The sequence below is a fragment of the Cajanus cajan genome, chromosome 10 (assembly GCF_000230855.2).
Source record: "Cajanus cajan strain Asha chromosome 10, NIPB_CcT2T_4, whole genome shotgun sequence".
NCBI lineage: Eukaryota > Viridiplantae > Streptophyta > Magnoliopsida > Fabales > Fabaceae > Cajanus > Cajanus cajan.
In genome coordinates, this window is record NC_138526.1 from 47,295,945 (window position 1) to 47,440,123 (window position 144,179).

The 144,179-nt window shown below is 32.5% G+C and overlaps 11 protein-coding genes and 1 long non-coding RNA gene across 16 annotated transcripts in view; 6 read left to right on the plus strand and 6 right to left on the minus strand.

Moving 5' to 3' along the window:
• LOC109812936 (Pleckstrin homology (PH) and lipid-binding START domains-containing protein) overlaps window positions 1-2,345 on the plus strand; it is a 9,405-nt gene extending 7,060 nt beyond the window's left edge. The window contains exons 16-21 of one of the 2 annotated variants that reach the window (XM_020377003.3): window positions 372-473; window positions 589-639; window positions 718-861; window positions 1,323-1,418; window positions 1,673-1,774; window positions 1,967-2,345. In XM_020377003.3, the coding sequence (XP_020232592.1) occupies window positions 372-473; window positions 589-639; window positions 718-861; window positions 1,323-1,418; window positions 1,673-1,774; window positions 1,967-2,059 (588 nt within the window). In that variant the 3' untranslated portion in view covers window positions 2,060-2,345. The remainder of the gene's footprint in view (window positions 1-371; window positions 474-588; window positions 640-717; window positions 862-1,322; window positions 1,419-1,672; window positions 1,775-1,966) is intronic. The other variant, XM_020377004.3, reaches the window with a different exon arrangement.
• Window positions 2,346-8,327: 5,982 nt separating this feature from the next.
• On the plus strand, window positions 8,328-13,206 carry LOC109812958 (GATA transcription factor 11). The gene is made up of 3 exons (XM_020377043.3): window positions 8,328-8,554; window positions 8,939-9,196; window positions 11,794-13,206. Exons 1-3 carry the CDS (start codon window positions 8,546-8,548, stop codon window positions 12,490-12,492), a joined length of 966 nt encoding a protein of 321 aa, XP_020232632.1. The 5' UTR covers window positions 8,328-8,545; the 3' UTR covers window positions 12,493-13,206.
• Window positions 13,207-20,882: 7,676 nt separating this feature from the next.
• LOC109812949 (auxin response factor 18) lies at window positions 20,883-24,113 on the plus strand. Of its 2 annotated transcripts, none has more exons than XM_083065724.1 (4): window positions 20,883-22,467; window positions 22,666-23,549; window positions 23,653-23,744; window positions 23,837-24,113. In XM_083065724.1, the coding sequence occupies exons 1-3, from the start codon at window positions 21,418-21,420 to the stop codon at window positions 23,738-23,740; spliced, it is 2,022 nt and encodes a 673-aa protein (XP_082921850.1). In that variant the 5' UTR covers window positions 20,883-21,417; the 3' UTR covers window positions 23,741-23,744; window positions 23,837-24,113. The 2 variants fall into 2 exon arrangements, with proteins under 2 accessions (XP_082921850.1, XP_020232609.1); XM_020377020.3 differs by having other exon boundaries at window positions 20,911-22,467; window positions 23,653-23,715.
• Window positions 24,114-31,297: 7,184 nt separating this feature from the next.
• LOC145952524 (uncharacterized) lies at window positions 31,298-34,070 on the minus strand. Its single transcript, XM_083064899.1, has 6 exons — window positions 33,971-34,070; window positions 33,752-33,868; window positions 33,503-33,604; window positions 32,992-33,333; window positions 32,245-32,919; window positions 31,298-32,148 (listed from the first exon to the last, which is right to left on the minus strand). Exons 1-6 carry the CDS (start codon window positions 34,068-34,070, stop codon window positions 31,298-31,300), a joined length of 2,187 nt encoding a protein of 728 aa, XP_082921025.1.
• A 10,255-nt stretch (window positions 34,071-44,325) lies between these two features.
• Window positions 44,326-44,674, minus strand: LOC109788110 (ubiquitin-like protein 5). Its single transcript, XM_020346768.3, has one exon. The coding sequence runs from the start codon at window positions 44,638-44,640 to the stop codon at window positions 44,419-44,421; it is 222 nt and encodes a 73-aa protein (XP_020202357.1). The 5' UTR covers window positions 44,641-44,674; the 3' UTR covers window positions 44,326-44,418.
• Window positions 44,675-45,461: 787 nt separating this feature from the next.
• Window positions 45,462-55,381, minus strand: LOC109788101 (uncharacterized). 2 transcript variants are annotated; one of them, XM_020346753.3, is made up of 19 exons: window positions 55,154-55,381; window positions 53,987-54,090; window positions 53,682-53,768; window positions 53,513-53,588; window positions 53,348-53,422; window positions 53,196-53,249; window positions 52,914-52,973; window positions 52,706-52,822; window positions 52,248-52,342; window positions 51,953-52,161; window positions 50,962-51,059; window positions 50,492-50,595; window positions 50,184-50,349; window positions 49,831-49,953; window positions 48,380-48,462; window positions 47,936-48,077; window positions 47,744-47,773; window positions 47,482-47,552; window positions 45,462-46,528 (listed from the first exon to the last, which is right to left on the minus strand). In XM_020346753.3, exons 1-19 carry the CDS (start codon window positions 55,190-55,192, stop codon window positions 45,712-45,714), a joined length of 2,550 nt encoding a protein of 849 aa, XP_020202342.1. In that variant the 5' UTR covers window positions 55,193-55,381; the 3' UTR covers window positions 45,462-45,711. The 2 variants fall into 2 exon arrangements, with proteins under 2 accessions (XP_020202342.1, XP_020202341.1); XM_020346752.3 differs by having other exon boundaries at window positions 45,462-46,531; window positions 55,154-55,380.
• A 9,840-nt stretch (window positions 55,382-65,221) lies between these two features.
• Window positions 65,222-67,285, minus strand: LOC145952903 (uncharacterized). Its single transcript, XR_014430398.1, has 2 exons — window positions 66,685-67,285; window positions 65,222-65,408 (listed from the first exon to the last, which is right to left on the minus strand). It is a non-coding gene; the product is annotated as an uncharacterized LOC145952903 (long non-coding RNA).
• Window positions 67,286-77,595: 10,310 nt separating this feature from the next.
• LOC109788106 (vacuolar fusion protein MON1 homolog) lies at window positions 77,596-83,711 on the minus strand. Of its 2 annotated transcripts, none has more exons than XM_020346761.3 (14): window positions 82,661-83,711; window positions 81,475-81,554; window positions 81,289-81,360; window positions 81,114-81,153; window positions 80,718-80,819; window positions 80,403-80,524; window positions 80,026-80,158; window positions 79,847-79,938; window positions 79,499-79,580; window positions 79,356-79,420; window positions 78,876-79,169; window positions 78,678-78,769; window positions 78,131-78,195; window positions 77,596-77,766 (listed from the first exon to the last, which is right to left on the minus strand). In XM_020346761.3, the coding sequence occupies exons 1-14, from the start codon at window positions 82,937-82,939 to the stop codon at window positions 77,671-77,673; spliced, it is 1,614 nt and encodes a 537-aa protein (XP_020202350.2). In that variant the 5' UTR covers window positions 82,940-83,711; the 3' UTR covers window positions 77,596-77,670. The 2 variants fall into 2 exon arrangements, with proteins under 2 accessions (XP_020202350.2, XP_020202351.2); XM_020346762.3 differs by having other exon boundaries at window positions 81,475-81,664; window positions 82,661-82,797.
• A 1,386-nt stretch (window positions 83,712-85,097) lies between these two features.
• LOC109788109 (protein S40-4) lies at window positions 85,098-85,829 on the minus strand. Its single transcript, XM_020346767.3, has one exon. It carries the CDS (start codon window positions 85,733-85,735, stop codon window positions 85,244-85,246), a length of 492 nt encoding a protein of 163 aa, XP_020202356.1. The 5' UTR covers window positions 85,736-85,829; the 3' UTR covers window positions 85,098-85,243.
• Window positions 85,830-119,789: 33,960 nt separating this feature from the next.
• Window positions 119,790-121,244, plus strand: LOC109788103 (aquaporin PIP2-7). The gene is made up of 4 exons (XM_020346754.3): window positions 119,790-120,165; window positions 120,239-120,534; window positions 120,634-120,774; window positions 120,862-121,244. The coding sequence occupies exons 1-4, from the start codon at window positions 119,850-119,852 to the stop codon at window positions 120,973-120,975; spliced, it is 867 nt and encodes a 288-aa protein (XP_020202343.1). The 5' UTR covers window positions 119,790-119,849; the 3' UTR covers window positions 120,976-121,244.
• A 152-nt stretch (window positions 121,245-121,396) lies between these two features.
• On the plus strand, window positions 121,397-128,291 carry LOC145952693 (serine/threonine-protein phosphatase 7 long form homolog). Its single transcript, XM_083065604.1, has 2 exons — window positions 121,397-127,401; window positions 127,486-128,291. Exons 1-2 carry the CDS (start codon window positions 126,631-126,633, stop codon window positions 127,699-127,701), a joined length of 987 nt encoding a protein of 328 aa, XP_082921730.1. The 5' UTR covers window positions 121,397-126,630; the 3' UTR covers window positions 127,702-128,291.
• Window positions 128,292-143,941: 15,650 nt separating this feature from the next.
• The window catches only part of LOC109788107 (putative serine/threonine-protein kinase PBL28), a 4,973-nt gene continuing 4,735 nt past the window's right edge, over window positions 143,942-144,179 (plus strand). The window contains exon 1 of the mRNA XM_020346765.3: window positions 143,942-144,179. This exon is cut by the window's right edge and continues 262 nt beyond it. The gene's annotated coding sequence lies outside the window, so the exon portion shown is untranslated.

Here is a 144,179-nt window from a genome sequence, read left to right on the forward strand (position 1 = left end):
TTTAAAAAAATTACACAAATTCAACTCAACTCAACTCGTTAAATGTTGATCCAAATTCGGTCTAACCTAACCCGTTTACATTCCTAGTTGCTACAGTGCACTATTACTTCTTGTGTGAATATCCTCAAACATAAACGGAAAATTTATTTTTCTTTTGGTGTGCATGTTATTCTTTCTCCATGCTGCTACTTCGGAAATCTTTTAATGATCAAACTCTAGATTATGTCTTTCTTTCTATACTACACAGTTCAGATGCTTTGATTAAAGATGCTAACTGCAGATTAAAGGCGTTCGATGCAATTATCTTTTGTTATTTGGTTTAGCCATCGACACTATCACTAATCTCAAATGTCTGTGGTATTAATGACTAGGTTAAAGCAAAGGGAACCTTGATGCAACTGGTTGCTGCGGATTGGGTGAGATCTGACAAAAGGGAAGATGACCTTGGCGGCCGTCCTGGGAGCATTGTGCAGGTTGATCATGGCCTATGGTTATGTTCTTGACTTTGATAATATTCAGCCATTGAGTAGCCACTTGTGAATTCTATGATAAATAAAAAGCAATTTGCTAAAGTTTCGTTTCTTGCAGAAATATGCAGCACAGGGAGGGCCTGAGTTCTTTTTCATTGTTAACATTCAGGTAAATTGATAGTCTTGTGCTTAGGTTGTTGTTACATAAAATTTATCACAACACTAATTAGGTGTTTCTATGAACCAGGTTCCAGGTTCTACTACATATAGCCTAGCACTATACTATATGATGAATACCCCCGTGGAAGATGCTCCTTTGCTAGAGAGTTTTATCAAGGGTGATGATGCCTTCAGAAATTCAAGATTTAAACTCATTCCATACATATCTAAGGTGAGTAGTAATTCCTTGCGCAATTTACTCTAAATTGCAGCCTAATAGCGATCTTCTCTATTGCTTCGGATGAAAAATTGTTATTTATCCTACATGATATATAAACCCTTTTTTCTTAGTTGTAGGAATCCATGAGATTAAATCTCAAACCATCCAGTTAATTAAAATTCTCTCTCCTTTTCTTGCATTTGCCTCTAACCATTTCCTTGACCTGATTAGGTTTTCTAGAAACGTCTCGTCTTTATATGGGAACAATTTTTTCTCCTTCCTCGGTCAGTGATTGACTGATTGGCTCAATGTCACTTGATCACTGAATTCTACGGATCTCTAATTTTGAAATCCGATGACCCCCAATAACTATATGCATATGTAGTCTACTAGTCCTCGTTAAGTAGGAAAAATGTCTAGTATTCGTCATTTGTTTAGCCCGTGGATTGCAAGTCTTAACATTGCTGTTCCAGGGTTCATGGATAGTAAAGCAGAGTGTGGGCAAGAAGGCATGCCTAGTTGGTCAAGCACTGGAAATCAATTATTTCCAGGGAAAGAACTATTTGGAGGTAAATTTTTGCATGACTATAAGTGAAATAACAACTTGTTAGAAAAATCAAGATAATTGGTGTTAATATATCATGTTTGCTATTTTGAGTTGACGCCTTGGTGTGATCTGTGAAAAATATATACAGTTGTAGGAGAATTAGTCAGGTGAGTTAAGAATGAATTAGGATCAATAGATCTGTATGATGAATCAAACATTTAGCTGCCAACCATCTTTCATGTAATTCTTATATGGAAATCGTGGCATTCATTTCAGCTTGGGGTTGATATTGGATCATCAACTGTTGCAAGAGGTGTTGTGAGTCTTGTCCTTGGGTACCTCAACCATCTAGTTATTGAGATGGCTTTTTTAATACAGGTAAAGTGATATTGTTTTTTATTTCCTTTTAATTAATTATTAGGCTAAAAAATTACTGCAATTGTGTGTGTATATATATTTCAATGTTGTGAAAAGAGTCTCCGATAATGGCAATGCCATTTGCCTTTTGAAGTATGAATGAATATATTATTCTATACTTAGCTAATAATTTATGTATACGATCTTATTCAGGGAAACACACGTGAAGAGCTCCCTGAATTTCTACTTGGAACTTGCCGCCTTAATCATCTGGATGCCTCTAAGGCAGTTTTTCTGAAGCCGTGATTTTCCATGAGACGCGTGACAAGGACGTTGTGGAGGAGAGAATTTCCAAGTTGCAAATGTAGATAAATGAAATTGAAATTCTAGATTCTTGTCTCCATTAACTAACTTTCAGAAGTCATTTTTGTTCAATCAATTTGAATCATGCAGCAGTAAATGGTTGTTGTGCGCGTTGTTAGGATGGATGGTGTGGATAGGGAGACGAATCTTTGTAAAATGAAAGTTGTATTTTTTTCATTAGAATTGATTTTTTTATTCTTTTGATTTAAATACGCCAGTCATTCATTCCTTTTGCATGTGTCCAGGTTGGGTATGCTGAATTCACAGGCAATGGAATTTGGTATTTATTTCTTTGGAAATATGGGGTGCACTTTGGACAGAAAAGATTTCATTTTCATTTCACTCTTCAGTTATTAGATAATATGATTCAAACCAAATTACATTAAATTTGTTATTATTCCATTAGAGAAGTTATATGAACCGAAATAGTCTGTTTTTTATTTATTTACTATTATTGACATTTTACCCTAGTCTCTAGCAGTAATTGAAATTTTTTTATTCTTATAATTTTTTATGCTACTAATTAAGAAAGAGATGAGAACAAAGAAAATAAGAGAGAAAAGTATCGGATCAGCGGTGCCATGAAGAGAGATAGAACACGGGTCAGCCTAGTAATCAGACTTAGATTTAGGTATATGAAGAAAGTTTATAGTTATAACAAAATTGTAACAAATGTGTATAAAAATAATGTAGTTCAGCATTTATTTTCCTGTTTTTTGGTTGTTTTTTTAAAATAGTGATGACTTGGACCAGAAGCTTAGAAAGAAAGAAGATCAAAACATGCAAGCATGTATCGCTAATGATTTTTTTTAATTGATTAAAATATAAGAAAATAAATTTAACTAAAGATAATATATAGCTGTAAATAATAACAAGTTGAATAAGTAAATAACTAGGTTGATATCCATTTTCAAACGATTAATTATAATAGAAGGAAATGAGTTTCATTATTTTTAAATCATGAAAATATATTGGATGAAACACAGATTTTGTAATCATAAAGCGTGGACGCAGGAGCAGTTGGATTGAAGTACAAGTCCAAGTCTTTTTGAAACCAAAAAATAAAATGAGCAGTAGCAGAGCAGTTCAGATGTCGAAATCCATTTGTAAGTCCTTCCCCATTTTTGATGATAAAAGAAAAATGATACGAAGCAGACAAGGAGAAGGTTTTTCCCTCTCCATGTTTGGGAGTGTATACAGAAGAAGAGTTTGTTAGCAGTTGGGCCTACTCTTGACTTGATAAGATTCCCAACTAACTAACTAGGATTAGTGATTTTGGTGCTAAAGGAGCAAATCTGAAGACATCCACAGACCTTCTTGTTTCCTCTTGTTTTGAGGCATCCACTCACCTCTTCTCTGTCACTGTCTTGTTTTTTAATACCCTTTACCCTCTTCAATTGCATTACCCTTCTCACTCAGGCCCTTCCCTGTCCCAACTCCTAACCACTTTTGTCTCTTTTCTTCTAAATGCAATCATAACATTCTTCAACCTTTTACTCTATTCATTAAATCTCATTTTTTTAGGTTACACCTTCAAATCTGCATTTGTATCTCCCCTTCTCTTTTTCTATTATTTAAGGTTATATTATGTAGATTAACAAAAATATTCTCTCCTTCTCATTTTATTGTCATTTTAATTAATGTACGCTTTTTTTTAATAGAAAAATATTAGTTACATAAAATTACTTATTTTACAAAATTACTCTCATTAAAAGGGAACATAGTTATGATTTATTTAAGAATTTAAGTGATATATCGATAAATGAAAGTACTATTCAAGAACAATATTTTACCAGAATAATTTATTCATTTTGTAAGACTAAAAACAATAATTCTAAATTTTAGAAAAATATTAAACAATTTTTTATTTCTTTACAATGACTAAAACTATATTTAAAAACTAAAAATTAAGTATTAGAATATTATTACCACGTCTTGTGATAATAAATATTTTTTAAAATAAAAAAATAAAAAATAATAATAAATAGTTTTTTTTTAATAAACCTAAAGCTTGAACTTTAATATTATTACCTGTACTGTGTTTATCTTTTTACCATTTTCTTAAATATTAGAATATTATTACGAAGTCTTGGATCTATTTCGATGGGTGTGACCAAGTTGAAGAAGACAAAGCGAATAAGAGAGAGGCATGGCATGATCGTGTGTTTGTGGCAGCTGGACTCCCTAGTGATCTCATTCTTCGTTATTTTATAGTATTCTGATCTTCTTCTAATAATTTCATGTTTTGATATGCTATCTAATAATTTCCTTTGATCTACATTATTAATTAAACATAGATCTAAATGTTTCTTTATTTTCAGATCTACCTATCTTTCATGCCAAATATTGTCTCTTCTTTCTTACCCAAGTGGTTCAACGTTTTCTTTCCCCTTATAATCATTTCTTTTCCTTTCATTAATTACCTTTATTTTTCGGAGCAAGATCCGGATTTATGTTGCCGCACCTATAGTATCTCCTCTTTATCAACAAAAATATATTTATATAACTTTATTTAGATTAAACATATATATCTTTTACTGAATTAATTTTAAATTAATCATATTTAGACTAGACAAAATTATTTTGAATTACATTTACATAATTATAAGACTCAAAATGAAACTATTGAATCATATGATATACGTTAAATGATCTCACGCTAATCGTTATATAATCGATTTATTTTAAATTAATAAAAAAAAAAGAGATATTTCGTGCTTCAATGTATTTATTTGAATAAAAAAAGTTATAAGAATAGTAAGTGTGAGTGAATGTAAAAATAACTGTTAGTTTGAAGATAAAACTGCCAAAAGTTTTTTTCAAATACCGCTTGCTATAAGAACAAAAGAATTATATTTTATATTCTTACTTTCAATTCCAAAACTATGAACTAATTATTCAGTTTTATAATATAAATGTAAGTTATCATCTTTTATAACCTTTTAAAATTAATTACAATATTATTTATATATTAAAAATATTAAAATTCAATTACAATACATTTTTCAATTGTGTTATTTTTATTTTTTTTCTTCATTCTAAGCCTTTTAAAATAATTTTTTATATTAAAAATTTTATTTGTCATAAATTTAAACTACTCTAAAATGTTCTTTTTCTTTCTTTAATTAGATAGGATTTTACTTTATAAAAAAGTTAACATAGATATTATCCAACTTTTCATTGAATAATGTAATCTAAATAGTTATTAAAAATATAAATAAAAAAAATAGACTATGCACTTATACAATAATTTTTTTTATTGATATGATTATAAAAATATTTAAATATGTTTTTAGTCATCATATTTTTGGTCCCTCAAATTTAAAATTATTTTTTTTAGTCTCTATAATTTTCGAAAATCTTATTTTAATCATTCAGATCATCAATAACATATTTAAAAATAATAAATTAAGATGATTATGCAATATCAATTAAATTTAGTGTGATATTTTCATTAACAGAACATCAATAGGTAAATTTTATGCAATAATATTTGATAAATTTTTTAACAAAATTTGAATATAAAGACTAAAATAATATATTTTTTTAATTATAGGAACTAAAAATATCAATTTTAAACTTGAGGGATTAAAAATAAATTTATCCTAAATTTAAAAGACTAAAAACATATTTAAATCTTATAAAAATTATGTATAATAAGTTTATTAACTTTATTTAAAAGTTATACTAATGATAATTTTTTATATTTAATTATTATAAAATTTATATTAATTATATTATAAAAGTTTGTTAAAAATTTATACTAATAACTTTTAAATAGTCTTTAATAATATTTTAAAAGTTATACTAATTGATTAATAATATAATTTTTATTTTAATCCATAAAACTAAACCAAATAAAAATGTGGTAATATTTAATATATATATATATATATATATATATATATATATTATTTTTTTCATAATGTTAATCTTTTGCTTTAACGACGTAAACGGTGTTTCATCTCCATTTCATTTTCCATTGTATAATCTGCCAACACGCATGGTCCCACGTTGAAAATTAGTACCATGAATTATTTATTTGGAGGACCCATATCTATTTCTTCTTGCAATGGGAATAAAGATATATATGGTAATATGTCAGTCATATTTTCAAGAATCAAAATTTAAATGTAAAAAAAAAATAGTTTAAATATTAAATAAGATAATTGCTCTCCTCAAATGTGATAGTGTAATACAACTAGTTAAATCTTTTGACTCCACTTAATTAAGATTTTGGAGTGAATCTAATTTCACTTATATGTTATATTCTTTATTCTTCAAAAAGTTAGTTGTTGTCTTTAAAAAAAAATAATAATAATCATTATTAAAAAATTAACATTTAAAATTATAACTAGTTTTAAATTTATTTTATGTATACTTGATTTTAATACAATCTTTAATAGTTAATTTTTAAATAAATGATAATAAGTGTCTTTCATCTTCAAAACTCTTTTTTTTTTTTTTTAAATTATAAATAAGTAACTATTTTATGTGTTAATTTTTGAATGAAAAGGTGTAAAAAAAAAAAAGAACCTTTGAATTAAAATTTAGTTATATTCTCTGCCTATCATTTCCCTCATAATTTTTTTAGTTATGTTTCTCAATTTAATATATATTTTAAAATGATATTAACTATTATTTTCGCAGTTATGTTAATTTTATATTTAACTTCTAAATATTTATACACTTGTTATAGATGAGAGTAAAATAATAGTAAGTATCATATTAAAAATGCAAAATTAAAACATTTTAATATAAAACGAAAATATTAATCATATATTTTTAATTTTTGTGCTATCTTTTAACATAAAGAAATGGAGAGAAGTAAATGGCGAATAAACTTGCGACAGCTCTGTTTGTGAATTGGGTTCGATCATACATTTTAAGTCGTTTTTCAATTAAAATATAGTAGTAACGAATTTTTGAAAAAAAATATTTTAACATTTTTTTCATGTATATAAGTATTAAATCATTCATATTTATTTTTTGTCTGTATAAATTATAACAACAAGGTCAAAATTTAAGACCACATATTATTTTAACTTCTTACCATTAGACTATCTTTAGCAGTTAATAAAAATTCAATATAAATTAACTTAGAGATATAAGATAGAAAAATTAATATACAAAAAGAATTAATCTTCATACAATATTATCATTTTTCTAAATAATTAAAATCATCTTAGATACAACTCTCAAAATATAGTATAAAAATTAATTAACTTATTATATATAATAATTTGAGACTGGATAGTATTACATTTTACTTAATTTCTTATAAAAATAATTTTTATAAAATATAAAAAATAATATTTTAAAACTTAGAATTTAATAGATATATATTGTTAATATTTTAATTTTTTCATCTGTTAGAAAATATATTTAATATGAATTGTAAAATAATATTATCAAAATTAGCAAATTTACTGTATACTAACAACCGTTTTCTTTGGTGTAAAAAATTCGTTTTTTTTCCTACACCAAGTATATAGAACCGTTTATATTTAAACAATAGTATAAAACAGTTTACTGTTATTATATATATGTCCTATTTTCTTTAAATGTTGTCCAAACATATTTTATTTTTACGGTAATTTTTGTAATAATGAGAAGTTAAAGGAAAAGTAGCCATGTGTATAAAAAAAAAAAAAAAAAAAAAAAATAGGTGTGCAATATTCCGTTGGTCTCGTGTCCTTCGTCGGTGATGGCTAAATGATTTTTTGTATTTTTGTGGAAATGAGTATATAAAATGTGGAACTACAGAATGATTCATTAAACCAAATAACATGGTTTTGGATCCACCTATTTTTGCTTTAAATAATTCCTTGTAGATCCATATCTCATGCTCCATCACCCTTGTTACTTGTTAGTTCTTACCATCTATCTATCTCAGTTGACCAACCTTCTTTATCTTTTCCACACTTGCCCTACAATTATATTAACTACCATTCATGATTCATTCTGCTAAGAAACAAATGCTTATAAAGGTCGACGCGTTTTAACGTTTAAATTCCATCAACCTTACAATTAAAACATCCTTCTCGTTTTTAATGTACGTTAGATTAGATCTTGCTTTTGTAACTCTAACTTTGTACTTTTCAAGCGTACAAACACAAAAGCATCATTATATGGCCTTTAATTTAATAAAAGGAAAATAATTAAAATTTGGTGTGAAATGGATGGAATACTATTATCGAAAGGGAAATATTAATGGAACTCACGAGAGGAGGATGAGGGTTTCCGCATGGGAGTAGCGCACAAAAATAAAACCTAATTTACCAAATTCAGACACACAGATTCTCACTCCTCAACATCTTCTTCTTCTCACTTCTCTCAAATTAATCCTTAAACTTTCCAATCTCTGTCTCTCCATTTCCAAATCATTACTCACTACAATGTGCTCCATTTCCTCACTCCACCCAGCTCATGTCTGAGGTCTTTCAACCTCTCTCTTTTTTCCCTTTTCATTTTTCATTTCCTTTTAACGTCAGATATTGCCTGCATTTTCCTTTTTTTTTTTTTTTTTTTTCAACTTGGAACAAATTGTCAAAGACTCGTGTTTTACTGTTCTTAGCTGATTTTTTTTTTTTTTTCCCTCTTTGTGAAAACTTACGAGGTACATCCTCATTGTGACAGTTAATTACCTTACTATCCAAATTGGAATAGGGAACATAGCATAAGTTCTGATTTTGGTTGTTTTTTAACCAGTGATGGGTGGTCTGTGCTTTTTCTTTTTCAAATAGGTTCTGTTGTGGGCATGAGAGGAGTGACAATGTGTGTGTTTGGTGTTTCTTATGCTCTATAATGTTTTTGGAACAGGATAGTGCTAATATGAAGGACTCTTGGTTTTTCGACAACAACTTTAATGGTCTCTCGGATGAGATTTTTGATGATGTCGTCAATTTTTTTGATTTCCCGCTGGAAGATGTGGAGGCTAATGCTGTGGAAGAAGACTGGGACGCTCAATTTAAATGCCCTGAAGACCCACGTTTTGATGTTTTTTCAGCATCATCAGCTGGGGGGTGTGCCAAAACTAAAAATGAAAATCCCCAACTTGGGGTGGGGTTCTCTGCTTCTGTGAGTATTCCTTCCATAGTTGTGGTGTGTAGGAATGTATGTAGGGTGTGATGTCTTTTACCTACTTACATTATTTTCTGGGATGTTGTCCCTGTTCTAGTAGTTATGTAGATGGAAAATCATGATGAGACTTCAATGCATTGAACTTTATATTTGATGGATTGACTATGTGGATATTTTTATCATGTAAAACTGAAATTACATGAATGCAAGGTTTTAAATTATAGTTGCGGTCGTGGTTGTGGTTTTGTCGCGGTTTTGTCGCGATCCTTGGTGTTGTGGAAAATTATGCACAAATGCAACTGCAATTGCCATACGATGCGGTTATGGTGACTTCAAAAGCGCGTCCAAAATCATGGTTGAAAATCTTTTTTAAAAACCTTGCATGAATGCATCAACATTGATAGAGAAATTTTTGTGATTTAGGTCCTTTTGTAAGTTCAGTTGCTGGCTGCGGATGTTTTGTTTGATATAATCTTTACTTTCTGAATGAAATGTTTTTCCTGAACCTTCATCACAGACCCCTGACAAGAAATGTTAATACTTTTACCTAGACGACTAGGACTTTTTTAAAGTTGGGATTTTGCAGGAGATAGGGAAAACTAGAATGTTGTCCAGGAATTTTGTCAGATTGGCAAAACAAAAATATTGGTCAGCAAAATACTTTATGGGTAATGGAAGAGATTTGGGGGATGATTGACTTGGTATGATCTAGGAGAATTGAATAGGAGTAAAAAAGTGGAAGATACAAGGGTTTGAGATTCAGTTTTCATGCATTTACTTAATAGGCACTAGGCAGGAGGATTATTGAGAAACATTAATTGTACACCGCATGCATTACTGTTTACTACTGAGCTGTTTCTGCAACAGTAGGAGAAGCAGCAATGCAGACTTTGTGGTGGTACTCTGATTTTTCCTTAAAAGTGTGGTGCTAATGTCATTTACTTATTATTGGCAGTAACAGGATATCATAATAAAACATGTAATAGTTAAGAAATTTGTTCAAAAAGTTGCTAGTTGCTACATTTCATCTGCTACTGACCCATAATGTCCTGGAGATGCTGCTATTATTCTGTCTGTAGTGCTCAGCCTTTATGCACCTAAAGTTAGAACTTTTCAGGGTTTCACAATAAAGGAAGGAGGAAGGTAGGAAGCTTGGTGATAATCTCTTTCCTCTCCCATTCAGGTTGCGGAAACTTCCTCTCTTGGTATACACTTTTGGATGGCAAAGAAGGTTTAAAGAAATATAAAAAGAGGAAGAAACAGAGGGGAAAAAAATTAAAGAAATTTGCCTGGGAAAGAGTCATCTGGTTATTTTTTATTTATGCAATGATGTAGATTCATCAATCATAACTGTCAGGTTCTGAAATTCAAAATTGGTTTTACTACTGTTGAACATGGGGTTTTAGGCTGAGAGGTAAGAGTTTGTAACATTGAATTGATATTAACTAAGATGTATTACAGCATATTGGTGTATTGATGCATTTATAAAACCTAGAGCACTAACCCTTATCTATACCAATAACAATCTTAACTTAATTAGGGAAACAAATCAATGATAAGTTAAGTAAATCTGGTAACTAGTCCTTAGAGATAATGAGGAAATAGGGAAATTGTTCCTATGAGAAAATCTAAGATATTATAGGATATAAAATATTCTAACAATATCTGCTATTATTTCTATTTTCTATTTTCTATATATTATTCAGTTACATGTGTGTTTAAAATGTTTGAAAGAGGTGTAATAACACAAACCTATATAATTAATTTGCAGCTAAGTTGATACTTTGAAATATATTGGCAGACACTATGTAGGCTTTTAAATTTAAAGTTTCAACAACACCTTGGAACTCATGCCATATATTTTTAGGTTTGTTGCTTTCAGAAAGTGATTAAGTTCTGGTAACAACACGCTTTTGGAATTTTCTAAGCGTTTACTTTGAATAGTGAATGGGTGACATGTAGAAAGAAGTAGAAGTTTGCTTTCTTAAGTACTGGATGATTAGATTTTTGGATCTATAGGAATTATAACAACGGCAACATGGTTCAGTGGGTGATTAGATGAATGTGTTTCTTATGTACTTGTATTTGGTAAATGGTGGGGTACAGTACTAAATATTTGATCCCTTGCCCAAAATTATTTCCATCTCTGTATGGAGTTAATTTAAAGAAACTCCTTGCATTTGGTCAGGCGGCTGATACAAGTTGGCTAGGTCTTGTTATAGATATTGAGTTCTCCTATGTATGTGTATACTGCTTAATGGAAATGAAACAGAAAATGATTTACTGTATCTGCAGTCACACTTTCTTAACAGTCGAGACTCTGCTATGCAGTATTGCAAATGGACGCAAGTAGTTTGAGTGACTATGGTGATTTGACTCGACAGCATCTGATAATTGATAACTATAAGTATACATATTAGAACAGTAGCAATCTTTTCATGTGATTAGCTTTGTGAGTATAAATGTAAATGTTGGAAGAAATCACCTATATTCCTCTTTCACTTATTTATTCAAATAATCATATCCACTGATATTGCATCTGATTCTTGTTTTATTTCATTTTTTCTTGGTTTGATGATTGTTTGGCATTGCAGTGTGATGGGATTTCTCCAATAAAACAGCTGGCAAAGGCTCCAGAACCAACATATGGAAAAACAATTCCCCACCAGAATGTCACTTTCAGGGGAAAAGATTTGCATCAATTCCAAACCTACAGTCCAGTTTCGGTTTTTGAAAGCAGCAGTTCTTCCTCAGTTGAGAATTCCAACTTCGATCGACCTGTCATCCGAGTAAAGCGAGTTCGAAGCAAACGTCAGCGTCCTTCAAGCTTCAGTCCTCTGTTTTCAACTCCTTTCTACCTTAATTTACCAGCTTTGCGAAAACATCAAGGGACAACTGCCTCTGAATCAGATTTCGGAACAAATGTTGCTGGGAATCTATCAAACAAACTAAAAAGGCAAAGGAAAAAGGATTTGACCCCGCTACCAGATGATGTTGAGATGATGAGATCCTCATCACTTGAGCCGGCTGCCCCCAGAAAATGCATGCATTGTGAGGTGACAAAGACCCCACAATGGAGAGAGGGACCTATGGGTCCCAAAACACTGTGCAATGCTTGTGGCGTTCGGTACAGGTCTGGCCGCCTCTTTCCCGAATACCGGCCTGCAGCAAGCCCCACTTTTGTAGCATCATTGCACTCGAACTGTCACAAGAAGGTAGTGGAGATGAGAACCCGGTTCAGGGGTTCTTCCATGTTGGCTCCATCAAATCTCCATGGAAATTCTGTAGGATAATTTTTATGTCGGATTGATTATATTGAGGAAGAAACGGTAGTCCTAAACAGGATCCTCCTTGTCTGTTGTTTTCTTTATAGTCTAATGTTATATTACTTGGCATCATTTGTTTGATTAATGTAAATTGATCGGTGAAATAAAGGGTAGTAGCAGGTTAGTGGTTTGCGAGGAATTCAGGGAACATGGTGTTGAAAGATGGAGAGGTTGAGTATATGGTATGATGTAGTTTCATCGTGGTGGTTGAGCCAGCAATTTTCTAACTGGATCGCATGCATGGCTGTGGGGCTAAAGGGTTAAAGTAGGAGCAAGAATCTTTTCCATTGCTGCTGCATGTGCTACGAGAACATAAAGTCAAGGATCAAATTGAGGCAAGGACAATAATATCACATGCCTCATAACATGGCACAGCGTTATAAAGAAAGCACATGTGTGGCTTTTCTCTTCAATGTTAGACTTGCTAGCTAGAATACTATAATGCCTTTCTATTCAGCTTCAAATATCAAATATATGGGTTAGTTACTCTCCCTTCATAATATAGGCTAGTGGAATTTGTGTGTAGCAGCAATGTTTAAAGGGCTGGCTTCTACTAAGGTCCATTGGTCGGTGTGGGCTGGCCTATTTTTTTTTTTAGAGGTCATTATGCGTTCTTAATTGTTTTGTACTATTACAATTTTATTATGCATTTAGCAACTTATATTTGATTTATGTTTACAATATGTTGAATCCATTTACGTTTCCTTCTCTATTGTTTTTATATTAAACCTTTTTTTTTCTTTTTGATTGAAATAATGAATAACCCATCATCATGTCTTGAAAACTCCTAGGGGGGAGGAGCCATGTTCGGATTGATTTTTTGAAACCTCTTGTATAAACCACGGCATATATTTCACTAGAGGCAATCTTGTCAAACTGAGTAGGATCTTTATGTAGCAGAGAACTCTTCTTTAAATATTTAATGTAATTGCATACTAAAAATTTCGAACTCGAGACTACTGTAAAACAAAAATTATTTGTCAGTTAATCTATGTACTTCGTGATTATGGTTAATTTTTTAATTGATGATGTTAAAGTTAAATGATATAATTTCATACTAGACGAAAATTAAAGTGCAAATATACTCATCTTGATTTTCGTCATTTCTTCAACTCTATATTAACTCTTTATTTAACTGTTTTTATACTATATTTCGGACAGTGGCTACAAACGTTGAGTGGGTCGATCCATTGCAAAAGGCAGGCCGGAATTCTCTTAGGGGCCACAGAATGTCATGGATCCTTGGGACATTAAACATTTCAGAGGCAGCCCATATAGTCACACTTGTTCGGCTCATGATATATACACCTCCCTTTTTTATAAGTACACTTCTTTTTATTTTTTTAAAAAAATTATAAAATATTATAGTTTTTTTTTTTAATTTTCTAATTTTATACCTTCAATTTTCAATTTGTTATTTTCTTCTTTTTCACACACTTTTTTCTTCTTTTAGTTTTCACATGCTACCAAAATAGGTGTGGTGAAGGAAAGGTAAGAGAGTGCATGTAAAAATTGAAAAAATGAGGAAAAATGTGTGAAAAAAAAATACTAAATTAAATATTGTAAATGTAAAATTAAAACTTAAAAACAAAAAATTAAAAATTAAAAAATTAAAAATATTTTAGAAATTTAGTTATTTTTTTTTAAAAAAGAAGATATATATATATCATGAACCCACTTGTTTTTTATTCTTCAACCCATCACTACACCCAAACAAGGGCCCTTTTTCTATTCCCCAAAAAAAACTTTGCACCCAAACTCAACCATAACATGTCAGTTTTATTTTTGGCTCGGCCCTAGTGGGGTTGAATAGTTGCATACCTTATGGTTTAACTAATTTTAATTTCTTTTTTAATGATTTAAGCAAGGATTAATTTAACAGTAACACCCGAAGAATACCAAAAATACTTCGTCGTGCCGAAAAGGAATCAACTTTAGAATGATTTTTCTCAATACACATTGCTATAAGATCCTCTCTGCCTACTTGGTTTTAAACTGACAACATATGAATATGAGTTAATCATATATACACTGTTGGTGTAAAGTTTTTTTTACACTGACAACCAATTATATCTCTTAATTATGTTATGTCATTATTAAAAGTAAATGTATTTACTGTAACATGACACAATTAAGAGATATAATTGGTTGTCAGTGTAAAAAAATTTTACATTGACAATATATAAGTGATTAATTTTATAAATATATACTCCGTTCTTTAAAAATGAATATATAATACTTTTTTTTTATCCGTAGTAATCAAATTCGGTATCAAAAAATTACAACTAACGGCATCAAACTCCTTCAGCAAATATATAAGACATTTGAGTCCTCTTTAATGTAGATTCCCCCCTCCCAATAGACAGCTATAATAATTTATTTTGAATATCTATTATGAATTTTATGTAACCAGAAAGTGAAATAAAATATTTTAGATAAAATTTCAAAGATAAAAATCGGTACTACTTTTATTATACTTTTTAAAAATACTAGAATGGGATTTCCAGAAATAGTTACTAGCTAGTGACAATGAAAGTTATAAAAGTAAAATAAAACACCATTAGATAACATATTCAGAGTTATTTCACTGTTAAGATATTTGTTTATATTAAAAATGATTCAATGTAACCTGTGTTCACCTTATAAGGGAGGAAAGAGTAATTTAAATTACACAAAGTGACTGTGGACACTCTGGTAACCATTTAATGGAAAATGATAAAAATAAAAATAAAACAAATAGGACATGAATTGATGTGTTGAATCTGTGATGCTGTCATCTTGGTACATGCCCCATTTCAAAAAGGATTAATGGCCATGAATTATAGTGGTCCTATATAGTCTTAATTGAGGAGTTTGTGTGTCTTTTTGGTCTTTTGCTCATTCTCCAATTGCATCCCCACTCCCTAATACCTAATAATCTACCTCTACAGTTTAATAGACTTGATATATATGTGCCCTAACTACTAAGGCTTGACTACAGTTTTTCGAAATTTAATGAAAGCAAATGCATTAATCCAATGTTGGGTTATCGGTTAACTCCATCCTTTGCACCATACTATAAAGTTTTCTTTTCAGATACCAACATTCCACCAATCACTTTTCAAAGCGCATGACATCCTTCTCTTCTTATGGGATAGACAAGAAGCAATCCTTTCCATATCTTTAAATATTTAATGAAACTAACTATAAGTATTATATTTAGACTAAAATATACGTATTTAATAACATGATTCTTAGTTAATTACTACAGTATATCCATTTATTACTAGTAATGGGATATTAAATTTGAGAAAGAAAAAAACATTAATTAAACCTTTAAGATTTTAAAACACTGATCATTTAAGGATAAAAAAAAGAATGCTAAAATATCTAATATAAGAAGGGGAGTAGTATTGTATCAAAACAAAAAAGTACTTGTACCTCTCTTGTTTGTGTTTCAGTTGGGAAACATTAAATTTCTGTGGCGGTAATTCTATTGAATTGAAGGCAGAGAACAGTGTTTAGTTGTAATGTAATTTAGTTGATCAATTCCATGCGGTCCATAACATTAAATTTGTATTGATGATGTTGTTTTCTTGTTTGGTTGAGAACAATAAATAAAATTAAAGTGAGGAAGAAAGAGTGCTACTATTTCTACTACTCCATTCTTGTCTTTCCGAATGGTGAAGACATAATGAAGAAAAGTAAAAAGAATGATTGAGTGGGATGTGGTAGCTACTAGTAGTGATAGAAGAATGAAGTTTGGGTGTTAGGAAAATTAATGAAATTAAGATGAGGAGGTTATGCAGTGGCTAACTAAATCATGTTCCGACATTCTAACTCTCGTGAGAAGGAAAGGGAAGTGTCTCTCTCTCTCTCTCTCTCTCTCTCTCACGCACGAGACAAAGGACACGTGGCAAGTGGTGGTGTGATGGGCCAAAGGGCACTGTCAGTGGCACTGCCACACGCATTGATTGTATCGAACGCTAATGCAGAGTTTGGTGTAGGAATAAGAATAGGGTAGTGCCGTTTTTGGGCAATGAAAGGTCTTCCAATACTCTCTCTCTTCTTTTCGCCAATTTATCATATCAACAAACACCTTCTTCATTCACTCGCAACTCATCAAATCCGCCAACCACCGACCGTCTTTATTCTAAATCTCACATCATTCAACAGACAACAACTTCTAATATACTCTATAACACACTTTATTCCTAAACTTTCTTTACATGGAGTGAAAAAATTAATTCCATCATGTCTCATGCCTCATGCCTCATGCCTCATGTCTCATGTCTCATGTCTCATGTCTCATGTCTAGTGTCCCATGTTCAAGTTTTGTAAATAAACACTTTATTCCTAAATTTTCTAATACAGGTTTGTACTGTTCAGGTTTACTTACGTTAGGATAGACATTCATTGAGTCTCTCCATATTAATGTGCTTGATACTCCACAGATGCATACCCCTCTCACCCCGAAACCAAGACTAAACTGTTTTACAAGAATATATGCCAACTATTACGTACTAACTTAGACTGCCTTTGCATCTATATCTAAAATGTGATTTTTCAAATCCAATCAAAGCTATGTTTTGTTGCTTTTGCTAATTTTCCTATTTGGATATGGAGAGAGAAACTAGAATTCATGTTTTCAACAAGTGTAATATTTACACTTTCTAAGTGTTATGGATACAAACAACTGTCAAACTTTTCTAGATGTTTTCATATCTTAACAAGATTAACAATCAACAAAAATAAGTAAATAGTATCAATGATATAATTAAAAAAAATTCTAAAATTTTCAACTAAGCTATAAAAAAATTTCAAATATTATAAGAAATTAATATAATCGATATTTACTGTTAATTTAAAAATTAAAATGCATTTAAATATTTACTGTAATAAATGGTAATTACGCAAACTCTTTTTGTTTTTAACCTTTGGCTATCTTGACTTGAGTGGGGTTGAGTTGCTTTACTCTCTCTTGTGACTTGTGATAGAGAGAACACAACGACAGAGATTCCTGAGAAAGACTACATCCACATCATCATTCATCACCATGCTGGTGGGGCCCTCTCGGCTACGTTACGTCCCTTCATCTATGTCGCTGCCAACGAGGAACAGCTATAACCCCTCTCTGATGCTCACACGTGTCCATCCCAGGTCAACCCGCCTCCTGCTCCTCGGGCTTCTTGTCTCCTTAAATGTTTCTTACTGTGCTCCACTCCACAACCAAATAAAACCCCAATTACTGTGCTCACACGTGTGACTTTCACTTTTTTTTTTTTTTTTTTTTTTAATATGTATTAGTAATTTTCCCTTTTCTTCCATATTTATATCAATTTCACAATCATTGCGTAACAACTATTTGTTCTTAAGCAACATCCACCAAAAGATTCCCTGAAATAATCTAAATTGCTTGGAAAATTAATATATAAAATTCAGTATTTCTTTCGGTATAGAAAATTTCTTCTAAAAAATCATAGTAGTTGTCCAAGTTTAGAATATTAAGAGTGTGCTTATTGTCTCGATCTTAAAAATTTCCTTGTATACAAGTTCTATTTTGAACATGTATTCCAAACTTCTTGCATAATAATGTAAACCATGACATTATAATTAATGTGGATCTTAATTGGTTTGGTTCATCAACATTGTTTGATCGATACTCTTATTGCAGTATCCATGAATTGAGTTAGATTTTAGCATGAGAAGTTGATTGACCTATTTAAACTATACACAAGTCTCTATACCTGAACGTTAAAGCGTGAAGAAACAACTGTCTATACAAAATTGTAGGGGTATTTTAAGTGTCATGTTGTTTTTTACTCTAAGACGAGTCAAATCCACTTTATTCGTCCGTTTGAAGTGAGTGGAAGAGCAAAGTAAATAATAATGTGGAGTTGACAATGGACATAAACGTGGAGATGGGTATAGATAAATGGATGCACTCAAAGCTTTATCATCAATTATCGTTGTCAGACTCTGAGGACAGCGACTCCCTTTTTTGGCTCTCCTTTCCTTTACTTTCTTTTTATTTTTTCATCGTGCTATATTGTTTTGGACACTCGCAAACAATACAATGGCGAAAGTTATGCTCATTTGTCAATTTCTCGGGACCCCCACTGGGACCCATTTCCTCCTTCATATATTCACTATTTTCGTTTATCACCAAACTCGATTCTTTTACCTTTTGAGATGCGTCTGCATGTGACTTTGGGTGGAGCACCTCACTTGGCCATAACATCATAAGGGTTTATCAACAAAACTAGTCAATTCCTCAAGGGCACATGCCAGATCATTTTGTTTTCAGTAAAAGAGGTAATAAGATAACATTTAAATTAATCATGTAAATCAATTAGTACGATATAATCAGTAATTCGAAAAAGATAAGCTAGCTAGCATTTACATTAATTATATATGTACATATGTGATTTTTGTTTCCCACCTATATATATATATATATCCAAACATACCATGAATTAGTATGGGTAAAACGAAGGAGTTTGTTTGGTAGATAGTATAATATAAATTAATGGAGTGAATGTGGGACGGCAAAAATGGGAGAATTGTTAAAGTTATGGGGCTTGAGTAGAAGATAAGAATGAGGGCCAGGGTGGGTGGCTATACAATTCTAAAAATTATTATCCCAACATTGATTGTTTGTTCCATGCGTCTATCATTTCATCTTCTTGTCTTAATTGTCTCGACGTTGTGTGTCGGTATCAATGTTGATTCTTAACCAACCAATCCTATTCTTTTCCGAACCACATATTTTTTGGCGGATTTATCATCCTTTTCCTTTTATTATTTACCTTTTGCTTTATAATCATCTCCACGTTGTTGTTATTGTTGTTTCTGAATACATAAATACAAAAGCGTGTATTAAACCTGATTAAATGATATTATTTATAAGAATTGAGGGTGATTGATGTTACATCCAGGCTGGTAGTAGCGATGTTGTCGGTTCACCTAAGCAACTTGTTTGTAGTAAGGCCAAGTGTGATTGATTCCTAAGCTTTTGCCACAGCATCATGGAAAGTTATTCCTTTTAACTCTTACAGGATGCTATACCCTATTTGACTATGACTATATGCGTATGCCCTGACAATGCTTCCTGAATTCGGCTATCTATCGTACGTGCTGCTGCTTTCCTTTCTCCTTCTACCTATTGCTTTTGTCGCCTTCTGCCTTCTGCCTTCTGCCTTCTGCCTTCTGCCTACTTATAACTCTTTTCTTCTCTCTTTCCACCTTTACTCATTTCATATTTATTCATTAACATGTTATCACAATCAAAAATTGTATCGCAAGATTATTTAAATAAAAATATTGTTAACTAAATATTTAAATAATAGTGTAGGATTAGTATTATGCATGTTATTTTTTGTTGAAAATTTCACACAAACTATCTTAAGAGAGTAGAATTAAATCTGCATGAACCCCATTATAATTTCTTCACAAATTCATTTAAATTATTTCTTTCAAAAATACATTTTTTAATTATTTGATAATCTCTCTCTGCTCTCCATTTCCTACTAAATCATCTCTCCCAAACACACCAAAAAAAGGCTTACTATAGACCTAATAAATAGTACAAAAATAGAGTATTAATATTAATATGCATGTAGGTGTAAGGGAAATGGAGTTTTGTGTTATTTGTATAGATGGAAGAAGAATATTTGTAGGGATATTGTGTATGTAATTGGTACTATTTGTTTGTTAATTTGTGTATAAAGTCAATAAGGCATTAAAGAAATGGGGTGTCCTAGAGTCGGCAAGAAAAGAACAAGATAAACTTTCCGTGGTGTCCTCCTTCTTTGTCATAACCAAACGAGGGTTTTGAAAGCCATATGTATCTTGGCATGAGCGTGGCGTTTTGTTAGCAGTTAGCACAATCACCCAACAGACAAAAGCTACCCTTCACCATGTGAACATCTCCATCTTGCTTGCTGGGATCCATGTCCTTTTCAGTCTTGGCAAAAACAAACACAACAAACTAATTAAACGACTTCACCGATATCTTCACATTTGCTTGATTAGTTCCAGGTGTAAAACATAATTAAAGCTCTTGAACATGGAAATTAAGATTCACACATAAAAGGGTTGAGTTTGAATACGTAAAACGCTCGTATCGTACATGATGGTTGGAGTGGTAGTAATACTTGCCTTATTCATGAGTAGTGATAGAAAGAGACAAGTGAAAGAAGCAGGTAGCCCATTCCCATAGGGCAAGAGGCCCACATTTCTCACATTCTAGTTTCTTCTTTCATTTAATTTTATATTTTGATTATTAGTGTAGATAAGAAGAAAATGCTCATAAAATAGTATACTAAGCTGATCCGACAAAAAAATCGCGGGCCTCACTTGTGACGGGGCATATGAGGTTTGTTACTTGGCAATTGGCAATTGGCATGAATGATGATGGTAAAGCAAAGAAGAGACAAGTTTGATTGTATTACATTTACATGTGAAAATGCGTTACTTTGTCAGCTTATGACTTATTGCAGGCACAAAGAGTGAGAAGTGATTAGCAGTGTGACCAGTCCCCAGTCCAGGTAATTTTAATTTTATAACTGGCTGACACCATACATACCGTCACAATTACAATTACAATTACAATTACCTGTGTTGTGTTTCGGAAACTATTGCTCCTCTTTATTGCATCATGTCATATCACCATAATTATAACAATTTTTAATTTATAGGCCTACAATTAATTATTAAATAGAGGAAACCCCTGCGTTGCCCTCACACACACACTCTGTCCCTTTCTTTCTCTCAGATCTAAACCCAAAAAATTCAGCTCAGGTCTTTCTAATATGTGACTCAACTCAACCTTTTGCTTTTCGTTAATTCACTGAGAGACACGAATAAAATAAACACAAAACATTAGCGTCAAGAGTGTTGTGAATCGATTCAATGAAGGAAACAGACAAGACGTTGGATCCGCAGCTGTGGCACGCCTGCGCCGGCGCCATGGTTCAGATGCCGCCAGTCAACTCCAAAGTATTTTACTTTCCGCAGGGGCACGCCGAACACGCGCACTCCAACGTCGATTTCACTTCCTCGCCGCTTCGGGTTCCGCCGCTTATTCTCTGCCGCGTGGCCGCGGTCACCTTCCTCGCCGACCCCGACACCGACGAGGTCTTCGCGCGCCTCAGGCTCCTGCCGCTCCGGAGCACGGACCTCGACGCCGACGCCGACGACAACGACGCCGCCTCGGAGGCTTCGGAGAAGCCGGCGTCGTTCGCGAAGACGCTGACGCAGTCGGACGCGAACAATGGCGGAGGGTTCTCCGTGCCGCGGTACTGCGCGGAGACGATATTCCCACGGCTGGACTACTCGGCGGAGCCGCCGGTGCAGACGGTGATCGCGAAGGACGTGCACGGCGAGGTGTGGAAGTTCCGGCACATTTACCGAGGGACGCCACGTAGGCACCTTTTGACGACGGGTTGGAGCAGTTTCGTGAACCAGAAGAAACTGGTGGCGGGGGACTCCATCGTGTTTCTGCGAGCGGATAATGGTGATCTCTGCGTGGGGATTCGTCGGGCGAAGAGAGGTGGGGTTGGTGGGCCTGAGGTGGGGAGTGGTTGGAGCGGCGGCGGCGGTGGTGGGCTTGGGCCTTATGGGGCCTTTTGTGCATTCCTTAGAGAGGAGAGCAAAGGGGCGAGGAATGGGAGTGGGAGGCCCAAAGTGAGTGCTGAGTCTGTGAGAGAGGCTATTATGTTGGCTGCTGGGAATCAAGCTTTTGAGGTTGTTTATTACCCTCGTGCCAGTACTCCTGAGTTTTGTATTCGCACTTCCGCTGTGAGAGCGGCTTTGAGGATTCAGTGGTGCTCTGGGATGAGGTTTAAGATGCCCTTTGAGACTGAGGATTCTTCCCGGATTAGCTGGTTCATGGGGACCATAGCTTCTGTTCAGCTTCTTGATCCCATTCGCTGGCCTAATTCCCCTTGGAGGCTTCTTCAGGTACTCTCATATTCTCCCTTCTTTATGTTTATTAGGTTCAACTTATTTTGCTGCTCTTCTGTTTTGCATTATTGTTGAATAGATTCTCCAAATAAAATTCTCTTTTTTCTTACTGGGGAGATGTTTTTGATTGTATAAGAAAGTCTTGTGGACAAGTTTATGATGCGACCTTGATGTATCTTGGGGATATGGCTACAGGTTACTTGGGACGAGCCAGATTTGCTGCATAATGTGAAGCGTGTAAGCCCATGGTTGGTTGAGTTGGTATCCAACGTGCCGATCATCCATCTGGCACCCTTCTCTCCACCAAGGAAGAAGCTTAGGTTTCCACAGCACCCAGAGTTTCCCCTTGACGTTCAATTTCCAATACCAACGTTTTCAGGCAACCCCCTTGGGTCTAGCGCTAGCAGCCCCTTGTGTTGTCTATCTGATAATGCTCCTGCAGGCATACAGGGAGCCAGGCATGCTCAAATTGGAATATCTTTGTCAGATCTCCACCTTAACCTTAACCATAAGCAGCTGCAGTTGGGTTTCCTTCCAACGAACTTTCGCCAGCTTGATTTGCACACTGGGATTTCTAATGGAAACATCACCAACCATGGTAAGAGTAGAGAAAGTCTATCATGCTTGCTGACCATGGGAAATTCAAACAAGAGTTTGGAGAAATCTGATCATGTGAAGAGACACCAATTTTTGCTTTTTGGTCAACCGATACTCACCGAGCAACAAATTGCTAGAAAGTCTTCTAGTGATGTGTTGTCTCAAAATTGTACCGCCACGGATGATGAGAATAAGGAGAAGGGGTTTCTTAGTGACTCCCAGTCTTCAGTTTCACCGGGAAAGTCGTCTTCCACTGCCGAATTCTCTTGGCAACTCGGTTCGGACACCAGCAGTCATTGCAAGGTTTTCATGGAGTCAGAAGATGTAGGACGGACCCTTGATTTGTCCTGTCTTGGTTCTTATGAAGAATTGTACATGAGACTGGCCAACATGTTTGGAATACAACGGTCTGAGATGTTGAGTCATGTTCTCTACCGCGATGCAACCGGTGCTCTTAAGCAAACCGGAGAAGAGCCCTTCAGGTATATATCATTCCATTTCTTGTTCATGGTTTTTCTTTCTATGGGTGGATGTATTCTTGGAGTCTTATGACTGATGATTTTTTGGGGCTTTGTTTTTCTGCAGTGAATTCATGAAGACAGCAAAAAGATTGACAATTCTGACGGATTCAAGCAGCAAAGATAGAAGGTGCGAGTGCGAGAAAAAAAAATGAAATTGTATAGCATCTGTTCCCTTATGGCCGGGGAAGATATTTTTGTATGTGCAAGTGTAGCTGTTCCTCTTTGTGACTTCAAAGTGTGTTTTGCAGGGTCTGGATCACAGGAACTCGGAATGCTGAACATGGATTGGATGCATCAAATAAGACAGGTCCTCTGAGTATATTTGCATAATATGGTGTGGCATGATAGCATCTGAGACATTGTTTTTAGATGTGAGAAGTTGAAGGACATAGTTATTACTCTGTTAGAAAATGTTGAAGTCTTTGGTTTCGAGCTCCAAGTGTAGAGAATAATGATTTTTCTTGTATAATGGACAATTGCTATTCTAATATTAATTAATTAATGAACCCAGATTTGGTTCTGCCCCGTCTGTTCTTCACTTGTTCTGGGAAATTTTGAGTATAGTCTGGGGAGTGTGATCGATCACACAGGGAAACTGTGGTCAAGAGTTCAAGCCACGCTCTGCCATTTGTTGGTGTCATGGTTAGTGTATTTACGTGATGAGGACTTTTGTAAGAATTTTTTAAAGCATGGTGACAAGGATAATTTCACATTATATTCCGAGAAACCAAGTTAAGAATAGAGTAAAATAGAATATACAAGTGAAAATAATTCATCCTTTATAAAATAATTTTGTACAATTGAATTTGATTAAATAAATATAATTAGTATAAGAAAATCATAGATATACAAATTAAGAAATATCTTATTTTGAGGAAGGGATTGATTGCGCAGCTCTCTTTTTATATCTGGTATTGTTAAACGGTTTGAGACTTGAGGCTTTGATATTCTATTTTTTTTATCATTCCCCTTTTGATTGATTGCTGCTCTCTTTTTATAAAAAAAATAAAATAAGAGTGATCAATTTAAAATCACATCTGTGTAAGCACAAGCATATAAAGCGTAAGTTTGGTGGAGGAGAAAAAAACAACTCATTATTCAAATGCTTTTGACATAACAATATCTTGTTAGAAGTCCTAAGACTTTATATAAGAATAGTAGGGAAGAGACATATTGTCATATGAATCGATATTAATGAATCATGTAGCTGAAATAAAGAGAAAAAAAACTGTTTCAAAATCTACCATCTTGATTTTAAGTTGAGTTATATGTTAATTACATTATTTTTTTAAATTAAATTTGTCTTTTTGACTTGTGTACTCTCAGTTGTAAGTCAAGTCATATATTAATTAAATTATTTTTTTAAGTATCATATTTGTCTTTTTAGTTCAAATTTGAAGGACCATGTACCTTATCAATTTTGAATTTTATATGTCCTGAATCCATAATTTTAAATCGACTCATAAAAGCTCTTAATTTAAACATTTATCGACTAATTTTGAGATAATTATGTCAAAATTACACAATAACAATATCTAATGATGAAATTTATTTCAACAAAATGATTTTTTTAAAATAAAAAAAAAAGTTGCTAGTTGCATTGAGCTGTTTTTGCACAAAATGTTCAAAGGAAGTTAAAATGAGTAGACAAAAAATCTTCCAAATTATAGGAGTATTTATGAAATTAATTTAGGATAAGATGACTCGCCGGAATATAACCGGAAAAATACATCAAACTCAATTTCATCAATACTCCAATGATTAAATATAATATCTTATTAAACTCACCCGAGGACAATCCTTAATCACATCATATCTTATTTTCAAAATATACCTAATTAACTTTTTCAACCATGGGGACAAGTAATTAAAACTTCCCAACCGCCATCATTTTACTCGACGCAGAAAATTTTATACGCTATTAATTTTTTCAAGGTTTCGTGCCGATTATTTTGTTCTGTATCTATCTTTCCCCGTTGTCTGAGGGTTCATTGAATGATATAGGTAGTGAAAACTGAAAACAACAAATTAAACGTCTTATTGAAGCTCTGTCATTTGTTGATACATTAAACGTCTTATCTCTGATTATTTAAACGTGCTTAAATTTTTTACGTTCCACGTAATATATATGTATAAAACTTAAATTTTTAGGTGATAAATATGAGACATGCTACCATGATGGTTTCCTGTTAATTTGTATCGTAGGTACCATATGAAACCGTCTCCTCTATACGACTATACCCATGCATCTTTAGATAATGATAAATAAAATCCAAATCTCATTGTTCACCATTTGAAAGACTTAATTATTCAGAGATACAGGATTTAGACGATTGGTTATTATAAAATTAAAATAATATTTAATCAATAAATATCACGTTTTATAATAGTAAATTAATTATTAATTATTAACTTTAAAATACTGCATAAATTATATTTATAAAAAAAAATGTTAAATAAAGGAATATAGTAAAAAGGTAAAAAGGAATACTTTGTCTCTTGTGTGAGTCACTCTTGTCACTTGTGAGTGGCGATTGGAAGGCTTTTTGACCAAAGTAGGGTTGCATGGAAACTTAATTACGTAAATGGGGCTGTTTCGAAATTATTTACGCCTTTGGGGCTGATTACAACAGTGTCGCTGTGGGCCACAGCGACACCATTGCCACGTGGCATTTTTTACATTTCAGGATAGCCATGAGAGCCACATTTATAGTGTCGCTACAGCCGAAAGCGCTACAACACAGCTTAACTAAGTCGCTTTAGCCTACAGCGACGAGTTTATCATAAAATATTTTTTAATTAAAAAGTGATAATAAAAAAATTGATTTATTAATTTTTTTTTTAAAATAAAAAAACAGTGACGCTGTAGGCCACAGCGTCACTTTTTTTTCGAAAATAATTTTTAAAAATAAAAAATGCAAATAAAAAATAAAAATATTAAATAAAAATTAGAAATAGGTAAATATTTATACGTATATATTTATATGTATTGGTAAATAAAAAAAAATGTGATTAAAAACAATTAAATTATTAATTTATATAAAAAAATTGATTTATTAATTTTTTTTTTTTTAAAATAAAAAAACAGTGACGCTGTAGGCCACAGCGTCACTTTTTTTACGAAAATAATTTTTAAAAATAAAAAATGCAAATAAAAAATAAAAATATTAAATAAAAATTAGAAATAGGTAAATATTTATACGTATATATTTTTATGTATTGGTAAATAAAAAAAATGTGATTAAAAACAATTAAATTATTAATTTATATAAAAAAAAATTGATTTATTAATTTTTTTTTTTTAAAATAAAAAAACAGTGACGCTGTAGGCCACAGCGTCACTTTTTTTTCGAAAATAATTTTTAAAAATAAAAAATGCAAATAAAAAATAAAAATATTAAATAAAAATTAGAAATAGGTAAATATTTATACGTATATATTTTTATGTATTGGTAAATAAAAAAAAATGTGATTAAAAACAATTAAATTATTAATTTATATAAAAAAATTGATTTATTAATTTTTTTTTTAAAATAAAAAAACAGTGACGCTGTAGGCCACAGCGTCACTTTTTTTACGAAAATAATTTTTAAAAATAAAAAATGCAAATAAAAAATAAAAATATTAAATAAAAATTAGAAATAGGTAAATATTTATACGTATATATTTTTATGTATTGGTAAATAAAAAAAATGTGATTAAAAATAATTAAATTATTAATTTATATAAAAAAATTGATTTATTAATTTTTTTTTTTAAAATAAAAAAACAGTGACGCTGTAGGCCACAGCGTCACTTTTTTTACGTATATATTTTTTAAAAATAAAAAATGCAAATGAAAAATAATAATATTAAATAAAAATTAGAAATAGGTAAATATTTATACGTATATATTTTTATGTATTGGTAAATAAAAAAATATAATAAAAAACAATTAAATTATTAATTTATATATATTTTAAAAAAAAAAAAAAAAAAAAAAAAAAAAGGTGGCGCTGTGGCCTACAGCGACACCTGGGTGGTTGTGGTATTTATTACAGTGGCCACGTGTCAAATTACCGCTGATTCAGCCAGTAATAACGCGACACGTGGCAACAAACAGTAAAAAAAAAAAAAACCTTTTACCTATATATACTCGTTTTTACCTTGATGGTCCCCTCCCCCCTTCGTTTTCGTTTCCACAGCGACTCAGGTAAGTTTTTAAATTTTTTTTTATTTGTTTATAAATTATTTATTTTGTTTTAATTTTTGTTAATTTGTTTATTTAATTTCAGGGAAATTTTTATTTTGTGAATTTGTGGAAAGTTTGTTGAAGCTTCCATTCCAGGTATTTTAATGTTTATTATTTTCTTTAATTTTGAGTTTATTTAAATTTATTAATTTTTATAGTTATTGTAATTTAGTTAGAATTATTTATATTGGTTTTTTGTTATTATTTGAAAGTCGCTGTAGGGTACGTCAATTTTATAATTAATATAATTTAGTTAGAGTTATTTATATATTTTTTGTGTAAATATTTTCTGTTTTAGTTAGAAGTATTTAGATATTTTTTGTGTAATAATTTTCTGTTGAATAATGTGTTATTTAAATTGTGTAAAATAAATGTATTTGAATATAAAATAGAATTAAATAATTTCTGTCTAAGTTTTATGTATTTTAAAAATAAAGATATTTAATTTTTAATTAATTTATTTGTATTCTGTTTAATTTATATTTTTGCAGAGATGATTTTAAATTAAAATAAAAATAAATTTAATTAATTAACGTGTTATTTAATATAATAACGTGTTATTTAAGTTTAATTAATAAAAATTTATTTAATTTTAAAATTGAATTTAATTATTTCTGTGTAACTTATATTTAATTTATTTAATTTTAAAATTGAATTTAATTATTTAATTTTAAATATTTTCTGTTTTAGTTAGAAGTATTTAGATATTTTCTGTGTAACTTATATTTTTTAATAGAAAGTGATTTTTAAAATTTGAATTCATTTATTCTAATTTTGTGTAAATTTTATTTATTATGAAAATAATTTTTTTTAAAATATAAATTAATTTATTTTAATAACGTGTAATTTAAATTAAATTTTAAAAAAATTTAAAATTTAAAATTGAATTTAATTATTTCTGTGTAACTTATATTTATTAATAGAATGTGATTTGAAAAATTTGAATTCATTTATTCTAATTTTGTGTAAATTGTATTTATTATGAAAATAATTTTTTTTAAATATAAATTAATTTATTTTAATAACGTGTAATTTAAATTTAATTTTAAAAAAATTAAAATTTAAAAAAATTTAATTTAAGTTGTTATATTAGTTTTATTATGTTTTATATAATGGATGAAATAATGTGTTGTTAAATTTTGTTATAGATGGCATCATCTTCTACATCTATGCATGTGAGTTGTGGACCCGTTGAGGATGATTTATTGTCATTGCAATCCATACATGTTTCACAACATGTTTGGAATAGAGAAGAAGATAGGAGATTATTAGCACGACGTGCTGCTCCGACACGTAACGGAATTGACGGAATTCCACATCAAATAGTTCCGTTAATAGACCAGGCTGGATTTGGATGGATTGCTCGGTTGAGTTATATCAAAATGACTCCTGGATTATTAACTGCTCTGGTGGAACGATGGAGACCAGAAACACATACATTTCATATGTCATTTGGAGAGTGCACAATTACTCTCCAAGATGTTGGTATGATTGTTGGTCTGCCAGTTGACGGTGAAGCACTGTTAAGTCGAGGCAGTGCTAATATATTTGAATTAGGTACTAAAATAATTATACTTTAACTTGTATTTTTTTGTCATAGTAATTGTGTTTTATAATATTAAAAATCAGTAAATAATTTGTTTTATTTTTTGCAGCTCATGATTTGTTAGGTGTTGTTCCACCTCAGTCAGAAATGAAAGGACATCGGGTGAAATTATCTTGGTTGGCAACATATTTTAATGACATTGCAGATGATGTACAGGAGGTACATCAGTTGCTTCCTTATGCTCGAGCCTGGATACTACGCTTTATAGGAGGGCTTCTGTTTTCTGATAGATCTTCCAGTTATGTCTCATTGAGGTGGTCCAACACAGCCACTAAAATAAGCATGAGCGATGATATTAAATTTTATCGCAAATTCTTTGATCGTTTGTCCAGAAAATCCGTAAGTAACTTTAAGGGTTTAGGGTTTTCATTGTGTAAGTTATTACTAATTTAATATAAACTAAATAAATTTTTTTATTTACAGATTATTTGGCAACCATATCCGCCTTTGGAACAGATGCCCGAGGATTGTACACAGGGGATACGTATTTGGGGTTCTGTAATCCCCTTACTTTCTCTGTGTATTTGTGAATGGCATCAGCCTGATAGGGTGATGAGGCAGTTTGGACTCCAGCAACCAATTCCAAATGCTCCGATCACTCCTGCTCATGTGCATGCATTGACCCTGCGGGGAAAAGCTGATGATGATTGGACTACAATATTAAGTCCAGCACTTGAGCACTGGGCCAATCGATATGCATACCACTTTCCAGCTACTCCTCCACAGGTTGGACTATTAGGTCCAAATTCTGAATACATGAGGTGGTATCGCAGAAAGGGGAAGTTGTACATTGATCCTGATGAAGTTAAAGACTTGATTGTGGTATGTGCATATTACAACTCATATTTTAATATGATATTTTGTTCAATTATTAAGTTGTAAACTAATTGTATTTTGTTTTCTATATGTAGGGAGACGTAACTGAATGCTTGGCATACTTGACATCTTCTCATGGCAGGGCAGAGTTTTCTATGGAAGCCGTCACAGAGCAGGCTAATCGATTATTATCGATATCTGATGACAATATGGCTAGATTCGTTGAGCCGGCTGAGGAAGCACCCCTTCCGGGTGGTTCATATGAGACGGGGACTTTCAATGTTCCTCCACAGTCAAGGGAGGCTGCAGGGTTACCTAGACGACGAACCCCAGTTGAGGCGATGGATCAGGTGTACCCTACAGTGCCAGACAGAGCACCAGGGTTATATTATATTCCTTCGCAAGAGCCCACGTATCCTTCGCAATCTCAATATACATATTGGTACACTCCACCTCGGCCACCCGGTTTTGAGACATCAGTTCCGATGACTACAACACATATATGTGAGTCACTTGGTTTGGACTCATCACCGGAACCAACTATGTCATCAGATATGATGGATCATATTTTTGGACACTCCCCTTTAATGACTCCACAGCCAAGTATGCCACAGGATGCCACTCAATCGAGTCAGGAAGCACCTTTTCATATTCCGTATGATCATGATTATATCAGTCGTGCTTATACATCAGGTCTACTAATTTTATTATTTTGTTATTCTTTTGTTCTTATAATTATTATCAATATTAATAATTTGTTTTAAATATGACGTTGCAGGTGTTGATTTGCGTCCACAATTTTCTGCGGAGGCTAGTCATCAACCATCACCGCCAGAACAAAGACGTGTTAGAAGAAATCCTCAAAGGGCTGCAAGGGAAAGACCACGACGGTGTATTCTAACTCCTGCCACTGATAGAGGGCATCATCATGAGGAAGATGAGGAAGACGATGATGAGTAGATTTTGTATAATTATGAATAGACAGTAGTAATTACATTATGTTATACAATGATCATCATGAATACCCATTAGTAATTACATTATGTTTACAAAATTCTAAACATCTTCAAAACTTATCGACTGATTATTAGACTTAGATGGACAATTGCGCCTGTTGTGACCCTCTTCTTTGCATATGCTACACTTTGGTCGTCGTTGTGAGCTCTCAACCCAATCCATTTCATTTCTAATTCTTGTGGATTTTGGTCTCCCTTTCCCGCGCACCGATGATGGATCTGGGACAAGTATCCAATCCTCATTACTTGGAGGGATTAAGTCTTCATTTCCGATTGGTTCCCACGGACCAGAGTAGGCTTTTAAAACATAATCACAGGTATAAACAGGATCTATAAACTGGTAGTAATCAATGCTAACAACACCACATGCAGCTATAACATGAGAACAAGGATAGTGAAATGCTGTAAACTTTCCGCATTGACAGTATCGTTGCTGTAAATTGACTACCCATTTCTTCCCTCCTGTTTGTGTTACTGGATCAAATGCCTCTTCAACCTCAAATTTTGAAGATTGAATATCGTATCTACAAACTTGATGGGAACAAGCCTCTTCTTGATTTTTTTGCAGAGCCTCAACCAACTTTGAAACGAAGACCTTCCCAGATGAAACATCGGCTAAAGCACGACTACCACGATTACTAAAATATTCAGCGCACCTGGTATAAGTAGACCGAACTAATGCAGTGATAGGCAGATTTCTACAATCCTTTAACACCTTGTTAACACATTCAGACAAATTTGTTGTCATATGACCATATCTTCGACCATCTGCATCATATGCCATGCTCCATTTGTCTTTTGATATCGCTCCTATCCACCTTTCAACATCAGGGCTAGATTCACAAAACTTTTGCAAATTGCGATCAAAAATGTGCTTACACGGTGTATACCCTACATACCAATTAAAAACAATACAGAATATAAAAAATTTAAAATTATTAAAAAACATTTTGAAATAAATAAATAAATTGATATAACAATACGTACCTAACTTCACAAGCTTTTGTTTAAGTTTCACATCCTTGAATCGAGTATTAAAATTACTTGCAATGTGCCTAATGCAGTACTTGTGATATGCATTTGGCGGTCTCCAACCAATTGCCTCATTCTCAATGGCCGATTTAATGCTACGATGTCGATCAGATATTAAACATATCCCTTCTTTGTTTGTAACATGTAACCGCAAATGAGACAAGAACCACGACCACGCAAGTAATGTTTCTCCTTCAACCACAGCAAATGCAAGAGGAAGAACGTTGTTATTACCATCTTGTGTTGTAGCAATTAACAATGTACCTCGATACTTGCCATATAGATGAGTGCCATCAACTTGTATCAACGGTTTACAAAAATTAAAGGCATCACAACACGGCTTGAATGTCCAGAATAATCTGTGAAATTGACGATAACCACGATGACAACGATTACCAACAAAAAACTCATCATGACACAGATCGTAAAATGACCCTGGAGCAATTTCTTTCATGTATTGCAGCCATCGAGGTAAATAAGCATACGATTCTTCCCAATCTCCAAAAACGTTAACAATTGCCTTTTGTTTCGCCATCCAAGCCTTTCTATACGATATTTTGAACCCAGTTTGAGATGTTATTCTCTCTTGGATAAGGCTAATCTTGATTGATGGATCTTGGTTAACCATTCCTACATATTACATATTAGTAAACACTAAGATAAATTATTATTCATATAAACTATAAAATTTGCAAAACTTACCTTGTATAAATGTTGCAATTAACTCAGAATCTAACTTAGCATGATCTTGCGACAAAGACATGTTCAAACACGTATGACGTCCACCCCACTGAGTCACTTTCCACTTATCAGATCTCTTTGACTCAATGGCTCTCATGTACCATCCACATCCATCATGTGCATTTGGACATTTAACAACCCACTTAGTCTTTTTCGACTCAACCACATAAAAACTTTGATGCATTCTCATTGCATTTTGCTTGACTGCATTTTTAACTGCATCTTTATTCTCAAACTCCAACCCGACATATAAATCTTGCCCAATTGACCAAGTACTACCGACATCCATCCCTGGGATATCTTCTTCATCAGGATGATTCCAATTGATGTTAGTGTAGTGGGGTAAATTACCCCAAAATTGACTTCCACCTATTTTCAAAATAATGAATTTAGTAATTTCAATAAAATCAATTTCAACAAATTATTTTAAACAAATAACAAATTATTGACATATTTAATTTTCAAATGTTACCTTCAGTAGATGGATACATTGAAATTGGTTGAACCATTGGACTATTAACAACAACATTTGGTTGCACCTCATCATCAGATGGTTCACAATTATCAATTTCATCTTCATTGGATTCATCAATGCTTTCATATGATGATGAAACATGATAGTCTTCATCATCTTCGTCATCTTCATCTTCATCTCTTGTGATCAAAGGTGATCGTTCAATTGACAAATTTTCTAATGAAAAAGTAGAAGATTCTTGCATACCTATTTCAGCATATAATTCCATTATTGCCATCACATTCTGGCTCTGAAATGCTTCTATCATGCATTGTACATCATCATCGTCACTCAATTCCAATGAAGAATATATGTTGTTCTCACCTTGTGAAACTAAAAATCTGTAACTTACGGATAATATCACTTGATTTGAGTTAAGATTAAACTTGTTGTGAATTCTTCTTTTTAATATATCCAAAGTGATACCTCGTTTGATATACATTCCTTTTCTTGGTCCATCAAATGTTACACCTTCAGCACCTTCATACATCTTTCCAGTGTAAATATAAGCAATCATTTGATCCATAATATCTACAACCAAAAAAATTAATTAGTGCAAATACGTACTATTTATATCTTAAAAAAATAAATACTCACCGAATTACAAGCAAACGTAACTGGTTCAGAGAATTCACTCACACCAAAACGTAACTGATAAATATATAATTTGAACTGTGAAAAAGACGTAGCTGGGAAGTGGTATATATAGTGATAGTGGCGCTATGGGCCATAGCGACACAGTGTCGCTGTAGGCCACAGCGCCTCTTTTAAATAATTTAAATAAAAAAATATATTCTGAAAATTAAAGAAATTACAGAAAAATAAACTTTATATTTATAAATTCATATTTAAATGGTTATATAAAATAAATAAATTTTCAAACACAAAAACTAAATAATTTACAAAAAAAATTAAAAATAAATACAGGCGCTGTGGCCTACAGCGACTTTAATGGCGCTGTAGGCTACAACGCCTCTTTTAAATAATTTAAATTAAAAAATATATTCTGAAAATTAAAGAAATTACAGAAAAATAAACTTTATATTTATAAATTCATATTTAAATGGTTATATAAAATAAAAAAAATTTCAAACACAATAACTAAATCATTTACAAAAAAAAAATAAAAATAAATACAGGCGCTGTGGCCTACAGCGACTTTAATGGCGCTGTAGGCTACAGCGCCTCTTTTAAATAATTTAAATTAAAAAATTATTCTCAAAATAAAACAAATTACAGAAAATTAAAATTTATAATTATTTATAAATTCATATTTAAATGGTTATGATAAATAATAGAATTTTGCACACAAAAACTAAATAATTTACAAAAAAAAAAAAAAAAAATAATTAAATTTGAGGCGCTGTGGCCTACAGCGACTTGGTGGAGCTGTAGGCCACGGCGCCCCTTGCATAAAATACTTAAAAATTATTTTTTAAATTACGTTTATTAATAACTGTTTTTTATTTTTATAAATAAATTATAAGTAAACTAAGTTGATCTTTTTAAGGTTACATTTAAATTATTTAAGTTTTTTTTTTTTTTTCTTAGGTGGTGTCGCTGTGGGCTACACCATCTTTTTTGGTCCAGAAGTTGTGATGGATCAGCCCATAGCGACACTTGTTTGGCTCATTCCAGCGCAAAAAAAAAAAAAAACCACGTGGCAGGGGTGTCGCTGTGGGCCACAGCGACACTGTTGAAAATAACCCCAAAGGCGTAAATACTTTTGAAACAGCCCCAATTGCGTAAATAAGTTGGTCAACCACCCCACTTTGGTCAAAAACCCGCGATTGGAAGGTAGCAGAAGCCGCAAGCTACTCACACGGGGTGGAATATGTGTGCCATCTATCTTACCTAAACCCGGCGTTGAATTCATTGACTATAAAAATTTTGAGATTCGATCGAAGCCAAGAAACTGGAACCACCCTTTGTGTTTTTAAACCTGTTCTTCAATTATAAACTTGGAATGGTCATTGTGTAGGTCCCGTCACCCCGTGCCAACTAGTGTCTTTTCCCTTTCTAAAGCAAATATTAAATCAACATCCAACAATCATCGACATTGTTTTTTATTTATAAAATATGGTTTGGTTTAACCAGCAAGACATTATCATCATAGGTTAGTCCGGTCCCCATCACTGATTCACTGTCAAATTAAAACTTGAAAATGTCATTGAACCTAGTATAGGCCAATAGTATGTGTGTCGGTGCCTTGGTGGCAAATTAATGAATCACAAGCTATATTAATCTCGCCAATTATTTGCGTTTTTCTTTTTTGTTGCAAAGTGTGAACATGTGTGTTGGGGTCAAGAAAATATAAAATGGTGAGAGGCAAAATTAATTTTGTTACATTTATAAAAGTTGAATAATGTTCGGCAAGAATTAATTAATTGGATTATGTGTGGCATGAGTAACTGACTTGGAGGGATTTTCAGTTCACATTCAGAGGTTGGGATCTGAAAGGCAGAAAACATGATACAATGAAATATATAAATATATAGTGCATGGGCATGGGGTTGATGAATTGAGACGTATTTGTACGTGAGAAGTTGAAGAGTGAGGTCCATGCCAATCCCAAGAAAACCACCTAAACATAAGTGTTTTGATGTGTCCTAAGCCAAAGCCACACGTGGGAGTGGGACACAACACAACAGGGCAATGCTTAATTAGGATGTGAGATGATACCGCAATTCTAAATTTGACAGACACTTTCACGTGTTAGTGTCACCGTTTTGATGCCTGTGCCTTTTCCCCATTTTCATGTCGTTTTGGGATTTTACTTCACTCTCTTTTCTTCCCATTTCCTTTCAAATCCTCAATATCAAGATCCATGTGATTGTGAATTGTGAACAGATAGACTTGTACTGTACTGTATCAGCTAAAATTATACTAGTACTAGCTAGTATTGTATATTTTGTGACTTTGGATTGGTTTAGTAACACATTTTTCTACCTTCCAATTTGGTTACGTATAACTTGCATGGGGATTGTAATGAATGAAATTGAAAATGTATGTAATTTTGAGAAAACCGAAGTAGGATTGCAGAATTTTATGGATGGAAATTCAGCAATACATTGCGAGTCAAATGGTCAAAGGGGCAAGCATTGGAAGTGTGTAAAGAAAAAAATGGGGGGCATGGCAATTCACAAGATGCAAAGACAAAGAAAACTGGTTTCGAGGAGTTGAATGCCCTTGTTTTCAGTTACAAAACCCTTGTTTCTGGAACTTGTTTTCTTTGCATTGGGATAGGGAACCATCTTCATCTTCCTATTTCATTATCACACGTTTCACCATTCAAAATCATGATTTTCCCTTTTATTTACGCCATTGCATGCGTTGTTAATCCTTGCTGCCTACTCCTATACCAATTTATTTTCTTTTCATACGGATTCATAATTTTGGACATGCTTTCCTAATTAAGTTTTGTAAAATTATTAATATATCTTTGTCATTTTACGCATATAACTTGTCAGTATCTATATATACTAGTATAAAGTAGAGTTTTTCATTTATATATAAAAAAAACTAGAGTTTTGCCTCAATCTTTTATTTTTACACTTTATTTTCATAGTTAATTTACAGATTTAACATTTTTCTTTATATTTTTTATTTTATTAAAATTACTTTGTTACTCTTTATATAAAATATTTTGGTACTCTTTTCACGGCTTATTTTCAATGTTAGACATCTATCAATCGACATAAAGTCATCATGCACCATTTTTTTTATTAAGAAAGTCATCACCATTGATCAAATCTAAAACTTTTATCTTTTTGCTAATAATCTTCACGATGAACATCCGCATTAAGTATCAAAACATCTTTCAAATTAACAAATGTTTAGGAAAAAAAATGTTAGCACGATAAATAAATAAATCAGTAAGTTAGATGACTAAATTAAATTCATTTTAGAAAACAAAAAAAAAATATATATATATATATATATATATATATATATATATATATATAGTTTTTGCTTTTTAAAAATGAAAACATATTTTTTATATAAATAAATAGATAATATCTTATTATTTCTCAATTTTTATTATTTTCCTAACACAAAGGTGTATTAAATTAAGAATAATATTTTGTTCTAGATTTGCTCCGTCCAAACTTGTCTTTCCGTTGAGTTTAATTATATTGATTTAAAATTTGCTTTGGAAAAAGAAAATTTCCTCCAGAGTGTAATCAATTGTTGTGGTTGTGGATGTGAATACTTCATCAAAAATTATTGCTGCCATTCTACTTCATCACTATTACGATTGCATTAAATGTGCTACGGTGCATGCTTTGCTGTATTATTTGTACTAAAATCATTTCAAAAGAATAATTTATTCGTTATTTTACAAAATTTAAAGTGTTTTAAAACTAAAATTTTAGATAATATTCTTAACTAGAAATAAGTCCATTGAAGTTAATTTTAAATTATATTGTTTTTATAAATTATATATTTTTTATTAAATGTAATTTTATTTAAGTTAGATAAAATTACAATATATAGCAAAATTTTCTTTTTAACATTTAATACGATTATACATTAAAAACTTGAATTTGAAATTATTAGTTAAATTAAAATAATACTTAGTAGGGCTATAAATTAGAGAATACTAGTATTAAGTTAGTTAAAATAAAATTTATGGGGAAATTTGTATTGTATGATGAGTGAATAATAATAACAATAAGTGGGTCACTCATGCACCGTAGCGACAGAGATATGCTGAGATTGGCCTGCAACACTCACCAACCCTTTCTTTACTCTTTTTTTTTTTTTTTTTTTTTTTCTCTCTCTCTCTATTTGTTTTTGTCAACTAATTTTTATTTTTTTAAAAAAGAGAAATACATTTGTGTGGACATGTGAAAATTGAATTCAGGACTCGCATAATAGTTCTACTACGTGGAATTGCACGATCAATTCAAGACGATATGGAACATCATCTCTTCTCGCGAGAAACTTGAAGCTATCACGCTTCAATATGTATATCGTTGCTTCTCTTTTATAATCTCTCCCTTGAAAATTATTTACGTTTAATGAATTATTCGGTAATTATACCCGTCTCAACTTTCATTTTAGTATATTTAAATTTATTGTCATCATTAGAATTATTACATTCCAAATATTTTTTCTTTGTTAATAGACTAATAAATACATAACTATCATAGTGAATAACTCATTAATTAATATATCTCACAATAAATGGAGAGTATAAAAAAATATTTAACAATTAATATATCTTTAAAATATGTTTATTTTTTTATATTAATTAAGTTTTAAAACGAGTAATCATTTGTTTTTTATATAAAATATTGGAGAGGGTATTAAATAAGAGGTGAGACTTATACAAATTTGTAATTTTGAAATTCTAATATTTTTTAATAAATAAAAAAGTGTGTATAAAAAAAAGTGTCAAAACGTATCATTATTACGCTTTCTAAAAAAAAATTTGTATCTTAACTACCTTTATCCATGATTGTGATATAAGTGAATAAAGTCCACGTATTGAATGATTTTAATTAACTATTTTTCTTCTATTTTAGTGCTTCTTTTATCATTTTTTTCTTCATGTAATCCAATTATATATCCTATTCTCTAAATTATTTGAGATGCATGTAAAGGCTAGTTTTGCTTTTATACCAAAAAAAAGCTATAAAATTGAAAGTTAATATAAGACTAGCGAATATAAATATATCAATATTGTGCACATTAATTTGTTATGAATTCGAAGATTGTACAATTTTAATTTTATTTATCACAAATAATTTGTTTTTTTTGTCAAGTTGTAAGTGTTTTCTTAATGAACAAATTTGTAATTTTTGACCAGAGCACACTGAAAAAAAAAATACAGTGACTTTGATTGATTTTTATTTATTTATTAATGTTTTTTGTTAACGATTTCCAACCAAATATTTGATATAATAGTAAAAAAAAAAATATATAGAAGTTAATCTATATGATTTAGTAGTGTGCATACCTTATCAGAGATATAAATATTAATATTATTAGGATTGATAAGCTACAATATATACTCATACAAATGAATTTTTTTTAAGTAAATTCATCTTTTAGTTTTATCTCTTTTCTTTCTTTCTCACTTCGATATGATGATAAAAGAACTTTTTTTCTTATTACATATATAACCCAAAAGTTTCATATAAGTAATTTATTAGTGTTGTTCACGCGCCGACAACAATACGGTAAAGAAGTTAAACCATTCATGCCATGATATCATTAATTTGATATTATTGGTTGCAGATTTCATACGATTCAATATTCCTACCTTTTTGTTTTTGTTTTCAAAATCAATTGTTTTCTATATCACAAAAAGTGAAAAGTCTCTCATTGTTTTCATACACACTAATCTGAATTATACATTTGATGGTATACATAAAGCCATTTATTATCTATCACTGCGGTCGTCACTGTCATTATTTTCTTCAATACAAATGTTTAAATGATTCCATATGCTAAATGAGAAAGTGGAAATGGTATAAGAATTTAGACAACATAATGATACAAATTGCAATTCCCACGTTAGGCGTCTAATCAACGAGTTAAATAAAGATTTAGTGATGGGCATCAAATAGAAACTAATTCTCACGAATACTAGATTGCAAGAAGAAAAAAATGTAAAGTATATGGTAAGATGAGTTAAAAGTGCAGAAGACAGTGTTAGTCAAATGCGTAACAGATGCATCATGCATGCAACAGGTGCAGGCAATGATCCAAATATGGAAGTTGTGTTAGTCAAATATGATGTCATGAGCAACATGAATAGTTCCACGCCAAACCGTCAAAACTTTGCATAATGGCACTACTCATATTTTCAAAACTGGGAATTGGGAATTGGACATAAATCAATAAAGCTCTTCATCTTAATCAGGTAGTACCGTATTCGTAACGCAATTATAACTTTATTTTATTTTTGGGGGGAGCCCAAAGAATGTAATCATTTGAAGTTCCAAAACCTATTAACGGTGCAATGGACCTTTAAAACTGATAAACTTAGGCCCAGCTTTTATAATTTTTCTGGCTTCATATAATAGGAGAAAACTGTGGAATGTAACTTTGTACAGTAAAAAAATAGCAAAATGTTCTTCTTACAACAAAAGTACAAGAATTTCTGTTGTCTCCTTTAATTTGGGAGAGTATTTTGTGTGTATAAAACAATATGATCTATCTATATATATATAATAATAATAATGAATTAATAACACGCATTAAGATATAGATATATTTGAGTCTGGGTAGGTCCTTGATCTTTTTTGTTTATTTTTTTCTTTGCACTCACTTTCAAATTAAGAGTAATTTTGTATACTTAAACATGTATTATACTATGCATATTTGTTAATTATTATTGATTTTATTAATAATTATATTGTGGTAATTTATTGTTTTATATTGTTGAGAACTATGAGAATTTAGGAATTCTTGTGAGTTTTAGGTGGTTTTTAAGGATTTTTTAGTTTAACCCTTAGAAAAAGATACAAGTTTTATTTTAAGATTTGAGTTTCATAAGTTTATTTCTCAAAGAACTTTAGAGAGATAGTAGGGAAAGTAATTTTGGAATTATAAATGTCTCTTCCTTCTCTTTAGCCTTCTCAAGAGTGTAAAAGATTGCAATTGAGTGATAGAGTGGTGATTTGAGGCCATTAGCTAAAGATTATCATCGTGGTTGTGTTGTGAGGAGCTTTTGATGCTGGCTCAGAACCATCTTTTTCTTTCTTCCTTGTTTCTGTTCAATCTGGAGGTATAGAAAACTATAACCTTTTTAATTGTTGAATTGGTTGAGTTGCATGTTGATTGATGTCCACAAACCGTGTTTGTGTTGGATGATTTTGAGAATTTAATGTTGAGGTGAACCTTGATGTTTTGGTCAAATTAGTGGTTACATGTTGCATGCTTGGATTCTTCTTAGTTTTAGGTGCTTTGGGTCAATTTGTGAATTTGCTGAATGCATATTTCATCATCGTGTCGAACGCAATTTCAAGGCACCGACATGACATGGTTTAGAGACTTGTTGCCTCACTAACATCAAGCGTGCGATTGGTAACATTGAGCATAAGCGAGAGGAAAAGTCATTGACTTGGTCACGTCAAACAGGGGTTGAATGGCATCAACGTGATGATAGAGAAACGTTTTTGACTTGATGACGTTGGATCCAAGTTGAGTGGCGCCTAACATGACCAAGACAGAAACTCTCTATCTAGACGACGTTGAATGTGAATCAAGTAAAGACTCTTTGCTTAAAATGAGGTAGAGTGTGGGATTTGGCCATGTTAGGCATGAAAGCAACAAAGACTCTCTGTCTCATTCACGTCGAACGCGGGTTGAGTAGCTTCGAGTACGGGCGAGCCTGAAAACTCCTTGTCTCAATGGCGTTGAGCACAGGAAGATTGGCGCTAGGCGTGGACTACCTTATAAAAATGTGTTATTTTATTGATGAAATGTTCAACATGTATGTGGTAGTTGTATGTTGATATATGTTGTTGATTTTATATACATTGGTTGGGAATAATGAATATAGATTATTAAAATGTTGAATGTTGAGGTGATAGTATTGAGAATTCTTAAGGCATTAAGGTGTGTGGTGTTGATTAACTTAGGCTAGAGGAAAGGGTGTTTTAGAAAGTTGAATATCTTATTGTAAGAATATTGTTGTGATGCTCTTTGAGCTCAGTTGCTGAAAACCCTTCTCAAGTGGTCGAATTTTGAAGTGAATAGTTGAGTTTTCTCAAAGACCTTATTATTTAATGTAGTATGTAAGCAAGGTCGAGACATATTGACTATAAGTGATCACAGTATAAGGGTTAGGTTGAGTTATATTGATTAAAAGTGATCAATGTTAATCCATATGTGGGCAAGATCGAGACATACATATATAACGTGACCAAATCGAATAAGGTACAAGATTGGGGGTCAAAGTCCCAAACTAAGTATTGGAAAGGTTGTCATAGTTGGTGGGATAATTCCATAGGAGACTTAGTTATGCATGTTAGTACCGTGATAGACTCACACTGAAGTTATTTTACTTTGAGAGAAATACTAGACTTTTTTTATTTAAGTGACAAAATTCAAAAAAAATTATGTATTTATGGATTTTATCCAAATTGTTTGTTGATCTAGCAAGTATAAAAAGATCATGTTAGTTCGGTAGAGTTAAGTCACCTAAATTGCTCTTTTTTTTTGTAAGAGATCTTTGTATTTGAATACATAACGACACATGTAATTGAGGTGTTATGCATATGATGCGTTGATGTTTGGTGTTGTTCATATGCTATGTGAATTTGTTATTAAATGGGATGATTATTGGTGTAAGTTGAGATTGTTGTCTATCTTTCAAGGTTGATGAATGTCATGTTAAGATGTTGTGTTGTGTGGTTTACATGTGGATATTTGGTAGTATAATTGTTTTTATTCCTATATTTCATATGTTTATTCTTTGAATATTAACTTATACTTGCATGTTTTCTTGTGGTTGAACTATGATAATTATATTTATATAAAAGTAGGATAGTATTCGGTTGGAGACGATGTTTTTGAGGCCATGTCTAGCGATAGTTGTGGTGACCTTTTTGGACTACTATGATGCAACTAGTTTAGATGTATTATTTGACCGACAAATTATGATTATTATTTTGTAGTATTGGATGATTGTGCATAATTGTATACTTGTATAGCTATTCTACTTCTTTAATTGTTGTTTTAAAGTTTTTTACACATATTCATTATGATGCATATATCTAAATATTATTCATATATTAATGATAGGTGGTTAGTTGTTTCTTTTTGTTGTGAGTAATTAAACTATTAAGTATAGAAAGCACAACGAATCGTTATACTTGAATAATTCATCCTTCATAAATCATTGAATATCATATGTTCTTTAAATAAATTTTTCGTGCACTACTATACAAAACACATCTTAAATTGCCTCCGTAAATTGGTTAATTGTATCTTTTGTGCATGTAAAGTTGTCGATTGTTGACTTTTCCTCCTAACTTTTGAAACCTTCACTTTTCTTTCCTACATTTTTTTAAATACTCAAAATTTCATCTTTTCGTCTAACTCTGTTAAGTTATTATATAATTACATGATAATGTTTCTAACTGACATCCTAGTCGTGAGTTTTGACTTGTTATTGGACAAATCAAGTATCAGTAAATTAACATTAGATTGAAGAATGAAAGTTTAAGTTTTTAAAAATTACAACAAAAGTAAAGGTCTTAAATGCCGATATAAAAAAAAATTATCTTGGAAAACCACCATTAATACCCATAAATTTTGTTCAAATTCCTCCATGAAAGCTACATATGGAAAGCAGTTTTCCTCTTAAAAAAATGAATAGCAGTTTCTATCAATATGGATTTGAATGACACTACCGTTGCGTTAAAAAAAATTTCAAGATGCTTGTTCAAAAAAAATTCAAGATATTTGTGCTCTTCAAAAAAAAATTCAAGATGCTTGTTCATGATGGGATAATATAAAGTAAATTTTATTTATTGTTTCCAATTCTGAAATGAAGACATAATTAATCTTAATCATAAAAGAGTTCATTTTCTTCAATAAAATTATTATATATTTACTTTTTGTATACCATTTTTACTTCTTTCTCCATCATAAAACATTTTATTTTATTTTCCCTTATTATAACTCTACCAGCCAAATCTATCCAAATAGAACCATTGTTAATTTGTGGGAAAGCAGACATTGGATGAATGATTGATCATGTAGCTGGTATGAATCATGAAACAGACATTCATAGAAAAAGTAAAGGACAAGTGCACAAGTAAATCAAATATAGTACTAGTATTATTATTATTATAATATGATGATTTGACATGATAGAGAGGAGTAGGAATGGATTGATTTATGATGAGTGATCAGTTATAGTAGAGTTCGAGGCCCATGCCATCGTGAATCTCGTAGTCTTTGAGGGTGATGTGATCCTTGTAAATGGTGTACCATTTCTGAATGCGAATCTTGTCGTGTCTCGTACCTGTCTGAGCCGCCACCAGCTTCTTCAAGTCACCGATGGTGTCATCTTCATTGCACTTCACACGAACCTTCTTCCCCAGCCTATCGTTAAGCACCACTTCTATCATCTCTCCGATTCCTCACGCAATCTTCTTTCCTCTTCATTTCCTATTTAACTTCCTTCAGAACCTTCTAGTCCTGTTCTCTTATTGCCTCACCCTTATCCGCGGGCCCAAAAAATTAGAACCTTCTAGTGCATGCCATACCCCTTCGCTGGACCAAAATAGGGAACAATTGAATAACTAGTCGACAAAACACCTCCCACAAGATTCAATATGATCAGTTAATATTAGCCAAGGATACATATTGTAACAAAACGCACTTGAATGCTCTAATCATATGTTATCCATAGATCGTTCTCGGGAAGTATCTCGCGACCAAAAACATTTAACACCTTGAGATTTTAAAAGAGGTTATATTTAATTAAATTCCCTTTATCTATTCCTGGACCTTTACATCAAACTTGTCACAAATTACAATACGAGGAAAAGAATAAATTAAAATAATCGAAGTATTTATCCAACTAATTCAAAATCTTGTGATGCTGCATATTAACCAGTAGCATGTAATTTATGAACCATGGTAAAATGGTAAATAAAAAGAATTATGTCGCTACTAGATCATCCGATTCATTAACTACATTAACAAACATGCTGGTGAAACCATGGTGTTTGCAATGACTAAGCAAAATTTACAAATGCAAATACAAAAATACACATCCGCGTTGACAAAAAAAAATGTAGATATCTTGATGCACTTTCACTACACCAGTTTAGTTACGATACACAGTTTAAGCAAAGCGCCCTCGTTGCGAATTTAAAAATAAGCCCTCTAGGGAACATTTACTGAAAACCACATACCTAGAAGAAAATTATCATCAATGTTGAAATGAACCTAAAATGAAGAGCAGAATAAATTCAGAAATGGGGGAAAGCCCATAAGTCACTTACAGGAAGAGGCAAAACTTAGAATAATAAACAAGCTTAATCTCTAATAAGCGTGAACAGAAATAGGGCATAATTGAAACAAAAATATACTGTACATTAATTTGCTGCATTCGCTCCTGCGAACCAAGAATAGGGTCCACTGGTGTTGGTCTAACTTTTCATACAAACAAGCAAGATTTAGCATCATGTCCGTCACTCCAGAACAGCAACCTCCTGGTCAACCCTCCAGTAATTTGCATCATTGAATTCCTTTATTCCAGGACCCTCCTCGGAACTTTCTTTTTCTGGCACTTTAGAGACCATGTTTCTTTTCAATGGTCCTGCCTCCCCAACTATTCCTTCTTTTAGAGCCTGTTCCATAGCCTTCTCAGTACCTTCCAATTCTACACCTACAAATTCAACGTCTTCTTCAAAGAGAGATGGTACTACTACTACTGATCTTTGACTCGAGTCAACACCACCATCAATTGAATCTTTAGGAGATGGCGACCTGTTCGACGGAATAGATTCCCCATTTGAAGGAGAACTAGAATTAGGGCTACCTGTTTGAGATTTAGTAGAAAGGTTGCTACCAGAATCATCATGATCTACAAATGGATTCATGCTTCCGCTTGCATCTTGCATATCTAAAGGTTCACCCCATCCCACCCAATCAGGCAGAGGCCTGTCCCCAAACAACTCTTCATTGTCTGATGCATCGAACCTGAAGAATCCCATATCATGTGAAGTGGTTGCCTTTTTGCTTTCAAAGTTCAACGCATCTCCATTCATGGAATCACTACCAGTTATTCCATTTAAATTTGTGCTTGAGCTAGATGTACCATTCAGATTATTTTTGCTTTCATCCAATTCTTCATCTGCTCCAACCACTACTTCATCATCACTACTGTTACCACCATTAGCAGCACCATTCAAGTTTATCTCATCCATCATCTCTGGTGATGTGCCCTCAGTTCCATCCGCAATTCTGTCATCTTGGAATGCAAACCAATTGGAGTTTGTAAACAGACTACTGCAAAAAAACAAAAAACTTATATTAACATTAAAATGATGAATTAAATAAAGAAACCCCAATAGACTTCCATAAAATTCCACTGTCATCCAGACAACAGAAGTAGAAGGGGCTAGGGAGAACAAATGAAGCTTTTGAATATTTTCTAATTTTCTATAGTCAACATGAAAGCAAATACATAGATATCCACATGGGGGAACGTCAATCACTTGGTGTCCTTGTGCTATATACTTCTCACACTAATATTTACATATGGGGGAGAATAGAATAAAAATGCTTACTGACAGCCACGCCATGGAGTAGAAAACAGAAATTGAAAACAGAATATCATCGGGAGTCGAAGAAATGAAAGCACATTCTATTTCTATCATAGAATGTGAACATTTTTTAATCAAGTACAAAAATCCGAAAGGTCAGGATAAAAGAAAAAGGATGAGGATCAAGTGAAAATGAAGAAATCCCCACTAGAGGATCTATCAGCAAATCACAAAAGGCTAATAGAGTAAGTGGTTTCTCCAATATCTAGAGCATATTGCATTCTTCCATAGTTGCTTTTGAAGGAACTATAAGCAATTCACAAAGACATATAGAGCAAGTTGTTTCTCCAATATCTAGTGTATATTGTATTCTTCCATAGTAGCTTTTGAAGGATATTTCTCTTCCTAATCTGCAACTAGATCGGCTAAGGAAAGAATGGATACCATGTGGCAGAAGATAAAACATCCAGGGGTACAGGAGAACCTCGAAAGATATAAGCCAATTGAAGTATACTAGTAATGCACATCACTCGTTTTATTTGCCAAAAATACACAGATAAATATTATCTCGTTATCTCTATTCACAGTAGACATAAAACAGCTTTGAAAATAATTCACACTGCTTGATTAATCCAAGTGAAAGATTCATCCTAACAAAAGTACCATCAGTTATGTGATAATAAATAGACTCACCTCCCTTGATCATCACTGAGTCTGAGGGATGATATGACTACTTGAGCAGAGTCATCATCAAAGTAGACATCCTGTAGATCATACAACAGATATAGTTGCTATAAAATTAGTTAACAAAGTAAAAGAATACTAGATGTTTTGGTTAAAGCATAAGACAATTTGACAATATCACTCGGCAACACAAGAGCTAGACTGATTCTCAAAAATCCCCAAAATCGACCACATTAAATTATAACAGTGACAAAGTAAATAAAACTAATACCTCTTCATCTCGATCAAGGTTGCCACGTTCCTGCAGCCAAACCATTCAAAACATTAGTCCAGCATTCAAGTTGCAGTGCCCAACCACAAAAAGGCAAATCACGGAAACAAAAAAGGGGAGAGAATTCTAAAATAAATACAAATGAGCAAGTATGCATGCACAGAGGGGAAGAGAAGCCCAACAACTACAAACCTCCTCATTATCTTCATTCCCATAAATTTTATATCTAAAAGCCTGGCTCAAATTATTTGCTAAAGCTGCAACATCATAGTCTCTGTCATGAAGGTCATCATCGTCACTATCCCTCATCCTATCTTGTAAAGCAGTTGGACGTCTGCACAGGAAAAGGAAACGTAAAGAGATAAATCAAAATGAGAAAGACCCCCCAACACAACAAAGTAAACACAAATGAAACAAAAATGCCACATTGAAGATCATAATCTTCACTAGAATAATTAAAATGAAGAAAAAAGTGCATGATATAGATATTATAGTTATTTGTTACAGCCTTATCATAAAATATGTTGACAAAAACAAGACTGCTGTGTAAGGGCCTTGTCTTGTCCCCTTATAATTATATAGCCACAACCAAATCAACCCAACAGAAATTATGTTGTGGGGTACATAATAGCTTACCCGCAAGCCCAACGGTGAACATTCTCAACCACATTACGCTCCTGAAGAACTGTAGCTTGCCATTCATTCCACTCACTATTTTCCTGCAGATGTTAAACATATCAGGTTGAAGTATTTAAAGAAAAAATTGTCCCAACAATACTTCAACATGTAAGTTCAGCTTCATGCTCTTAGATGCAGGAATAATTTTTCTAACACGTTAGCTTGTTCATGATTTGACACAAAAAATATTTAAACAGAAAAATAAGAGTATAAAAACCATTCATCATAGAGGAAATGGAAGTCCAAGGAGAACAAGCCAAAATGATAACTGTTACCTTTCCCATTGAATAATGGGTACAAAACTATAGCAGTGTTCAGATGATAAACTGTTTATGCTCTATTTGGATTAAAAGTGAAATAGAGAGAAAAGAAATGGAAAGGATAGAAATAATAAATAAATAAATAAAATAGAAAAGATGTGTTTGTATAAACAATTAAATTTGATCCCAAAAATATTTTTTACTCCATTATTGTTTTCTTAACATAAAATTCTTATTTAGTATTTTAATTTTTTGTGATATAAAAGCTTAATTTTTTTTAGAAGCTAAAACTAAAAAATGAAAAAGATACCACCCCCAACCCTTTCATTTAATGTCAATTTGGGAATGTTTTTCTTGCGGGTTCCACCAAAAAAAAACTTCCTAATTCTCCTCTCCAACAAATAATGAAAATTTGGTATTTTTATCCCATTTCGTTCCTTTCCATTTCTTCCCTATCTACTTACACTCAAACAAAAATATGTTCCTCCAGAATCTACTATCTGAAGCACGCACACAAGGTCGCTGTTGCTTAAAAATGATTTAATATGTTTTAGCCCATGCAAATACATGGTTAATTTTGGTTTTAGCCTTCAAAAAAAATGTTGATTATATTATAGTCCTTATAAATTTTTAAGTTTTAAAATTGGCCATTATTACAATTTACAGTTGACATGGCATGGCATGCATCTAGACAGGCCATGCATCTAGACATCTCAAAATGGTCATTGACATGACATGTCTAAATGCATACAACATTAGTAAATAATGATAGGTACCATGTTTAAAAAATAAAAAAAATCTACATGAATAAAACCATCAAAAAATAAATTAAAGAACTAAAACAAAAATTAGTCATTTTGCAAGGATTAAAAACACATTAAACCCTGTAAAGAGATACAAAGTGAACTAGGTAGATACATCAAGAACTCAAATCCTTTATGCAAAACAATGAACTTTAGCAGAAGACTCCAAAAGCTTCTTTCAGAGAAATCTTAGAGCAAATTTACAAGCCTCTATGCAAATTTGAAAAAGATAGCAATTTAAGGCATGATTCAAATATTTTCATAGATTTATATTAACAGTAAAAAATTACTGTAAAACCTATAAACCTTTCCTAAAGCTATAAATAATTTGATATATAAAGCTAACCTGAAGATATGTCAGTATATGGCTTCGATTATGTGCCAAGTGAACAAGTTTGTTAACAATTCGAGTAATATGCCCGATGTTTCCTGCCCGTGGTGCCTGTTTTCCAGCAGCAGGTACTGTTGGCTGCAAAATAAAACATTTTAGCAAAGCAGGTAATAGACTCAACAACAGCGTATAGACTAGAAATGATCTATTATGCACTTCTTGTAGGTTCTATCACTTAGTTTATGTATGTTTCCATTTCCACTGTAATTCAATAAAACATTGAAGAAATGAAGATAACTTGATCTCAGCAATACACAGTAATGACCAAAATAAAACATCCAATATATCTGTTTAAAGCATCCATTTACCAGATTTTTGTCAGAAGAGAGAAGAGAATGTTTGTCTGCTTGGAGAAATCTTCCAATTAAATCACACTCTCGAAGAAGATGATCAACAATGGCTTCAGTTTTGCTCTCCAAACAAGATAAAATGATACTTTCTACATGATGGTGTAATGAATTATTATACGGATACCTGTATTAGCAGAGCATACTCAGACTAGTTAACAAATGGTTAGCAGTAAAGATGAGAGATAATGCTGTCTCTACACAGATTTAAAAAAAGATGTGAAGGTTTCTTTAAACATCTACATAAAAGAAAATTAATAGTTGCTTACTCAAAGAAAAGGTCAATGACTCGTTGAATGATTCCCGAATTGACCATTTCTTTTTCTGCCACTTCATTTCCAGTTTTTAGAATGACAGCAATGAACTCAACAATCTGAAATAAGTTTCAGACAGGTCAGAAAAATAAAAACATATTCAAAGTTGACAATAGTGATACCTTGCATAGGAATAGAATAAATACATAAAACAGTTTTGCAATACACAAAAAGGCAATTTTTGGAACAAGAATTCAACTTCTACTGGCCAGACTGCAACCTAGTGTAAGGAATTACTAAAGTATCCATCTTTTTTTAAGGTATCTCATCAAACATTCATCACTTGCTGATTATATTTAACAAGTTTGCCAACCTTTAGGATAAATCAACAGTCAACAAAATGAACAAATGTTTGACAATTCACCCTAGGTATGGGTACCATAGCAACTCCCCTAGAATTGAAGGGGATAGCCATAACAACTAACCTTTAATCGATGCTTCCCAAGTGGAGGTCTCAATTCTCCATATGTTGTAGGCAGTACTTTTTCATCAGATGATACATTCAAAAGTACGAGCAATTCACCTGCAGACAATAAAATCAATCTTACGGATGTGATATGGATATTGGAACAAAAACTGTCAGATTTTGCACCAAGCAAAACATAATGACAAGACAACAACATTCTTTAAACCTTCAATCATGAAATACATAAGACACAAATGACATAACTACCCACCACGACCCAAAAAACCTTGAAACTGAAGCGCACACCATCTTAACCAAAATATTTTGATATTTATTGATGACTACAAAGAATTGGGAACATTAAAAGATAAGGATAAAGTGAAAGCAAAAGGAAACATATAAACAAAACCTCGTATTTACTTGTCTATAAAAATGTAGAACTTAAAGCACAGCACATTATAACCTGTTTTATTTGTTGGTAGACCTCCAGGAATCATTTTTCTAGAAGTACTCATCTCTTTTAAATAGGCAAACTCGCTCCAGATTACAGTAATCTGATTACCCTAATATTGTTGAAAAAGCATAACTCACAAATGATCTTTATTTACCAGGACAGAGGAAGTTAAATGGTAATTATAATTAAATTTAGTACAACAAAAAAATCATAAATTAAGTCTCAAGCCAGCAAAATCCACAGCATTATGTAAATGATATAAAAGTAAAACTCCACTATACTAAATACATATTTAACCTTTCAGGAGGGCTCCTCTCACATCTGCACAACTACTGTAAACTTGGGAATTGAAATCACCTACTTGGTATTTTTTAAAATTATTAAATATCAAAATAGTCATACAACTAACTTCAAATTCAAAAGCCTATAACCTTTTTAAATATAATTTCAGCATCGTATTGTATTCCACAATATTCAGAATAACAAGTAATATAACTCAATTGAAAACCATGATAATGAGAATAACACAGCTAAAAACACATGATAATTGACTCACCGAGTTTAGGGAGCATTGCACCAATAGTGTCTGGGTTTACAGGAATCGGTGGCTCATACATGTGTTGACTTCGAAATGAATGAAAAAGGGGAGATGATATAGCAGATCTTTTGGGATCCAACAAAGAAACACACACTGAAAGTGAGTTCACAAGGCTAGACTTTGATTGTGAAACTTCCAATGCATGATCCAAAATTTTTGCAACAAAGCTGCATATATAAAAATACATATAATAATTATTCCAGAGTCATATTGATATTAGAGGAAAAATACAGTAAAACCATGCAATACAAACCTTGGGCTTGAAAGTTTAATTGCTAGAGTAGAAGAGGGATTTCGAGTTATCGTGCACAATGTTTCAGCCGCATTGGCATGAACTTCAGGAGGACTCTGGTTTAAATAGGGAAGAAAAAAAGCTGTCAGATAACTTGCAACAAAACACAAGGTAATAGAGAGCCTATAAATTCAAGCACCAAAACAAAATTTGGATACTAAATTAAGCTTTTCATCAATTACATCTTTTATGCCCCCAAAACAAATTTTGGAGGACAGACACAAAACACCACTAGCAATCATTAGGGTGGCCTATATCAAGCTTGAAGAATAGAAAATCCCCAAAATCAAAGGATGTAGCCACATTCAATCTCATTTAACACGACTGGAAGGCATAAAGCTAAGTGTATGAGCATCAGACACAGGTAACAAGTAAAAGCTGGCTAAAGGAACATAAGCTTGGAAAGATGCTTCACTCACAGATGGACTCAATTTATCAACAATCATCTCAAGCAGGTTGCTGTTGGCCAACCATTGCATCACATCTATAAAATTGTGATACACATGATCATCAGCGCCTACTAATCGAACCAAAACCTGTCAAAGAACTTATGTCAGAATCCATTTTAACACATCAGCAATATCTCAGAATCGTCATAATTACTACTGAAAATGTAAAAGGTTTTACCTCCATAATGGATGTGATTCCTATCAAATCAACCAGTTGGCGAAAAACATTCTGATGGGCCTGCAGAAATTATGCTGAATCATGAATGAAGGATTTCACAAGGAGACTATACAACATGCACACCAACTGTTGTATAGACTACAAAACTATTTACTATAGAGGTTCCAGGAATAAAAGGGAATAATGATCAATCAAGTTTTGTTTTTTCTTCCATAAAATTGTAAATATCAAATTGAACGAGCAATCTACTACTGTACTACAAAAGCACATTATTGTACTTACTTGAACATAATTCATAAGTGGCACTGTCTTTCGAATCATTAGGCAAACAACAACCTGTAAAACGGCATAGAAAACAACATCAAACAAGTCAGATAGGACACATTGAAAAAAAGACCAAGCAAACTAAAATTCCAATATTATCTAACGTATACCTTGCTAAAGTAGCCAGCCAACAAGGTACTATGTGAGCGGTTAGGCTCCAAAAAGGAGAATAATAAGTTCATCAGCTGAAATTACAAGAATGAGAAGGGAAAATCAATACAAGGTATATGGCTTGAAACTAAATATAAAGTTCACAAACAGGATGAAGTAAAAACCTCTTCGTCATCGACCAAGGTCTTCAAAATGACATCAATTTCACATGTAAAAATCTCACAGGAAATGAATGGAAACCTAAATTACAGACAAACAATCAGATGGTTACAAAATAGTTGAAACATTTAATAAAAAGTTCTTTGCAGCAAATTTTCAGTTACAGCTGCATACTTGAAGGCACGTTTACTTTCAGCATCTTCTGGTGGTTCTTCAATAATGTATCGTAACAATTGCTCAACCTGGGCTTGATCTCTCAGACTAAAAGGGAAAACGTAGCAAATTATCAATTACCTTCTGTTGAATTGTCTATATAATTGCCTATCCATCTTGTGCCTTATGTATATAGTATATACATTCACTTTAAATTATAACCAAAAATAGAAATTGGACAACACAAAAAATAAAATGAAAAATGAAACTCAAGATTTGTTAGGAGAGTGAAAAACTGAAATGATTTAAATTAAACAGACACGTACAAGTTAATAAGACGACTGTTTAAGGCCTTGCATTCTTGGATCACTTCCTCTTCATCCAGAAGCTCTTCCAAAGTGAAATTCTCCTTGTCTAATATAGCCTCCACCTGCATAACACCAGTTCAACTGTTACAAAGGAGCATAGAGAGGAAGCAATAAAATAAGCTACACGAGTATTAAGCTACTTGAGACTTTGATCGTTGATTCATTCAGCTGTCCTCTTAAAACTTTCAGTCATCAATTACAGGCCATTCAATTATAAAATTCCACTGTAAGCATGCATCATTATATAGAACTGTAAAAAGAACACTCTAGTCTTGAAAGTAAAGCAAGTGATTACAAACTGGTGACTTCAAATTCATATCGATTGAAAAGGTAAGGGAAAATATTAAACAAAGAGTTAATCACCTATACACTGTCAGTGTAAAGTTTTTTTACACTGGCAACCAATCATATCTTTTAATAGTGCCAAGTCAGTTGCTTATTTAATGAAATAAAAATAAAATAAAATATTTTAAAGATATGATTGGTTGCTAGTGTAAAAAACTTTACACTGGCAGTATATAGATGATTAACTCTTAAACAAATCATATGCTATCTTTTTTCACAAATTCGCACTAAATTGTGTTAGCTTTAACTCAAGCTCAAGTGTTTTCCATTGATTAGCATGCACATATGAACATCCTACAACAGAGAACCTTCAAAATTCACGTAGCTTAAAAAGCAATACAGAGACGTGAGTACAGGAAAAATAAAATAGATGCCTATATTAATTAGCTTGCTAAAATACATCCACTGACTCTAATGGAGATTCATACTAACCTAACACAGTGAGCCACTAAAGTAGATTCATCAAAAACAAACAGCACGTTGAAAAAATAAAAATATAAATAAAAAAAAAGCAACGGATTCCCGAATCAGTTGCTGCATATAACAAATTCAAAAAAGCGGAAACTCGGAACAAGAAAAGTCGATCCAGGAAATGGAAATTGTAAATTGAGATGGCAAGGGATGGTTAACATAGCTAAAGAACAAATAACTAATTGATTAATCGGTAATTGAAAAGCGAAAGCAATGATAAGAAAATGACATTGGAATGGCGAAAGCAGCTTATTGAGGGAGGGAGAGTTTAAATGCAGAAGAATTGGCGCGATTAAAGTGAGAACTCACGGGGGAGGAAGCAGAAAGCGAAGCGAGTTTCCAAAACATGTGGGAGGAAGGAGAAGGTGGCCGGATCTAGGTGTAAACCCTAATTTTGTGGGGGAGAGATCGAAAAGCAACCACGCCGTGAAGATCGATAGAAGAAAAGACACACACAAAGAGAGAGAAAGAGAAAAGGCCCCAAAATAATCGCTAACGCTAAAGTACAATACAAACCATACAAGAACTACGGAATTGCCACACACACAAACCTATCTCACGCTTCATAATGCTATTGCTAGTTTGCTACTACATTTTTTTATTATCTTTTTTTTTAACTTATGCAATATTTGCGATATGAATAATAATATAATAATATATCATACATCTCATGCTACATGTCATGCACATATACATTTCTCATCAGTGTCACGTTCTCTACTCTCCAACACCTACATCTTAATTTTATTTTTTCTATTTCATTCATAAATCTAAAATATGGGATCCTCGGTCGTGGATTTAAGACTGCCATTCAATTAAAGTGTACTATTCTTCTGATATAGACTGGCTTGAATTATTGTGAAATTTGAAAACATATCTAACTTTTAAATGTCCAAAGTTATGGTATATCATTTCAAGGCCAACAGTGTGCTGAAAATCTGCCCATTTTTGTCTGATTGTTTGAATTAATTAAGACAATGTGTATAGTGTTTGTTTGGTTGAGAATTAATTACAATATTTTCTGGTTTGATTAATTACAACACTTAAGCAGATAATTAATGTGTTTAACTAAAAAGTGAGTACATAAGTAGTATATATAGTAGTAATTTTCAAAAAATAACCCACGTGAAATTAATCAATTATGCATTGGTATAAGTGATAGGAAATTAAATTCTCGATCGAATCACGGTTACCTACCCTAAACACCGGTAAGGTGAGAGGAACTCTATTTTTAGCATCTGGTTATATTTTAGAAGATTAATTTATTACTACGTGTTGAGAAAAATAATATTTAGTCAAATAAAAAATATATATCAATGACTAGGAATTAATTACTAATACTATCAATTAAGACTGTGAAACGCGTTATAATTAAAGTGGTTTTTCTTTTTATAAATTTTTAAATGCATTAATATCAAACTTTTTATTATTTATTAGTATATATTATTGTTAAATTTGTTACTATACTTTCATTTATTTTTTAAATAAGTATACTAGCAAGTTATTTATTTAAAATTGTTAGATTACTTTAAAAAAAACATAGGTTGATAATATATTTGATGAGTAAACATCTAATTTTATCTCTAAAAGATGATAAAGGTGGGTTGATAAACACTTAAAAGATTTTTTTTTGTAGTATTTGAATTCCTAAATTTTAACTTTATTATGCAAAATAGTTCTTCTGTTATACTTAGTTACCAACTCTATTAGTTTCTTAAATAGTCAGGTTAGTATCTTATCTCTCTTTTAGTTAATTGTTTTCTCTTCTAATTACATAATATGGACTGTAATGCAAGATTTTGGTATTTTTCAATTAATAATGAACCCTTTATGATGTGAAAATATTTTGATCATGATGTTCTAGTTAAAATAAAAGGTTATTATTGAATTTCGTAGAGTTTTCTATTGTTGGATTTTTTTGTCTCAATCATTCTTAATTTTTACGTTTATTTTGTCAATAGGTTTAGGATTGTAAACCTTGAATTATTAAATTTTGGGTTTAGCAAAATAAGTGATCATTCTAAAATATTTTAAGTAAGGTTGTGTCAATCAATTGTGAATGTTTTTACTATGTTTAATGAATCACAAACCCATATAGTAAAAGAGGAGAAGAGCTTGGTAGTAATGGTTATCTCTAAGTGGAATACAATAATAGAAGTAAGTGGAAAAAAAATAAGTCATTCAAACGTCACTTCAATTATGTTTAAATCAAATTAAAAATTCACTTTGTTACATATCTAAATTTACTTAATTTACAATTGTGGCATGTCAACCGGAAGAAAAAATACATGTCAATGTAACAATTTATTGTTAATTGATCATGAAATTAACAAAGTTAGTAACTAAATATAACGAAAGAACTAACTTGCATGACAAAGTTAAAATTTTGAGACTTAGATGTCACAAAAAATCTTTAAGCGACCTATTGACCACATCTACCATCTTTCAAGAACCATATTAGATGTTTACTTTTTATTCAATTGAAAATATTTTTTAAAACTTTATTTTTATTTTTTAATAATATTTATAATTTTTTTTAGACATGTCCATACCTTCCCAAAACTTTTAAAAATAATTATTTAATATTTTATTGTAATTGAATATATTATAATGTTCTTCAAAAACAAAATGCATGGTTAATTGTAACACTATAAGTTTTTATGAATTATTGTCTCTTAAGCAATAATTATATGTTGTGGTGTTCGAAGGAGTGGTGTTAAGAGACTTTGGGAGTTAAGGAATTCTTGAGGAATCATTAGGCGTTTTATAATATTTCTCTAGACAGAGGTCCAATTTCATTTTAAGGAGAGAAGAATTTTTTTTTTTTAAGAATTAAGCTTCATAAATTTAATTATTGCAAAACCTTAAAGAGAGGGACTCTGAGATTTTGATTTTACTTTTTCTTCTAGGCTTCTCAAGTACATAAGGATCATCATTGGATTGTTAATTCCAAGCCCAAAAGCTAAGAATCAAGGTAGTGTTATAGTGGTGCTTTAATGATAGCTCAAATGTGTTCCTTTCTTCTTTCTTTGTTTATTTTACTTTGACTTCAAGGTAAGAGAAGCTAAAAAATATTTTTGGTTGATTTTTTTGTTGTATGTTGTGGTATTACACTTAATTTTTGTTTGTGTGTGATCGAGTGATGAAACTATTTTTTTTTTAAGTTTTGGGTGGAAGATGCACATAGTTTGGATCCATTTTTTTCTACAAATTTTTATCATGTTAAAATTCAAATGTTCTTTATTAATTGTAAAATAAATTTACTAGCATTTAATAAATTGAATTTCAACAATTAAATACAAATAATTTTCATAAAAAACTTGAAATATCATAAGAAAATGCATATAATACTAAGAAGATTGATCTGCCTATAATAATATATAGATGTAGATATGATGAATTTCATTTTATTTCACTTTTTTTTCTTTCTTCGGATCCTATGTTTCTTTAACGAATATAGGGAATTGTTATAAAATCTCTATAAAATTTTATTTCTTCTCACTCCTTTTCATATTTACCTTCTCAATTGATCTTCATTTACCTTTCAATTTTGTTTTTCTACTACATTTCTTCAATGGCACATGGGTAATTACTTTAGGTCCTTTACAAACTTTTCTTTACCTTCATTCCTTTTTAGATTTATCTTACCTATCACATCTTCATTCACCTATCGATGGTTTTTCTTCACCATTCATATTCACCATATATAAACATATTTTAATGCACATTGTTAATAATTTTATTGTATTTTATTTTACTTTTTTGTCTTGTCTATAATTTTCTTGTAGTTGAAATATTAAATGAACTTCATCTAAACAAATACAATAAGTTTTACAATTTATTTTTCTCTTTTATATTTTCTTATCAATATTTCAATAAGTTAAATTATGATCATTTAAAAATAGTTAAATTTATTACATCAATTATTTTACTAACTTGATAATACATTGTCTTTTTCAATACATTTTATAACAAAGTATTATCCTCTTATTTATAAAATTTATTGTGATTTTTTTAAAATATCATAAAAAAATTCACTTTGATATTATAATAGAAAAAAAATTGAAATAAGATATAAATATAAGATAAGTAATTTTAAAATATAATAAATAATTCACTTTTTTTTTAATAAAAGCATTATTATATACTAACATTAATTAGTAATAATTTCAAATATCATATACATTAATTATAATAAGTTTGATAAATATATCACTCATTATTATATACCTTAATTTATAAATTTTATCCAATCAAATTTTTTATTATAATTTTAAAATAACAATATTTTCAAATTAAAAAAAAAAAAAAACATGCTAACCTTTTGAAGCATCACGGCCAGTCAAACGGTCAATATTGGGGACACGTGTCAAGTCATGCATTCATAGACGTATTTATATATATTTATGTTATCTGTTAAGTATGACAATCAGGTACGAGAAACCTTAATTATTCCTCATCGAATGTATGGTCATGTATGGATGCATCATGCATGTCTGCTTATTCCATGGTATATATTAAAACAATCTTTTTACCAGTGTTGTCCTAAAATAATGCAACAACGTTATTATATTATTTTTCATTCAGACACTTATTAAATTTATTCTTAAATTTACATTAAAATACATAATTTAGAGAGTGACCTTCGCCTCTCAATTAAATTTTTAATGTTTTAATGTAAATTTCAAGTATTTTTATAATTAGGAAAAATCTTTCTTAACTAACTAAAAATTACTGTTTTATTTTATTTATATGTTAAGTTAATTATCTATTTATCTCTTTAATTTTTTAATTTTTAAATTAAATTTTAATATTTAAAAATTAATAAGTAAAATTATTTTACTCACAGTTTAAAATACTCATTATATATTCAAATGTAATTTATACATTTAACTATATTTGTTTATTATAATTTTTTTATTAAAATATATTTTACATATTAAATTATTAATTTTAAAATATTAATTATATAAAATAATATTTATTTATATAACACATACTAAAATACTTATTAAATAAAATAAAAATGTCTCATAAAGAACACAAAAGGATTTTCCATGGCACATGTTTTCTTCTTAACAACTCTTTTAATTTAAAATTAATATTTTTTTGCTTCAATTTGTATTTTAAATTTGTCTCTCGTTATTTTGTCTCCATTATCATAAGCAAGAAAAAAAAGTGCATTTGCTTAGCTGGGCCATTAATTAAGATTAAAGTGCACTAACAAAAAGCTTAGCGGAAATGTGATTTTAATTTAATTTAAGGAAATAAAGTGTCAAAGTTCAATTCAGTTATCATTCGTTTTGCTCAATCTAATCTCCTTTGCATTTGGATCGAGCTATTTTCTTTAGTGCAATGCAACCCTACAAACGACGGCGAATCCTATATGTACATATTCGCATGAAGAAATTAAATTGCTATGTTAAAATTCATAAACAAAAAAAATATATATGTGTTTAATTTTTATAACATGCAAGATTAATTGTTGAATCTTACAGAACATACAGTTATTATCTATATGTTTCATAAACATATAACTATCTGTCTAGATTCTTCTTTTATTTTCTAGACCATTTTAATTTTAATAACACGTAAGATTTAACAATTAAAATAATATAATTATGAATCCTTGAATAAAATTACTTTTTAATACACGTTTTTTCCTAACAGGTTTGCATATATATATATATATATATATATATATATATATATATATATATATATATATAGGAATATTTATATTTAAATGAAATCATTATTAATTTTATTTAAAAAATAATACATATTTATTATTCATTGTGGGTGTTTTATTAAATAAAATAAGAATAAAATTAAGAGATATGCCCCTATAAATTTGAGAAAAATATATTTTAAAAATATTAAATTTAAGGTGTTTGTCTTGTTATTGACAACAAAAAAATATATAATACAATAAGTTACTTTATTGAAGTAGATTATAAATTTTAATCGCCACATTTTGCAATAAGTTGAAAGATAAATTTTAAAAAGTAAACAATAAAATAGTAAGTCAATTGGTCATGTACAACATAGTTATAATTAATAAGGTTTGAGTTTATGAAATATATGTATATTATTTCAACTTTTCATCATTAGACTAATTCTAATGATGATTTTAATGAATCTATAAAACAAACTCAATCATTAACATATTTAATGTTAATGCATTAAGTAAATAAATAAACATATCCAATTTTGCATTGCAAGATTCTTTTTAAAATTGAATGATGAAATAGTGGGAAAAACAATATTATGTTTCAAATTAAATAAACAAAAGTTTAATTTAATAAATGTTGTACTTGACTTTCAAACATCAAAATCTTGAATTTGAATCTTAAATTTAATATTAAAAAAATAACGTTAGGAAAGATAATTTAATAAAGGTAAAAATTGATAATTTTTTCTATCAAACCAACAATGACGAATGTTGCTAAATTAACAATTTAGGGAAAACAAAAAATTACCTCTTTTTTTTTTTTGTGTGCCTATAATCAAATTAGGGATATTCATTTCCTTCGATAAGTTTGGAACTTTGCATGCCATGTAACATTGTGTTACGACATTGGTTTTCCAGAACTTGTGAAATATTTTGGTTTTTCATGGTAACTTTAAAAATTCAACTATAAGATGAATAGTGCGAGAGTAAGAACATTTTCTCTTTTTTTTTTTTTCTTTTCTTACACTTCTGTTATATATATATATATATATATATATATATATATATATATATATATATATATATATATATATAATAAAAAAATAAATAAAGAAGTAGAAAGGGTTATATGGGAGGGGGAGAGAGATAAGGATGATTTTGGGGGAAAATATGAAAGAAAGAAAAAATTGTACAAGTAAAAAAAAAATACAAACAACATCTTTTTTTTTTTTTTGCTTATTTTCCTTTATGCTTCGTTTGATATGTGTGAAATGGTGAAGAAATATGATAAAGAGACGAAATACTGAGGAAAAAAATTTCATAATCATTTGGTATCGAAGAAACTTGTTAATAAAAAAATAAAAAGGTGTAGTTCATAAATCAGTGAGAAAATGAACAATACACACTTAAAATTTGTAACACCATGCTTCCTTAATTATATATGTTTTAGATATATGTAATTAGGTGTTTCATTTCATATGTTGCTCTATTGTTGTAGCTTTTGTGGGGTGGAAGTTAGAGATATAATAACTTTAAATTTAAGTTATAGAGAATATAACTTAAGTACGTAAAAGTTGGTCTAAGGAAGATCAAAGTATATAAAACGAATCTTGAGGAATAAACTTCATAAGTTCATAACTCCACAATTTTATAGAGAAGTTAGAGATAGGAACTTTAGATCATGAGATTCTTCCTTCTCCTTCAAAACCTTTCTGAGGGTGTAGAGATTCGTGATTGAGTAACAAAGTGGTGGTTTGAAGCCCGCATTACTGGGAATCGGAGTGAGTTGTGCAGAGGTTACATGTAGAGTGAGAATGCAAAACTCATTTTTTTTCCTTCGCCTCTACTTTCTTAGATTCCGAAGGTAAGGAAAAATGGTTGTTTGATTTTCTAAAGTTGTGTATGATGTTTTGTCATGTTAATTCATGCTTTGGTAAGAATTGAAATTGAGATTGAGAATAAGACTTGGTGATCTTAGTGTTCTTGGTTGAGAAGGAAAGATTTGATGATTTGATTGGTGTGTTGTTGTTCTTGTATGTCTCATTTTGTTTTGCATGTTTTAATAACTATAAGATTTTGAGTTTGCATGCATGTATTATTGTATGAGTTGAAAGTATTAGAAGTTGTTCTTTAATTGTTAGGTTTTCTCAAACTCATGCATGTTTTCTATGCTTTCTTGCTCAAAGCACACATAGGGGCCGCTCAAAGTGAATACGTGAAAAGATTCAAAGATGCTATTTGATTTAGGTTGGTTAGAACAAATTTTGGTCGCTTCAAGCGAGTTGTTAGTCACTCCGAGTGAGCTATTGGTAGCTTCGAGCAAATTTTGGTCATTTCGATCCATATTGTAGTTAAAGTGACCATTGAGTAAGGGGAATTTGTGAAATGAATGCTTGTTGTTTACTGCTTGAATTCGTCACTACATGATTAAATTGGTGAAAATTATGAATTGAACATGCATGTCATAGTTGTATCGATTACACGTGTATGTTAATATATGTTACTAGTTCTTTATATATTGACGTGAAATAATGCATATTGATGATTTAACCGTTGATAGTTGAATGTTGTTGAATGTATGTTGATATGTGATGATATATATAGATGATTGTATTGTTAAAATTGTTGAAAAACATTGGTATGCTATAAATTGAATAATGTTTTTAAATATATATTTATTGACCTAACGTAATGCATATATATGTATGTTATTGAAGTGTGATATTGAGAGTGCTATAGATATTTAGGTGTGATTTTATTGACCTATTGAGGTGTTGATGTTGTGAGTGTTATAAGCATTTAGGCATGTTGATTGCTTAAGGATTAAAGGAAATGATTTGTTTTGAAAGTTTAATATTTCATTATGAGGATATTGGTGTGACGCTTTGGGAGGTCAATTATTGAAAACCCTGAATGAGTAGATGTTAAACTCTTGGAGTGGATTAGCGAGTCCTCTCTAGATCCTTAGTCAATGTTGGAGTAAGGTATAAAGTCAAAGATTATAATCCTTAATTGATTATTGGAGAGGTGAGTGATATTGTGAGGATAGTTAATTGGGTTTTTATCCATAAGAGACTTGGTTAATGCATGTTAATGTTATGGTAAGCTTACACCCAAACTATGTTATACCTGATGGTGGTACTAAACTTTTTTAGTTTAAGTAATAACATTTGAGAAATCAAAAGATAGGAATCAATATCCCGAATTAATTATTGATCTAACAGGCGTGTAAGGTATGAAAATGATTGAGTTGGTTCAATAGGGTCAAATCACTTAGATTGTTCATCTTTGTGTCGAAAATCTTTGTAGGTGAATGCGTGATGACAAATTAGTTGAGGTGCATGCATATAATGTAGTGTGTTTTGATGTTGTTCACATGCTTGTTGATTTCATGAATTGAATGATATTGGTGTGGTGAAATATGATTTTTTCATATGTTGTTGAAGTGCTTATTCTTGTAAGATGTTGAATGCCATGTTTAGGTGATCAGGTGTGGTACTAAGTTGTAGATCATATTAAGTTATGTTGCATGATTTACGTGCTAATGTTGTAGTTAATATAGTTTTATTTCTTTTATACTCTTTATATGTTGATTCATTTGAAATCTAGCTTATTCTTACATATTTATTGGTGGTTGGATTATGATAATCATGTTTTCATAAGAGTAAGACAATATTAATTAAAGGCAAATGGTGACTCTGGTGAGGCCATGCTAGTGGTTGACTCGCTATTTTTGTTAGGTTATTTTAATGTAACCAATGTGTATAAATATTGTTTGGCTGCTAACTGTAATTTTTATTTCATATTTGATGGATTATAACAAACACGGCCAGACACATTTTAGTACATGTATCTAGGTGATATGAATGCATTAATCTTAAGTATATTATAATTGCTTTCCATTGTTAATTGTTTTATTCTATTAAATATAGAAATCACAACGAATTATTACAAAATTCATTGGAATTTGAATAAAATGTTACTTCCATCCGAATAATACACTTAAAATTTATTCATATTCAAATAAAATATTACTTACATTCAAATAATATGTTACTAAAATAAACTTTTTATTTGAATACGTTACTAAAATAAAACATTACTCACTTTTTATTCAAATACAATTTCAATCGAACAGAAATAAACATTCAATCAAATAGAAATTGCGTTTATTCGATCGAAAGTTTAGAATTTAATGTACGTATTTTTAAATGTTTATTTTATCTACTTAATTTAAATTTATTATTTTAATTAATATGCAATCTAAAAAATATTATTTTAAAAGTATTTACTTACTTTTAATTAGTTATTTATTTTATTTTAAAATATCATTTATTTATTTATATAATTTATTTATTTAGACGATTAAAATAAAAGATAATTAATAAATTTTTTATAAAAATATTATTTATTTATCTCCTATCTTTTTTATATATTTTATTTCTCACCTATTTCTTTCCATCTTATTAAACATAATATTATTTCTCACTAGTTATTTTCAATCAAACAATCAAATTTTTACTTTATTTATTACTTTTTTTTACTCACTTATTTCTCTCCACCCATTTTATCTACTATTTATTTTCCTTCAATCAAACAAGTTGTAACGACCCGCCACGGTCTCTACACTTAGTGGAATCGCACTACAACTAGTTAACTAAGAGAATATTAAACTGGATAACACATACATACAGGCATAAATATAAAGATCGAAATAATTAAGTTTCTGTATATAAAATATAGCACCATATATGTACAGTCATCCCAAAATATTCCTTAGTGCCGGTCAAGCACTGACAAAAAAAAATGTTACCCAGAATGGTAACTCAAAACACGAGACTCAGCTCCTCGTCTCACAACGATCATCTCTACTCCCAAGCTATCCCTGACCTGCTCCCATACCAAGTATGATCATCGCAGTTCCACCACATGGAAAACAGAAGGGTAAGCTAGAATTCAAAGATCAATAATACAAGTACAGAATAAAAATTCTATACTACACATGCATCCCAAATCCTGTCCCTAAGGAACCTTTCATCTCAATCAATCATTCATTCACCAAACATGAAGTCAAACACCACACTTCATCATATTAATAATCATGCAATGAATGCAACTCATGACAGATAGGCATACATATCAATCATCTAATGCGTCGTCACGCATACACCTAGGAGATCTCCATAACAATAGAGTTGTATAAGTGACATTCCATCCTACCGAAACCACCCCAACCGTTTTCACGCCCAATGCGCCCGCTCGGTCACAGCTAAACAGGATATATAATCCTCACTCGGGTTTACTCGGATGATGTCACTTACACACTTGGAAGTCCAGATCCACCGTCAGGTATAGCACAACTGGGTACGGGCTTACCACGACCTTGGCATGCATTAACCAAGTCAATTGTGGAGTTCGCCCACCGACTATCCGCAAGGATCCACGCACCTTCCCGAGTACTTGGTTAAGGGAATAACCCTCGACCTCATACCCCGCTCCAACACTAGCTAAGGACTTAGAGGAGACTCACCCAACCCAGTGGCCTATCTGAGCACCACTCTCCCAAATCCAGTGGCCTCCCAGAGCACCACTCTCATATATTAGTGGCCTATCCAAGCACCACTCTCAAGAGACTCTATGTGAGCTCTTCCAGTTCGAAATATTTTTCCTCTCCTCAAGTCCTAGGCTAGACTCATGCCATAGGCATCACATGCAATCATGCATCATACATCATAATGGTCTGCCCACCATCATGATCAACAACCATACACATGTCATAAGACATCACATGCAATAATGCATCATACATCATAAATGGTCTACCTACCATTATGATCAATACATACCATATGAACGTATCATATTCAAACATTCATATATATCATCACAAAACATACATATGAATCACACCTCACCATACATCATATATCATACATACATGATCTAAAACTTCAACTTTAAACATGCATAAGTATCAATTCATTCATAAATATATTCAAGCACAGTGCCGTCAACTCGCGCCTAGCCTAACACCAACCCAAGAGCTCTAAGCTCTTCCACGCCTGATACGCTCAACCTGCGCCCGGCCTAAAACTATTCAAAGAGTTCAAAATTCTCATCCAAACTAACAAATTCAGCCACATGTAAACAATCTAGCTTCCCTTACCTGAAGATTGGCTCAGATAGCCAAAGACTGAATCAAAAGTATAATTTCCCCTCGAGGCTCAACTCGAAACTTCAGTCCTCCCAAAACAAGCTTTCTAATCTGAAATTCAAGAAAAGACAGAAGAAGTTATTGATCTAGAGGAGAAAATGAGTTAAACAGAGAAATTTGGGAGAGAAAGGAGCTCACTGACCCAGAGACCTTCTCTCTAAAACTTCTCTCTAGAACCATAACTCCTCACGGCCCCCCCTTCACCCCTATTTATAGGCAATCCGGAGTGGCCAGAACGGCCCGTACCGATACCGGAACGGCCCGTTCTGAACTCCCAGATCACGCACAAAATCCACGCCCAGAACGGCCCGTTCTGAAAACAGAACGGCCCGTTCCGGGACTCATCCAGAACGGCCCGTTCTCCCTCAGGAACAGCCCATTCTCCCTCCGGAACGGCCCGTTCTCCTTCCTAGAACGGCCCGTTCTCCTTGCCGGAACGGCCCGTTCTCAACTACAATATGTAGTTCAATTCAGTAGTGTGGAACGGCCCGTTCCAGTTTGGGAACGGCCCGTTCTGGGCTACTGAATCAGCCTTTTTTTTTTTTTTTTTTTTTTTACAATGTTACAATACTCCCCAACAAATAAGAATTTTCGTCCCCGAAAATAGGCTTACCTGAAAAGAGGAATGGATACTGTTCCTTGAACCGACTCTCTTCTTCCCAGGTTGCCTCACTAGTAGCTGCATCCCAAAGAATCTTCACTAAGCTAATAGACTTGCCTCGAAGCTCTTTCAACTTGTGATCAATTACAGCTATCGGTCTCTTCTCGTAAGTCAAGTTTTCTCTAACTTGCACCTCATCCATCTCTATCACGTGACTCGGGTCTCTGATGTACTTCCTCAACTGTGAAACGTGAAACACATCATGCAGGTTGGACAGAATCGGAGGTAACGCCAACTGATAAGCTACTGGACCTACACGACGAAGGATCTGATAAGGACCAATGAACTTCGGTGTGAGTTTCTTGGCCCTTACAGCCCTTCCCACTCCAGTAGTGGGTGTCACCCTGAGAAACACATGCTCTCCCTCCTCAAACTCTAGAGGTCTCCTCCTCTTATCAGCATAAGACTTTTGTCGATTCTGAGTAGCTCTCAACCTCTCCTGAATCTGTCTCACCATCTCAGTAGTCTGAAGAACTAACTCTGGACCAACCACTACTGACTCACCCTCCTGATACCAACATAATGGAGTCCTACACCTCCTGCCATATAGAGCCTCAAAAGGTGCCATGCCAATACTCGCATGATAACTATTATTATAGGTAAACTCTACCAATGGCAACACCTCCTCCCAGCTACCCAGATGGTCCAACACACAAGCTCTCAGAAGATCCTCTAGTGACTGAATTGTCCTTTCCGACTGACCATCTGTCTGTGGATGATAGGCGGAACTCAACCTCAATCTCGTTCCCAACGCCTGATGTAGAGTCTGCCAAAACCTTGAAGTAAACCTTGGATCTCTGTCAGAAATAATACTGGAAGGCACTCCATGCAGCCGTACTATCTCTTGGATATATAACTGTGCAAGCCTCTCCAAGGACCACCTCTTGTTGACAGGAAGAAAATGAGCACACTTTGTCAACCTATCAACAATCACCCAGATAGAGTCACTGTTCCTAGTTGTCCTAGGCAATCCAACCACAAAGTCCATAGTGACACTATCCCACTTCCACTCAGGAATCTCCATCAACTGTAAAACCCCTCCGGGCCTCTGATGCTCAATCTTCGCCTTCTGACAAGTCAAACAAGCGGCTACAAACTCTGCTATCTCCTTCTTCATACCAGGCCACCAAAAACTTTTCTTGATGTCTTGATACATCTTAGTCATACCAGGATGTATGCTAAGACGACTCATGTGTCCCTCCTCTAGAACAACTCTCCTCAACTCTGAATCACAAGGCAGACAAATTCGACCTCTGAATCTTAGAATCCCATCAGTACCAAGCTCAAAACCAGCTGCCCTCTCAGTACCAAGTAATCCCAAAGTCCTTAACAACTCTGGATCCTGTAACTGTTTAGTTCCCACCTGCTTCAAGAACTCATTAGTTATGGTGATCATACCACAGCTAATGTGATCCTGAACAACCTCCACCTCTAATCTCAAATCTCGGAACTGTTCAATCAACTCCAACTCCCTAATCATCATAGCCGACATGTGAATGGATTTCCTACTCAATGCATCAGCTACCACATTCGCCTTTCCAGGATGATACATCAACTGGAAATCGAAGTCCTTTAGAAATTCCATCCACCTCCTCTGCCTCATATTCAACTCTTTCTGATCAAACAGATATTTCAAACTCTTGTGATCACTGTATACACTGAATCTCGCACCATACAGATAGTGCCTCCACGACTTCAAGGCAAATACCACAGCTGCAAGCTCCAAATCATGAGTAGGATAATTTCTCTCATGGGTCTTCAGTTGCCTCGAAGCATATGCAACTACTCTCCCTCCCTGCATCAACACACAACCTAACCCCTGGTGAGAAGCATCACAGAACACATCAAAATGCTCACCAGTGTTAGGTAACACCAAAACTGGAGAAGTGGTTAACCGTCTCTTTAGTTCCTGAAAACTCTGCTCACAAGCGTCCGTCCAAACAAAAGGTTGATCTTTTCGAGTCAGTTGAGTCAAAGGCATTACTATTCGAGAAAAACCCTCAATGAACCTCCGATAGTAACCCGCCAACCCAAGAAAACTCCTAATCTCTGTAGCAGTCATCGGACGCTCCCACTGAATCACAGCCTCCACCTTGGCTGGATCTACTGCAATCCCCTCTGCCGATATCACATGCCCCAAAAATCTCACCTCGGACAACCAAAACTCACACTTGGACAGTTTGGCATACAACTGTCTCTCTCTTAACACCTCCAAAACCGACCTCAAATGCTCACGGTGATCCTCCAATGATCTAGAATACACCAAAATATCATCAATGAAGACCACCACAAATCTGTCCAAGAACGGTCTAAAGATCCTGTTCATGTAATCCATGAACACTGCTGGAGCATTAGTGACACCAAAAGGCATCACCACATACTCATAGTGACCATACCTAGTCCTAAAGGCAGTCTTCGGTATGTCACTCTCCTTCACCCTAATCTGGTGATATCCGGATCTCAAATCAATCTTTGAAAACACTGAAGCTCCCCTCAGCTGATCCATCAAATCATCAATCCTTGGAAGGGGATATTTATTCTTTATCGTTAATTTATTCAGCTGCCGATAATCAACACACAAACGGGCCCCACCATCTTTCTTCTTCACTAACAGTACCGGAGCACCCCAAGGAGAAACACTGGGCCTCACCATCTGTTTCTCCAACAAATCCTCAATTTGTGTCTTCAGCTCTACCAACTCAGCTGGAGCCATCCTATAAGGAGCCACTGATACCGGTCCTGCACCCGGTACCAGATCAATGCTAAACTCAACATCACGCCTGGGTGGCAATCCTGGCACATCATCTGGAAACACCTCAGGAAATTCACTGACAATCTCGATCCCAGCGATAGCTCTCTCTGTCTCAATACTCAAAGTTGCAAACAACATGAAGCACTCAGCTCCATCCCTCATCAACTGCTCAGCCTGACTCGCTGATACCAACACCTCATCCTCCAACTGAGGAAACATCAACTCTCTCTCCGAGCACAATCTATAAGGATGTGATGGGCAGATAACCAATCCATCCCTAAGATTATGTCGATATCCACCATGGGCAACACAATCAGGTTCACTCGGAACCTCCTACCAGACACCTCTATCGGGCATCTCACACACATCTCCGACGTCACCACAGAAACTGAAGCCGGAGTAGACACAAACAAATCAACATGCAAGGAAGATACTGACAAACTCAATCTCTTCACACAATCAACAGAAATAAAAGAATGCGTGGCTCCAGAATCGAATAAAAATAAAACATCCTCACCTGCTGCCTTCCCCTTTCCCTTCACTAAGTCTGATGAAGTAGAAGCCTCTGCACCTGACAATGCAAACACTCTCCCCGCAGCTGTAGGTCTGGGTGGCCTCGGGGCACTCCCAGATGAAGTCGCCGGTGTCTAACAATCTCTAGAGATGTGGCCTGGCCTACCACATCTGAAGCAAACATTCCCCGGAAGGGAACAATCTCTCACCATATGTGCTCCTCCACATCGATAACACCGCATCGACTGTGCTCCGCCCTAAGGAGTAACAGGTCGAGGTCCCCTACTAACAACTCCTCTCTGAGACTGTACAGGTCTGTCATAAGGTCCCCTCTGCTGGCCTCCCCTCCTGGACCCAGATGATCCCTCCTGAACTCTAGCAGCCTTACCGCTGCTACCACCACTCTCCAAACTCTCAACAGTCTTTGCCTTCTCAACCAAGGCAGGAAACTCTACTATGGACATGGGGACTATAACCCTCTTCAGCTCGTGCCTCAATCCCTCCGCAAACTTTCTACATCTCCAAGCCTCGGATATGGCCTGAGAGTAGAAACGAGCTAGATGCTCAAACCTCATAGCATACTCAGAAACAGACAAGCTCCCCTGATGTAATCTCATGAACTCTGCCTCCTTAGCGTATCTAACGCTATCCGGGAAATATTTCTCAAAAAAGACCCTCCTGAAGCAATCCCAGTCAACAGGCACACCCCTGCTCTCTAACATCTGCCTGGTGCCTCTCCACCAGTACTCAGCCTCGCCCCCCAGCATGTAAACTGCATAAGCCAACTTTCTCTCATCAGAAGATCCTAAAACACTAAAAATCTTCTCCATATCCCTCAACCACTGATCCGCCACATCAGGATCTGAATCCCCTCTGAACTGAGGAGGCTGACATCCCCTGAACTCTGCTAAATCTCTCCCCTCCTGAGAGACCACCGGTCTAGCTGCATCAGCCGCAGCTCTAGCTGCCTCAGCCGCAGCTCTACCTGCCTCCATATGAGCAAAGTGAGCACTCTGCTGCTGCATCGCCATGGCTATCATCTCCATGGCCCTAGCAATCTGGTCATACTGGGGTCTCACCATACTACAAGAATTCAAACATCCTATTAGTAACATAATACCCCCACAATTCACCAAAGGCTAACACATATCAGAGATATGACACAACAGAAACCTAGAAGGATCACTCCCCACATAGTATCCTAAAAGACTCGACCGGCTCTGATACCATAAAAGTGTAACGACCCGCCACGGTCTCTACACTTAGTGGAATCGCACTACAACTAGTTAACTAAGAGAATATTAAACTGGATAACACATACATACAGGCATAAATATAAAGATCGAAATAATTAAGTTTCTGTATATAAAATATAGCACCATATATGTACAGTCATCCCAAAATATTCCTTAGTGCCGGTCAAGCACTGACAAAAAAAAATGTTACCCAGAATGGTAACTCAAAACACGAGACTCAGCTCCTCGTCTCACAACGATCATCTCTACTCCCAAGCTATCCCTGACCTGCTCCCATACCAAGTATGATCATCGCAGTTCCACCACATGGAAAACAGAAGGGTAAGCTAGAATTCAAAGATCAATAATACAAGTACAGAATAAAAATTCTATACTACACATGCATCCCAAATCCTGTCCCTAAGGAACCTTTCATCTCAATCAATCATTCATTCACCAAACATGAAGTCAAACACCACACTTCATCATATTAATAATCATGCAATGAATGCAACTCATGACACATAGGCATACATATCAATCATCTAATGCGTCGTCACGCATACACCTAGGAGATCTCCATAACAATAGAGCTGTATAAGTGACATTCCATCCTACCGAAACCACCCCAACCGTTTTCACGCCCAATGCGCCCGCTCGGTCACAGCTAAACAGGATATATAATCCTCACTCGGGTTTACTCGGATGATGTCACTTACACACTTGGAAGTCCAGATCCACCGTCAGGTATAGCACAGCTGGGTACGGGCTTACCACGACCTTGGCATGCATTAACCAAGTCAATTGTGGAGTTCGCCCACCGACTATCCGCAAGGATCCACGCACCTTCCCGAGTACTTGGTTAAGGGAATAACCCTCGACCTCATACCCCGCTCCAACACTAGCTAAGGACTTAGAGGAGACTCACCCAACCCAGTGGCCTATCTGAGCACCACTCTCCCAAATCCAGTGGCCTCCCAGAGCACCACTCTCATATATTAGTGGCCTATCCAAGCACCACTCTCAAGAGACTCTATGTGAGCTCTTCCAGTTCGAAATATTTTTCCTCTCCTCAAGTCCTAGGCTAGACTCATGCCATAGGCATCACATGCAATCATGCATCATACATCATAATGGTCTGCCCACCATCATGATCAACAACCATACACATGTCATAAGACATCACATGCAATAATGCATCATACATCATAAATGGTCTACCTACCATTATGATCAATACATACCATATGAACGTATCATATTCAAACATTCATATATATCATCACAAAACATACATATGAATCACACCTCACCATACATCATATATCATACATACATGATCTAAAACTTCACTTTAAACATGCATAAGTATCAATTCATTCATAAATATATTCAAGCACAGTGCCGTCAACTCGCGCCTGGCCTAACACCAACCCAAGAGCTCTAAGCTCTTCCACGCCTGATACGCTCAACCTGCGCCCGGCCTAAAACTATTCAAAGAGTTCAAAATTCTCATCCAAACTAACAAATTCAGCCACATGTAAACAATCTAGCTTCCCTTACCTGAAGATTGGCTCAGATAGCCAAAGACTGAATCAAAAGTATAATTTCCCCTCGAGGCTCAACTCGAAACTTCAGTCCTCCCAAAACAAGCTTTCTAATCTGAAATTCAAGAAAAGACAGAAGGAGTTATTGATCTAGAGGAGAAAATGAGTTAAACAGAGAAATTTGGGAGAGAAAGGAGCTCACTGACCCAGAGACCTTCTCTCTAAAACTTCTCTCTAGAACCATAACTCCTCACGGCCCCCCCTTCACCCCTATTTATAGGCAATCCGGAGTGGCCAGAACGGCCCGTACCGATACCGGAACGGCCCGTTCTGAACTCCCAGATCACGCACAAAATCCACGCCCAGAACGGCCCGTTCTGAAAACAGAACGGCCCGTTCCGGGACTCATCCAGAACGGCCCGTTCTCCCTCAGGAACAACCCATTCTCCCTCCGGAACGGCCCGTTCTCCTTCCTAGAACGGCCCGTTCTCCTTGCCGGAACGGCCCGTTCTCAACTACAATATGTAGTTCAATTCAGTAGTGTGGAACGGCCCGTTCCAGTTTGGGAACGGCCCGTTCTGGGCTACTGAATCAGCCTTCTTTTTTTTTTTTTTTTTTTTTTTTTTTTTTTTTTTTTTTTACAATGTTACACAAGTCATTAATCTATGTTGGCCTAGCATGTTTACATGCCTTGCTGTTCTGTTTTTATTTTTTAATTGGTTTTGGGCTCACCTCTGATTGGTAAATATAGTTTGGGTCAAATTGGGTTTGTATTGTATGACTTTCGACTATTTGCATTCAAGTTAAGGCCTTTTATGCAAAATTAACAGAGAAAAGACAAGTTAGTGAAATAATAAAACAAAATCCGTTTGTAATAAAATAAAATAAATAAATCGTGTAGAAATTCTAATTTGTTCCGCTCCAAATGATATTAAATGTTTATAATTTAACTATGAATATAAAATATTAAATAACAAAACACACACACCGATCAACAAAAAAAAAAATAATTAGAGATGATGCTCGTTCAAAACTTAAATGATCATAGGTGACATTAAATTTTGTCAAGAAATCGACAAAGAAATTAACTTATCGAGAGACATACTTAAAACTGACAATTTAGTTAAAAGAAGTAAAATGTTGAATTAAATTTAACAAATTGCACATTAAATTACCTGGACCATGTACTTCTATTTTATTTTATCTTTCACTTTGGTGGAATTACAAATCACAATTTACATGTTCTACATATTTAATTGGTTGTTATTAAGTAGAGATGTAAATGATTCAAGTTAGGTTGAATTTGTTCTAATTTAAAATCCAATCCAATAAAACATAATCGGATTGTATTTTATTGTCTTAAAAAAATATTTTAATCCAATCAACTTTAGCCAAATTGACTTATTACAATATTAATATATTTTAAAATTAAAAGCTGAAAAAATATAAAAATATATATATACATAATTAATTTAAGTTGTAATATATGCATCATATAGTGTTAATTCTCTGGTTCTGTTGACGTTACTTTTCTATTTGGTGGACAATCTTTTTTTAGAAAGATGTCATAGTGCCTATGAACTAGTTAAGTAGTTGGATCTACTCGATTTGAATCATGTTATTGACATCATATCCGATAGGTATATTGAAAGTATCTTCTCATTTTACATTTTTTTACCTTTTGATATATATATATATATATATATATATATAATCTAATCAGTTTATGTTCCAACTAAATACATTATTAACATTTTATTATTAAATATTAATTTTAGGTCAAGTTGTATTGGATGAATTAAATTAAAAAATCATTAATTCATATGCTTAACTTAAATATAAGTGGGTTTGCTAGTATATGTCCAACCCAACAACTCAGTCCTTTGAAACATGGTCAATCCACTATCGTGATTAATATCATCCTCATATGAAAGTACATACCAATCACGTTTTGAACATTCATATATATTATTACCAAGCATACTGAATCATACATCACCATACATCATATATCATAAATACATGATCCAATCTCCAACTTTAAACATGCGAGAGCATCATTTTCAATTTAAAATCACCAAGCATACTCACGCCCGGCACAAGACAGTCGTCGCCCGACCTAAATCCAACCCGAGAGCTCTAAGGCTCTTTTCACGCCTGGCGTAGAATTACCACGCCCGGCGTCATCTAGGCAGAGACTTACAGGGGTCTCCATGCTCGACGCACTCACCCTGGGCCCTCACGTGCAATCAAACAACCTACATTCTAGTTTCCCTCACCTGAAAGTTGGACTCATAATAGCCAAGAAATGAGAAGAAGAAGAAGAATTCTCCCCAAACTCGACTCGCGGATTTCAATCCTCCGAAAACTAGCTTCCTAACCTGAATTCCAAGAAAAGACACAAGGAATTAGTGATTTAGGACAGAGAAATTTAGAAGGGAAAGGAGCTCACCAACCTAGAACCCTTCTCTCTAAAACTTTCTTTGAGATTGAGCTTATGAGACTCTATTTTCAGAGAAAGTCTTATATACTATTCTCTCTAGCATTCATTAATCTCGTTACAATTTATTATAAATGTAACTATAATATAACTTCTATATAAAAAATTAAATTATATAAAATAAACAATTGTTTTTTTAGACCTAGTAAACATTTTTTTATGTACACATAGTAAAATAATAATTATAATAATAATTTTGAAAACAAGGCTGGTGTAATTAGTTGAACAGAAAACTAGATAGGTCATTAGTTCAAATAATTCAAATAATTTTTTAATCTTATATTCTAGTATGTTTTAAAATAAATGAAAGCTCATAATTTATATATGGATTGCTATTATAAAATTTTCGTCTTTAAAGAGTGTAATGCGATATTATATTAACTTAACTGATTTTTCTTATAATTATGCATTACGTTATTAATAAACATGTTTTAAAAAATTAAAATATATGTAATGATTACTAATTTAACTTCAATCCAATCAGAATTAAATCTATCAACTCTCAATTGTAACAACAAAAAAAAGTTCGTACTTTCACTGCTGGAATTATGGAACTGATTTTACAAATTTTAGTTAGCATTCATCAAAACATTATCAATTTTTATGACACGATCATATATCTGCACAAAAACATTTTTAAAAACCATTTTTCAACAATCTTTTAAAAATTTCTCTTAACTTCTTATCTAATTCAATTTTTATATTTATTTATAAATTAAATTATAAAATTTTAAAATAAGTTATCAACAGATAAAAATAATTATCACTATAAAATATTTATCTTAATTCTAAAATGCAATTCATATATTTAAAAATATCTATTTATACAAACTTTAAATAATACACACACATATAATATATATATATGTATATATTTAAATATAGTATTTACTTTTATATATAATTTATTATAAATTTTAGTTATATATAATAAATATTTAATTTATGAAATACTTGGACTAAAATACTAATTATTTATATAACATAATATATATACTCAGTTGAGAAAATCAACAAAAAGAAAATTTTGGATACTAGTCTGATTTTATATGGAGTAAACAGTACTATTATTACATGGATTTCTGCACTTATTCAATTAATTTTTAACAGGACACATTGAATAAATCAAATCTGTTCAAATAATTTTAAAGTGAAATACTAATTATTGGCTGAATCGGATTGGATACTAGCACCTTTTAACAACCCATGCACAATCTAGAAAATATCATGGTAGACTCTGACTGTCTTCGACTTCACCAAACCAAATACAGCTTCCATTCTCATTTCCCTTATTGCAATTCAAATTCCACCAAACCTAACCTTCAGCTCACTGCAAATAAGAACCTAATCACATATTCAATGCACACAACCACCTTTCTCAAATCTTTAGTCGATATTTGGACCCAAAAGACAAAGCAAAGACGACTCAACTGCACAACCCGTCCCTCCGAACTCTCATATATCAATGGAATCAGTCAATCAGATCGTACTTTTAATCATAATTAGCTCATATGGACATCATTCCTTAAAAAATAGTCCACTGGAGCCACCATACCGACCAACCAATCTATAGGCTACGGAACAAACTGTTAATATTACCAAACTGATAATATGATTTCCATCAAATATTTTCTTAATAGAACATGAAGGGAGAATAAGTCAAAAATAAATTCTATAGAAATTTTATTAAATAAACATTCTCGTACATGTTTACAGTTTTAAATAGAAAATCACCATGAAAAGGGACTAGCTCCTAGCAAAAATATTTCATTTTCCACGTCTTTTATCCATTGACACACCCGATTGCAAGTCTTTATTGCCATGGCCTGCATACCTCAGTGTACAAAAATAGTTAGAATTTATCCAACCAGAGTAGCACAAAAACAAATGCAAATTGCATTCCTGCTTCTTTTTATTTTTATTTTTTTTATAATCATTCCCCATACAAATGGACCAGAGATTTTTTTTTACCAACTTCGGCAATCTTAATGTTAAAAGAAAGGCTAACAATACGATACATAGTGCTGGATTTCAAATTTAAGAATTTTATTCAGATTTTCATTGAATGTTTATTATAAATATACAGTTGGTTAGTGATAAAAAAAATATAGTAATTATAGGACATTCACATATTTGTACAAGAAAAATAATTGAGATTTGAGAAATGTATTAAGCAAGCAAAAACAATACCTTGTCTGCAAGTGGATCAAATGCAGCATAAAGCTCAAAATCCTGCGTTATCCAACAGAGCAGAACTGCCACAAAAATTATCTTACAAATCTGATCAGTGTTCAATGAAGCATCCAAATGTAATCGTGCAATTATAGCCCAATGCAACTAAAACAAAAAATGTAAACTCTATGGACAGGTAGATCAATCAAAAGGATGAGTTTCATTAGCAGATTTGACTTTTCACAGCACAACAAAACATGTATAGATTGGCTTGTCTATTAATTGGTATGTATCTCTAAATGCATCTCACATAAAATAAGGGGTCTTATTTTCGATAGATTCACTCTTTTGAAACATCAAGGATTAAAACAGAGAACAAATACCACAAAAATAAGGACTTATCACCACCTCCCCTTCTTTCCCATAAGAAGAAAACCACAGTTCATAGAATTCAAAATAAATAATTGCATGAGGCAATTCAGGTCATAACAACATACTCAAAATATCACATATCTATCTCTTGGATGTATCATGACCACAAAGCATGAATCAAAATATTTGTTACCGTAGTTTTCGTCCCTTCTAAACTGTGTTTTGTGTGGTCCAATTCCTTTGTCATGCATGGATGCAAAAAGCTTCTGGTAATCCCTATACAGTCTGCAACAATAGAGACAGGTTATAGTGCTGACAATAACAAAAATGCATAAAAAAGAAAAATAGCTACAGCAACATAAAAACCAAGTAAGTTTCTAAAAAACACTACCTTTTCTGCTGCTTAGGAGTGTTAATAGGTGAGGAGAACTCTGAAGATATATATTGGTCCAGATAAATGCTGCGATATATGAAATGCCACAACCCAGCAGCACCGCCATAGCCACAATCAGGTTCCCTCAATCCTTCAGGGGAATCTGATGGAAGCCTATGCTGGCTCAAACGAGGAGACGATCCAAAACGAGGTATGGATGGTAGATCTTCAACACGCATCCCACCATCAAGCAAAGATCTCTGAACTTCACTAAGGACATTTGACTTCAAAAGGACCGTTTCGATATGAATCCTAAGAATTGGCAAACAAATTTCTAAACCATGCAGGCAACAAAGATATTGCTAAGTAAGTAGAGACCGAAGATCTCTTTGTTATAAATCATTATGTTCTTTCCTTTTTTAATTTTCTTCTATTGCCCAGATAAAAACATCATGAACCCAATAATAACAGCAGTCAGATTATGAAACCATCATTTACCTGCAATCCTTAAGATGGTAAAATGCATCAGAACTCGTGGTCAGCAACATCAAGTATGTGTCATCCTGCCACATAGGTAATGCTCAGTAATTTATAGTATGTAAATCATTTGGCAAATTTCAGTGCGATCAAATCCAGCTCACATCAAAATAGTGAATATAGGCATACAAAAATGCCAAAGCATTGTATCTTGGCAAGCAAATGGGAGAAAATGCTTCTGAAGTCCTGCAAAATTATGTCCCAATAAAGAGTAAGAAAATGCAAAAAAAAAAAAGACACAATAAAGCAAAGAATTCCAAAGTCCAAATCTTTTGCTAATGCACAGGATTTAAGAAGTTTTACTTCTTGGTTCAAGTAGACAGAATAAATAGAAAACTGTAGTATACCATTAAACATCAACTAGATAATCTAGACTGAATGAAAAGTAAACTATACTATCAAACCATCTTTGAGATGCTAGCGGAAAGATAAAATAGTGAAGTTCTACTTGCCTAAAGGATTCTGTTGACATAACAAAGTTGGCCAAGAGCAACATATCATCTGGATGAAGAGAGGCCTTCTGAGCACCAACTAAACTGATTACCTGCCTTCAACCTTTAATCAATTATTTTTATCATTTTATGTTAGCATAGGACTAGAGTCACTAGACAAATTTTAAGTACAGTTAAACCTTGTGTCTGCACATCAGAATTGCAAACAGAACACCAGAATCAGCAACGTCTTGCAAGATAGCACCAGCAGCTTGCCTTGTTGCATATGAAAGAGGTAGGCATGTATAGGCGTGAAGAAATGTAGCTGGATTCCTAACATGATCAGACAAATAACAATGTTCACCACCCAAATACAACATAAGTTATTGGGAAATAAGGAACACTAAACATACAAACAAGTAAAAGTGTAAAACAACCATTTCTCCCCAACACACCAAATAAATACACAGAAGATTGCAGAAAAAGCACCTAAAGCACCCATATCTTACAAAAAAATATTTTAGTATTTCTAGTTTAATACTAAAAGACAAAATGTGCACAGAGCAGAGAAACAAACCAGCTAAAAGAGTGGATTAGTGAAGAGAAGACAGTGTCTGTTCCACCAAGCAAAGGTGTCATATCAAACTTTGGATTCTTCTCAAAACATCTGTTTACTGACTTTGTTAGTATAACGATCATCTGCATACATATCAAAAACAGGGATGTATCATACAACTGATGCAACATAACTAGTCCATTTAAATTACGAAGAAAGAAAAAATGCAATAGTAAATTGAGAAACACTGGAGCTGAACAAATGGGAACAACGGGCAAGCAAAAAAAATCATTTTTCCAATACATTGGGGCATACAAGCATCTAAATCAATTATACCTGGCCATGTATAAGCTCCAACTGCCCCTTAAGTGACTCATAAGGCTCTTCTGTGCAACTGATGCAGACTAAGTAAATTGGTCCTTTTACAAGAAAAACCACCTGTAGCAAACTTCAAACTAAGATTTCACTACTGGTCCAACAATGCCTAACAGATAAAAGTCTTCCTCCTAAACACTAATAACATAAGATGAGAATCTCAACAATGAAAAAGAAAAGCACATAAATCCAATATCTCTAACTTACACTTCAAAAGCTAAGGCAAGAATTAAGATCATTTTGCTTAACATAAAATTTATTAGGGTTTGAAGTGTAGGCTTATAAGGAAGTAATGCTTAAAAGAAATTGCATCATCATGAACAAAGACTTTTACAAGAGAAAAGTGTATGATCAGACCTGATGCTTTCCAGCCCTCACCAATTTGACATGGTCACCCCTAAAAGCATAAAAGATAAACAGTATAAAATTTCCTTAAATTATAGTCAGATAAAGAATCAAATGTAATTAGGAATATTACAATAATTAGAAACTACCAGGCTATAGTTAACCAGAACAAAGACAGTAACAATACCCATTCTCCACAAAGGAAATGATTGCTTGCAAAGTTGCTGAAAAACCAGCAAGCTTGTGTTCATCTCCGTACCTGAATGAAGAAATAGAGGAATGGGTCTTGAAGTTTGAGACAGCAATCCTAGAACAAGATATGAACAGCAATGGAGGGGAGGGGAGTTTGTATGAGAAGTTGATAAAAACTAACCTAGAATATATTGGTTTACCAGAATGACTTAGAACAAAAAAATGCTTCTTCCTTTTCCTCCATGAAATGGAAGCATCATCCTGCACTTTATTCATTAATCAAACAGAATATGATATTACAACCTCTACAGCTATCTTCAGTGTAACTGTGACGCCCTCAAACGGCTTGAATCTAAAAATAAATGTTTGTTCTGTATCAACAAAACCAATTAATTAACCAGAATTGCCAAATAGCTCATCATATCTATAACAGTTTATTTATTGGAATCCGAAAGTCTCCTCTTGAAACCAAAACAATATTTATTAATGGTAATTTCCCATTTTTTCCATGCTATATTTCTATTCATTTTCATTTCTACTAAAGCATTTAATATTGACTTGCAAACAGAATCCTAAGAGAGAAAATCCTCAAAATTCTACTAAAGCATTTTCATTTCCATCGCACATTTTTGACTTAATATCACCTGCCTGTTACGGTACATATTCTATTTATTTACTCTTTCTCTCCCATAATAAGTGTAGTGTTTAAAAGAAATACAAAGTCTTAAAATAAGTGCTAGGTTAACTTTGCAATGTAGAATTATTATTTTTATTTATATCTTTATAATATTCTTTAGAAAGTGGTTTTGCATTATATAGTTTCTAACGGGAAGATTAATTATAAGGTTATTTTTGTAAATTCAAAATTCTCCTTTATCTATTTATTAACTTTCATTTTATTAAAATAACCTAGATGACACTTAATATGGAGCGGTGTGAATGATAAATTGAAAATCCTTATCATAGAACCAAAAGTTGAATGATTGTAAACTTAATAACGGAGCTGTCTGTAGAACAAAACCTATACAGCAGCATTGAAATTGAATATTCTTCAATGAAATCTAAGGAACAACGGAAAACTCAAAGAAGTTAAGTTTCAAATTTATCATTATTTCCTAGTAAATCTGCAAAACCACTAGTTCAACATAGTGTGCGATAGGAAGGGAAGCAGGAACATGAGCAAATCCAAATGTAGGTTCGGAATAAGTCATTAGACAAGGCGTATTTTGCGTTATGACAAGATGAATTGCAACGGTGACAACAGAATTGAAGAAGAAACTGTAAAATAACGATTAGATGAATAAATAGAAGAGTGAGTGAAGGGCACTAACACAACACTAATGTTTGGAAGAAACGCATATATATACCTCATCGGCGTGTCGTTTTCCGGGGAGCCAGGTGGGGCTCGAGAGGGGTTGGGAATCGTGGATGGACATCTCCTCGATTTCGTGGTGAGGGAGCTCTTCGGCGTGGGAGGCGCTGGTGGCGGTGCTGCTTCCGCGCTCGGCGGCGTAACCGCTGCTGGTAGGGCTTGAGGCGGCGGATCCGTTGGGTTGGTGTAGGTCGGACGGTTCGACATCGAAGAGGCTCGGGGAGAGGGGAGGCAATTGGAGTCGGATTGGAGACTCATGATCCCCTGAACTCATCTCACTCGTTGGTCGTTGCAATTCAATTCACTTGACAACAAAACGAGAGAGAGAGAGAGAGAGAGAGAGAGAGAGAATTTGAGTTGCTCGACTTTGATGCTTGCTTTGGCGGAGTCTAGTCGGAGTACATACCTTGCCGCCTCGAACTGCCATCTGTGGGCCGGGTTGATACATTCTCCAAGGCCCAATCATGCAATTCGCCACCTTCAATTCATTTATTACCTTAGGCCAAAGCCCAACCATCGGTTTATTACGTTTTTTTTTTTATGTATTTATTTTCAACACGACAGTGAAAATAAAATGTTTTTCAACCTTTTCAATATACACGGCGGAAATTGATTTCAAACCATACCTTCACGGCTTCACATGAAATCTCAACACAGTAGAATTAAAAACAGAATTCTTACCTTCCCCTCTTAAACCACAATGATCCAAAACTTAATTTAAAGTAACAAACACCATCACTACCAAAAAGAAATTGATCAGCATCATAATCACTTGCTGCAGGACAATCATACAATCAATTTTACCCAATACCACTTGTGCATACCAATAATTCAACAATAAAACATTTTGAAACGAGTAATGACCACTCTCAGACCCAAACTTCCCCCCTCACCTTCAAATTTTATAGAAATCGTTCACTCAACAATGCAAATATAGAAGAAAGAGAAGGAAGAAGAAGCTCTGTGAGAGAGAGTGAGCACTCTTCTATTGAACACAATCTGTATATGCAAAGATATAATTGAGAGATACATAAAAGACATTAAAAGATAAAATAAAGTAAAATAAAATTGTGTATCTAAACCCTAAACTTTATATAAATATTTATAATCGAATTCGATCTTTGATGAAAATAAATTTTAATCAGACTTTATTTATCCCTTAACAGTGATAAAGTTATCTAAGGTAAACTCTTAGAATACGGAGTGAAAACCAAAAATAATAACTAACAACAAATTATTTCAAATAATAGTACATGAAATCACTTAAGTAATATTTTTTATTTGAGTTTTGTAAATAAATAAAATATAAAACATTAAAAATCCAGATACTACTAAAAATAATTAATCAAATACTTTAATAGACATTAGTCATACACAAAACTAATACAAATTTTTAAATGATCATTTCTAGCAAAGTATATTTTTATAGTCAAATTCAATATTAACAATGTTTTCGGTGAGCATGAAATACGAAGGAAAAGTGAAGAAATTTTTTTCACATAGAATAATGCAAAATTGCAAAAAAAAAAAAATAACACTCCAAATATATCATAATTGTTAATTGATTATGTTATTTTTATTTATTTTTTACGATATCAAAAATAACAAAATGATTATATTACTATTTATTAAAAAAAATATTTTATTGATAATTAATGAAGTCGAAACATTCTTAATCTTTATATTTTTTTTAAAAATATTTAGAAATTATTAATATTTATTAAATTAATTAATATTATGCCTAACTTTAAAACTTTAATAAAATAGTCTAAAAATTATATATATATATATATATAAATAAATAAATAAGAAATCACCTTCGATTGAAAAAATAAACAACAATTCTAGCTATTTATTTAAATTATTTTTTTTTTATATTTTATATAAGGTAAGATGTGTTTTATTAATGTAAATTTTAGTTATAATTATGTTATTTTCAATCATACTCAGACGTTCTAACCTGCAAGATTAGTAAAATGATATATTTTTTTTCTAAAAAGTTTTAAATAATTATTTTACTTAAAACCTATTAATAATTAATTTATATAAATGGAACTAAGTGAAGTGGTAGTAAATTTGAAGCAAATATTGAGTTGGAATTAAAAAGAAAAAAGAAAAAAAAAAAGTCATTTGGAACTGAATGAAATATAGTGAGTGGAGCGCGAAGAAAACATAAGATTAAGCCTGGAGCAGAAAATTAATATAGGGACATTTGGGTCGAAAATGCTGTTTTGATTAGTTAGGGGTCTCTGTCATGAGTGAATAGATAGGGTCATAGGCATTGATTTTGATCCCAAACCTAAACCCACCCGCATCAACTACCCCACCAATCATTGAACAACTGCTACTCCACAATGCCTACCATTAATCCAAACTGCAAGACACAAACACAACCATGCCAAAAAAAAAAAAAAAAAAAAAAAAACTCCCGATGAAAATTAAAATCTCAAATTCCGATCTGATACAATATAGATGATGATCCTAAAACAGAAGATAAAACTCTTCAAAAACCTGTCAACAAAACTCATTGTAATTCATTACTTTAGTAGTATTCAACTTATAGTCCTAGGGTGAGGTTCTAGTCCTGGAATCCCGTTTTCGCCCAAATCGCGTTTCGCACCCTACTCAGATCGCGTCCTTTCAGCGTCCTCCCAACTCCTTCGTGCACCGAGAACGACGCTATTCTCGTCTTCGCCAGAAACTCGTGCGGAGGCACTCTCCCGCATCCCTCCTCCTCCTCCTCCTCGCTCTGCGCCTCCTCCTCGTCGCGGTTCCTCCTCCGGCTCTGTCCGTACTCGTCGCCGAGAATCTTGGACCAGTCCGGCACGTTCACCGGAAGCGAGGCCGGAGCAGAGGCGCGTGCGGCGGCGGAGGAGGAGGAGGAGGAGGAGGAGGAGGATCTGCCGCGGAACCTGGAGGCCCGAACGGATTTGCAGAATTCGGGAGAGTTAGCGGTGGCGGAGGAGGCGTAGAGATCGGATTCGTGGAATTCGAAGGTGGAATCGGAGATGGAATCTGCATCCATGGGAGGGAGAAAGCGATAGGGTGGTCTAGGAATGTTGGTGGCCATGCGATAAAGAAAATTTAGTTGTGGTGTTTGAACATTGAAGTTCCTTTCCGAAAGCCCTGTTGTTGGTACTGTGGTTTTTATAAAGGTTGTGCGCTTGGATAAGACTTAAAGATTTAGAGGGAGAGAGTGTGAATTTACGATTGTAGCCCGGGGTGGGAAAAGTGGATTGGGGGTTAGGAGTTGTCGCGTAGCGGGGTTCCACTCACCTGAGTTGGCTCGAGCCTCGAGGAACGAGGGCAAGGGACACGTGTGAGGCCTCCTTATGATCCACTTGGCTTCCATCCACTGCCAGTTCAGGACTCACTGGATAATGGATATCATTTCTCCTCTCAAATGCCACATAATCCACTCCTCTCTTTTTCTTTTCTTCCTTTCCTTGCCTTTTCCTCTTTTTTATTTCTTTTTTTTTTTCATAATATATGTATTTCATTTTAATTCTTTTTTTTATACTTGTACGTGCTCATTCAATCTCTTCGCTGATCCACATGTCAGATGAATGGTCGTACCGCTAAAAATACTTCAATACTTAAATTAACAACTATTTAAAATGTTTAAAACATTCTTTAAAATTAACATTTCTTATAAAGGTGAGGTGAAATATAAATGTATATATAATGTTCGATTAATATTCTAAAATAATAATTAAAATGAGACATTTTTTTTAACAAAGGAAAACTTGAGAGGGAGTAAAGTTTTAGAATTAATAATGCTCATCGTAACTTCCGGGCCTGGATCCACTGCCATAGATTATGGGGTTTAGCTGTACTGTGCAAGGAAAATGCAAGTGTTGATTTTTATTCATGGCTTTCACTTTTTAATATATATCACGCTTTTGTACGTCTTTTTAAAAACAGAGAACAAGTCAAAAAAAATAAAATAAAAAACATTTGAGCACATTTGTAATAAATTCACTATTCACTATAATATTCTACTCTGTTGTGATCTCAAATTATTTTTCCAGAAAAGTCTTATAAAATCGAGACATCGAAATTCGAGCAATAATTTTCAATTGAACTTACAAGTGAGGGGATTATAATAGCGGTAAAACAACAATATATTGTAGTTTAGAAATAGTAATGTCAACCACAACATTTTTAATTTATTCTTACTAATATATAACCACTCTTTGTTATATTATTTATAAGTCTTTAAGAGTTTATAATGTAACACGATTTATTTTGAGTGTTTAATTTAATTACGTGTGTGATATATAATTAAATATTTTTAGAATTTTGAAAATTAATAGGCTCTTGGAAGTTAAATTATCCCTAAGATAGTTAAATTATAGTTAAGTTAGTTTAATTTAAAAAAGTATATATAAGATTTCTTTTAAGACATGAATTTGTTAAGTTTATGTTTTAAGAAATTCTAGTGAGAAGTTAGAAAAAAGTTTTTTTGAAACTTGAATGTTTCTTTTCCCTCTTTCTATGGAAAACATTTCTTTAATCCTTCCCTAAAGTTGATCCAAGGTGAAGGAGTTGAGAATTCAAAACTTTGTTGAGAATTTGAGTTTAGTGGAAGTCATACAATAGTTCCAAAGACTTTGAGTTTCTTTCTCTTCCATTAGTTTCTAAGCGGTTGGAGGTAATGGAAACTTTGTATTTGATCATTTTTGTATCTTACTGGTTATTGTTGTTGAATTCATCTAGTTGTTGACTATTTTGAATGGATGAGAAGGAAAAGATAAGTTGTTTGTGTTTTGGGTTTCCTTTGAGGTGTTTGGATAGAACTTGTTGATTCTTACTCTATAATGAATGCATGTTGTATTTTAGGTTAGAAATGGAGTATAGATGATGCATATGTGTTTGGGACTACATTACATATTGGTGGGTTTTTGAGTTTCAGGTGATTTGGAGCAAAACAAGTTTTGTCAACTGAAAATCTCATCATCACATTGGGTGTGCCTTCATGGCACTAGACATAGCTCAAGTTTGGGGTTCTCAATCCCATTACATTGGGCATAGGATTGGTGGCATTGGACGTGCGAAGAAAGGATTGTCTCTAACTTGATCACGTCATGCGTGAGTTTGAATGGCGTCAAGTGTGAGGAGATAAAATTGTCTTTGCTTAGATTGGTGTTAAACATGAATCAAGCAAAGGTTGGCCAGCCATGGATTTTTACATGCTTGGTGTGAGAGATTGAGAGGCTCTCTATCTTATCCACACTCGATGCATGGAGATTGGCGTCAGATGTGGACAAGACAAAAAATCCTGTCTCAATAGCGTTGGACACACTGAGAATGATGTCAGGCATGAGTTGTTTGATGAAAATCTAATGTTCAAAGTTGATCAACAATTGAAGAATGATGATTGAGTTGTATGATGAATGTTGTACAATGATAACTTATTATGCTTAAGTTGATATAATGTATAATAATGTTTATATTGCCAAGTTACAAGTTATATGTTGATAGTTAATGAAGTTGTAAAGTTGTATGATGAATGTTGTACAATGATAACTCATTATGCTTAAGTTGATATAATGTATAATAATGTTTATATTGCCAAGTTGCAAGTTATATGTTGATAGTTAATGAAGTTGTAAATTTGTATGATGCTATAATTGTTAAGTTGTTAGATATGTAGTGAAGATACATGTGAATATCCCTTTGTGTGGATATAAATTATGATGTTTTGTAAGTCCAAGTTGGAACCCTTCAATAAGTAAGTTGGTTTTTAAATGAGTAGTTGTTTTAAATTATCTCATCTATGTTTTATGTGGAATCCGTATAGGGGCTAGGTCGAGTCATAAATGTATATATAAAGTGATCAACTGAGTAAGGTACAAGGTTTGAGACTCATTCCCAAATTCAGTTTCAGAATAGCATAATATTTGGAAGGTAGTTAGTGAGCTAATCCCTTACGAGGCTTAATGTTGCAAACTAATGTCATAATAGGCTCATACCTAAGTTGTTTAACCTTAACAAGAATACTAGACTTTCTATTTTAAGTGGTGAAACCTGAGAAATCAATAATTTAAATTATCTAGCTCTCTATGAGACCAAGCATTGTTTATACTTAACTTGGTTATGATAGGTCAGACACTACAGTTTAGTAGGATTTAGTCACTTAAAGTGTTCACTTCTGTCGTAGTTGATATGTGTGACAATACATTAGTTTAATTATTATTGTTCATATTTAGAATGTTGATATGTTGAAGCTAATAATATGTTGTGTTAAAAGTTGTATGTGTTGTAGTTGTTGATAGCTAAAGTTGTGGTTGTGAGATAGTTGTATTATTTAAAATAACTTATATTGTCAATTTTACTCTAGTGATATGTGTTGATTTTTTTTCATTAACTTATCTTTTTTTATTATTTTTTTTCTTGTAGTTAAAACTGCAATATTCATATTTGGTATATGAATAAAATAGGATTAACATGTTTGTTTGGCTAGTTGGTGGGGAACCATGCTAGTGATGACTCGTTTTGTTAATGCTACACTAATGTAGCATAGTCATTATATGGATGTTTCACCGTCAATTAGAGAATATTTTGTCACAATAGTACCTGTGTTGTAGAATTGTATATATGTTTAAGTATATAATACTATGCTGGATGATTACAAATAACATGTTACTATAATTTTGATATATGACAACATTCTTTACTTTAAACTTTCATTTATTGAAAGTAAACTAATTAAAAATACATCCAACGTTCAATTATACATATACATCGCTAAGCCAAGTAGATTAAATTTAGTTGCGTAAATTATTATGAACTCTTTACACGGTTACGTTACTTGGTCATGTATGATAACTAACGATACGAATCACATATTTTTCTTGACAATGGTTGTATATCATGCATGATTATCACACCTATGTTGTTTGGTATTTTATTGCGGTAGCTAGCTATATAGCAACTTGAATTCGTTTTCCTCAACCAACAAATAAAAAATACAGTTAACATGTGACTTTAATAATTGACAGCTCGAATCCGTGCCCTACTTTTGATTGTGATTCGTAGGTATATTATATAAACGTATATGCCGCATATGCGAATTCATAAGACGTAATTAATTATTATAATTTAAAGCATCTCGTCCTCTTTAGTCACACAACACAAGTGAGTCTCCATGAATCAAAGTACCCTCTTTTTATCGTTTTTTCTGCAGGCATATCCATTACTTTACTTTTAATTGCAAGCAAATGCATTAAGAATGTCCTACTTAGCTAGCTGTCCAAAAAGAATATAGCGTGAAAAATAATTTTTCACTGACAATTTATACGTCGCTTTTAATCTTTAATTAAAATGAATGAATCATATACATGGATAAACACGACTTCTCTCGTCTTTAATATATATGGATAAATAGTTGACTCTTATAAATATATATCATGGTTACATGCAAAACTTAAAAAAAAAAAAAAAAAAAAAAACTCCGACATCAAAATGGATAACTTTTTTCCAATTACTGTTACCATGGATAAGAGACATTCATATTATCTAAGAGAATATATATAATTTTTATGGACACATTTTCTTTCCTTATTTCACCCCTTATATTCATTTCAAATCATTTATACTCTCCAACTACATATCATCCATTATTATTTAACTTTTATTGTTTTTATTTTTTTTAAATTATATATATATATATATTAGTGGGAGTATGTTAGCAATCTACACTAAAATTTTAAGATAAAAAAATCATTTATTTATTTTGATTTGATTAATTCGTACAAAGGATATTATAGTAAATTAATTTAATTTTAAATAAAAATAAAATATTTTCTCTCTTTTATTAATTTCATTATCCAATTTATTTATTTTTCATATTAATTAATTTTTATTTGTTCAGAGAGAGAGGGAGGAGACATTATGAGAGATGAGAGAGAAATGAGTTAAAGAGAGAATTTAATAGGAGATAGATAAATAAATTAGAGAAAAAATTTAATACGAAAGAGAAATGAATTGGAGAAGGAATTTAATAAAAGAGATAAATGACTTAGAGAATGAAGTTAATAAGAGAAAAAAAATATTTTATTTTCATTTAAAATTAAATTAAATTACTATAGTATCATTTATTATCCAAATCAAAATAAATGAGTAATTTTTTTATCTTAAAATTTTGGTGTAAGTTGCTAACATACTCCCACTAAAAAATAGGTGGGAGTATATTAACATTCCCATATATATATATATATATATATATATATATATATATATATATATATATATATATATATAGTATGTTTCTTTTCTTCTAATAATAAATAATTATAAAAATATCCCCACCCAGCTTTGCATATAAGGAAAGAGAGTGCAATTTAGAAGCTATATTTTATATATAAAAGAGATACAATGAATTATAACTATTTTTTGTCTCTATATTTTTTATTATTATTTTACTCTCACATATTTTAAATAATAAAATAATTTCATTAAAATAAATAAATTATTTATAATCTTTTCAATTTTTAACTATTTCTATTATTTGACATAAATTATTTTATTTTATTTTTAAATTTTTAAATAAAATATAAAAACACAAAATATGCTTATCTCACTAATTTATATGAAGCAGAATATGTACCTAATTAACAAACACATTTTAATTTTGTAATTAGCTGAAGTTTTTTTAGTTTACTACATATTCACGATTCGCTATAGTATAATTTATATATATGTTCACATCCTTTAATTTGCGTGCCACATTTAAACCAACTCTCAGAAGGTCGATAATCAATATCATATCCTCTTGCAAAGTGGAGTATATTATATATTAAAGCTTTATTACAAAAAGATAATATTAACAATTAGATATTTTAAGGATATTATTAATAAATCAAATAAAATATTTTATTCGAAAACACAAGTGGATAATATTAAATTTTTTTAGAAGATGTATTAATAATACTTATATAAAAAATTATTATTTTTAATTATGTAATTAATATTCTAAAGGTGATTAATGACATTATTCTTGTGAAAAAGCCACACAGACATCTAAATCTAGATCTCAGAAAAATAAACATCATTATTCAAAAACCTCAAAACTAATTGGTTCTTTCTTTCTTAGATCAGACAAGTGGACGGACTACAAAGATTCTTCTAAAATAATTACTTCAACAATCCTTATCATTCTTTTTTAAATATTATACACTCAATGACATTAATGATTAAACAAATACGACAGTTTATTTATCACGTAGACAAACTACTAAATATTAATTATTTCTTTAGCTTATGCAAGTAATTTAATATATGATGATTTTTAACGTGCGAACTTAAAGAATCCCTCATCCATATGAAATTATTTTTAGTCACCAGCTATATTATTAAAATAAATAGATTACACACAGAAAAATGATTCAATCTTAATTAATAATATATTTGTTTCGGAATCTCAAGTATTATTTGTGATGAAAACATTAAACAATATATTCGTTTGCTTTCCAGATTTAAGGATAATTTAAACTCACACTAGTTGGAGATTATATATTCAAATTATTAGTTGAGGTCCCAAAAGGCAATAAAATTAACCTGGGGCTAATATCCTGTAATAAGTGGATTTAAGATTATAAATCTAAGACACATAACTCGGTAAAAAACTGGAAGGGTAAAATATCTAACGGTTAAAATAACCCACGTGTGAAAGATATCTTTTGAACCTCATCTTAGAACTTAGCATAATATATAAGTGGGTTATGGGCGTTCTTGTTATGGGAAAGGTTTAATAGTTGATAGAGTTAGCTAGGGTTTGTTTCTTTAATCATGCTATGCTATTGCTGGCAAGTGTGATGGATTAAATTTTCCAAGTAATTAGCTAGTAGCCGTTGCTATGTGCATTACCTTTACTTAATTGTATCTTCTCTTTTGGGGCTCTGCTTCACAGGTAAAAAGGAAAGTTACAACTTAGAGCATCTTTTCATTTCAAGCTATTGGAGAGGGAAAAAAGCACTATTCCGATACCATTATTAGACTAGCTGGCTTTAATCCATCAAAAGTATGAAACTGTGACATTTATTGGTAGTTGAAAGCTTAAGTGGTCCTTCCTTCCAAGATGCCATTCCTAACCCACACCACAAGTATCCTAACTAAATACATTTATCCCAACATCTATCTCCACAACTTATGGTAATGTTATGTTGTTGTCAATGAGGATTTTCCCCAGTATTCAATCTTATCCCAACATTATGTTGCCATAACTTTTAGTATTTTTCTTATAATAAGGAGATATATTTTTCTCATACTAGATCACTTCATTTAAAGATTAGATAATATCTTCGGTCACAATTATATTATATATATGAGCTATAAATATTATATTTCAGTCTTTGATTAAAAAATGTGTTAAATTACTTGTATTAACAACTATTGGTTTTATTTTATAATTTAATTAATTAATGCTGCATAAAAATTATTTGAGATTACATACAAACTAAAACCAATATTTCCAAACTCAAGTTATTTTAACTCTTCCTTGTAATATATTAAACATTAAAAAAATATAGAATAAAAATATAAATTTGATGCATCAATTTTAGGACACAACTGAATTATATTTCAGTGCTTGTTTGATCATTATTTTTTATTTATAAATATTCTATAAATAATTTTGGACAACTGTTTTTCATACAAAACAAAAAGAAGGAAAAAATGCTTAGTAAGGATAATTTTGAAAAGAAAAAAAAAAGAGATGATAAAATAGTCTTTCCTATTGAATTTATTTTGCAAATATCTTCCCCTATTACTTTGTCCGGATGTTTCTTTGTTTTTGAAATTCAATAAAAAAAAAAAGTGAAAACAAAAGAAGTCTATAGTTGTTTTGATATTTTAGTTTTAAAAACAATTATATTAATACAAATTTGAAAATAGTTTTAGAAAGAAGTCATAATAATTTTTTTAAAAAATAGAGCAGAGAAGAATTACAAGAATTGATCTTTTTATTTTTATTTATTTTCCTGGATGAAAGGGGCAAAAGCCCAAAAACAACAGAAACAAACTAGTGATAGTACATAGTGTCTGCTGTATCAGCAATATAAGCATGCATTAAATCAGAAATAAAAACAAAGGGGTCACGTAAGACAACTAAAATAACATCTAATCCCAAAGCTTCCTTTGTCAATCAATCCGCAACTGAATTGCAATTCCTATATACGTGCCTTAGCACAAATCTCCTAATGTCATTTACCAAAGAAAAGTATGGTCTGTTTGAGTCACAATTCTTCACCAATTCTACTGCTTCCAGAGAGTCTCACTCAATAATCATATTGGATATTTCTCTATCCAGAGCGAGATCTTACATTCAAATCTTAGTACGCTCATTGTATAAAAATTAACAGACCAAAGAAATATCTTTGTATGACATAATCAGTGAGTAAATTTATTTCTGTGTTATTTAAATAAATAATGTGTAGTAACCCAATTTCGTCCGGAAAATGTCAATTTTTGTTTAAAAAAAAATAGAAAAAAGGTATATTCAAAAAAGAATAAAAAAGACAAAAATACGTAAGTCAAATGTAACACCTCATTGTTTATACTTTTATGGAGGGTAATTTACTATTTTTTATAAAATTTCTAGCCCAGAACGGGCCGTTCCCAATCTGGAACGGGCCGTTCTAACTTTCCAAAAAGCCTTAAAATTTATATCCCAGAACGGGCCGTTCCAACAGCTGGAACGGGCCGTTCCAACCTTCCAAAAAAGCCCTAAAATTTCTAGCCCGGAACGGGCCGTTCTGAATTCAGAACGGGCAGTTCCAACCTTCCAAAAACACCTATAAATTCTAGCCCGGAACGGGCCGTTCCAAAACTGGAACGGGCCGTTCCAAAACTGGAACGGGCCGTTCTAGCCTCCCAAAAAGCCTAATATTTCTTGCCCAAAACGGGCTGTTCCCAAAAATTGGAACGGCCCGTTCCCAAACTGGAACGGGCCGTTCCAACCTTCAAAAAGACCTATATTTTTTAGTCCAGAACGGGCCGTTCTCAAACTACCAAAATACCTAAAAATTTTAGTCCAGAACGGGCCGTTCCGAAATTGGAACAGCCCGTTCCGAAGTTGGCCGTTGTGAGTAAAATTGCAGCCCCGGAACGGGCCGTTCCGGATTCAGAACGGGCCGTACCGGTCCCTCCAGAAAGTCTATAAATAGCGCCCTTCCCCTTCCCAAAGGCACCAACACACACATCTCTCCCCCCTTGGCCTTCCCAAAGGATACCCTTCCCACACACATCTCCACCTTGGACCAGAGGGAACCAGAGAAGGAGACCCACTTCTGTAGCGAAGAATTGTGAGTATATTAAACTCATTTCTTTTTCTTTTTTTTATTTTATTATTTTTATATTAGTAATATCTTTAGTCCTTATTTAAATTCAAAATTTGATTAAATATCATAATATAGTTTTAAAATATTTAATATAAATATATGAAATTATTGTATTAAAAATTTTATTGGAGGAATGGTTAATTGGATGTGACATCTTTTTAACCTTTGAATTTAAAGTACAAGTTGTGACAACTTATCTTTAAATTTTTCCTCCAAAAACAAAAATGTCTGACTAAGAATTTTTAACATCATAACATCGCTAGCAATAATTATAATTAAAATTTTATTGAATTGACTTTGGTGTACACCTTAGTTAATTTTATATTTTTAAGATGAATGAGCTGAGACAGTTCAAGAATCTTATATTTAACAAAAATAAAATTTAATTAAAAAATATCAACACACAAATATTTTTTACAAAGAACTACGTGACTCTGATTCTTCATTACACATGAAGATACGTAGGAGCAAGAACTAAATCGAGCCAAAAAATAAAAAATATATTATCCTCCTTTTTATATAACAATAATAATTTTAACCTTTTTTTCAATGCATAATTTAAATTAGTTAAATAAAATATATTTGATAATTTTAGTGAGATAAATATTTTATAAATTATAAATAATTAGTTTAATTAATTAAAGGTAATCGTCTTAGGACGAACGTTGTGAGGTGCTAATACCTTCCTCATACGTAATCGACTCCCGAACTCAAAAATTTGGTTTTCGCAGACTATTTTCTATTTTATGGTTTTTCCAATGTTTTTCCGTAAAAAATAACATTGGTGGCGACTCCTCTTTTTCAATTTATTTTTCGCCGTCCCGTCGCGACCGAGGTTGCTATAGATGGCGACTCCGCTGGGGATATTTTTGAGAGTCAAGCCTATAATAATTAATTAAACTAATTAATAATTTTTGAAAATGTTTATCTCACTTTTATTTTTTTATATTCCTTATTTGTTGTTTGTCTTATATGCATGAATTATATAAATAGGTGTTGTGTAATTTGAACTTTAGGATATAAGGATTTTATTTTTTTTTATCATATGTGCTATGTTTTGTAGATTGGATAGTATAAGGTTGCTCCCTTCACACACTTCACTTGCATAATTTTACACACGTTTATGAGTGGGGTCCTATGCCCGGACTTGAGTGCAACTTAGGATAGTAAGAGGTTGAGTAGTAGTAACCTTCTTGATGAACATCTTGTTTGGTTATTATGAAGGTCTCACTTAGAGTTTGATCCTTTCAAGGGTATTATCACCTCTAATAGTTTACCTATTATTGTGACTAATATCCTAAGAAGGGTTATTGGCTCTATGAACCTGTTTTAGAACTATAGTCCCACCCTTTTGAGAGGAACACGTGTTAGTAGTCCATAGAGTTTTCAACTTAAGGATGTCTTTATTAAGTATCACAGGAGCAATATTCTACCTTTACGTTCGAATGATGCAAAAAAAAGAGAATTTTATTCATTTCATAATACACATCATACATTTTTTTTGACTTTTATCATATCTCACGCATCTTCAATATAACATTCATCACCACAAAACTATTCATGCATGCATGCATTCATCTACATTTCATAATTCATTCATGACATACATTTTACATCTTTGCATAAATTTTTTTTTATGAAATCATGCATACAACTTTAAAAGATTGCAATTGTAATCATCATTGACACTTGTTTCTAAAAAATGAATACAGTTCTCTCTTGCATAATTCAAAGTAAGATCATTATTCCATTTGAGCATTTAGTCTAAAATGTATCTCATAACATTCAATATTTTCATAATCTCCCATGACATTCACGCATAAGCATTATTTATATTAAGTAATCATGTTAGGTATATTCATCAACATATCCATCGTCTTTTCTTATCATTCTCCATAATTGCATTCATTCTCATTTCATCATCCCGAATCAAATGCATTTGTTTCTCTAAAAAACAAAAAAAAAAAAACAAAAAGAAAAAAAAAAACATTTTTTTTCATTTCAAATTCTTCACTCCAACATTTTTCTTTTATACATGCATTTCATAGTAAAATAAAGGTCTAATTGATTGCTCATTCATGTCCTTTTTTTAAAAAAAAAAATAACAACTATCTAATTTGATTATTTTCTTTTAAAGAGAATGTCAAGCAACAAATTTATGCAATGTCTCAAAAGAAAAAGAAAAAAGCAGGAAACAAAGAAATAAGGAATAACATGAAATTATTGTTCTCACTTACATTTAATTCTCAATCGAGAAGATGAGCTTCTTTGACCATTTAACTTGTCAATTGACGTGGTTTTAAATCCATTTTTAACCTTTTGAAGTATTCATTTCATTAATTTGCATAACAAGTTGTGTTGTTATCTTCATTGTCATAAATTGTCTTTGTCCCATTACATCTCATAGTTTTCTCATTATTCTTCCAAAAATGAAGAGCTTGTCCTCATAAAAAGTCAAATCTGTTGGATGATTCTCAATTAGAAAGTTTGGCAATAGAAATTTGAAGATTTCTTATCGGGGCAAATTTATCATTTTATGAGTATTTGTCCGACCATCTACCACATTTAATGGTGATAAGTCTTATGAGCAAAAAAATAAAAAAAAAAAGAGTGAAAAAATGTAAAGTCCGTTAGACTGAAAACCCGAAAGGGCGATCTAAGCAAAAGTTAGGACAATAAAAAAGAAAAAAAGAAAAAAAGAAAAGGAGCAACATGGAGTTCATTAAGTTTTGTCTTAGGATTAACCTTTAAAAATAAGCAATTGAGATTTGAAATGATGTATGACTATGTTTCTCTATCTCCAAAAATATACCACTTGCTACCCAAATTTGAGCCTAAAAGTGAAAATTTTCTTCAATTACCTCAAAAATTACCTCAAACAAGGCTCGCCCTCAAAACAGGAACAACACAATGGTCCCATTTAATTTAGCTTGTTTATGATACCATCAAAACAATGAAAATGAAAAAGAAGAGAAATGAACCAAAAGCATCAAAAGGCCATTGTTTTATCCTTGTGACAAGCAATGTGGTGGTTAAGTTCATCAAAATTCAACATCACAATCATTCACCATATTATCCTAAGATGAATGGGGCAGTAGAAGCGGGAAATAAGAATATAAAGAAGATTATTCAGAAGATGGTGGTCGCCTACAGGATTTAGCATGAAATGCTCTTTTTTGCTCTGCACGGATATCACATTTTTGTTCGCACCTCTACTGGGGCAACTCTGTATTCTTGGTTTATGGTGTGGAAGCAGTCCTTTCTATTGAGGTCGAGATACCTTCTCTGAGAGTATTGGCCGAAAGCAAACTTGAGGAAGCATATTGAGTTTAGGCTCGCTATGATCAGTTGAACCTAATTGAAGAGAAGAGATTGAATGTCTTGTATCATGGTCAATGATATCAAAAAAGGATCAAGAGAGCTTTTGCCAAAAAGGTTTGCCCGCAAGAGTTTCTAGAAAGAGATGTGGTATTGAAGATCTTACCACCTCAAAAAGATTATAGAGGGAAGTTGACGGGAAGATCTATTGAACCCAATAAACTCTAATGCAGCCAAGAAATTCTATGCAAAATAATAACAAAAATAAAAAGCTCGCTATGCTGAAAACCTGAAAAGGCAGCTTAGGCAAAATTTAGAGCAACCTGCTAGGCTAAAAACTCGAAAAGAGCAGTCTAGGCAAAAGTTAAGGTCTAAAAAAATGAAAATAAATAAAAGAAACAAGAGCTCGCTAGGCTGAAAACCTCAAAAAGGCGGCCTAGGCAAAAGTTAGAGCAACCTGGTAGGCTGCAAACTCCAAAAGAAAAAACCTAGGCAAAAGCTGAGGTGAAAAAAAAGGAGGGGCGAAGGAAAGAAACCGAAAAAGCATTGAAGCCAACACTATAGCAAAGATCCTTGTTTCGAATAACCTCCAAACACACATTTGGGCCTTTGTATCTTTTCTTTCATATCCATCTCACCGACCAGTGTTACAATCTGATAAAGTCCATACAGATCAAAAATTGGTTGCTTCTTTTTTTAAGTTTAGTCTTAAGACAAAACACTTGAACTCATCTATCGATGTTAACAAGATTGCTCCAAAAAAAAAAAATACAAATGTTCGTAAGACTTGTACATCCATTACATCATGGAGAGAAACAAACATCCAGTGCAAAATCTTCTATTCATCGATGTTCATTCATTACTACACTCAATAATTATGAGAATCATTCAAAATGATAGATTGGGAACAAATCACAAGTCATGCCCTCCTTTAACTCACCCTTACCCAATTAAATGAGACATTTGTTTTATGTCTTATTTCTCCATCAATTCATACATCAATATTATTTCCTTGAGTCAGAAAAGAAGGTAATCACATTCATCATTGTCTCCTACTCTACCCCTTCCTTTCAAAACTAAATTGGGACAACCACTTCACACTGGGGCGAAGGATCTCATTGTCATTTCATCACCTTAACTTTCAATTGGAATAATTGTCTAGTCCAACTTTGTTCCCTATTTCTTCATAAATTGGGGCAACTCAAAGTACTCCTTTTATACCGGGACAAGTTGTCAACTATCATCACATTTTCATTCCAACCATATGATCCATGTGTCTCAAGTTTAATCAAGTCAATGCCTGTATCATCCATATTCCACCATTCTAAATACGGGTGATCCTTCCCATATGTGTCACTGTTTGATTCTATCCACTAAAGTCTAAAGTGATGTAAATCATTTGTCTCACTTGTTCAAAGTCCAAGTTAGTCCAAATCCTTCCAGTTTTCACTCCATTAATTTGACATCAAACTGGGACAATTGCTCAATCTTTTGTTTCCATCAAGTTCTCAATTTTTGTCATATCTTGGGGTCGTTTGCTCTATTTTCTCTACATCAAAACAAATTCACGTTCAAATATCCTTTTTGAATAGCATTCCAAAAAAAATCAGCTGTCATTGTTATGCATGTTGGTTAAATGATGTTTCAAAAGGAATGACAAGGTGGTGATAATCACTTGATTGACAAGTTAGGCCAAATGAGTCTCACTTGATTCTAGGTGGGATAAGCTTGAAAAGATAAATTGTGAGATCATTTTTCAAAGAAGAAAAGAACATGATTTCATGGATTTGAAAAAATGAAAAAAAAAAGGGTGAATAATTGAGGCACAAAAAGGGCTTTGCATGGATTTGCTTTCTCTAAAGAAAATATTCATTTTTATGATTTTCTAAAAAAAAAACAAAAATAAAAACAAAAACAAAAACAAACAAAAAAACAAACAAAAAAACAAACAGAAAAAAAGAAGAAAAAAAAACAAAAATTGAAATGTGTCTATGACACCTCATAAGAATCCAAACACCGAATCAAGCATTACATCATTTGCATTAATATGTTTAAAGTGTTCGTTCATGTCCAATCATCACTTGGCATCCACTTTGTTTGCATCAAAGTTTGGTATTTTCCTAATACATGCATTCAAATTCATCACTTGCATATAAAGTCTCGCACTTGTCTGACATCTATATCATCTACGTTTGAGTTTGACACATGTTTGACATTCATTACATCATAGTTTGGTACACCCATTCAAATCCAATACTTGTCCAACATCCACATTGTTCACATTAATGTCTAATACTTTGTTTAACACATTCATTCAAGCCCAATGCATACTTGTCATTTGCATCACCAAAAGTTTGGTCCATCCCTAACTCATGCATTCAAGTTCAATACATGCTTAGCATCCACAACATTTGTACCAAAGTTCGGTACTTATCATCCACATGTAATCAAGTAATGTACTTGCATAACACATGCATTGAAGTTTATTTTACTTGGCATCAACATTGTTTCTATCAAAATTCTCACTCTTTCATGTTTCGGGTCCCCGCGCCCATGTTTTTAATTTTCGAGCCTCTATCAATCTTTCGGGTCCCCGCGCCCACGTTTTAATTTTCAAGCCTCTAACAATCTTTCGGGTCCCCGCGCCCATGTTTTTAATTTTCAAGCCTCTATCAATCTTTCGGGTCCCCGCGCCCACGTTTTTAATTTTCAAGCCTCTATCAATCTTTCGGGTCCCCGCGCCCACGTTTTTAATTTTCAAGCCTCTATCAATCTTTCGAGCCGCCGCGCTCACTCTTTTAATTTTCAAGCCTCTATCAATCTTTCGAGCCCCCGTGCTCACTCTTTTAATGTTTCATGCCTCTATTAATTTTCAAGCCTCTATGCTCACTCTTTTACTTTTCAAGCCTCTATGCCTCTATTAATTTTCAAGCCTCTATGTTCACTCTTTTAATTTTCAAGCCTCCATGTTCACTCTTTTACTTTTCAAGCCTCTATGTTCACTCTTTTAATTTTCAAGCCTCTATGTCCACTCTTTTAATTTTTCAAGCCTCTATAACCACTCTTTTACTTTTCAAGCCTGTATGTCCACTCTTTTAATTTTCAAGCCTCTATGTCCACTCTTTTAATTTTTGAGCCCCTGTGCTCACTCTTTTAATTTTCAAGCCTCTATCAATCTTTCGAGCCCCGTGCTCACTCTTTTAATCTTCAAGCCTCTATCAATCTTTCGAGCCCCCGCGCTCACTCTTTTAATTTTCAAGCCTCTATCAATCTTTCGAGCCCCCGTGCTCACTCTTTTAATGTTTCATGCCTCTATTAATTTTCAAGCCTCTATGCTCACTCTTTTAATTTTCAAGCCTCTATGCTCACTCTTTTAATTTTCAAGCCTCTATGCTCACATATCAATTTTTCGAGCCCCCGTGCTCACTCTTTTAATTTTCAAGCTTCTATGCTCACTCTTTTAATTTTCAAGCCTCTATGCTCACATATCAATCTTTCGAGCCCCCGTGCTCACTCTTTTAATTTTCAAACCTTTATGCTCACTCTATCAATCTTTTGAGTCTCGTGCTCATTCTTTTAATTTTCAAGCCTCTATGCTCACTCTATCAATCTTTCGAGCCCTCGCGCTCACTTTTTTAATGTTTTGAGCTCTCGCGCTCACCTTTTTAATGTTTTGAGCCCCCGCACCCATGTTGTTTAATGTTTCGCGCCTTCATGCTCACTCTATCAATCTTTCGAGCCCTCGCGCTCACTTTTTTCAATGTTTTGAGCTCTCGCGCTCACCTTTTTAATGTTTTGAGCCCCCGCACCCATGTCTTTTAATGTTTCGAGCTCTCGCGCTCATGTTTTTTTAATGTTTCGTGTCCCTCGTGCTCATGTTCCTTAATGTTTCAAGCTCAAGGACGAAATTTGTGTTTTCTTTACTTATATTTTACTATGATAATATGGAAACAAGAGTTGTTTATATTATCTAGTAAAATTAAGTAAAGAGGGGCAACTGTAGTAACCCAATTTCGTCCGGGAAATGTCAATTTTTGTTTAAAAAAAAATAGAAAAAAGGTATATTCAAAAAAGAATAAAAAAGACAAAAATACGTAAGTCAAATGTAACACCTCATTGTTTATACTTTTATGGAGAGTAATTTACTATTTTTTATAAAATTTCTAGCCCAGAACGGGCCGTTCCCAATCTGGAACGGGCCGTTCTAACTTTCCAAAAAGCCTTAAAATTTATATCCCAGAACGGGCCGTTCCAACCTTTCAAAAAAGCCCTAAAATTTCTAGCCCGGAACGGGCCGTTCTGAATTCAGAACGGGCCGTTCCAACCTTCCAAAAACACCTATAAATTCTAGCCCGGAACGGGCCGTTCCAAAACTGGAACGGGCCGTTCTAGCCTTCCAAAAAGCCTAATATTTCTTGCCCAAAACGGGCTGTTCCCAAAAATTGGAACGGCCCGTTCCCAAACTGGAACGGGCCGTTCCAACCTTCAAAAAGACCTATATTTTTTAGTCCAGAACGGGCCGTTCTCAAACTACCAAAATACCTAAAAATTTTAGTCCAGAACGGGCCGTTCCGAAATTGGAACAGCCCGTTCCGAAGTTGGCCGTTGTGAGTAAAATTGCAGCCCCGGAACGGGCGTTCTGGATTCAGAACGGGCCGTACCGGTCCCTCCAGAAAGTCTATAAATAGCGCCCTTCCCCTTCCCAAAGGCACCAACACACACATCTCTCCCCCCTTGGCCTTCCCAAAGGATACCCTTCCCACACACATCTCCACCTTGGACCAGAGGGAACCAGAGAAGGAGACCCACTTCTGTAGCGAAGAATTGTGAGTATATTAAACTCATTTCTTTTTCTTTTTTTTATTTTATTATTTTTATATTAGTAATATCTTTAGTCCTTATTTAAATTCAAAATTTGATTAAATATCATAATATAGTTTTAAAATATTTAATATAAATATATGAAATTATTGTATTAAAAATTTTATTGGAGGAATGGTTAATTGGATGTGACATCTTTTTAACCTTTGAATTTAAAGTACAAGTTGTAACAACTTATCTTTAAATTTTTCCTCCAAAAACAAAAATGTCCGACTAAGAATTTTTAACATCATAACATCGCTAGCAATAATTATAATTAAAATTTTATTGAATTGACTTTGGTGTACACCTTAGTTAATTTTATATTTTTAAGATGAATGAGCTGAGACAGTTCAAGAATCTTATATTTAACAAAAATAAAATTTAATTAAAAAATATCAACACACAAATATTTTTTACAAAGAACTACGTGACTCTGATTCTTCATTACACATGAAGATACGTAGGAGCAAGAACTAAATCTTGTCGAGCCAAAAAATAAAAAATATATTATCCTCCTTTTTATATAACAATAATAATTTTAACCTTTTTTTCAATGCATAATTTAAATTAGTTAAATAAAATATATTTGATAATTTTAGTGAGATAAATATTTTATAAATTATAAATAATTAGTTTAATTAATTAAAGGTAATCGTCTTAGGACGAACGTTGTGAGGTGCTAATACCTTCCTCATATGTAATCGACTCCCGAACTCAAAAATTTGGTTTTCGCAGACTATTTTCTATTTTATGGTTTTTCCAATGTTTTTCCGTAAAAAATAACATTGGTGGCGACTCCTCTTTTTCAATTTATTTTTCGCCGTCCCGTCGCGACCGAGGTTGCTACATAATGTTTTTATTAATTTAGTTTTTTTCACTTTTTATTAGAGTGAAATATTCATTAATTTTGTAAATAATTATTTTCTGCTAGAAAATATAAATGACTAACTTTAATAAGAAATAATTACATATATACCCTTCATATACAATCTATATAAACTACATCATTGTATAAAAAATAGTTCTTAATTATTGGTCAAATACCTATACAACAATTGTGATTACCAAAATTGGGTCATCACCAACATGATCCTCCACCTGCTAACTAAGCAAACTTGCTAATCCTACCTTATTCTCATATCTAGTATATATGATCATTACAATACCAACTACAAAAATAAAAAAAAGGTAAATGTGTGAAAAAAAAATAACATATCAATAAATAATGAGTCATAACTCAAGCAACATTAGTAACTAAAACAATGGTTAGCTGTCCAACTTTGAAAGCATAATAATGACTTCAACAATCAGTTATAACTTAACAATAGTAACCACTGAAAATCAATTGAGAATTTATCAACTGAACATTGTAACATAAACAGTTCAACAAAATATTTAGCTCTAGTAAAGTTTCAATAGAAATCATTCATAAATGATTTAAAACAACAACTGATACATTTAACTAATGATAAATCATCATATAAACATCTTAATATAGATGATAAACAACTTTCATGACTCTAAACTCAACATAGCAATAACTAATAACTAAGCAATTATTAAACAATCAATAATAATTACTAAATAACTTAAAAATAAATCATATAAACAACTAAGTATAGATGATAAATAACTTTCAAATGCATCTTAACACTTTTACAACTTCAAACACAACAACGGAGCAATGATAACAATAAAACAATTATTAAACCACCAATAATAATTATTAGTATATAAATTATTTTCTCAAATTTATATATTATGCAATATAAAATTGAGTGTAGTTTATAAAACTACTCCCTTTTCTTTCGAGTAGAAGGAATAAAAGTAAAAAGGTCGTACACCGCAATTTTATCATCTCATTATTTCTTTTCTTTTCCATGTGTGCTTCCAAACAAGGAATAAAATTCATCTTCCGAATCTTTTCATTTTCATCTTAAAAGATCATGCTAAACAAAGCCAATGTATGATTCTTTATTGTTGGTTTCGAAGCCTATATATATTATTTGGCTACTAAATTGTCCTCGTAATTTTCTCCCTGCCTTTAATTTGCCTCCATATCTATTCCGAAGTTCTCTCTTATCCTTTGGGTTGCAACGGTAAACTTGATCACCATGTGTATATATGCAACTCTTAATTTCTTATTATTGATTCATTTCATCAATTAATAGCTCTTATTAAATATCTTCCGAAAAAAACATTCAAGTTAAAAGTTAGTTCTCTAATAAGAGCCGTTTAATTCGTTCATCTTTCTCTCTCTCTGTTTCATTCAAAAACATAGAGAGAGATCAATACAATAAGGCTCTCGTGACGCCAAGACCTAGTCATCGATCAACCCTAACATTAACATTCATTGAATTGTATTCATACAAATAAATTGTGATGGCAAGAGAGGTGAGGCACACGATGAAGCCATGGATTGAGGTTGCACCTTCGCTTTTGGACTTCCCATTGAAGCCTTTAGTTGCTCCTAAGCTAGAGACCATATTGGAGGACAAAGATGAAGATTTTGATGATGGCGAAGAAGACAATCGTGCTGGGTTTTGATTGTTTACAGCTTTTATCATAAGGTTGCATGGCATTGATCCTTACAAACCTAGCAAGGCCCCGAAGATATATGATATACTCCATATCCTTGCGTTGCGTCCATATTCTATAAAAGAATAAAGAGACGTACGTCGCTTAGAAGTTAGAACATATATAAGAGATAATGTATTTATTTATGTCATCATATCTGAATTTAATTTAATAATTTATCATACATGGTTTAATTTGCATATATTTTCTGTACAGTGAAATAGATCATATTAAGCAATTTATAGCTAGAACCTTACAATTATATCTCCTAACTAGGAATGACAATGCGATTAAATAGGTGGAAAATACTTTCTCGTAAGCATTTTTTTTTATTATTATCGGCATTCATTTTATTTTATTTATTTATTTTGCTGCAAATAGCGAACATTCATATAAGTAGCGGTATGTGACAATCTGAATTTTTATTATTTATTTATTTTTTTGGATCTATAAGTATCGAATTCAATACCGAGAAATAGTTCATGTATCTTGTTCATTAATTAAACTGATCTAGGTCTCCTTGATTGTGAGCATTTTTAAATACTTAAGAATTATGAATTTAAAAATATTAAAAAGAAAAAGTATCATATATACAATATATATCATTTTTGTCCTCATCCGAGAGACATTCATTTATTTTTCTGTCCGTATATATATATTTATTTATTTTTTCCTAAAGAAAACGTACATATATATCATAGTTGCAGGTATTTTTTCCCGCTTTAAATTTCAAACGGATCTTTTTGAAATATTAGTTGTTCACTAATTGGGCCACGGTTTCTTTTCTTGTGCGATAAATGGATCTGTTTCAAAAATCAACGGTTCTTGAGTAGGCCCGATATTCGGATCTGTTATCTATGTGTGGAATGAATTTAAAGCCTGATGATAACTTTCAATTTTGTACAAGTAATTGCTGAAAATATAAATGGAAACTGTTAAATTCAAACCGAAATTGTTTGATCATACTCAAAGTGCAAACTATATTCTGTAAACTTTGGGACCTATTCTATCACCTTTTGCTTGGTAGTAGACAAATAAGTAAGGGAACTATCAAACATAATACGATTATTTGTAAGGGTGTGCAAAAAATTTAAATTGATTTGAACCAATCTATAACCGATCTGATCCGTATTGAAAAATCTGATCTATTTTAAAAAAAATCTAAACCAAATCATTTTATAAAATCGGTTCAGTTATCCGATCTATTTTTACAAAGTGAATCGGTTCGGTTTGGTTTGATTTAAAAAAAAAATCGGTTCATATATAAGTAAAAAGTGGATAACTGCACCGCATCGAACCGATTCAATTTCAAAAAAATCGATCCATATTTTAAAAAAACCAAATCAATCCACTTTATAAAAATAGATCGGTTAACTGATCTACTTTTATAAAATGGTTCGGTTCGATTTGAATTGATTTTTTCAAAAAAATGAATCCATAAATTATTCGAGGACGTAACTCGGTAGGAATTAAGACTGATCTAGTGAAATTTGGATAACACGTTAAAAATCTTAAAACTCAAACTCTATTGTTATTATAAAAAATTTAGAGCGTGATTTTGTGCAATGCACAGATGAATAATAAGAGATGGAGTATTTTTTTGTTAAAAAATATTTTGTAACTTTGTTAATTTCTTATATATTATTAAAAAAAACTCAAATAAATCAAAACATCTATAATAAGGCGTGCAATTTACTGTAATTAATACGGTATAATAATAACATATGACATGGATATGGACTTATTCCTTAATTAATATGAGAAAAATAAAAAAGTAATTAAATATGTACTTAACATATATATACTATCTAAGTTCTTATTTATAAAATTCAACTTATAAAATTGTTTGTTTCTTTGTATAAGATACAATTTGTAATATTTGATATATTAATTATTCTTAAAATAAAATACTCTTAATTAAAATATTTTCTCTTAATTTGATAGAATACATTAATCATAATTTTTTTTAAAATATGTTTTATAATTAATTATGTAAGAGAAGTAGTACAAGTCGTATATTCTAATAGGTTAAGATAAATATAAGTATTAATTAAGAGAGAAAAATAATATAAAAAGAGTTTTAGGGAGAAAAATATAAAAATAAGACAAAATTATTTTTATCAACTATTTAATTATTTTTTTAATATTGAAAAATTAAGTATTTAGGTCTTGTATATAGAAATGTAATAAATTAGAATAGGTTAGATAGATTTTGTATTTGAATTTTATTAGTTCATCTATATAACGATCCAATAAATTCTTAGGCTTTATAACTCAACAATTTAGGAAGAAAAAAATATAAATCTAATTACCTAAATTGTTGTATACTACAAGTCATTCAGTTAGATTATTTTTACACCTCTAATATTATATATTAATCCTAATATTAAAGAAACTACAAATAAGTTCCTGAAACTAAAAATTTTCAATTACATGAATTAAACATTTTAAAGTATATGCAACTTAAATGATAATATTATCATGTGTTTTTGACGAAAATAAAAGTACGTAATTAAATTAAAATATAGGTGAAACAATAAAAAAAAATCATAAACTTATTTTAAAAATAGTTTTAAAAAAATAATATGATAACATTATACAATTTTTTTTTCTGAAATAATATTTTTTTAAAAAAAAATTACCAAAAAAACATCTATTACACATTATTTACCCAAATAGACATCTTTATTGTTCACACTCAAAATTCGGTTCCCAGGGAACCGAATTCTGAGCAGTATTATTTTTTTTTTGCATTTTAGTTTATGAGGAAGAGGAAAACTGGATTCAGAACGGCCCGTTCCAGATAAGAAATATACACGTGATGAATGGATCAGAACGGGCCGTTCTCCAAGGAATGCAAGCAGAACGGGCCGTTCTCCAAGGAATGCAAGCAGAACGGGTTGTTCTCCTTGAAGAACGGACCGTTCCAGTTGCAAAATTGATACATTCCTGAGCCCAAAACGAAAAAAAAATAAATTTAAACACGGCTCAAAATTCCGTTCTGCAATCAGAACGGCCCGTTCCAGATAAGAAATATACACATGACGAATGGATCAGAACGGACCGCTCTCCAAGGAATGCAAGCAGAAAGGGTTGTTCTCCTTGAAGAACGGACCGTTCCAGTTGCAAAATTGATACATTCCTGAGCCCAAAACGAAAAAAATAAATTTAAACACTACTCAAAATTCGGTTCCCCGGAAACCAAATTTTGAGCACAGAAAAAAAAATAATACTGCTCAGAATTCGGTTTCTCGGGAACCAAATTTTGAGTATGAACAGTAAAGATGTCTATTTGGGTAAATAATGTGCAATAGATATTTTTTTGGTAATTTTTTTAAAAAAAATTATTTGAGAAAAAAATTCGCATTATACACTTTCATATATTAAAATGGTGTTTTCTATCCTAAGTTGAAATATTATTTATTATAAATTTTATGAATAAAGAAAATAGCGTTTTTTTTCCCTTAAAGAAAACCACATGACTTGCCGTTTAAGAAGTTCTAAAGATGTTTGCCAACATTCTGTATTATTCCTAAAGAGGATAGGATGTCTGCCTAGTACACATGTCCTAGGCTTTGATAATGTAAGTTCCCAAGGAATTTGGACAAGAACCACAACCACCATCATTTAAATAGCTTGGCCCATGTACATGAACAAACTATTTTGTTTATTAAGAAGAAGGCGAATGTTTAAACTTAAAACCCTAACACAACAATTATTGGAAGGCTCCAGCGTGTGAGTGATAGATGACAGGCTGACTAACCGAAATAGCTATAGTTAGTCATATTTGCACAGTATATGGTATTAGAAATATAATATGCTCTGGTCTTATTTTTCTAACCACTCTCGGACATGGACATCATATGTGCCACTGAAGCAATGTTTTAAACCAGATTTTTATTCAAATAAATAATTAATGATGACGACCATTGCGATAAGAACACAAATTTGACATGTATCGCCGCCCACCTAATTCCAGAGCACATATGGTTCAGTCCTATTCCTGTATTTCAAATATCATGTGCATAATTAAGAATGAGTGAATAGTATTTTTTACATGAATTTCGATTTTCCAATGCCCAAGATGTTGTGGCTGAGAAAGCGCCACGTGTTGAACACCAAGTTTATGTCCAGTATGACAATTCTTCTTCTCTCTTTGCATGTGTAAGATGAGAATGACCCTTAGCTGGACGGTGGCTCCTTTGAAATTTTTAAGTTTTAGTACAATTTCATTAACTTATCTTTGTGTTTCAGCGGCAATTTCTCGGCTTGTGATGGAATTGTGTATATATTGCTTATTCTGACTTGGACTACCACGTTTTTTTTATTAACCATTGACCCTAGGTAGTTCAATCATGTCACTGTCCAATAATTCCTTCTCTTTAGCAGAAATTATAGAGCACTTTGTTGAGACTGGAAAATGAAGGAAGAAATTCAGAATCGGGAATGAACCAGAATACCCGCAATTCGAGTACAATCAAACAATGGAAAAAACTCTGTATATAGATTCAAGTTCACGAGTAATCATTTTGACAATCCCTACAAACACGAGAAAGGGATATTGTTATCATCCATTTTGTACATGTTTTATGCGTGAATTAAAGGAAGTCGATTGTGCTACGGGTGATAAAATTAGTTTACCCCATAAATATATAACAAATTCGTTCTAGAATGGATAATAATAACATATAAGCTCTTTTGTTTAAGTTTTTTAAATAAAAAAAAAAAGTGGATGGATGAATTCACATAAGTTTTTTCTTAATTATAGTCTCAATTTCAAGTATTAAATATACAATTGTATTAATCACTTAAAGAAAAAAATGTCTTAACTTAATTTTTTTTTGATAATTATAATATTAGCATGAATATTCATTATTAGAAGTAATAACTAATATTTGTCAAAGACTCTAAACATAAATAAGATGAATAATTCCATTTTCAGAACAAAATTTGAATCATAAACAACATAATTAATGTTAGGTCCAGAGTAGGCTTAATAGTTACTCACAGCTAAAATAAGAGATGAGTAAAAAAGAGACAAGGGAGAAAATAACCACAGTAAAAATATTATTTACTGAAAGGGAGGAAATTACAACACTTCTCTCTCTATAACTTACTCCTTTGAATTAGGAGACTACTACTACCGAGAACAGATCTCAAGGTGTATAAGAGAGGAAGAGAGAAGAGAAGAAGATTTGGGATGAAAATTATGGTTTTCAGCTTCCCTATTTATAGGAAAGTCCCAATGGCATTTTCGTAATTTCTCCTAAACTTTTAATATTATTTTATTATCATGTGGGACCCGCTTTTGATTTAAAAATCAAAAATCACCGAAAGTGTTTTCGGTGCTGGCCGCCACAGCTGTCTAACATTTCTCCCACTTGAAGATTATGATTAAGTTAATCATATCTTCACACCATTTCTTCTTTATTGATACTTCATGTTGCTTATGTTTCCAATAGGCCAAATAAGGATCGACACCATGTAAACTTGTCAGTGTTGACAGGCTTTGTCATTACGTCTGCTATGTTGTCTTTTGTATGGATCTTCTGCATATCCACTTTTCCTTCTTCTACTACTTCACGAACAAAGTGATATTGAATTCCTATGTGCTTTGTCCTGGAATGAAAGGCTGGATTCCTTGCAATGTGCAAGGCACTCTGACTGTCACAATACACAGTAATTTTCTCCTGCTTGTGCCCGAGTTCTTCCAATAACCTTTGAATCCAAATTGCTTCCTTGCATGCTTGCGTAGCTGCCATGTATTCAGCTTCTGTAGTAGATAGAGCTACAACAGTCTGTAACTTAGACAACCAGCTCACTGCTCCTCCAGCAAGTGTAAACACATAACCAGTAGTAGATTTTCGTTTATCCAGATCTCCTGCAAAATCTGAATCAACATAGCCTCTGACAACAAACTCCGATCCTTCAAAACATAATGCAACATCTGAGGTTCCTTTGATGTATCTAAGGATCCTCTTTACAATACTCCAGTGCTCTCTACCAGGATCTGCCATAAACCTACTGACCGCTCCCACTGCTTGTGCAATGTCTGGTCTCGTACAAATCATGGCATACATAAGGCTTCCCACCGCTGATGCATACGGCACTCGAGACATTTCCATCCTCTCTGCTTCGTTGCTAGGACTCATACTTGAGGATAATTTGTAATTGACAGGAAGTGGGGTCGAAATTGGCTTACAGTCTTGCATGTTGAAGCGCCGCAAGACTTTCAATAAATAATTCTTCTGAGAAAGCCAAATCCTCCTGTTTTTTCTGTCTCGGTGAATTTGCATCCCTAAAATCTTGTTTGCTGGTCCCAAGTCCTTCATATCAAACTCCCTAGCCAATTGTGCCTTTAATTCTTGGATCTGATCTTTGTTGGGGCCTACCACCAACATGTCATCCACATACAACAGCAAGATGATGAAATCATTGTCATCAAACCTATTGTAGTACGTACAATGGTCTGAACTCAGTCTGTTGTAACCAAGGCTAATAATGAAGGAATCAAATCTCTTATACCAACACCTTGGCGCCTGCTTTAAACCGTACAGAGATTTGGTCAACCTACAAACCAAGTTTTCTTTTCCTTGTTCTTTAAAGCCTTCTGGTTGGAGCATATATATTTCTTCTTGGAGTTCCCCATGAAGAAAAGCAGTCTTTACATCAAGTTGCTCAAGATGTAAATTAAATGCAGCACACATAGCCAGAACAACTCTGATTGTGGTTAATCGGACAACTGGCGAGAATATCTCGTTAAAATCAATGCCCGCTTTCTGAGCATATCCCTTAACCACCAATCTTGCACGATATCTCTCCACTTGATCATTGCCATCACGTTTGATCTTATAGATCCATTTGCAACCAATGGCTTTTCGATCTTTTGGAAGATCAACAAGTTCCCATGTTTTATTTCTATGTAAGGCCTCTATTTCTTCATGCATTGCTGCCATCCACTGAGAAACATCAGAACTCCTCAACGCCTCTTGAAAGGTTGATGGTTCTCCTTCTTCAGTTAAGAGACAGTACGCATCATGACTTGCCATAACATAGTCTGAATGCCAAGATGGTCTCCTTCTCTCACGTCTTATTTGTTGAACTTCTTCATCATTGGCTTCATCTGGTTCTTGTTCCTCATGCTCTTGTTCTGCTTCAGAGGTGTCATCCTTTTTAGACTTTCCTCCTATCTCCACTATACTAGTGTCTTTGATAGTGCTGTCATTCTCCTGCTCCTTTTGCAGTTCAGTTTCTGCAAAGACTACATCCCTGCTGACAACAACCTTGCGGGCAGTGGGATCCCACAAGCGATACCCCTTAACATTGTCAGCATAACCCAAGAATATACATTTCCTGGATTTTGGGTCCAGCTTTGTTCTTTCTTGGGAGTTGTACATCACGTACACAGGACATCCAAACACATGTAATGAAGAATAATTAGATGGTTTTCCACTCCACATCTCCATTGGTGTCTTTAAACCAATTGCTGTTGATGGTGAGCGATTGATCAAATAACAAGCAGTTTTGACTGCTTCTGCCCAGAAAGACTTGGCTAATCCTGCAGTTCTCAACATAGCTCTTGTCCTTTCTAGAAGAGTTCGATTCATCCGCTCTGCTACCCCATTCTGCTGAGGTGTATGAGCAACTGTAAATTGCCTTTTAATACCCTCTTGCTTGCAGAATGCCAGAAAATCACCATCTGTATATTCTCCTCCATTATCTGTCCTTAAGCACTTAATCCTTTTTCCAGTATCAAGTTCTACTTGTGCTTTAAATTCCTTGAATACTGGGAACACATCTGACTTCTTTTTGATTGGGTACACCCACAATCTCCGGGAATAATCATCAATGAATGATACAAAATATTTTGCTCCTCCCATGGAAATTTCTGGTGATTCCCAGACATCAGAATGGATCAAGTCAAGTATGTGTTTGCTCCTTGTAGTTACTTTGGCAAATTGTAATCTATGTTGCTTGCTTGTCACACAGTGCTCACAAAATGGTAAGGTTACCATTTTAAGCCCTGACAAGAGATTACGTTCCGCAAGAATTTTCAGGCCTCGCTCTGACATATGTCCTAGTCTACGATGCCACATCATCGTTGCCTCTTCTTGACTTATTGCTGCAACTGATGCATCTGCTTCTTGCAACGTTTCTCCCAAGAGCAAGTATAGATTTGATGTGATCTTCTCAGCTTTCATCACCACCAAATTGCCTTTAACTACCTTCAAGATTCCACCTTCAACGTGGATCTTGCACTTGAGATCATCTAGTTGCCCAATGGACAATAGATTCTTTTTCAAGCCCTTCACATGTCGTACCCCTTGAATTGTACGAACAGTACCATCATACATTTTTAATTTGATAGTACCAACTCCAGCAATTTCCAAAGCATGATCATTTCCCATAAATACAGATCCTCCTGAGATTGATTCATAAGTGCAAAACCAATCTCTATTTGGAGTCATGTGCCAGGTTGCACCTGAATCCAATATCCAACATTCATGGAGTTGTTTTTCGCCTCTGGAACTTATTGCTTCACTGTACAAGATTTCTCCATCTTCTTGGGTACTAGCAACACAACCTTGAGAGGTTGACGCTTCAGAATTCTTCCCTCCTCCACTCTTCTTGTGCCAACAATCTTTCTTCATGTGCCCTCTCATGCCACAATTATAGCATTTGAGGTTCTTCCTTCCTCGAGATTTAGATCTACCATGATTTTGACTCCCACTGGAGCCACGTTCCATTGATCTTCCTCTCATCATCGTCAAAGCTTCTGCTTGCTTTGAACTTTCCAGTCTGTCTTCCTTATTCTTTCGCCTGGACTCTTCTTCAAGAATAGCTCCGGCAACATCCTCAAAGGATAGACGACCAACAACATTATTGTTTGTTATGTTGATGATGAGTTGATCATATGAATCTGGTAAACTCTGAAGTAGAAGCTCCGCACGTTCATTTTCCACTATGTTGAAATCAGCTGTTGAAAGCTGAGCAAATAGCGTATTCAGATTGTTGATGTGGTCCGTCACTGCTGTGGACTCACTCATTCGAAGAGTGTAGAGTTTCCTCTTTAAGAATATTCTGGTGTGAAGTGACTTGACCTCGTATAATTTTACGAGCGTGTCCCAAATCTCCTTTGCAGTTGTCTTCTCTGCTATGCTCGACAAAACTGAATCAGCCATTGCTAAGTGCAAATTGGCAACAGCATTGTCATCCATTTCTCTCCACTTTTCATCAGTAATATCTGATGGCCTGCCTTCAATTGCTTTAAGACAGTTGTCTTTTCTCAAAATTGCTCTTATCTTCAATTTCCACAGGGAAAAATTGTTCCCGTTGAACTTCTCTATCTCAAACTTTGCTGCCATAATTTCTTCTATTAAACCGACTTAAGTAACTTCCACTAGAATAGTACCGCCTACTGGAACAGTGATAAAATCCAGTAACAAGAATAATTCTTTTCTGATGTGACTGATCAGACAATACTGCAGCCACAGAGCATACTAAGAATTTTCTCCGATACTATACCAATGTACACCACAGCGGAATAATAAACAACCTAGTGGCTCTGATACCACTGTTAGGTCCAGAGTAGGCTTAATAGTTACTCACAGCTAAAATAAGAGATGAGTAAAAAAGAGACAAGGGAGAAAATAACCACAGTAAAAATATTATTTACTGAAAGGGAGGAAATTACAACACTTCTCTCTCTATAACTTACTCCTTTGAATTAGGAGACTACTACTACCGAGAACAGATCTCAAGGTGTATAAGAGAGGAAGAGAGAAGAGAAGAAGATTTGGGATGAAAATTATGGTTTTCAGCTTCCCTATTTATAGGAAAGTCCCAATGGCATTTTCGTAATTTCTCCTAAACTTTTAATATTATTTTATTATCATGTGGGACCCGCTTTTGATTTAAAAATCAAAAATCACCGAAAGTGTTTTCGGTGCTGGCCGCCACAGCTGTCTAACAATTAAGAGATACGAGTTGTTACTTGTACCAATCAATATTGATATAAGATTGTTATCGGTGTAACTATATATTTTTAATAATTAGTGTTGATTTTATTAAAATTTGTATTGCATCAAATTGTTGTTAAATTGTTGAAAACTCTATAAAATAATAGAATTCCTTATAAGTTTTAAGTTGTACAGGGATGACTTTGAGCAGAGGTCAAGTTGACTAGTAGAGAAGAGTATATAATGTCTCTCTAAAAAAGTGAATCTCATAAATTCATTTTTTTTTAAGTTAGAAAGAGCGTGGAGAGACGAGCTTTAGAACCCAAGGAGGACCATTTTCTCTTCCAACTTCCTAGATCTCTTCTTTTTTCTTCCTTAAGATTCGATTTTTGGTGGCTTAGTAGTGAAAAGATTGGGTTGTTGGTTCAATGAAGTCAAGCCACTTAGGAGATCTTCTGGTTGAAATGCATGACGACCCATATAGTTAATTTATTGTGTATATGTGGTTGATACTGTGGAGTTGTGTGATACATATGTTTAGTTGTAGTGTTTCATATATGTTGTTGAGTTGATAAATTATGTTGTGAACATGACGTGTTTAGTACATGGTGTTGTCCATATATTGTGTTGTTAAGCTGTGGGTTAGTGTTAGGTTGAAATATGTTGCGTTGATAGTATTGTAAGATTTACTTTTATACCATTTATGTTGATTTCTCTTAAATTCCATGTTATCCTAACATATTTTTATGTGGTTGGATTGTAATAATCATACTTGATATGGAAGTAGAACATACATAGGCATGTGGAGAAATTTTCTTCTAAGACCATATAAGAGGATGACATAGTTCACCTTTTTGAGTTGCTTTAATGTAGTTGGTGTAGTATATAACTTGACCGATAACTAAATTTTTTTTTTCCATACCGGAGCCAAGATTACTATATATACACACAAGTTTCATAAATATGTGAATCGTAGATAATGAAATTTGTTTTCTTTTTGATGCTGATAGAGATCCGTTAAGTGTAGTCACTTGACAAGTCATTATAATCAGGATTGACTCAATATATTTTTTGGTCTAAATTTTTTTTAATGTGAGACCTTTATAAAATTAATGAAAGTAATAAAAAAAAATTTAGATGCTTATAAAAATATAATATATATTTTTCAACGATATTCAAACTCTATTTATCAAGAAAAAAATACATCTTAATTATTATTATATTAAATCAATTCATAGTAAAAAATAGTATAAATACTAATACTATATAATTTTTTTGAAAAGATTTGCTTGATTGTTATCCAAATAGTATCAAATAAGATTTTTATACGTAAAGAAAATGCTTACGTGAAAGATTGTAAAACAATTTATTTGAAAAGGAGAAAGGAAAAAATGGCAGCAGTGCATTGACTATATATATATCGAACAATTTTTTAATTTATTTATTTTATAAAAGTAAATAGCAATAGTATAACAAAAATAAAAATGCAAACAGCATTGTTTCAAATAAATTGAAACTGAGACTATTTCTTTAATCTATTTGTTTTAAATAATATTAAAAATATGTTCAATCATATTAATGCATTTTGCGTAATAACTTAGAAAATGAAGAGGACAAGAAATTGTTATGTATCAAAACTTAGCACACACACATATATATATATATATATATATATATATATCAAATATTATATTATATTTTGTTTTTTTTTTTCTTTTACCTATAATTGGTTATTAAGTATTCATAGTAATTTTCGTTTGAAGGTTTCGGTAACAACATGTGTATAAGTTTATATTACACCTATATAATAATATGTAAACACAATTAGATTCACATGTACTTCAGGAGTGTGTTTGCATCTCTCAGAATTTAAGGACAATAGAAATATGTGTTTTATGTTGTGTTTTTTTAATCTATCTTTACTCCAAATTTCTTAATTTTTATCTTTTATTGCCTATTTTCTGTTTTATGTTTTATCCTTTTTGACTTATTTTTTTTATTCTTAATAGATTTTTTTTCTAAATATAATATTTATATTTATATTTTATATATAATAATAATAATTTTTAAATAGATTGTGCTACTAACTTAAACTCTTACGTTCGCAATCGGAATCAGCAATATAAAAATGCATTTTTTATAGCATTAAAGGTGCAATCTTTTTTAAATATAAAAAGTATTTCATTGTATGGATTTTTTTTTTCATTATCCATAATGTATTGAAACTTTAAAGTTGATTTAGAACTCTTTCCAGCTCTCCCCAACCTCTTTTCTAAAATTATTTTATAACAACTTTGCAAATAACTGAATAAGACAGCAATGAAATCACAGGAAACTTCGAATATTCCTCGTCTTATGGTTTAAACTTCTTCTTTTTGTTGGATTATCAAAGTAGATGCAGAAAATATAATATTAGAACAGGAACCTAAAACACTTTATCTATTTATTTTTACATTTGACGTGGTATGAAATATTTATCTGTTTTATTGATTATTAATCTTTATAAAAAAAAGACTTGAATGATATATATTAAGTAGAATCTGTTTTAGTAGAATTTGTTCTTTTATTATATATTTTTTTCACCTTTAAATTCGATATGAACCTAATTTAATTCAAACTAACGGTCCTAAATCCCAGTTCAAAATCGTTATTTAATTTAAAACTTTGCATAATGAATTGATTTAATTGCAAATATAGTGGCCTCATAATTGTGAGGAGGATAAGGTGAATGACCCTTTTGTTCTGAACCTATTTGATTTTAGGTGCGTCCAGATAAGTTCATCTGGCAAGCCTTCGTCACCCAACAAAAGTGACAACTACTTTTCTCCTTATTTTAATCACATCAACAATTACACAATATTGAAAATCATCAATGATTGATACCTTTCTTTTATTTCCCGGTATAAGATATCTTAATCTATTGCTATTTTTTATGCTAATATTTCTTAGCCACTAACTTGAGGTGCTCGAAAATTCTACAAGGTTATAGTCAAATTTTATAAATGCCATAGTTCAGGCAAATTAATCATAACTTCACATCCCATACATTATCCTAAAACGAATAAATAAAAAAGATAACTTCACATCCTTCACCACAATAAAATAAAATAATAATCCACGGTATAAAAAACTCCAGTTTTCTATGTGCCATGAGATCGTACAAGATTGGAGTTGTATAAAATTCGTTTTATGCGATGAAGTTCAATGAATTCACGTAAGCAAAGTATTGGTTTTGAGACAATTATACAAATTAATATGGAAATTACGTCGTCAAATTTTATTTTTCTATCTATTTAAATCACTAATAATGTTTTGGATGTTTGATAAATAAGTCTATTTTAATTAAACTATTTTTTGAGTTTTTATATTATTAGTATGAAGTTAGCTAGAAACTTTGATTAATTATATTTACCAAGACCTCTTCTTTTAATTGTAATTTTTTTATTTGTAAAGTTTAAACTCAAAATCGTATTTCAGAAATTGGAATCTAACTTGACTCGTACATCAATGACATAGGATATTAGTTTTGTTAAGCTTGTGTTTTCTATTCTGATTGGTTAAACATATTTTGTTATAAGTCATATTAAAATTTCTTACGGCAATGCTTTTCAATTATAGGTGAAATTTATGGTGAGTAGGTTTAATTTATCCAAAAATCTGCTCTAAATTGGTGGACAGAAAATCAAGAGACCGTTGTATTGGAATTGGGTATTGGTTGCTGCTAAAAGGCGTGTCTAAGTTATATATCTGATGGAATTAAATGACCTATATTATTTATTTGTGTCTTTAAAATAATTTATTTATTCAATTATGATATTTAAAGGGTAATACTAATAATTGATTCAGCATTTACATGAGATGGGGTGGGCTTAGGCAGATGTAGCGGTTGAAGTAAGGACGATGGGCCAGAAGGAAAAGATAATTGAGAAAATAGAAGCAGGGTGGGACCATGCAAGCTAATAGGGCGGCAAAACGGTAATTAATTAGGGTAATCATGTCATTGTTGCCACATAGGCAATTAATTAATAATTGGATTCATTAGGAGAGTGTTCCATAAATACCATCTTTCTGCGACTCCATCCCCACTCCACAGAGAAAGACAGAGTGCTAGTAGAATTTAGTAGAAATGGCGAAAGACGTTGAGCAAGTGACGGAGCAAGGTGGCGAGTACTCGGCCAAGGACTACACGGACCCACCTCCGGCGCCCTTGATCGACCCCGAGGAGCTCACCAAGTGGTCCTTGTACAGAGCCGCCATAGCCGAGTTCATAGCCACCCTCCTCTTCCTCTACATCACCGTCTTGACCATCATTGGCTACAAGAGACAGACCGACACCAACATTCCCGGCAACACGGAATGCGACGGCGTCGGCATTCTGGGCATCGCTTGGGCCTTCGGCGGCATGATCTTCATCCTCGTTTACTGCACCGCCGGCATCTCTGGTAAGTCCCACATCGCTTTAAAACAACCCCAAAATAGAATATATTTTCTAAAATTGGTGTGTTGATTGATCAGGGGGACACATCAACCCTGCGGTGACGTTCGGGTTGTTCTTGGGACGCAAGGTGTCGCTTGTGAGGGCGTTGTTGTACATAATAGCGCAGTGCGCCGGTGCTATCAGCGGTGCTGGGTTGGCGAAGGGGTTCCAGAAATCCTACTACAACAGGTACGGAGGTGGGGTTAACCTCGTCAGCGATGGCTACAACAAAGGAACCGCCTTGGGTGCCGAAATCATTGGTACCTTCGTTCTTGTCTACACTGTTTTCTCCGCCACTGATCCTAAGAGGAACGCTAGGGACTCTCATGTTCCTGTAAGCATAACATAACATAACATAACCACCCCCTTCATTTATTTTTATTAAATAGTAAATACACATATAATTTACTCTTCAATTGTTTCAAAAATGAAGGTGTTAGCACCACTTCCCATTGGGTTTGCCGTCTTCATGGTTCACTTGGCAACAATCCCTGTCACGGGTACCGGAATTAACCCCGCAAGGAGTTTCGGTCCAGCTGTCATCTTCAACGAGGACAAAGCCTGGGACGACCAAGTAAGTGAAGTGAAACCTCAAACATGAAACCTTAAATTTGGAGAATTCAAGGTTTAATTATTTTTTTAACATAACTGTTAATTTCAGTGGATTTACTGGGTTGGACCGTTTATTGGAGCTGCCGTGGCTGCATTCTACCACCAATATATTCTTAGAGCTGCAGCGATCAAAGCTCTTGGATCCTTCAGGAGCAACGCTTAGTTAAGATCATGACTTGTTCTATGTGTCACCCAAATTAAAAGAATAACGTACAGTTCCACTTCAAGTCTGTCTACAGCTCCCATCCCTTTGGCTTTTGTGCTTACTGCTTACTTACCCCTGGGTTTGGGGCAAAAGCCGAATACCATGGGCTCTTGAATTTGTAGATAAGAGTGCTTTTATTTATCATGTCTAGTCAAGGGTGTATTTCTATCCCTTTTGTTTTCAATTTCTTGTGTTATCCAATGTGCTGCTGCATCCACATTACCCAATTTTTCTTTTCGTAAATGCTGTATTTTCATCATCATCTGCTCCCGCATAAAATTCACCACTTCTCAATGCCTCCTTAATTATCACCCACCTTCACCTTAGTAATCGACTTTTACGCACTTAATTATTAATTGCTGCTTCTCTCTCACGCCGACACGTTTAATCAAATACTATAACTATTGCTCCACTCCTATTTTTCAAACACTTGAATGTACGTCACTACAAAAACCAAATATAGATCCTCTATTTTTATTCAGATCATGTGGCAGAGAGGTGTGATCAAGAAAAATATCTAATTTTCTTGTTGGATAGTGGTGAAACAGCAAAAGCACAACTAATTAATCGTACTTTGAAAAATTGGAATGCACTGTAAGTCTGTAAGCAGGCATGTTGTATCTAATAAGGTTCTATTGTCATAATTTTAAACATAAATAATCTATAATTAATCTAAATACATAATTAATTGTGAAACTTCTTTTCTATTTTGTCGCGACTTCTAGAATTAGTTTAAGTGTTATCCTTCATGATGCCATCTTAGACTTTGAAACGAATACGAACAAAAGTTAGTGGTAGGCAAAATTTGTTGTGCTTTCACAATCATGCTTACGGGTAATTAAATAAGTAACTACAAGTTTCTTGAACCTTCACATTAATTAACCTGTTATCCCCGTCCACCTTTTCCCTTTAAAACCCAAACATAATCTCTCTCTCTGCTACAAAATCCTCAACTGTTGACTGTTGGGGGCATAATCTCGACAATGTTCTCTAACATCTATAATAAATTTTTATTTGGATGCTTATCCGAAATGCTTAAACTATTGCTGTATTATTGGGAGGAATATCAGTTAAAGAGCTTAGCATCATAATTAAATTATATTTGTGGTAAAAAAAATGCAGCTTATATTATAATCTGACTCGGGTTTGGTGCTGGCCGTATTGCTCACGAGATAATTTTCCTGAATATTTTTTTATCGTAGTTGTTATGGAGACAATAATATAGTTTGAAAGAAAACATATAGAAGAGAAAGCAATAAGTAATGAACACGTTAGGTTGATCACTCAGGATTCTTTAGTTTTGTGGCACTCTGTTCATATAATAACTGATGAGCTAATGTTCTTATCTTGATCATGTTTTATATGCCTCTTGGTACTTTGTACTTATTTTCTATGAAAATGATTACGCGCGCATGGTTTATTAATTGAGATATATCATTTATATAATAAAATGATATAATATTTTTTTCCTCCTTTCGTTATGTCACTCATTTTATTTCATATTTTTTTAATTAACTTAGTACATGTTTATTTATTTTTCATATAATTTCTTAGTTGTTTTATTTTCAGTCACAGTTGAGTATGGATAATTGAAGTGGGACAGTGAGTGGGATGGTACAGAGTAGAGACAGAGATGGGGAAGGAGCACTCATTGTCATAATAATAGTAGCGGTAATTATTTTCTTCGTGATTTGAGTATTTATGAAATTTGTCATCATCCCATAATAGGATCTCTTCGTCTATCTCACGTTTCAACTTTCTTTGTTATGTTCTCCCCTTTGGAGGGTAAGGGGTGAAGTTTGTACAGGATACTGTCTCTCTGTCTATATTTTCTTTTAAAAAGGACAGCTCAGTTTATGTTAGGTGTCAAAATTTTTTTTTTTATATTTATATTAATTGTTTTTTTTAAATATAAGATCAATTAATTCAATCATTAAATAATTTAATTTTAATATTTTATCATGTATATTAAATTTTATATATTATTTAATAACATAATCAATATTAATTGATATAAGTGATAAGTGATAACTTATTCTTTCACCGAATTGTTCAAAATTCAAAAAATTCAAATCTTGACATTTGGTATAAAATAAAAATATTCATCTTATACATATCAATAGTTCGTAATAAAAATTTAGTCATTATGTCAATAAAGAATACTTCGAATCATTAATACTTATTTAGTTCTTTAAATAAAAAATAAAATATGGTTTCATAATGTTTCATCACGGAATTAATACCTCATCTTCATCGTGGAATATTATGTCCAATGATTTGTTATACACATTTAAGAACTTTCAGCAAGACGCACATAAAAGTTGTAATCTTGATAAATCTATGAATAAGCCATGACATGTAAACAAAATGTGTTGTAAATATAGTTTGACACAATCATATACTTGTTCATCTAGTGGATTCACTCTCTCCTCCATTAAGAATATTTGCATGGTCATGTTGAATGTAATCCTTGGTATGATTTTTCAATTTCCTCTTCACAAATAAATTAACTACAATAAATCAACTAACTTGTAGTAGATTGCTTAGACCAATTATTGGTGTTCCTGTTTAGAAACACTCCTCTTGTTGTTCCTCCTTTACGATCTTCTAAGTCTTTGGTGCCGACCGAATACTATCTCCAAAGGGTGGGGAGGGTACCTGCAAAGACACTCTAACGCTCAAATAAGTGTTCGGTATAGAGCAATAAAGACTTTTATACTAGATAAATCATATCTGCTTTCTGTCCCATCACCTGTGTATTTATAGTGACGTGTTTGGGCCTGGTGGGCCTTCTGCCTTGGGAGATGGGTAATTGTTTGATTAAGCTTGATCTTTCTTAATTAGGCGTAATAAGCACTGTATAATAGATAACCTAACTTACCTTTGTCCCATGTGGGTTTACACTCTTCTGGGTTTTCGGCCAAACTTTTGGCAGAAAGGGGTATTCGGTTATTTTCATCTGCTTAGGTGTTCGGCCTTCCTTAGGGCCGGAGGGGAGTTCGGTCGAGCTTGAAGCCGAAGGGGGTCTTCGATCACGTTCGAGTCCGAGGGGTCTTCGGTCATGTTCGAGGCCAAGGGGGTCTTCGGTCACGTTCGAGGCCGAGGGGGTCTTCGATTTCGTTCAAGGCCGAAGGAGTGACTCAAACGTATTCCCTTGATGTTCTCTTGCCCATTTTCAGAATAGTCCTCTACCTTTCCTTGTGGGATGGGTAATCGGTCATCCGTTCGACCGAGGAGAGGGGTAGTCACCCTTCGGCTGTTGTCCTGGCCGAAGGGATGTTTGGTTTGGATGAAGACTTGTCGGTTGAGATGCTTCTCTCGGGCCTCTTGTCAGGCCAAAAGTACCTTTCGGCCTAGGATCCGGCCGAGGGGGGTGTTTACTAGTACAATTGGTAGAGTTAATCTTACTTTCATGGGATGTTTGGTATATAAAATATTTATATTTTTAAAAAAAATTTAAATTGAGAATTTTAATTTTTAATGTTTGGTAGTTATTTTAGAAAAAATAAAAAACAAGATTTTTAGAAATGTAATTTTATGAAAATTATTTTTATCTCACTTTTCCACAAAAAAATTTATATAGGAAGTGAAAACTTAACTTTTCTAAATTAAGAGAATGTATATTAAAAGATTATAATATCCTTTTTTAAAATAAAAAATATATTTTTTTTTGTCATTTTATTCTCTCACTCCCACTCTCTTCTCTTTTCCTCTCTCCCTCTTTGTCTCTTATTCTCTTTCTATTTATCTTTCTCCCTCTTTATCTCTCTCACTCTCACTCACCCTCTCTTCCTCTCCCTCTTCCCTTGCTCTCCCACTCCCCCCTCTCTCTCCCTCTCATATCTCTATTTCTCTCTTTCTCTCTCTCTCTTATATCTTGTTATTTATTGACTTTGACAATTTTAATAATATTATTAAAATTTATTTTGTTTCTATGTTTTAATAATATTTATTATGATTATTTATTTTTTATTTGAATGAAATAAAATAATATATTTTTATTCTTCTTAATTATGATGTAGCATTTTTATTTTTTATTTTATTTTGTTGAATTTTGTATTTAAATAATTTTAATAAGTTTTCAACTTTTAAAAATAGTTTAATGTCCTATTTGTAATAAAATTTGAGTAAACAAATATATCTAATGACTTTATTTTAATAAAGGATGTATTTGTAAAAAAAAATATTTATATACCAAAAAATATATTATTGTAATTAAACATAAAAATCTTTAATTCTTAAAAATACTGTATGAATATTTTTGAAAACTTTTATAAATAATTAAACATATTTTAACCATTCTCAAGAATTATAATTTTCTGAATTTGTAATTCTTAAGATTCATAATTCTCAAATGTTCTCTCTTACCAACCGCTCTTTCTGTATTTAATTAATGACGTGAATAATCATATTTTATTTTGTTGTTATTTTTAAATGGAGATAGTCTTAAAAAAAAAAGAGAAGTAAATGAAGATTATGTGAAGACTTAATCATCAAAAGATATAATAGTTAAACTCTAAATAGATAATGGAAGATTATTAGATAAGAGTGATTAACCAAAAAGAAGAAAGGGATTAGATAATGAAAGGTTGGTTACACAATTTTTCTTATAAAAGGAGACTCAAGGTTCCAGGAGGATTTTTGTTTTTGGAACTTTAGTCGTTCACGAAAATTCAGCAACAAGTGTTTACCAAATTCTTTAAATAATTTGAGTTCCCTCAAGAATTTTTTACAGAAATATTATTTTTTTTAAAAAAAATTACTTAATTAATCACTGTGCAGCTTTATTTACAGGGATAGAATCATTTACTGTTTAAGCTCAGAATTCGGTTCCCAGGGAACCGAATTCTGAGCACCAAAATGTATTTTTTTTTTGTTTTTTCAACTCAGAATTCGGTTCCCGGGGAACCGAATTCTGAGTTGCTTTTATATTATTTTTTTTCTTCGTGTTTGCAGGGGAGACGTGGGCTGACGTTGGAAGCGGAACGGCCCGTTCCAAAATCAGAACGGGTCGTTCTGCTTAAAGAAACATCGTGGAATTTGTAAAAGTGAAACGGGGTCAAGAACGGGCCGTTCCAACGTTAAGAATTAAGGTTGAATTAGATGTTGGAAGCGGCCCGTTGTAAACAAATTTTGTGGTTGTTTTCTTTTACGTGGAACGGGCCGTTCTTCTTTTAGAACAGCCCGTTCCAAAATAGAAATTTACACATTTTTTTACTCCTGGAACGGCCCGTTCCAGGAGCTGTTTTAACAAAGGGTTTGTGATTTGGAACGGACCGTTATGGTTTTGGAACGGCCCGTTCTGGGTAAACAGTAAAAGTTGCGTTTTTTCTATAAATAGTCCCCCTCCCCTTCATTTTTTGATGCGATTTGTACTGCTTCTGATTCACCTTGGTAGTAAGAATTTTTTTTTTTCTTCAATTTTTATTAACTATATCAAAAATGTTGTTGTGGAAGCAAAATGAGCATAGGTCTGCTTTCATTGGTAGAACTGTAAGTTCAGCACTTTCGTTATATACTTTAAATTTCAATTAACTTGTAACAAATTAGTACTAATTTTGGTAATTATTATTGCAGGAGACTGAGAATATTATTTGTTCTTACTGTCATTCAATGCCAGAACCTCACCCTCTAATTGTTCCTATACTAGAGGAAGTGGGTTTTTCTGGGGTTGCAAAGCTCAGACATCTAAAAGTGGATCACACATTAATCACAGCTTTGGTTGAAAGATGGAGACCTGAGACTCATACATTCCATTTTCCAACTGGAGAATGCACCATAACACTGGAGGATGTTGCACTTCAACTTGGCTTAAGAGTTGATGGTTTACCACTCATTGGCCCAACATTATATGACTGGGAGGAAATGTGCTCCACCTATCTCGGAATCATGCCAGTTAAAGGTGAGTCACTAATTGGCTCTATGATTAAGTTAAAGTGGTTAAGAGATAATATGTTAGAATTACCAGAGGAGCCATCTCAAGAACAACTTGATGCACATTGTAGATCATATATATTAGGGTTAATAGGAAGTGTTTTGATGCCTGACAAAACAGGCAATAAGGTACATCTTATGTATTTATCTTTATTAATAAATCTTAGAAGAACAAGACGATATAGTTGGGGGTCGGCTTGTTTAGCTATGTTATATAGGGAAATGTGTAGAGCTACAAATGTTAGTAGCAAAACAATGGGTGGTTGTGCATCTCTGTTACAATCTTGGGCATGGCATCGCATGCCATATATTGCGCCTATTTCCAGGTTACCAGCACCATTCCCTCTAGTCTGTAAATGGAGCGGGGGCAGAGTTTTAAACTTTCAAAATGTACCTCATAATGATGTTGTTGGATATAGATCAAGGTTTGATCACATTCAGAATGATCAGGTAACTCTTTAAAATCAAAGTTTTATTTTTTTTTCTTTTGTTTAGCATAATATGTTAACTAAAGAAGTTTAATTTTTTTTGTAGTTTTTATGGGCGCCATATGGAGTATTGCAAACAGCAATACCGATGCAAGCATATAGAGATGCTCTGCTATGGACATCATGCACCTCCATTATTTGTTTTGCAATTGTTGAATGGCACCAATCTGATAGAGTGAAATTGCAATTTCGTCTCTTCCAGGATGTCCCTTCTCCACCGAATAATTTGGATAACCTGCACAACATTGACATGATCAATTAATTGTTTTTTTAAATATAAAATCAATTAATGAAAGGTTGGTTACACAATTTTTCTTATAAAAGGAGACTCAAGGTTCCAGGAGGATTTTTGTTTTTGGAACTTTAGTCGTTCACGAAAATTCAGCAACAAGTGTTTACCAAATTCTTTAAATAATTTGAGTTCCCTCAAACATAGAGGTTTTCCTTTTTTCCTTATCAAGTTAGCATTTTGTTCACATTTTGTACAGGTCAGGTCTCATATTTTAGTACCTTTTTCTTTTTTACTTTCAATTTTTTTTCTTATATACGTTAGATTGTTGATTACGTGAAACTGTGAAAGTATATACATATATATATTTTTTCTTTTTCTTTTGAATTGTAAATTAATGGAACGAAACCTCTCAAGTTTCATGACATCCGGAAACATAATTTTAGTGTTTTTTTTATTATTTTGTTCTCTTTTATCTTTTCTCGCTTTCTATAAAAAAATATTAATAAAAGATAAAGGGAGTTTCAATTTTATTTACAAGATGTGATATAGGTTGCGTTTTTTTTAAATTGTTTTATTGAAAATAATTAAATAAAAGGAGTTCTAATTACTTGTTCATTTATTTATTTGTCTTACATATACGGTTTTTGGAAAATAAAAATAATCTTAACTTATGTAATGATTTTTAGTGTTAATTCAGTAGTATTTCCGCCTGTTAATATTTTAATGCCAGTTGCCTAACAACTGGTATCAGAGCTCTAGGTTCGGGAGAGTATTCTTAGTATGCTCTGTGGTTGCAGTTTTATCTGATCTTCCACAACAGAAAAGAATAATCTTCAGTTTAGAGAGTGAGAGGAGAGTATTCTTAGTATGCTCTGTGGTTGCAGTTTTATCTGATCTTCCACAACAGAAAAGAATAATCTTCAGTTTAGAGAGTGAGAGCTTTTCTCAGAATTCCTCAGTTTAAGAGGAGAGAGTCTCAGTTTAGAGAGCAAGAGCTTTTCTCAGCAGCAGAGCAATGGCATTAGAAGAAGGGAAGGTGAAGATAGAGAAGTTTGATGGTAAAGACTTCGGCTTCTGGAAGATGCAGATAGAGGATTATCTGTATCAAAAGAAGTTATATCAACCCTTAATAGGGGAGAAGCCAGACGATATGAAACAGGAAGAGTGGAACTTGCTAGATCGACAGGCTCTTGGCGTGATCAGACTGACATTGGCCAAGAATGTCGCGTTCAACATCGTCAATGAAAAGACAACTGCAAGTCTGATGAAGACACTATCAGACATGTATGAGAAACCATCTGCAGCCAACAAAGTACACATAATGCGTCGGTTGTTCAACCTTAAGATGGGAGAAGGTAACCTTGTGATTAATCATATTAATGATTTTAACACTATTCTTGCTATGTTAGAGTCAGTACAAATCAAATTTGAAGATGAGGTGAAGGCATTGATACTATTGTCATCATTACCGGAAAGTTGGGCTGCAACTGTTACTGCAGTCAGCAGTTCTGCAAGGGATAACAAGTTGAAGCTCAACGACATTCGCGACCTGATCTTGAGCGAAGATGTTCGCAGGAGAGATTCCGAGGAACCTTCCAGTTCTACTTCCAGTTCAGCATTAAATACTGAAAGTAGAGGAAGAACCACTCAAAAAGGTTACAACAGCCGAGGAAGATCAAAGTCAAGAGCTAAAGGTCAACCAAAATTCCGGAATGACATTGTTTGTTGGAATTGTGACAAGAGAGGTCACTTTACCAATCAATGCAAAGCTCCGAAGAAAAACAAGAATCACAAGAAACGTGACGATGATGAATCAGCAAATGCAGCAACTGACGAGATAGACGATGCATTAATCTGCAGCCTAGATAGTCCTATTGAGTCATGGATTATGGACTCAGGTGCGTCATTCCACACCACTCCTTCTAATGAATTGTTGACTAACTATGTTTCTGGAAGGTTTGGAAAGGTTTACCTTGCAGATGGCAAACCTCTGAATATTGTTGGAAAAGGAGATATTGCCATCAGGACCTCAAGTGGGAGCCATTGGACACTGAAAAATGTCAGACATATCCCTGCCTTAAAAAGAAATTTAATATCTGTAGGGCAGCTGGATGATGAAGGGCACGAAACCACTTTTGGAGATGGAGCATGGAAAGTCAAGAAAGGCAATCTCATTGTCGCTCGTGGAAAGAAGCGAGGGTCACTTTACATGGTTGCAGATGAGAACATGATAGCAGTTACTGAGGCTGCCAATAATTCATTCTTGTGGCACCAAAGACTTGGGCACATGAGTGAGAAAGGAATGAAGCTAATGGCGACAAAGGGTAAGTTATCAAAACTAAAGCACGTAGATGTCGGCACTTGTGAACACTGTATCTTGGGAAAACAGAGAAAAATTAGTTTCTCAAGGCAAGGAAAGACACTGAAAACAGAAAGGCTTGAATTGGTGCATACAGATGTTTGGGGGCCAGCTCCAGTGAAATCTCTTGGAGGCTCATGCTATTATGTCACCTTTATCGATGATGCTACGAGAAAGGTATGGGTTTATTTTCTCAAAAATAAATCTGACGTGTTTTCTGTGTTTAAAAGATGGAAAACAGAAGTTGAAAATCAGACAGGTTTAAAGTTGAAAAGTCTGAAATCTGACAATGGTGGAGAGTATAATAGCCACGAATTCAAGAACTTCTGTTCAGAACATGGGATCAGAATGATCAAGACAATACCAGGAACACCAGAACAAAACGGTGTTGCAGAAAGAATGAATAGAACATTGAACGAGAGGGCTAGGTGCATGCGGATCCAATCGGGCTTGCCTAAGGTGTTTTGGGCAGATGCAATCAACACAGCAGCATATCTCATAAATAGAGGACCATCAGTTCCTTTGGGTTATCAATTGCCTGAAGAGGTATGGTCTGGGAAGGAGGTAAATCTTTCACATTTAAGAGTATTTGGCTGCGTGTCATATGTTTTGATAGACTCTGATAGTAGAGACAAATTGGATCCCAAGGCCAAAAAGTGTTATTTTATTGGTTATGGTTCTGACATGTATGGCTACAGATTTTGGGATGACCAAAACAAGAAAATCATCAGAAGCAGGAATGTCACTTTTAATGAGAATCTATTTTATAAGGATAGATTTTCTGCAGAATCTATTGATACAGACAAGTTGCCAGAGCCTTCTGAGAAAGTAGAACTTGAAGAAATTTCAGAAAGCGACATAACCAACAGAAGCCAGAGTACAAATATAGAGGTTGAATCAGAACCAGCATCTCCTCCTTTGAGAAGATCCTGCAGAGTTTCAGTTGCACCAGAAAGGTATTCTCCTTCATTGCACTATTTATTGTTGACTGATGCTGGTGAGCCAGAATACTTCGATGAGGCTATACAGGGGAATGATTCTGTCAAGTGGGAGTTAGCAATGAAGGATGAGATGACATCTCTTCAAAAGAATGGTACTTGGTCGTTAACTGAATTGCCAGAAGGAAAGATGGCTCTACAAAACAAGTGGGTTTACAGGCTGAAGGAAGAATCTGATGGCAGAAAAAGATACAAGGCGAGACTTGTGGTCAAAGGATTTCAGCAGAAACCAGGAATTGACTTCACAGAAATTTTCTCTCCAGTTGTAAAAATGACTACCATCAGAGTCATACTGAGCATTGTTGCTGCAGAGAATCTTCATTTGGAGCAGTTAGATGTTAAAACTGCATTCTTGCATGGAGATTTAGATGAAGATATTTATATGACTCAGCCAGAAGGTTTTAAAGTTTCAGGCAAGGAAAATCTTGTATGCAAGCTTCATAAAAGCTTGTATGGCTTGAAACAAGCACCAAGGCAGTGGTACAAAAAATTTAATGAGTTTATGCAAAACTCAGGATTTAGCAGATGTGACATGGATCATTGCTGTTATGTTAAGAAATATGTTAACAGTTATATTATCCTTGCTCTATATGTTGATGACATGCTAATTGCAGGGCCAAATATGACAGAAATTAACAGGCTAAAGCAGCAATTGACAGACCACTTCGAGATGAAGGATCTTGGTCCAGCTAAACAAATTCTTGGCATGAGGATTTCTAGAAACAGACTAGAAGGAGTCTTGAAGTTGTCTCAAGAGAAATACATAGAAAAGCTTCTTGACAGATTTAATGTTGGAGATGCCAAAATCAGGAACACCCCTTTGGGAACTCACATGAAGCTCTCAAAGAAGCAATCTCCAGAGACAGTTGAAGAAAAGGACCACATGTCAAGAGTACCATATGCATCAGCAGTTGGGAGCTTAATGTATGCCATGGTGTGCACCAGACCTGACATAGCACATGCTGTTGGAGTTGTCAGTCGATTCCTATCGAATCCCGGGAAGAAGCATTGGGAAGGTGTAAAGTGGATATTAAGATATCTGAAGGGTACTTCAGGAATAAATTTGCTCTTCAAAAGAGGTAATTTCACTTTACAAGGGTTCTCTGATGCAGATTTGGGAGGAGATTTGGACACTAGAAAAAGCACCACTGGTTACATTTTCACCTTGGGGAGAACTGCAGTGAGTTGGAAGTCTAAGCTTCAGAATAGAGTTGCTCTCTCAACTACCGAAGCTGAGTACATAGCTATCTCAGAAGCAGCCAAGGAGATGATCTGGCTAAAGAACTTTCTCAGTGAATTAGGGAAAGAACAAAAGAACGCTCCATTGTTCAGTGACAGTCAGAGTGCTATATGTCTTGCGAAGAATCCTGTCTTCCATTCTAGATGCAAGCACATTCAATTAAGATATCATTTCATTAGAGAATTGATAAATGATGAAGAATTATCTCTGCTGAAGATTTCAGGATCAGAAAATCCAGCAGATATGCTAACTAAGACTGTTACAGCTGACAAACTGAGGCTCTGCATTACCTCAGCTGGTCTTCAGGGATAATTGAAGATAAAGAAAGCTGCACTAGGCGAAGGAGCATATGAACTCGATGCTTACAAGGAAGCTAACTAGAACTCAGACTCCAAGTGGGAGAATTGTTAAGTGTGTAGTCTAAGTTCTAAAATTGAAGTAGTCCCACATTGTTTAGTTTAACTTACTTATTAAGTCCCACATCACTTAGTTTGTAATGCTTGCCTCTTCCTTATGCTATATATATAGAGGCACCTTGTAAGGTTTAAGACACACCAAAAACAAATACTCTTAGTATTGTTTATTTCTCTCTTCTATCCTTTTATTCTCTCTTTTAATTCTGTGCGCAACCTCTAAGATCTTCCATGCTTCCTTTGAAGATGCAGCGTTTGCAATCTTCTCGAAACCTGACTCATCCACGGCATTGTACAAAAAATACAAAGTTGATTTGTCCTTCACTCGTGTCTTTTCCAATGCGGCAATCTGAGCCACAGATTGGTCTTCGTCCTCCTCGGGTTCTTGGAACCCCTTCTCCACTATGTCCCATAGACTTTGGGAACCCAACAGGGTCTTCATTTGTAAACACCAATTATCATAATTGGTTTTCTTTGACAGTTGTGGTACGGTCATTCCATTCACAACCTTTGCCATTACTCTCTCTTTCTTCTTTCTTCCCCCTTCACAGGAATAAAATAGAGCCTTATAATATTAAAATTTCTCAAAATTTAGAGAGGGGGTTCCTAAGAGAAAGACTCTGGTTCGTGAGTTTCTTTTTGCTTAAAATATTTTTCTCTTTCTTTCATGATCCTTACTAGTGTAATGTTGTTAGATTCAAGTTAGTAGTTGCTAGAATCTCGTGGCTAAAATCAATTGGGTTAGGTGTGGAGTTACAAATTTCTTTTCTTTTACCTCAGTTTCGTGCTACCCCGAGGTAATGGAAGCTAGATTATCGATTTTGTGTGAGTAGTTGAGTTATGTAGTAATGCATGAGTTGTATGTTGTATGAATTCCATTGAGATTCATGACTGAGTTGATTAAATCAAAGTGGGTTGCAAAAAGGATAGTTGGGGTTTGAGTTCATGAAGAGTGGATTGATGATTTGTAGCGAATTATGTGTTGCATGTTGAAAACAATGTTGTATATAACATATATGTATATGTTCTTGTGTTGCATGAGTGGTTTGGGCTGAGTTTCTAGTGGATTTAGTAGAATTCATGGTCTACATAAGTTCAGATTGCTGGTCTTGTTGGACGTGCATTCGAGGCATTGGGTATTGTTCCAACATGAAGTTCTTTGTCTTATTATATCATACATTGGATCAGTGGTGTCGGACATAAGGAGAGAAACTTGTCTTGGATTGGAATGACGTCAAACTTTATTTGAAAGATGTCGGGTGTGAGAATAGTAGGAAGTCTTTGACTTAGTGACATTGGGATTGGAAGGAGTCAGGATAGGGTTTACGCACCCGGCACATTGTACTTTGCGCCCGGGGTAGATGCTTACGCATCCGACGCAATAATGGAATATAGAGAGTATTGCTCTCTGCCTTGAGCATGCCCAACGTAGGTACTTACGCACCCAGCGTGAGTACTTACGCGCCCAGTGCGAATTGCTTTCTCCTATTCCTTAGCTCCTTTTTTTTGGTCTTTTCAGATTCTAATCCCATGAATCCTCAATATCAACTCTTCTACAGAATACCTGCACACAAAAAAAAATGAGGTGTATCATGGTGTTGTTAGATGATTTTTGGATTAGTTATATATGCACAAAAATTGAATCAAAAGAGAACAATTATATTGCAAGATTGAATGAAGGAGTTGCATTTGCTCAATAATTTGTATCAAAATGTAAGTAGAAATGAGACTTAAGAGTTGTACATATTACTTTTATTAAAATACTATACTTATATTGCATATGTTTATATATTATCTATAGGTATATAATTCTAATTTAGTAGTTGTACAACTGCTAAAAGTTGGATTGTATAGTGTAGAAATCATGACGGATTATTAGAAAAATAAATATCTCTAAAGTTATATATTTTTTGCATAATTAATTAAAGATATTATTTTTAACAAACAAGTGTTATTGAGTATTAATATCTTCCTTACATATAATTGACTTTTAAATCTCTGATTTCAAAGACCATTTGTTTAAAATAATTTCTTTTAATGTTTTTTCTCTCAAAATAAAATGTTAGTGAGAACTTTATTAAAAAATGCTTTTGGGTCATTTTTATCGTGATTCGAGTTACGAAAATGTTAAAGTGTTCCCATTAATTATACATCAATCACATTGTTCAACAAATTTAATGAGGCTAAGTGCAACAATTAAGATTAAGAAACTGTTGATGATGGATAACACCAAACACGACAATAGCGACAACCAATTTGTAATTTTGCACTAAACAAGCAATCTACATTGTGTATACAACTAAACACCACCTACCAGATTAATTTTGTCTGTTTACTATATCTATTTCTTTTTAAATTAGTTTTATAACTATTTTAATAACAATTTTAAGTTTGTTTTTTTTATCAATTAAATTTAATTTGTTACTTGATTTAATTAAGATGTTTCTAATATTTTGAATTAGGTTATATCCATTTAAATAAACTACAATTGTATTTTATTTAGCAATTTAAGCTTAATTCACCCTGAAATTAAACAAAATAATTAATTAATTTAAAATTATTTGATTTTTCAAAATAGGAAAATAATTTAAAAAATGAAAGCTCGCATTGAAAAGCTGAATTTCCTAACCCAACTTTTCAACTGGTATATAAAATAGAAAGCCAAAAGGAAAGTAAAGTTGGATTTATAAGGATAAGTTTCTTCTTAAAAAAAAAATGGTATAAAGAGAAGTAATATTTTTAGTAATATTGAAATAAAAAATATAACATCCTTTGGATAATCAACTCTATTCCATGATATTTCACACAATTCTTTGTTAATAAGAACCTTTCATCGATCAAAGTCATTTGTAGGTAGTCCTTTTTAAGATATTTGTTCGCTTTTAAGATCAATGATTGATCTTATAAACTAACACAAGATTTTTCAACATGTTTTATCCCCACTTACATGTTTTTTGAGAAAATTTTCAGAAGGTTATCCATCCCTAAATTATTCCAAGTTTGACACGCTTGCTTAACTATGAAATTCTTATGTGATGAGATACCAAAAAGTAAATGCATTTGGATAATATAGGTAGTACAAAATAATTCTTTTAACTCATTTTCAATTATACAATCTCACACTTGTATAAATATTTGTAACCCTCTTATTTTAGCGTGTCCAAGCTGTTATAAGTTCACTAGCTTCCACCTGGTGCGTCCCCAAACCACATCGTACTAGGAAAGAGGATCTAATCTGATGCCATTTGTGACACACTTCATATTTGACGTTTCAACAACTTCGCTTCATAACATTTCACATAACTTATTTCACATAACTTTCTAAGAAACTTTTCAGAAGATTAATTATTCCTAAATTGTTTTAAATCAAACATTCTTAACTGTAAAATTATAATGAGCTACTAAAAAATAGCTTATTGATATAGATAATAAAAATTAATTTCTTTAAATTGTCATTCTACAAACCTTTAATCCCTTTGATTATAATGTATTCATATTGTTAAAAAAATCATTAAATTCCCTTAACTTGATTCATTCATATCTTCAAAATCTTGTTGGCCTGATGGTGGAAAGTTGAATTAATAAGATGAATATATTTTTTATTAGACTCGTTATTCATAAGCAAACGCAACTTATCCTATTTCGATAATTAATTCAAAACGCTCATATTAAAATGTATTGTCATCACCATCCAATCATTCATTTCATGGTGTAGGATATAAAACACATCATATTTAATTCAAAACTTCCTATTCAAAACACAACATCATTTTATATATAATTATAGAGTTTAATTAAAATATATCGTCAAGATTGTTAAAAATATATTTTTATAATTATTTTAAAAGTCAAATATAAAATTTGAAATTAATTAATAATATAAAATATTTACATTGATAATGTATCAAAATCAAACTTATAATTATTTGACGATTTAAATGATTATGTCTTGTTTTATACTATTATCTAATAATAAATTATTATATAAGTGATTTTGAATACTTTTTTATTTATAAAAAGCCAATAAATTTATTATATATGAATATTTATAATTGGATGATAATATACGGAAAAAGTTGTGCATAATAATAGCTTTTATTAGATATATTTTTTTTATAAAGATAGGAAAGATTAAAAAAATGGTCGCAATGAGGATTGAACCTAGGTCCTTATGTTTCTAATTTCCTTAATTCTTTCCTACTCAATCACTAGGCTAACCCTAGTAGTCGCTTTTATTAGATATATGGTACAATAATTTCTTTTTCTTTTATTTTATTTTTATTATTTTGGCTCAATAAAAATGGTTGTAGGCTTAGACTTAAACTTTGTGTACTTAAAAATCACCAATAAAAATTTAATGTTAAGACCAGATCATTTATTTTTAAGAAGACAATCGGTAGTTGTTGGCCATTTTTCCGTTTATTATTTTTCCTCTAAATTTGAATTTTTTTAGGTATATCTTAAAGCCCTCATTCTTATAAAAAACAAAAGCGTCATTCATTCCGAATGGGCCTTAGTCCATAAATACGATGCAACGGGCCATGGCCAACTTTTTTCTGCGACAAATTCGAATAAAGCATAAAAATAAATATTATGTCTTCATTTTCATAACAAAATTATATATAGTGAAAAAAATACAAATATTTTAAGTGGGTAAGATTTTATGTTTAAAAATATTTTATAAAAAGATACGGGCTAAGTAAACTTCAAGGGATACAAGTTAATAATGACCTAAAAGAAAAACAATAATTAATTTTTTTTATATATTCTCAATTATTCCCTGATTTTAAACAAATACCGTAAAAAAATTAAGTGTCCCCCCCCTCCCCCCTTCAAAATACAATAATTTTTCATAGTCAATATAGTCAATAATCATAAGGTTGATTAGGTGTTAAGAGCATTGAGTATATAGAACATAGACAAAAAAAATAAAAATGAAACAAATTAAATTTGATAAACAATTCAAATAAGAGATCTATTGATTACTCTTAAATTCACCTAATCCCAACAAAATAGGTTTTACATAGACATGGAAGAAATAAACGAAACATATATACAAAGTGAAGAAATAAAGGAAAACTCATTGATATTTGAAAATTAATGGCATGGAACTTCCATCCTTTTTCATCTCGTAAGTCTAGCCTCCAAAGTTGTCTAAAGATCTTGACTCTTTTTTCTTTAAATATTTTTAAAGTGGGTTAGATGTTTAAATCATAGGGGGAAAAGACTCAGTGCTTTTTTAATGCTCCAATTTTTCTTCTTTATAAGCTAAAATAAAAATATCAAAATATAAGAAAATAAATTGAATTTCTGATTAAATTTAACAAGAAATAAAAAATAGATGATAACTCTCATTCTAGTATTCTAAAATTTGTTTTCTTGAAAATGACTTGAGTTAGAATTCATAATTAATTCGAGCCTTTTAAAAATGATAAAAAATATATATTAGACAATTAAAGAGGATATCACGTATACATGCTATCCGCCAAAGGAAACACGTTTGTATTAGAATGAACTAAAAAAAAGTTTTGACAATATTTTTTAGGTTATTTTCTAACTGATTTGAGTACCTTAAAAGTTTGTTTGACAAAAATAGACTTATTTAATAAGAAAGCTTATTTTAATATATTGTAATGCTTTGGTAGGATTTTTTTAAAATGTTACTTCATGCCTAGCATTTGAACGTGTAAGTTTCTAAATTTTTTGTATCTCACCATATATTATCATACATTTTTCCTTATTTTATTTTTATTTTATTTTATGTAGTTTTACATTTGTTAGCTACTTTTAACCATTAGTTATACTTTAATATTTTTAGTGTAATTCAAGCTAGTTTTTCAACTTTTAGTTTGTTTTCAACACAAAATGAATAATATAATAGAGATAAATAAAAATATTATCATGATTTGTTATATAAATAACACTAAGAATCTATTTAAGTAAATTTTTTCAAAAGTATTTTTAAAAGATAAAAATAGCAAAAGAAAAAAAACTTTTGTATCATTTAGAATTATACATAAATTCATTTGTTTAAACTTTCTCTTATTAATTTTTCTAAAATCTTGCTTTTAACTTATGAAATGAGCTAATTTTAAATTAGAGAAAAAATTATTTCAATTTTTTTATATATATAAAACTACTTACAATTCTAATTCATTTTTAATTAACAATTGAACATCTCATAATATTCGCATACATATAGTGGACGGGTGAGGTCTTGGAGTGGGAGAAGAACATTGATTAATAATCAACTCTTGCATGTGCTTTGTGCCTTGACAATAATGTGTCAAATAGGGTCTTTGTTAGGCCTCTAAGTTAAGGCAACTCTATACTTCAATTATTACTCCTTTTTCACGTAGCAATTAAGTAAAGCATAACCCTCTTTCTTATTCCTTAATAAGTATACTATACATATAATATAAAGTTAATCACCTATACACTACCAGTGTAAAGCTTTTACACTAGCAGTCAATCAGAGCCGTTAATAGTGCATTTTTTATTTTAATTTAGTTAAATGAGCAGATGAAAAAATACCATTAACGGCTCTGATTGACTGTAAGTATAAAAAGTTTTACACTGGCAGTGTATAGGTAATTAACTCTACAATATAAGCCTCTCGCATTATCAGTTACTAAAAGGTTCACAAAAATTCCATTTCACTATGATTAACACATGAATAAGACCTCAATGAGGATGAGTTTCTAATATACCAATAACTACATGCTAATATGTTATAAGGATGGTTAACTAATTATTCTGATTTATTCTCTATTAGCTAATTACTCTTATCATGTGCACATGATTAAGGCACATGTACATGAACCAAGCACTTACAGTCCCTACTTACTCAAGTATATACATCATTCTTGGATCCACATCAAGATATTTCAAATAGTACAATAATAATTTGTGTGGTAATGACAAAATGCTATATGACCTTTATGCCCTAGTTGTTATAATCAATACACTTTACTATAAACCATTTTGATTTCATTAAGGCTAATAAGGAGAAAGGTTAGTTTAGAAACTCATATCTTACAAGTATATTTGATTTCCACTATTGCTATGAAATTTTTTTAGTAAGTAATTTGTATGTGTATTATGATCCTTGAGACATAAGTATTTCAGTGTTTTTTAGTCTTAAAACTTGTCTTGACTTTGATAGATTCTTAGAATCCAACTCATAAACTTTTATTTACTATAAAAATAAAAAAATGAGGGGGGAAATTCACATAAATAATAGATTATCAACTTATTTAGAAAAATATTATTTTGTGAGAGTAGAGATGACGTGGATGTAAAGACCAATTGTTATTTGAAATCTTAAAGCAGTTAGAGTTGTTAAATATGTTACACTATTAAAATTAGAAGTAGTGGTTAATTGTGATTATTTCAATTAACATAAAAAGGAAAGAGTAAAATTTATTCATCAATTGAACAACAAAGTTCATTTGAACTGTACTCGAAACACAAGGAAGGTGTTTGAATCTCATTCAACAAAACGTTAGTAGCCAAATCTAAACATACTACTAATTAATATTTTATGGTCAGTTTGGGAGTTAGAAAAAAATTCAATGTTGGAGTAGGGGACTAGTGAAAGCAAACCTCATAATTGTGTTTCCCAACAGAAAAGTTAAGGTCCAAGGAATAACCACTTCCTCATGAGTCATTATAAAAGGTAGTTCAAAGTTCTAACCAAAGTGAAGGAGACAAATTAAAACAAACATAAACCCTATTGGCTTTTGTCTTGTTTCTCTAGCACTTGTTGTCTCAAGTGTCATAGCCCAAGAAAGAGCCCCTCATAGACTTGTGTATGAGAATCCCAAAGCCTTTCCACCATCAAAATATGGCTTCTTTCACCCCAATGCGAAAAAATTGAGACCAAAGACCCTTGTACTGCATCTAAATGTTCACCAATGCCCTTGGCGACACAAGTGGAAGCTACTGGAATTCATGAAAGCAAAGCCTCAACACATGAAAAAGGTGGCCAAAAATTATAGGAGCTAGTGGCATAGCAAGCATTGTCTTTGGTGTTACTTTTGTTGTGGTTTTAGGAATAGGGGTGTACCATGTGAGAGTCACACGCTGAGCCAACATGAGTAGAGCCAAAGCCAATGGTGCTGTTCAACTACATGCTAGACGTACCTTCTATTATAATTACTACAAAATCTCACCCTAGATTTATAATAGGGCATGTAATGTGATATACCTACCCCTCAACTTTGATTTCTTTTCATATTATCTTACGATTAAACTAATACTTATATGCTTTTATCTTCTACAATTTGTTTTGGTTAGCCAATGTATTTATCAATTGTTGTGAATTGTCATATGGGGATTAATTTCAAATTTGGGTCTTGCCTAACGATTATCAAGGTCAAGCGTTTCCAATTTTTTTACTATCTTATTAAATTGTTCAATGTTAAATATATTACAGAATTTTTGTAATGTTAAAATTTATATTATGAAGACTAATTCTATAATGTAAAAGTTTATATTACAAAAACTAATTTTTATAATGTGATCTTTTATACATTATAAAAACTAGTTTTAATAGTGTATTTTTCTATATTACCAAAATTGGTTTTGTAAAATATGTAAAAAGAGACAGATCAAAAGATTTTTTTTCTTCTCAAGATGACATTGAAGAGATGGTGGAAAAAGAAAGGAGAGAAAGACGAGGGAAAATAAGGATATTTTAGAAATACATTAAAAAAAACTGTTTTATGACTATTGTTCAGCCCAAGGACATGATACAATATTTTTTTTTGCGATTTATTTTATAAGTCGTGGTGTTTGTATACTTGATCTTGGTGAAGCGGAAATGGCTAGGAAGTGAAGTGAAGAGAAGATTACACTACATATTTCGATGGTAGCAAAGAAGAAATATCACATAAAAGCAAAGAAATACGCAAAGTTTGATGTTGAAAAACTTCTTTGCAAAAGTGAAATGAGATCGGATGGTAAGATGTAATATAATCGTGATGTTAATATATATATAGTTAGCATATCAACTGAGAGAGAATTTATTATGAGAGATGAGAGAGTTAAAATATAATTCTTAGATTAATTTATTCCTACTTGATTAAACTCTAAATTTTCTCTCACTTGATTAATTTAAGGATTATATTTTAACCCTCTCATCTCTCATAATAAATTCCCTCTCATTTGATATGCTCCTTTTATATATATATATATATATATTCTGTTTATTTCTTCTGAATTATTACATCACCCATTATATTATTATATCAATCGTTTTGTTTTCTTCATTCTCTCGAGGCATCAACACCCCCAAAAAATATCCAATAATCTTTTCCCGTATTTTAACTTGTTTCAATGAGTCAATCTGTTTATAATTTTATTATTTAAATGAGTAAATTAATTTTATGTGAAAAATTTTCTCCGTGGAACCTTTTTTTTCATCCAAGGCTGAAATTGTTTAAGACTACATTTTTATTTTATCTAAGACTATATCATTTAGAGACAAAACTTAATTATAATTTCTTATATATAATTCATGTTATTTTCTAATAAAAAATAAAGTTTTACATCAATAATATATCCTTGCACTTAATATTGATTTTATTAATATACATTTATGTTATTATAATAAAACTTTAATTTTAATGGAAAAACAACACTAATTACATAAAAAAAAAATTAAAATTTTACATCTGTGATATATATTTATATTTAATGTCATCAATTTTATTAATATATATTTTTGTATATTATCAAGATAAAATTTTAATTCTGAGTAAAGAATATAGTAACTTCACATAAAAAAAAGCTATACTTAAATTTTCTCCTTCTTTCAACCCTCAAATGCTCAAATAAGTTTTAGGATTTTACTTTTTACTGTAATTCAGATAACTGTAGTCCTGATAAAAAAAATCCATATAACTTGCTATATGGCATAAATTTACAACACAGAACAATCTTTTTGATCATTAATTAAGGCCAAAAGTTTTCATTCTCGGCATGTGACTTCCCTGCTAATGGGTTAATATTCGACCACTGCAGCCACTTCTTCTCATGTGATCTTTCTCTTCTGCTGAACTGAAAATTTTCGCTTACGGTCCCCACAAGTCAGCATCATGCAACAGACCACCACATTGATTCCAACAGTTCCATGGTCCTTTCTTTTTTTTAAGGATCAAATTCAAGGATGTTCCTCTCCTCATTAGTCATTACTCAACCACTTCTTCTTACCCTTTACAGTGAGAGATCGTTTTAATATAACAAACTTTTCAGCATGCACACGTATTCCCATGTTATTGGACACACAACACCTTCATTCTCAACTTAATAACCCAAATCAACGCAGAAAAATAAAAATAAAAAAGTAAGAGTACTCATAAACTCATTAGTTCCTAACAAACGATTATATTTCTTCCAGTAGGACAAATATATATAGCTATGGATTTTATTATAAACGCTGCAAGGGGTTCCTATTTTATTCAAATTGAAAAAACAAATGTTAAACCAGCACTGGTTTGTTATTCTATAAAAAAAACACTGAAATTCAACGCTGTTATTTTTCTTTTGATACATGCACACAGTAATCTCTTTCCAAAACTGAAAATCAAAAAGATTAATTAGTCAGCTAATCAAATATTATTTTAATACTATAAATTCAACCGTGCTCGATTCCAGTTGCATTTTCATTTGTTTTATTTGTTATATGTATAGTTTCGGTTTAAGTTATTATCCATTCTAACTATTTACAGCATGTTTGTAGCTGCAGCAAGGTGATAAAAATCGGCTTTTTTTTCAGTGTGAAAGTAAAGCAACAGTTGAGATGCTTCTCATTTTTCATGGTGAAACCGTGATTTTTAGTTGTTCACCGCGCAGGCAAACTCACACTTAAGCGGTAATAACATGTTTAGGGTTTTTTAGAAATTCAAAGATCTCATTCTCAACTAGCCACCACTCACAGTGGATATAATGATTTGGCTGAAATAACCATATGTGAATGAGATTGTCTGCACCATTTTTAGTGGCTTCTATCTGGGAAGCGGTCTTCTGTGGAAGCTGTTGGAGATCCCTGATCTATATAAACAAGGTTATAATGGTGTATATAAGTGGCGAATAATCTCCACTATACAAACCGTTGAATTAGACTTTAAATCACTTTTTTAAGATAGTATCAAAATCTATCACAAATGTTATTGGGTTAAAGAGCTTAGAAATAAGAATTTACACTGTAAGCCAAAAATAAAAAAAGACAATTACAGACAAATCTTAAAATAAAAAAATCTATATTAGGTCTTCAGCAATCGGCAACACTAGAAAGGCATGAACTGTGTAGGTTCTTTCTGTGTTGTTTGTCTCCTCTTACTGTTTTTGATATACAATGAATGGAGACCTTTCATTTCTTGGGATTATATTTATATCTCTTGAAGCAGTTCTAGACCGAACCTGAATTATCATCACAATTTTCCACTTTCTAGTTGTACTGTACTTGCTTTAGTCTCAACTCTTTCTAGAGATCT

Coding starts and splice junctions, on each gene's coding strand:
- LOC109788106 (XM_020346761.3), bottom strand. CDS start 82,939: ATGAGTTCAGGGGATCATGAGTCTCCAATCCGACTCCAATTGCCTCCC. Junction 79,939..80,025: donor TTCTGATGTGCAGACACAAG/GTTTAACTGTAC, acceptor GGTTGAAGGCAG/GTAATCAGTTTAGTTGGTGC. Junction 77,767..78,130: donor TTGATCCACTTGCAGACAAG/GTATTGTTTTTG, acceptor TGAGGTATGCAG/GCCATGGCAATAAAGACTTG.
- LOC145952693 (XM_083065604.1), top strand. CDS start 126,631: ATGCCAGAACCTCACCCTCTAATTGTTCCTATACTAGAGGAAGTGGGT. Junction 127,402..127,485: donor ATCACATTCAGAATGATCAG/GTAACTCTTTAA, acceptor TTTTTTTTGTAG/TTTTTATGGGCGCCATATGG.
- LOC109812958 (XM_020377043.3), top strand. Junction 9,197..11,793: donor GGGTGGGGTTCTCTGCTTCT/GTGAGTATTCCT, acceptor TTGGCATTGCAG/TGTGATGGGATTTCTCCAAT.
- LOC145952524 (XM_083064899.1), bottom strand. CDS start 34,070: ATGGATCAAATGATTGCTTATATTTACACTGGAAAGATGTATGAAGGT. Junction 33,869..33,970: donor AGGAATGTATATCAAACGAG/GTATCACTTTGG, acceptor TAGTTTCACAAG/GTGAGAACAACATATATTCT. Junction 33,334..33,502: donor AATGTATCCATCTACTGAAG/GTAACATTTGAA, acceptor ATCCTGATGAAG/AAGATATCCCAGGGATGGAT.
- LOC109812949 (XM_020377020.3), top strand. CDS start 21,418: ATGAAGGAAACAGACAAGACGTTGGATCCGCAGCTGTGGCACGCCTGC. Junction 22,468..22,665: donor CCCCTTGGAGGCTTCTTCAG/GTACTCTCATAT, acceptor ATATGGCTACAG/GTTACTTGGGACGAGCCAGA. Junction 23,550..23,652: donor ACCGGAGAAGAGCCCTTCAG/GTATATATCATT, acceptor GTTTTTCTGCAG/TGAATTCATGAAGACAGCAA.
- LOC109788110 (XM_020346768.3), bottom strand. CDS start 44,640: ATGATAGAAGTGGTGCTTAACGATAGGCTGGGGAAGAAGGTTCGTGTG.
- LOC109788101 (XM_020346752.3), bottom strand. CDS start 55,192: ATGTTTTGGAAACTCGCTTCGCTTTCTGCTTCCTCCCCC. Junction 52,974..53,195: donor CACTTATGAATTATGTTCAA/GTAAGTACAATA, acceptor TAATTTCTGCAG/GCCCATCAGAATGTTTTTCG. Junction 50,596..50,961: donor TTGGGAAGCATCGATTAAAG/GTTAGTTGTTAT, acceptor AACTTATTTCAG/ATTGTTGAGTTCATTGCTGT.
- LOC109788103 (XM_020346754.3), top strand. CDS start 119,850: ATGGCGAAAGACGTTGAGCAAGTGACGGAGCAAGGTGGCGAGTACTCG. Junction 120,166..120,238: donor CTGCACCGCCGGCATCTCTG/GTAAGTCCCACA, acceptor TTGATTGATCAG/GGGGACACATCAACCCTGCG. Junction 120,775..120,861: donor ACAAAGCCTGGGACGACCAA/GTAAGTGAAGTG, acceptor TGTTAATTTCAG/TGGATTTACTGGGTTGGACC.
- LOC109788109 (XM_020346767.3), bottom strand. CDS start 85,735: ATGGCCACCAACATTCCTAGACCACCCTATCGCTTTCTCCCTCCCATG.